Raw genomic sequence first — 121,896 nt, 5'->3', positions numbered from 1 at the left:
GCTTGAGAGCTTCGGAGTTTCAGAGCTTCAGAGCTTCAAGAATTTTGCCTAATGATTTTGGTCCCTCTTAAATGAATGAAATGGGCTTGTATTTATAGAATTTTCCAAGGCCTAATTTTGAATATAATATCCCAGATGAAATAAGTCGTTTCTGCCAGGTGTTGACACGTGTCATGTTTGATGACTTTTCCAACTCATTTCGATTTTTCGTCGAGTCACACGCTACGTGTAAAATTTATGTAATACATGAGCGTTGAAACTTTGATTTATCGGTCAACATTTATTTACCGAAATTTCGATGTCTACAATATGAATTAGTAATCGATGCATATATATATGAATTGGTACTGTGGACGCACATGTGAGTATCAAGTGAGTTTTATGTTATTTATGTGAATCATTGATGATGTGAATTATGTTGAGAGCTCATAACCTGCACCCCTAGTGTTAGTGCTTATATTATTCACCCGTACCGCACGCTCACCTTGGATCCAAGTAAGTGCACGTCGTACAGACCATGAGAGGGTTCCGACATGCTAGTCGTACAGATCACTAGAGGTGGTTCCGACTGGTAGGTGACCTTAGATTATGTGCACATATGATTGATGAGAGAAGCACTAGAGCGTATTATTACACCATCCTTGTTGTACAGACTACTTCAGGTAGTTCCGACTTATGTGCAGAGTAGTGCCGTACAGGTCACCGTGGTGACTCTGGTTGGTTTGGATATTGAGCTATGGAATTAACTGTACAGGACCAACTGCAGGGTCTCCGGTTGATTCATTATGTCACATGTTATATTGATGCATTCTTAATCTGTTATTGACATTTATGGCATGGCATATTTTCTGGGTTTTGATAAAGATTGGTGATTTGAGATATTTGTTGAAGTATATGCAAATTATATTATTTTCTGGGAAAGTATACATGTTTTACAGTGAGGGGTTAGAATTGTTTTTGATGAAATATTTTCAAAAAGCTTTGGTTTTACTGACCCACTCAATTTTGTTTTACGCCCCTCTAGGTTCTAGTTAGCAGCGTTGGTGGCCCACGAGGATACCCACGGCGTACTGACAGACTACATAAATGTAGGACCCACCTGCGGGTGTTGTACTTTAGTTATAGTCCTACTTGACTGCACCTAGTTATTATGCTCTGAAATTGTGTGTTTCGCACTTAAACTTGCTTTAGCACGTCACTTGGTTATTATTGCTAGTATTTAGTTTTTGTTTATTCGTATTTCTCTTATCTTTTACTTTCTTGTCGCACTTTTGGTTACGTCACACTCACGTGACGGCCAGCACGCCTTGATTTTAGGATCGGGGTGTGTCATATTGCCACTGATTCTGTTGTCATTTAAGAATATCCCGACTGGAAAGCAAGACAATGTGCGCTCTAAATGATTTGAATCTTTGGGCTGACCGGAATAGACAGGCAGTTCAAGAGTGTAACGGCCTATATGTGCTGTAGTAGGTTCAGACACCAAACTTGGTAGTGTACAAAGTTCCTTTGGAAATTAACCTGTAATCAAGTTGCTGTCCAAGTATATATGAAAGAGTCTTGGAAGACTTCCCAACCAACTATGAATTGGCTCTGTGATTCTATTATTATCCAGCTCCAAGACCTCCAGATTCTTGAGCTTTGATAACCATGCAGGTATTCGACCAATGAGCTCACAAAAACCCAAGTATCGAAGATTTTGATGGACTTCAAAATCCGCCATGTCCTCATCAGATGGTATGGCCTCACCTTTAAAGGAACATGTAAAGAGGAGAGTGAAGATTTTTGCAACCATCAATATCCTCATAGATCCTGTAACATTTGTCAATCGGTTGTAACTAAGTGAGAGGAAGGACAATGATTTCAATGAAACGATATCAAGTTGTATTTGTCCTTCCAAATGGTTTCGGTTCAATCCAATTGCTTCTAGGGACCTACATGCGTAAAGGCTTATTGGCAAAGTACCAGTGAGGTTATTGGCTCTTAGGTCAAGTCTAGTAAGTTATCTCGAGAAATCAAGAGCGGAGATATCTCCTTCCAAGTTGTTGGATAACATATGTAGTTCTACAAGGTCCGTGCAATTCATCAAAGATAAGGACAAAGAACCTTTGACATAATTCAAATCGAGGTTTACGAGTTTCAACTTGAAGAGCTTTCCAAAACGGTGAGGGAGCTCACCACTCAATTGAGTAAAGGAAAGGTCAAGGATTACGAGGTTGGTGAGGTTGGCAATTCTCATTTATGGATCCATGGAGTGAATTGGAAGGCAATGCAATTTCTTTGAGTTTGGTGGCATTGTAGATATCTTTTGGAAGTAACTCTGAGAGGTTATTGTTACCAGCACGAAAAATTTGCAGTTTTGAACACTCACCTAGCCCAGAAGAAATGTTGCCACTAAAAAATTTATTGACCGAGAAATCCAGTAGCCTAATCATGGGAGAAGAATGGAGGCAAATAGAGGATGGGATACCCTGAGAAAGTATTAGTGCTCACATCGAATTTGGTCAAATTCAAAGCATGCGTGAAGTATGAAGATGGAATTGCACCGTGGAAGCGATTGCTTGACAGATTCACTGTCCGGATATGGCTGGATAGTAGTGAAAATGGTTGCTCTCCGAAAAAAAGGTTATAGCTCAAATCAAGAATCTCAAGACGGTTCAAGGACAAAGACTTCAGTTACAAGTGATCCATAAAGGGAATTGTGAGAGAGATTCAAGTGGGTGAGATGCGTAAGATTCCCAAGTGATGAGAGAAACATACCGCCATCGAGCCCTTTGGAGGGTAACAGCAGTTCGGTCACCCAACCATCCTGATTGCAAGTGATGCCCTTCCAACGACAATAGTTAACTGAAGTCCAATTTAATGAAGGAGAAGATAAAGAGAGGGCGAACGACAGGAGGGAGCTGCGTTCAAATTGGGGGCATGCATGAGACATAATGGAAAAGAACAAAGAGGATGAGAAGGAAGCTATGCGCCATTAGGTTATGAGGCCGCAGTAGCATGTATATGTATAGGAGCAATTAATTAAAGGCATAATTTCTTTCTGGTCTTATAGCTTTAAACTGTTGCTTCCTTCAACTAAAATGGCACGCAAATTGAGAAAATTTGACAAACAACCATAACCACACAATGGCTTTTGGCTGTACCTCCTTTTCTGTCTGGGTTTCTTGTATTCCTTGTATGCTAAGGTTGTACTTTTCATCTCCCTGCTCGGATTGGAGCTTTTGCATTTGTGGCTCCTCTGTTCTGCTCCTCCTTGTTAATGAAGTCCTGTTTTACCAAAAAAAAAACACACAATGTACACAATAATCAAAAGGCCCAAATCAAAAGCCACCAACAGCTCGTTACCATCTTTATCGAGATATTGTGTTCAACTTAATCATCTACCAGGCTACTACTCAGTATGAAATTTTATCACATACCTCACCGATAATTAGCAGTGGCGGATTTAGGAAATAATGTTAGGGGGATCAATAAGGAAAGCGCGCAGCGCGCAAATTTTTTTTAACAGAAACGGCATGCATATCGTCATTTCATCGAGTCTTGGTAGGATAGCGCGACCAGCTACTCCAAAATCCTTGTTCAAAGGTCCTGAACGTTCAAACCTGGAGGAAGAGATTGCTTCAACTTGTCGGCCTTCTCAGAATCAAACACACAAAGTGTGTAAAGGTACTTGGAGCACCGAACCTTGAACTTGACAGCATCCTTGGTCCTCTTGATTTTGACATTGCGGGCATCCTTCCTTCTTGCAGTTAGAAGGAAATCCTTGATCTCATGGATCTGCTTCGGCATTTTGCTTGTTGCTCGGTCGAGACCGGAGGCTGCGAGTTCTCTCTCAAAGTCCGAGGAGGCTATCAACGCGCCAGCAGCCTCCTTCTTCTTCAACCTGCAAGCGAACTCTTTCTTCTTCTTTTAGACATTTTGTCGACCACGTGGTGTGCAGCTCCAAGAGGTCGCACCAACAGCTCCAAGAGGTCGCACCAGCAGCTCCAAGGTTATTTCCATGGCTTCCAAGGGGTCGTGTGACCCCATTAACCCCACTGTGGATCCGCCCAGTGAACTTCCTATATATAAATTGTATATTATATTGGTATACGTCTTATGTGGAGCTTTATTGTCGAACAGTTTTGACGTAAGAAGCCAAGGCGAAGACCTATGTCTACATTGACTGCAAAGTAAGTACTATCGTCAAAGCAGCATGCTAGCTAACTCAGATGGTGATTGTGATATCACAATGGAAGTGCATTGTATTAGACCATAGGAGTTAAAGTCAAAATTCAAAGTTTCTTTTTCTTCTCGTTGATTTTTTTTTCAGAAAAATTGGAAGAGTCAATTTTCTTGGTAACTTAGCCCTCTATGGAGGCACATTCTTTAAAAAATGACTATCTTGCAGATCCACATTCATCCATATAAGATTCAACTAATTATCCGCTAAATTCATAAATTTAAAAATATTATCTATAAGCGTTAATTGCCCATTTAGTTAATAAATTTGTGCACAATACGCATTATTAACCCGTGATTAGTTTTTTACTCACATCTTGTAAACAAGTACTATTAAAAGAAAAGAGTAAACAGTTGATTTACCCCCTGAACTTTCACATAACTTTTGATTTTCCCCCTGAACTTTTCTATTGGAAAATTAAGGACTCAAACTAATTTTTTTAGCCGATTTGCCCCCTACCTTTAGTTTTTCATATATTCCATCCATATTTCTATTAAGTGAGACCATGTGCACAACATGTGAGGGTAATTAAGTCATTTCACTCTTAAAAATGATTAAAAAACTGAATATAAACAAAAAAAATAAAGCTTTCCCTCTATTTTTTCTAGCTAATTCCTATCCTCAATTTTATTTTTCCCTCTCATTCCTATGCATGAGAAATGACATATGGTATTATTGTCTTCATAAGTAGTTGTTTCTGTTTTTTTTTTGTATAAATATTCTTTACATTTATGCACGTTTATCAATGCTCTGACACTGCATGCATTGTAATAAGAGTTCATCCCATATCGTGCACTCTTAGTTTAATTTATTTTGATATGAAAAAAGGAAGTTACACTTAGTAAGGCGACATAAACATCATCCCTTATAAAGTAAGAAAAAAAATACAAGAAAAGAGGGGGGACATAAACCTTACCCTTCTTAAAAAAGAAAAAAGAAAAAAAAGGAAAAAGAATATAAGAGGGGACACAGAACTAAACCCCTCTAAAGTAAAACCTAATGCTAAAGATAATATACATATCTTTGCAGTCTTCCATATGAAAAGAAAACCGAAGATGTAGGATAAAAAGCACAATCTAGTCTCCTCTGAGCCTTCTTTTCATCATGGTCATACACTTTAATCATAGAGCCTATCTTGTACATTGTCTAAGAATTTAAAATATGCATATCTCCATGTCTTCTTAACAATTAAAGAACCAAACACTCCCCAAAATCCTACGATGAAACCTAGTGCAGTGAAAATATACAACCATGGAAATTCATGCTCATTGTCCACACCTTGGTTGTTCTTGCTATATGCATCAATGCCCTTAATTGGTAGACACTCATTCAGAAGTGGAGAGCCACACAGTTTTGAATTCCCCTCAAATGCAGAAGCATTGAAACTTTGGAGCTGAGTGCTTGTTGGGATTGGTCCTTCAAGATTATTGTACGAGACATTGAAAGATTTCAAGAAATTAAGGCTTGCCAATGACAGTGGGATGTTTCCAGACAAATGATTCATGGAGAGGCTCAAAGTCTCTAGATTTTTTAGATTGGATATTTGTTCTGGAATATTGCCGGAAAAGTAGTTACCACTAAGATCCAAGTTGTGGACAAGGTGTATTTGGCCAATCTCAGTAGGTATTCTGCCATGAATGTGATTGAGAGATAGGTCTAATGTTGGTGGAAAGATGGACAATCTTCGTGGGTAAAATAGGTCTGCAGCGGTGAGGATAGGCAGGTCAATATAATCGTCCACTTGAGTTGTTGTCGGTTCATGTACCAACCTTGGTAGTCCACAAAGTTCTTGTGGAAATTCACCGGAAATTTGGTTGTTTGCCAAGCTCAAGAATAAAAGTTTGGGAAGAGTCCCCAGCGATCTAGGAATTGGCCCTGTAATCTTACTACCTTTCAAAATTAAGATCTCTATATTCTTGAGTTTTGATAACCACAAAGGCATCTGACCAGTGAACTCACAATAAAAAAAACTCAAAAATCGAAGATTTTGGAACCCACCGAAATCAACCATGGCTTCATCAGCTGGCATTTCCTCATTTTTGAACGAATACGAAAAGAGGAGTGTTTGAAGACTTTTGCAATGCATTAATATCTCCATTGCCCCAGTGATGTTGGTTAAGCCACCAAGTGAGAGAAGGGACAAAGATTTCAATGCAAGAATTTCAGGTTGTATTTGTCCATTTATATTATTTGCACTCAAACGAATAGCTTTTAGGGATTGGCATGAATAAAGGCTTGTTGGAAATGTACCAGTAAAGTGGTTTCGAACTAGGTCAAATTTACTGAGGTGACTAATGTGAACACGGAAAATTCCTGAAACGAAAGAGACAAGAACGACGTGCACAAACAAATATTATGTATTTGATGATTTTGGGTTACAATCTCTCTTCTATTTGATCCTCTGATTCGATCTCCGTAAGGTGTTGATTGGTGGGTGTTTCGTTGATCCAAGGGCCGTCGAGGCTTGATCTTGGATGAACTGTTGGAAGTTTCTTCAAAGGGCCGTGGGCTTGATCTTTGAAGGTGGATTTGAGTGGATCTTCAAAGGGGCTTTTGGGCTTGATCTTTGAAGAACAGTGACAAACGGATCTCCAAGGGCTTTTTGGGCTTGATCTTGAAGAACAGTGATGAACAGATCTTCAAGGGCTTTTGGGCTTGATCTTGAAGAACGGTTGGATGTGTGGATTTGTCGACGTTGTTGATCCAAATGGCCGTTGGGGCTTGATCTTGGATGAACGGATGATGAACGATGGTGCTTTCTTCAAGGGCCGTCGGGGCTTGATCTTGAATTGGTGGATGGTTGATCCAAGGGCCGTCGGGGCTTGATCTTGGAAGAACGAAGAACGAAGAACACTTTCTTCAAGGGCCGTCGGGGCTTGATCTTGAAGGTGGACGATTGTTGATCCAAGGGCCGTCGGGCTTGATCTTGGAAGAACGATGAACGAAGAACGCTTTCTTGATTCTTCGGGAACCTGGATGCTTGAGAGCTTCGGAGTTTCAGAGCTTCAGAGCTTCAAGAGTTTTGCCTAATGATTTTGGTTTCCTTCAATGAATGAAATAGGCTTGTATTTATAGAAATTTCCAAGGCCTAATTTTGAATATAATATTCCAGATGAAATAAGTCGTTTCTGCCAGGTGTTGACACGTGTCCTATTTGATGACTTTTCCAACTCATTTCAATTTTCGTTGAATCACACGCTACGTGTAAAATTTATGTAATACATGAGCGTTGACACTTTGATTTACCGGTCAACATTTATTTACGAAATTTCGATGTCTACAAATGCCCCCACTTCAAGGCACGTCGTGTACATGTGCTTGTCACGTGTAGGAGATGCGTTTTGAAGTCCCTTACTGTAGATGTCGATCCACGGGCCATCGAGGCACGATCTTGAATTGGGCTGGAGATTGTTTCAAGGGCCGTTGAGGCTTGATCTTGAATTGGGCTCGAGATTTCTTCAAGGCCCGTTGAGGCTTGTTCTTGAACTTTTTGTTTGAAATTTCTTCAGGGGCCGTCGAAGCTTGATCTTGAAGGTTGAAATTGGACCACAAGGAGCTTCATGTGGTAGATGATCTTCGGCTTTGGTAGTGGGTGAATCGGCACGTGTTTTGTTGCGCTTGTTGACTTTCCACAGCTTTGATCTTGAACTGGGTTGAAGGATTTTCTGGATTCCTCCAATTGTTGATTTTCCACAGCTTATTCTTGAACTAGGTTTTGATTCAAGAGTGGTAGACACTTGATCTTGAATCGGACTTGTGATTTCATCAAGGGCAGTCGAGGCTTGATCTTGAAGTTGGCTGGAAACTTCTTCAAGGGCCGTTGAGGCTTGATTCTTGAAGGTTGACTCGAACACATGGCAAGCAGGCACGAGGTAAATGTGACAACCTGTTTCTTTGTTCAATCTTTCTAATTCACACCTGAGCAGTTTGGTCAATGGTATGATCTTCAAGATTGATGAACTCTTCTTCCAGTTGGTGACTTGATCTTTAAGGATTCGATTCAAGGGTGGTGAATCGGCACGCGCAGCCCACAACGCCTAGTAAGTCGACCCAAGAATTTGAGGGTCAAAACAAGTTCACCGTCCTCAGGCAGATGCGACATCTTCTCGAGTTCTTCGTCTCAGACTCTTTCTGCTGAGTTGACTGTGCATGCTGCATTCTTCTCTGCTTGTTTCTTCAGGCAGATATGGCAGCTTCTCGAGTTCCTCAGTTCGGACTCCTTCTGCTGAGTTGACCGTGCATACCGCATTCTTCTCTGCTTGTGCCTTCTGCACCTTGTCTCCACATGCTTCAAGGTATCCTTTATCTATTCCTCGGGCAGATGTGGCAGCTTCTTTGGAAGTACAGCAGCAGTGGGAGACGAGTACTCGATAGCAGTGCTAGGTAGGCAATCAGGGAAGGGCTCCAAGCAGTCGGTTCCTTACCCGAGTTTGAGTGGAGGTTCTGGCATATTGTTTTCTTTATCCTTGTCTTTGTAGGTAAGAACAAGGACAAAGGGAAGGACAGGGAGAACACATGATATGAGATACTCTTGCTTTCTACCCTGGTGATATGAGATACTTTTGCTTTGAAGTCATTGGCTTGCAGAGGTACCCCAAGGAATAAGGAACACTGAATGACTCGAGAGGCTTCGTTGGGAAAACATCTTTGGAGATGAAGAAAAACTCTGTGTGTCTGCCTTGCTATGGAAGGTGAAGGTGGACAGTTATAGGAGGTCCCTTAATACCTGTAGAGGTACTATTCTTTCACTCGTGTCGGCAACTAACGCGTGATTGAACAGTAAACTTAACGTGCTTTCTCCTTCACCGAAAATCTTCGACAAATTGCCCATGATTTGCGCAAAGTTGAGTGTGCATATGACAGGTGATGACGCGGCTGAAAAAGACTGGCGCCTCTTCGATATCTGGGATTGGCGCTTCGACAAATTACCCGTGATTTCCGCAAAGCTGAGTTTGCGTGTGACGGGTGCCGACACGTCTGAAAAAGCAAGATGCTTCTCCGATTTCTGAGCTTGCCTCTTCGATTTTTGAATGGCCTCTTCGAATTCTGAGCTCGCCTCTTCGATCTCTGAAATCCCGTCGAGTGATGATTTTTATAGAGGCATGCAGTTCGTTTCAAAGCACACTTGAATTTTTGCTTGTGAAAACTCCCCTCTTGTACTTCTAAGATCTTGATTTGTCCGATCTCTTCTTCCTTCAACACTTTGAAAATGTCTGGACCCTCCGACCGTCGTTTTGATTTGAACCTTGGTGAAGAGGTAGTCCCGTCTTCTCCAGATAACATATGGCGCCCATCCTTCATATCCCCTACTGGTCCTCTTACTGTTGGGGATTCGGTGATGAAGAATGACATGACCGCTGCGGTGGTGGCCCGGAACCTTGTCACTCCCAAAGATAACAGACTACTTTCCAGGCGGTCTGATGAGTTGGCTGTTAAGGAGTCCCTGGCTCTTAGTGTGCAGTGTGCGGGTTCTGTGTCCAACATGGCCCAACGCCTATTTGCTCGAACCCGTCAAGTTGAATCGTTGGCGGCTGAAGTGATGAGTCTCAAACAGGAGATCAGAGGGCTCAAGCATGAGAATAAACAGTTGCACAAGCTTGCACACAACTATGCCACAAACATGAAGAGGAAAATTGACCAGATGCAGGAATCTGATGGTCAGATTTTACTTGATCATCGGAGGTTTGTGGGTTTGTTCCAACAACATTTGCCTTCGTCTTCTGGGGCTGTACCGCATAGTGAAGCTCCGAATGATCAACTTTTGGCTCCTCTTCTTCCTGGAGTTCCGCAGAGTGGCGAGGCTTCAAACAATCAAACTCCAGCGCTTCTCATTTCTGGAGCTCTGCCGAGTGGTGAGGTGGCACATGATCGTCCTTGAAGATCCCCTCTTGTAAATTTGATTTGATTTGATTTTTTTTTTTTTTTTTTTTTTTTTTTTTGTACAATGCAAATTTATGTAAAAAATTCCAGAAAGAAATAAATAAAAACGGACTTTATTTCTCTCGATGTATTTTTTTTTTTTTTTTTTTTGTTTGCTATATACATACATATCATGCACATACATGTATATGTATATTTACATGGTGCAATCCGCACCATCCCACCTTCCTACTTGCTTTCCCTTTTTTTATTCTTTAATTTTTTTATTTTTTTAGGTATGGTGCCAGATCAATCCAGATTTCCTTTTTTTTTTTTCACATGGTGCCAGAGCACCAAAGACTCCACCATCCCTTGTTTATTCACGTGGTGCCAGACGCACCACCACCTTTTTTTTTTTTTTCTGTATAAATTAGGATGGTGGGATGGGGAATTTGCAGGGAGCGGAGCAAGAGTGCAGAAGGAGCAGCCATGGCGTCGTCGGTGCCCTTGATGACAGTTCTGGCGCAGAGGTTGGTGTCCAGGATCAGCAGCGCAGCCGATGAGGAAGACGGCGATAACTGGGTGGCCATAGATTCGTGGAGCACGCAGGAGGAAGGCGAAGGCTGAGGGTTGGGCAGTTGATGGTTCAAATGGCAACAAAATGACCAGAGACGGCCGATTTGCTTCCGAAGATCAACGTTTTGAGAGCGACGAACATATGATACTTGAGACTTGGAATATCCAGTTATATTCCTGCTTCGGATGACACTTAACCGTAAAGATTGATCTAACGACTCTCTTTCTCTCGTATTTGTTGAGACAGCAGCTTAATTTGACACCGAAAGCACATAGTAAACCAACCAAGCTCCATCTGTGCATCATAAGCAGGGCCTTCCATTTGGAAGTGGCTTGCTCCATCAATCAGGTGCGTTTCAACAGACCGGCTGCAGAGCTTTAGCTTGTTCTTTAACTGCTTCACGCTCGTGAACCCGTCCTGTGTCCCCATTACGAAAAGCTTGGGTTTTGAGGATTGTAGTACGGCTTTGTGGTGTCTCCCAAAAAGGATTGAGGCAAGCATGCCGAAATGATAGCCTAGACTAACATAGCCCACCACTTGTTCAATCTGATCTACCGCAGAGCCTGCAATCGGGGCACCTAGTGAGAGAGGCATCTTCGTAGTAATAGGGTGACAATTTCCCCTCATCCACAGCAGCACTTGAATTGAATATGTCAAGTAGGCCTGACTTATGAGCATATACTACTGTTTCTCTATTCCAATCAGCACCAGCAACTTGAGCAATGGCATCAACATCAGCGGCGCGAACAGAACCACTGAGGGTACCAGGAGAGTAATCATGAATGCGCGTCTTCTTTTCAATCTTGCACCAACCGGCACCTTGACAGTTTAAACACACCAACCACACCAGAGAGATTGTTGACACCCATATTTTGAGCCAGCTGGTCCTGTCCCTTGCTGGATCAGCGAAGAGACAATCACGGGTAGGCTTGCCAGGTAACTTGGCCCGGAGGACAGATCCATCAGGGAGAACCAGCTTCCTCAGAAGGTCAAAATTGTGATGTCCTGGCTTATCATTGACATAGATTGCACATCCACCAAGAGCACGAGCTGCACCGTGATACTCTACCGCTGGGTGTAAACGTCACCGTCACGTCCCTCGTCGTCGTCTTGGGACTTCTTCAACTTTTTGCAGTTTTTGGTGAGCGACGTCATCCCAGCATCGGTCAACTCACGGTATGCGCGGATCTTCAGGCGCGTGAGGTTACGGCATCGCAGAAATGAGGACAAGCGCCTCGTCGCCGACGCTGACGGATCTGCGGTCGCATTTGAGGGCGAGCTTGGTGACGGCGCGGTGGAGCGAATTGATGGCGGTGAGCCGAGCGGAGAAGGCGAGATCGGAGACGCCCTGGGAGTGGCATTCGAAGGTCTGGGCGGCGGAGATGGTGGGAGTGGAAGAGTCATCGGGGAAGGAAATGAAGTAAATTCAGATCTCTGATGCATTGAAGAGGATGACAGGGCCCTGTAGCTTGAGGGGTGTATGGATCAAGAGAGGATCAGGCCTGGATTTGTTGCTGGTGGACTTGGGTCTTCTTCTTGGAGCTGGATTTGGACATAGGTGTGGGCCTGGTCGCTGCCACTTGGGTTTGGATGACCTCCTTTTGATGGGCTGGCTGGATAGAGGTCATATATACATATATATATATATATATATACATATATATATATATATATACATGTATATATATATAAAAGGAATCTTTTTTTTTTTTTTTGAAGAAATTGTAATTTAATTTTGTACAAAGAAAATTGCAAATTTTCTTAACAAAATAAATTTGTAATGAAATCGACCTTCTTTAATAAAACATTTATTCTTTTGATTTTGATGTGACTGAACTCGAAAAAAAATTGAACATTCGAGCTGCCTACGTACCCCTCCAAAGAAGAGATCAAGTCGTAACGTAGTTCAAATACATACATATTTTTTGGTATTTTCTTTTTGTGCCGTTTTGCAGTTTTAACTCATGCAGGCAAGGAGTGTGTTGTGTCCTACAGTTTAGGCTCGTGCGGACAAAGAGCTTTGGTTCGTGCAGTTTAGGCTCGTGCGAACAAGGAGCATAGTGCCGTGCAGTTTAGGCTTGTGCAGGCGAGGAGCCTTGGTTCGTGCAGTTTAGGCTCGTGCGAACGAGGAGCATTTGGTGCCGTGTTGCAGTTTCAGCTCGTGCAGGCAAGGAGCGTTGGTGTTGCCTTTTATGCTCGTGCAGACCATGAGCGTTGGTGTTGCCTTTTATGCTCGTGCAGACCAGGAGCATTGTGCCATGCAGTTTAGGCTCGTGCAGGCGAGGAGCCTCGTGTCCTACAGTTTAGGCTCGTGCGGACAAGGAGCTTAGTGAATTTTGTCAAGCAATCCGGGAGAGGCGTTCCTCACAATTTTCATAGCAAGGAGCTTTGACCACGTGATTGAAGAAGTCTTCGGGTAAGAAATCGCGCATCGTGATGGGGATGGACGATCTATGTGTCGAAATTTCATCATCTTCAACACGTTCATGTTGCTTTGAAGGTTGACAAGAGCTGCTTTGCCCCCTTTCCGATTGGCCGACATGTGGATGAGACGTATGCTTCTTGTGCAATTTCTTAGGAGTGACTTGAGTCCATCCTTCAACTTTGCTTGTCTTGGAGGATGCCCCCAGCGGTTGAGGTGAAAACTTTGAGTCGGAAGAGCCAGAAGTGAAAGTGGTATAGTTTGACTTCACCACATCGTCAAGATCTAGCTCGATGATTCCTTTCTGAGCCAGCTTCATGATGAGATCTTTCAGCACGAAGCACTTTTCTGTCGGATGACTGATGAAGCGGTGGAATTTACAGTATCTTGGACTGTCGGTACGATTCATCTCTTCTGGCCGTCTGCACTCAGGCAAGCCGATCACCTTCTTTTCCAGCAAGTCTTCTAACATGGCAACCACATCAGAGTCGGGGAATGGATAAGTTTTCTCCTCAAGCTCCTTCAAAGTGCGTCTACGCATCTCTTGATCACGAAAGCCTTCGGCTTGAATCGCCTTGCCTCGTGTGGAGATTTTGACGGGAGCTGTGTTGACCGTCATCGCTTCCTTGGTGGGTTTCCATGTAACCTTTTCCACCTTTGTCCCAAGAACTTTGTCGTTCTTGTAGTCGGCGATCGGTTCTTTCTTCCCATGATGGGCGATGCTCAACTCCATGTCATGGGCGCGAGTGGCCAATTCCTCGAAGGTCCGCGGTTTAATGCCTTGAAGGATGTATTGCAAACCCCATTGCATGCCTTGGATGCACATCTCGATTGAAGAGGTTTCCGAGAGCCTGTCTTTACAGTCGAGGCTTAGAGTGCGCCATCTGTTGATGTAGTCAATGACTGGCTCGTCCTTCCACTGCTTTGTGCTCGTTAGTTCTAGCATGCTCACAGTGCGGCGGGTGCTGTAGAAGCGGTTGAGGAATTCCCGCTCTAATTGCTCCCAGCTGTTGATGGACTCGGGCTCTAGGTCCGTGTACCACTCAAAGGCATTTCCTTTCAGCGAGCGCACAAACTGCTTGGCGAGGTAGCCTCCCTCTGTCCCCGCGTTGTTGCAAGTTTCGACGAAATGTGCAACGTGCTGCTTTGGGTTTCCTTTTCCATCAAACTGCATGAACTTTGGTGGTTGATAACCCCTTGGCATCCTTAGGGCGTCGATCTTCTTTGAATACGGCTTTGAGTACAACCCGGAGGTATTTGAGCTCCCTTCGTACTGTGCCTTGATGGTGTTGGTGATCATCTCTTGCAGCTGCTGGATAGAAAGAGATCCCATGAGTGCCGCTGCTTGGTCTGGCTCGGGCTTCGCATCGTTTTTCTCCACCTGAGGCTCATCTTCTGGGTTAGGGTTCTCGTCGTCCTGTGGCTCCAATCGGCTGACGAGTGCAGCGATTTGCAAGTCTTTTTCTTCCACAGTTCGGGTTAGCCTTGCGATTGCTTCATTCATCTGAGCCAGTTGTTCTTCAACGGAGGTAACGCCGATAGTCATGACTTGTGCGACCAATAGACGTGACTTTCCTTTAGACATCCAGGATGCTGATGAAGAACGTCGTTGGCTGCTTTGGGATGTCATCTTGTGTGCCCCAACATCATGCTTTGGTGCCTCCAGCGAGGTCAGGTTGATGACATACTCACACCTTGGATGCTCCCCTTGCTCTTTTAGCGGCACCAATTTTGAAGTGGCATGTTGAGGAGCGGTTGTGGCGCCAATGGATTGTCCGTTTGCGGCAGAAGTGCTTAGGATCCTTCCCTCAGTGGTTGCAAGAACGGCTTGTCCCTTGCTTGATGCCATTGACTTTGAGGTGTGCTTGGATTCCTTGAACGGAGAAAGAGATGAGAGGTAGAGATGGTCCCACTGGGCGTGCCAATTTGTGAACACGGAAAATTCCTGAAACGAAAGAGACAAGAACGACGTGCACAAACAAATATTATGTATTTGATGATTTTGGGTTACAATCTCTCTTCTATTTGATCCTCTGATTCGATCTCCGTAAGGTGTTGATTGGTGGGTGTTTCGTTGATCCAAGGGCCGTCGAGGCTTGATCTTGGATGAACTGTTGGAAGTTTCTTCAAAGGGCCGTGGGCTTGATCTTTGAAGGTGGATTTGAGTGGATCTTCAAAGGGGCTTTTGGGCTTGATCTTTGAAGAACAGTGACAAACGGATCTCCAAGGGCTTTTTGGGCTTGATCTTGAAGAACAGTGATGAACAGATCTTCAAGGGCTTTTGGGCTTGATCTTGAAGAACGGTTGGATGTGTGGATTTGTCGACGTTGTTGATCCAAATGGCCGTTGGGGCTTGATCTTGGATGAACGGATGATGAACGATGGTGCTTTCTTCAAGGGCCGTCGGGGCTTGATCTTGAATTGGTGGATGGTTGATCCAAGGGCCGTCGGGGCTTGATCTTGGAAGAACGAAGAACGAAGAACACTTTCTTCAAGGGCCGTCGGGGCTTGATCTTGAAGGTGGACGATTGTTGATCCAAGGGCCGTCGGGCTTGATCTTGGAAGAACGATGAACGAAGAACGCTTTCTTGATTCTTCGGGAACCTGGATGCTTGAGAGCTTCGGAGTTTCAGAGCTTCAGAGCTTCAAGAGTTTTGCCTAATGATTTTGGTTTCCTTCAATGAATGAAATAGGCTTGTATTTATAGAAATTTCCAAGGCCTAATTTTGAATATAATATTCCAGATGAAATAAGTCGTTTCTGCCAGGTGTTGACACGTGTCCTATTTGATGACTTTTCCAACTCATTTCAATTTTCGTTGAATCACACGCTACGTGTAAAATTTATGTAATACATGAGCGTTGACACTTTGATTTACCGGTCAACATTTATTTACGAAATTTCGATGTCTACAACTAAGTTTGGAGAAATTGAGCATGGAGATATCTCCTTCCAAGTTGTTGGCAGCCATATGTATTTCTACAAGGTTCGTGCAATTCATCAACGATGGCGGCAAAGGACCTTCAAAATGGTTAAAATCAAGAGCCAAGAGTTTTAATTTGGAGAGCTTTCCAAAATGGAGAGGGAGCACACCAGTCAGTTGGTTAAATGAGAGGTCAAGGATTGCGAGGTTGGTGAGGTTGAAAATTCTCTCACCTATGGCTCCATGGAGTGAATTGGAAGGGAATGTAATTTCTTCGAGTTTGGTGGCATTGTAGATATCTTTCGGAAGTAACCCTGAGAGGTTATTGTAACCAGCACGAAAAATTTGCAATTTTGAACACTCTCCAAGTCCAGGAGAAATGTTGCCACTGAATGCATTGAGGGAAAAGTCCAACAACCTAATCAAGGGAGAAGAATGAAGACATATAGAGGATGGGATCAAACCTGAGAAGGAATTGTTGTAGACACTGAAACTAGCTAAATTTCGAGCTTGTTGAAAGAATGACGATGGAATTGCACCATGGAAGCGATTGCTTGAAAAATCCAACGTCTGGATATGGTGGGATGGCAAAGAAAATGGTAGCTTTCCAGAAAGAAGATTAAAGCTCAAATCAAGGATCTCAAGATGATTCAAAGCCGAGAAGAATTCAATTTCAAGTGATCCGGAAAGTGAATTGTGAGAGAGATTCAAGTGGATGAGGTGTGTGAGATTTCCAAGTGATGATGATGAGGGGAAAATAGCTCCTTTGAGACGTTCGGAGGATAAGAGCAAATGGGTGACCAAACCATCTTGATTACAAGCGATGCCCTTCCAACGACAACAGTTAACGGAAGTCCAATTTAAAGGAGGAGAAGATAGCATGGAGGCGAAGGACAGAAGAGAGTCGCGCTCAGTTTGGTTGCATGCATGAATATTTGTAGAGATGATGTGAGAGATAAAAAGGATGAGAAGGAAGCCATGAGCCATTGGGTTAGGAATTAAGTTGCTCTAGCATATATGTTTCTTTACATTCGGATTCTCAAAGTTTGGGTATATATAGAGCAACTAATTGCATGCATAATCCAAAGTTCTTTTCTGTCTTCTTTCTTTTAGTTTGAAAACAATGAATCATAAAGCCCGAACACGTACGCTAGAGGCTAACATCACTACAAACTGAGAAATTGGAATACAACCATAACCATACAGTACAAATGTTCCAAACCCCTCTATACGTTGAAGAAATATTTCCCACTTGAAGACATTTGTTCTGAATTAAGGAGGGGCCCCATGAAAGGACCATAGCTAATGTCATACAACGACTCACTAGTACTTTGCCCTAGAAGAAGGGGAAGCACTCATCCCTTTGTTTCTACGCAGTAATTGAAAAAAAAGGTACTTTAGAGATATAATATGAATTGACACCAAAAGCTGGTTTTTGTATGTACATGTTGTTTAGTACTATCAACGTTTCATATACGGCATGCCAAAACCTGAATTGTCTTAATTGAAATGAACCTGAACACCTCCAAGAACTTTCCTAACACCTTAAACCATAAGTTTTCCCCACAAATAGGAAATCATGTTGAGAAAGAATATGACTCAGCATACTTGAAGTAGACATTCAAAACACTAGTCGGCGGTGGGCAAAGGCCTAGATGCATGCTTAGATGATTACCTAGGCGGTCTAGGCAGGCATCTAGGTAGATCTAGATGCCATTTCTTTATTTTTTAAACGCCTAGGATTTTATTGTGGCTATGGCCGGTCACCTAGAGCCTAGGCGGGGGCCAAGGCGGCGCTAAGTAAAGCCTTCTAAACACTGTTTCAAAGTCTACCATGCTGAAAAATTTTAGAAAATTTTCCCTAGATGAAGACAACCATGCTGAAAAGAACTAATGCCTTTCCTGTTAGGTAATTGAAAAAAAAAGAAAAGAAAAAAGAATAGTTGCGTGCATTCCCTCCACAACAACCAACGAAATCAAGATCAGGAGCTATAGCTAGGGATTCTGTGATCAACCGCTTTAGCGGAATGCCCTTACTCGGTCCAAACTTGATGATGGAATGGCTGGCTAGGCAAGGGCTACGGCACTTGGAATCAAATATGAAACAAAACTTCTGTCTTCCAGAACATTGAATTTTGGGGAGTATAGCTAAAATAGAGTGACGTCTAATGATGGTTACGTAGAATTATTAAGAATATTTATCAAAGTGTCGTATACATAAAATGCTAAACATGGCCTGAGTTGACTCACAGTAGTCATTCAAATATATCAAATTTTAAAAGGTTTTTTTTATTAGCACCCCACATAATGTTGAATACACCCCCACATTAAAATTTAATATTAAATGACTTATGTACCCTACTATGCAATGACAATTTCGATCTTATTAGGTTATAAAAAGAACAAGAAATTTCTAAATACACCCCAAATCACTTTTAACTTATTATTTATCTTCTTCAACTCTCGTAACCCCTCCATTGTAGAACAAAACCTTAAGCAATGAAACTACAAACACATTAATATTGAGAACAATTATTTTTGACAAATGGGAATGCACGAGATTGACAATTTGGAAAGCTTCAAGATTTCTTGTTCATGTGAAGTTTTGTTTACGTGAAGTTTTGGTTATATAAAGTTTTGGTTATGTGACAGACATCGAACGATCATTGTTGTTGACGACCAACAAGTTAAATTAGTCGATAGACAGAATCAAGGAGAGTAGAAGAGCAATGCTGGAAACGGAGTAGCTTGGGGTCTCAATCCTCCAAGATTTCCATCAGCAATGCCAGTCACTACTGCATGCATGTAATAGAGTATGAGTTATGCCTTGTACACTCCGTTGAATTAGGCTAATGAGAATATGAGATTGTTGAGGTGCTAACCCACAACACCTCGTTTGGGATTTGTTGAACTAAATCCCCTCAAGTTCAAAGTGGAGTTGTGCTTCACGTGTGGTTGGGAGAAATTAGAAAAACTTGTGTATCCCACAGGCCTTCAGCTTCACACCGAAGGTGCTTTGGATGATATTATGTATTTGCACATAAGATGTAAAGAGTGTGGAGTGTAAGTAGGAAATGTGGGGTATGTAGAAAATGTAAAGTATATGTTAAGAGTGTTGGGGAGTGAGGGTATTATGGAGAAATATGTGGGGTGTATTAAGATAATTTTTAACTAAAAAAAACAAACGTGGGATGTATTAAGTATGCAGGATGTATTCAATAATATGTGTGGTGTTAATATAACAAGCCATTTTAAAATATGAACCAAAAGAACAAAATCATAAAACATACGAAAATCCTAAAACTAATTACCATATTATATTAAAGTCTATGAGTTGACAATTATAGGATTTTTACCACCTGCAAAAGCAGGGGTAAAAACACTTAAAATGTTTACAAGATTCCAAGATAGTTGTAGTATAAACGGCTCAAGCAATGTCGTTCTCCACATAGATTATTGAAAACAATTTATATTTAAAACCAATTCTTAATTACTTATTTAAAACAAAGTTTAGAAAAGATTGATTTACGATCTAAATTAATAAAAATGAATTTAAATAACCGCAAAAGTAAAATAAACTAAAAGAAAACGGTTTTTGAAAATTAAGTTGTAAAAGCACCGTTCCGCCGTCACTTTAACAGTTCTACGTAGTTCTTTCAATTATTTTTTACTTATACATGCATATTTTGAAGGTTCGGTTTTCCTAAAGTATGCTCTACTTGGACCCCCAATTTAGAATGTATATCAAACATGCAATTTGTCTGTGGTATTCAGATCAAATTTAAACATGCAAGATTCATTATGCTTTATAAAAACTTGTTGAAAAGCCATGCGACTCTTAAGACATGATATTCATCCTAAGTGAAATTACAATTATTAATCACAAGAAGCCTTATTCAATTTCGGGAACAATCCTCCAACCAAAATTACATCAAATTATTACTTTTCTAAATATCTTAATGATGATTAAGCATCAAGACAATTAGATAGTTTAACTATGGTGATTAATAATTCAAGACCTGCATGCATAATATAAGCAAATTGAAAAGAAACTACATATTCTTGCTTAGGCTTATGGTCTTACCATAGCAAAAGAGAGTTAGTTACGCATAATCATAATTGAAAAGCACAATATTATTAAGATCATGAATAGAAACCAGCTTGTAACTTGAATCGTCAAAAGCTTTCAATGCGGAATTCTCCAAAGTAGTGCCTAGAGAACCCTAATACACAATACATTATATTTATAGTGCTTTATTCCTTATCATTCCTAAACAAGGCTTTCTAATAAATATAGAAATCTAAGTAAAATACAAAATAATAAATAAAAGGTTTTCTATTTAAAGTCCAATTCAGATTGTAGAGAGAATCAGATTTTTGATCAACCAAATCAACACCAATTTGGTCTCAACAGATTTCTTTTTAAAGCTTAAGATGTTGCCAACAAATCCTCAGAAGGAACCTTTCTATTTTGGCCTTCAAAATACCCAAAACATCCAAAAATGTCAATTGAAATATATAACAAAGTATCAAAATACAACCAAAATAACCAATAAGTTACAGGAAAAACTAATGAAAAAAGACTTCACAATTTTGAGTTTTAACCAAAAAACACCTGATAATTTTATTTAACAATGAAGACGAGAGATAAAAATAAAATAAAAAAACTAATCCAACCCAAAGCGCGGGCAAGCGCACGCCAACCAATTCAATAGATCAAATCGAGGAGATGGAGTAGATGAATGAAATAATCTGCACACAAATTACTTTTTAAATATTCCATTGGGAATGAAAAGGTTCAGAGAGAGAGCGTGTTAGAGAGAGAGAGTGAGAGGTTGTGAGGGTAGAGAGAAGAGACTATCATTCAAACTGACATCAACAAACTCCAAAAAATTTCACAAAGATAGATTTCAGAGAAAAAAGATGAAACCACTCAACCACATGACTTATTTTAGATGTTCTTTTAAAATGACTGAAAGCATTATGTTTTTTGGTTCCAAAAGCACTTTAAGTGCTTTCTATAAGAAGTATCAATTATGTGCTTCTTCCAGGAAGAACTTTAAATGTTTTTTTAGGATTTACTAGCATTTTTACTAAGGATTGTATCCAAAAATATTAGAATAGGATCCCCTAATGAAAGCACATTTAGAGCTAATTTGGTATTGCTGTGTTTTTTTTTTTTTTTTTAAATCGATTTTACTATGCTATGAGAATAAACATCTGTAAAATAAAGCAGTTGAGTGTTTGGTAATTTTTTTTTATTTTTTATTTTATAAAAGTGCTTTTAAATGTAAGGATGTTTGGTAAACTTTTATATAAAAATATTGTGCAAACTAAGAAGTTATATCAATATTAGAGATCAGTTGGCTCAAACGCCTTAAAAATATAATATTTCAAATTTTAAAATATGAACAAGAGGAAAAATTTAAAACATAAGAAAATGCTCCGAACACCTATATTCATCGAAGAGAGATTTTCCACTTGAAGATGACATTAGACTTGAAGGATGGGCCACCATGAAAGGACCAGATCACCTAATTTTAGCGAATTTGCCCTAGATGAAGACAACCATATTGAAAAGAACTAATGCCTTTCCTGTTAGGTAATTGAAAAAAAAGAACAGAACATTGAATTCTGGGAAAAGTATAGATAAAATACAGTGACGTCTAACGATGGTTACGCAGAAACGTTAACAAAATCGAAGTGTCGTATACAGAAAATGCTAAACATGGCCTAAGTACGAAGAAATCTGCATTTGACGATACACATCATCGATAATATTATGAATTTGATGCAAAGGTAAAAATCAGAAATGGAATAGCTTGGATTGGATGACTGAAACCCCGGAGTTTCAGTTACAATCATCTCCAATTATTTTGACGGTGAAAATGAGTGATATGAGAGAGAATTTATAAATTAAATATTTTTATAAATAAAATAAAAACCTAACATGGAAATATGTGAATAGTTAAATGATGATGTGTACAAAGTACTAGGATTTTGATTAAAAACTGAAATTCAACAAGGTTTCAGGCATATAAAATTGGTGATTAGGAATCGAAATCTAATTTCCCCATATTATCCTCTATCATTTTTTGACAAATCCAAAGGTGCTTTGGTATGGTATCATTCTGGATATAGATGAACGCCGCCGCCGTGAGAAACAGGAGGAACCGAAAATCGCAAAGAATTCTCTTCATTTTATTTAATTTGGTGCGGAAAAACTACGGGAGCTTCCGATCTCATATAAATTTGAATCGGATGGAATTATAAAGATTAAGGAATGCATACAATTTTCTGAATTTTTTTGGTGTTTGGTGAATTCTAATCACATTTACTTTACTTCCAGTCAAGTTTCATGATTTGCTAACCTGCGCAATCGAAGATGCAAAACTGGTTATTGAATTTCAGGACAAGAAAAAGGAAAAGCAAAGGATTTTACACCCATTGTTCTAAATGTTACGCAATGGAGTTATATTTTCTGCCATAAGAATACTTTTGTTTGGAATATAACATTGATATGTTTTACACAGAGTTTGCGTTTTTTTTGGAGATTGGTTGAGTTGAGATGTGCATTTTTTAGATTGTGTAATTGAAAATGGATTACAGAATGAGAACCTGCAGCAGGGCACGAGCAATTTTTCTAGTCTTATCTAGTTTGAAAAGAAATGCCCACTCACTAATACGCATCGTGTCGTAATCCGTCGTCCCTGCATGCTTTCTGAATTCGCCGGGGTAAGTCTCTCCTATTTAGAAAATCACTATACGGGTTTGTGATGAGTCGATATTATACCATATATTTTACCCTAGATGATTGTATCAAAGTATCATAATTATCTACCAAGTTGTTTGAACGTGGCGAAGAAAAGAAGACCCAGGGCACAGCTTTCCCAAATTGACGTTTCTAGACATTTTGGGTATTTTGAAGGTCAAGATGACATATTTTGAGGAAGATTACTTCTGAGGTTTTGTAGGGGATGTCTTCAGCTTTCAAAAGAGACATTTTGAAACCAAATCGGAGTTGATTTGATCGGTCAAAAGTTTGATTTTCTGAGAAGTCCGAATTTCAGTTTTTAGAAAACCTTTTCAATATGAAACTTTTTATTTCCTATTTATCTAATTCTATTATGTTTCCTAGTTTTTAGAAGACCTTTTCTAAATATAATTTTGGAGTACTATAAATAAGGCTTTTTAGCCATTAGAATAGGTACGCATCAATTTGGGAGAACTTAGCTAGGCTTTGACGTTTTGTATTTCAAGGTGTTTTCTATCCTTTTTCTATTTCAATAAAACTCCTTTTGTTTTATGGTTGTTCGTAATGCCTTGAGCCTTAGCATGAATATGTAGTCTTTATTTAATTGCTTATGATATTATATATGCATACTTTGAATTATTAATCACTTTGTTTAAACTGTCTCTATATCTTAATGCTTAGCTACCATTAGGATGTTTAGATAAATAATCGGATGCAATTCGGTCAGAATGCCACCGGATGATTGAGTATTGCTTCTTGTGATTGATAGTTGTAATTTCACTTAGGGTGAATGCCACGTCTTAGGGGTTGCATGATTTTTCAAAGGATTTTCACAAAACATAATGAGTCATGTATGTTTATATTTGATCTGAATGCCACAAACGGATTGCATGTTTGATATACATTCTAACTTGAATGCCACAAATAAAATATGCATAAGGAAAGCCTAACCTTCAAAGTTGCATGTGTAATTCATAAGTAATTGGTAAAACTACATAGGATTGTTAAGGTGACGACGGAACCCTAATACTTTCTCACTTTGAATTCTAAAAATTGTTTCCTTTTTCCTTCTTTAAAATTGCAGATTTTAGTTAACTTTTTTATTTAATTTCGTATTTCTAAATTTAGGTAATTAAATCAACCTTTTCCAATCTTCGTTTTCAAATAATTAACTATGATTTTGGTTTTGCATAAATTTTTTTAAATAATTCCTGCAGAAAACGACCTTGCTTAAGTCATTTATACTACAACTACCTTGTTCTTATCAAGAAATTGACACCATTGCCGGAGATTGTTATAAATAATCTGTGTTTATTATATTCTTAGTTAATTATTATTGTTCATACAAATATTTTTTTATTTTATTGCTGATTTTATTTTTTTTAGGTAGGTTTGTTGATTTTTGAGAGCAGTGCTATGATGGGCTGCAAACTACCACCAGCAAGACCACCACGTTTTTGGGATTCTTCAGCATCAATGGATTGGTTTGGATTCTCACAAGAACCTCCAACATATTGGTTTGGATTCCCACAAGAAAACACCTTGTTACAATCTGTCGATTTTGGGAGCAATTCAACGATGGGCTGGGAACTACCACCACCAAGAGGACCATCTTTATGGGCTTCTTTCACAAAACAAGGTTTCTATGGCTTTAAACTTACAGTTTGTGCCCTTTGTTGTTCAAATACCCATGAAATTTTGCAATGCCCTGAAAGGAAATTTTCCATACTATGTTAAGGAGCATATTAATATGAGGAACGACTCACATTGGCATTGGAACAATCCCACTTTTGATTACTATGCTCCAGATTTGAAAAAACTTCCTAATTTTAGATGGACAGGTACTCAAGAGCCTTTTGAGTAGCCTATTGTGCCACAAGATTAAGAGGAATGGTGTGTAATTCAAACGCCCAATGCGCCGCGAGTTATGACTATATGCCGGAAGACTCCAAAATTGAAGGATCACCTGGCGATGACTCTAGCCTAATGGAGGAAATTACTGATCCTGAAATTTCAACAAAATATGCCGCTACCTAGGTCTATATACCACACATTCTCTTTCAAAAGGCTGCAATGCAACCCACAAAGCTGCAGGAACATGTTGAAACTGACGAGTTGGACAATGTTGTTCAAAACAAGTCAGAATTTGATGATTCCCATGATCAGATTTTGAGCACTCAAACCATTTTGGATACAGGGCAATCTATTGATAAAAAAGTTTTGGTTGTTGAAAGAAAAAAGCCAACAGTAGAGCCCATCAAATTTCAAGAATGTTGGGGCCAATTTTATGAGCATGCTAAATTCTATAAGGGCAAGCATGAAGAGCTTAACGGCAGCCCAATCCTTCGTCAAAGATTTGACCAGTACAAAAATTGTGGGAATTAAATACAAGGTTCAAGGCAGCTCAACGAAAACATAAACCTCATTGGAAACAACCTTATTTGATTACGAAGATTCATTCACATAGAAGGGCAAATATAAAGGATTCAACCACTGAACTGAAACACATAATTGATAAACATCAACTCATTCCATACCTACTTTTACCCTCTGATGCTGCCAATGAATGATTGACTCTAAAAGAACAAATCACGTGATCATCAGATTCTTTCAAATCTGTCTAGCTATAGATGTCAACTAAAGCGCTAATTGGGAGGCAACCCAATTTTTATAACTCTTTTCTTCTTATTTGTGTTTATTTTATTTTCTTCCTTATATTCCTTTTCACAAAAATAAAAAAATGAAAAAAAATTCAGAAAATTGAAAAACACAAAAAACAGAATTTTTTTTAAGTTAATAAGTATTTTATTTGGAATTTAATCTAGTGCAATTTTAATTTTGTGATTTTATGCAGGTTGAATTTGAACCAAATACGGGAATCGACTGAATCATGCATTCAACAGCATTCATCCACTCACCTCAGAACGCATTCAACCATCCATTCATCACAGCTTTGCATTCAAGATCAACGTTAAAGTGCAGAAACATAAAAGGAATGTGAACTGGAGTCTGAATTCTGAAATGCTTACAGTGGGGTTGCTGTGCTGACCTCCATACCGCTGGACCCTCTTTCACTCACTCTCTCTCACATTTCAATAAAATAGTTGTTTTACAAACAAGCTTGGGGGTTGCCAGCTATTTACCTTCCTTTTGGATCTGAAAATCGTGGACTCTGCGAAAATGCTTCAGTTCTCTGTCACTCGAGTTATCCTGCGCACATATCAGAGCATGCATGTGTTATTTTTCTCTCCAACTGAGCGGTGCAGATCAACAGCAAAGAAATTCGGATGAGGGTTTACCTTTTGGACTCTCAAATTTTCAGTATGCCAGCAACTCCGTTTGCAAGCGTAGTGGACTCAATGGAACTCGGTGCTGTGCATTTAGGGGGTGCTTCTGGGTTTTGGCTGAGAAGGCATCGCGAGGAGTAGAAATGACTAGGGCTGGGTGTTTCGGTTTTTATTTTAGGTTTAAGAGAAAAGGAGAGAGCCCTCTTGGTGTTAGGTTTGGAAATGAAGGTAATGGGGCTGAAACCTAGTTTGTATAGACCAACGGTAGGGTTATTGGCACGAGCGTGATCGCACGTGAGTGGGCAGAGGCTTTCTCCATTCCTATTCCTGCCCCCAGGTCACGAGTTCGATCCCAGCGCCTGGAAAATTTGCCTTTCCCCAGCTCCAGGTCCTGTCTTCGAACCCAGGTGCGTCCACTTCCATTCCCTTTATTTTATTTTTCGTTTTGTATCCTTTTATATTGGGAACTTTAACGAAAAGCACCCGGTACTGTTCACTTTAACGAAAAACCACATTTTTACACTAAAAAGTCAATCCTGGTACTATTCACTTTACCCTTTATTTTGTCCTTATCATTAAAACTCAAAGTTTTCAAACCCTTTTCATTAGTTTTCCTTTATTTTGTTCTGCTTTGTCTTTTGTTTTATTTTCGTCTTTCTATTTCTAGTCAGTTAAGGTGGTTGTTTATTTTTATTTTTTTGTTTTAGTTTATTTTTTCTATTCTTCTATTTTTTGCACTTTGAGGACAATGTGTGATTTAAGTTTGGGGGTAGGAAATAGAATTTTAGGTTTTTTATTTTTGAGTCCATAAAAAATTTCGTTCTTTTTAAGTTAATATCCATAGATTATTTTAAACGTTAGAACAAATGGACATGGTGAAGGTTAATCCCACAATAGAGTCTTTTCTATTTATCGTTGCTTAGACACTAATTCATAACTTATACTTTGAAAATTTGATTGTTCACACCAACATGGTTTTGTGGGGGAGTGAGATTGAAACACTTACTTTTCGACAAAGTGTATTTTAATTTTTGTTCTTAGTGAAGTAAAGTTTAGTTTGTGTTATAAATAAAGTAATAATTGTTCCACCCGAGACTTTTTGCTTAGTAATCGGGCCAGTTCTGCCTGATCAGCAATGATTCTCACGTCAAACGGTAAAGTTTTGGCATGGGGCATGGTGGTTAGTTGGTTTCATAGCCTTTTCAGCTCGAGTTAATAAGTCCTTAGGTGTTCTACACCTAGTGCCATAGAGCCTTAGTGGTTTGGGAACAGTGTTCTAAAACACGGCCTAGGCGCTAGACGGCGGTGCTCCGCCATGATTATCCCGAAATCGTTTACTAAATCGGCAAAGCTATTAGGCGGCATAAGTCGGACGTCTAGGCGGGCTAAACGGTCACTGGGCGGGCTAGACGGAAGCTGGACGATCTGGGCGGCTTGGGAAAATACGATAGCCTACCCAGAAGTAGGCAGACGCGGGGAAATCTAGGCATTGTGCGTCTCGCCGTCTCCTCTAGGTGTGACGATGGTCTACGAGAGAGAGAGAGAGAGAGAGAGAGAGAGAGAGAGAGAGAGAGAGAGAGAGAGAGAGAGTATGAATCTGCAATTGCAGATATGGTGATAAGCAGACAACGGCAATGGTTTTTGCTGAGCAACTTAGAGTTTTCTTTTGAAAGTAAGTCGGTGATTGGGAATCGGGATGCCTAAATACAAGTGTCTTTGGTTTGTTTTATTCTAACAGGATAATAAATGGATTAGTTAGATGGCTTTGGGGTTTTTGTTAGGGTCCATTACGCCCATCTATAAATGGACTTGACAATTCTACTCAAAGGTAAAACAAGGAATACAAGGCCCAACTTGCATATTTTCATACATAGATGTATATTATTTTTATTAAGAAATAACATATTATTCAATGTTTATTTACATATTATATAGTAAATTTACTTAAATCCGCCCAGCCGTCTAGTTGTTAGGCCCCAGTCCGCCTCGCGACTAGCACCTAACGTTTTTTAGAACCTTTTTTGGGAGTCATTGACCTAAAGCTCGTTACATGGGTTGGATTGAAAGCTTAAGTGAACTGACATTGCACGACCACCACTGTTACTAGAAAAAGAAAAAAAATTGAAAAAAAAAAAGAAAAGAAAAAAAGAAGAAGATCTTTTTGAGGTTATTATGTGTGAAGTAGTGAATAAAGAGGACGAGAGGTAAGGCTTTTAGTCGTGTCTCTTTAACTATGTTGGTTCACTTTACACCGAAGGAAATTCATGAATTCTTTTCTAATTGATTCTAAATGGCTTAGACTTTGTAGTGGGATTGGTTGGAACTTTTGGAAAGATGTTCTAATTTTTAACGTTTTCTATGAGTTGCAATTTGAAGGTGAAATTTTTTGTGTCTTAGTAAATTTTGTTTAAGTTTCTTAGTCTTTCTTTTATTTTCTAGTTTTGTTTTGCTTGAGGACATGCAAAATGCTAAGTTTGGGGGTATTTGATGAGTCGATATTATACCATATATTTTACCCTATTCTTGGTTATAGTTTATTGGTTGTTTTGGTAGAATTTTGATACTTTGTTATGTATTTTCAATGTAGGACATTTGACTTCCTTTAGAGAAAAATGTGATCAAATGAATGAATTTTAGAGTTATTCCAATTAGAGGATGTTCATGTGCCTTTCAATATGATTGTTTCAAAGTTTTAGATTTTTCTACCAAGCCGTAGACCATGGCGAAGAAAAGAAGGTCCAGCGCGCAGCTTTCCCAGATTGATATTTTTGGATGTTTTGGGTATTTTGAAAGTCAAGATGGTATATTTTGAGAAAGCTTACTTCTGAGGATTTGTAGAGGACGTCTTCAGCTTTCAAAAGAGACATTTTGAGACCAAATCGGAGTTGATTTGATGGGTCAAAAGTCTAATTTTCTGAGAAGTCCAAATTTCAGGTCAAATAGGAAACCTTTTATTTCCTAATTATCTTATTTTATTATGTTTCCTAATTTTAGAAGACCTTTTCTAAGTTGGATTTTATGTTGTAGTAGTATAAATAAGGCTTTTTAGCCATTAGAATAGGTACGCATCAATTTGGGAGAACTTAGTTAGGCTTTGACGTTTTGTATTTCAAGGTGTTTTCTATCCTTTTTTCTATTTCAATAAAATTCCTTTTGTTTTATGGTTGTCCATAACTAATTTCCATTTGCTAGGGTGATGCCTTGAGACTTAGCATGAATATGTAATCTTTATTTAATTGCTTATAATATTATAGATGCATACTTTGAATTATTAATCACTGTGTTTAAATTGTCTCTATATCTTAATGTTTAGCTACCATTAGGAAGTTTAGATAAGTAATCGGATGTAATTCGGTCGGAATGCCACCGGAGGATTGAGTATTGCTTCTTGTGATTGATAGTTGTAATTTCACTTAGGGCGAATGCCACGTTTTTGGGGTTGCATAGTTTTTCAAATGGTTTTCACAAAGCGTAATGAGTCATGCATGTTTATATTTGATCTGAATGCCATAGACATATTGCATGTTTGATATACGTTCTAGCTTGAATGCCACAAGTAGAATATGCATAAGGAAAACCTAACCTTCAAAGTTGCACATGTGTAATTCATAAGTAATTGGTAAAACTACATAGGATTGTTAAGATGACGGCGGAACCCTAGTACTTTCTCACTTTGAATTCTAAAAATTGTTTCTTTTTTCCTTCTTTAAAATTGCAGATTTTAGTTAACCCTTTTAACTAATTTCGTTTTTCTTAATTTAGGTAATTAAGTCAACCTTTTCCAATCTTCGTTTTCAAATAATTAACTAAGATTTTAATTTTGCATAAATTGTTTTAAATAATCCTTACGGAAAACGACATTGCTTGAGCCGTTTATACTACAACTGTGGATGCAAATTTCTTCCTTCTTGATCTTGGACAATTTTGCACCTACAAAACAATTGACACCTTAGGTTAAGGCCAAGAACCTCACGCGCCCACGATGAATGAGGGGGGGCTTTGGCCGAAGAACCTCGGATGCCAAAGTTAGAATTTAGAGAGAAAGAGTGTTTAGAGAATATTGGGATTTTTGCCAAAGTGTTGGAATGGCTTTTTGGTGAGAATGAGATCACTTTTATAGGGATAGGAAGTGGCCGGCCTAGCTAGGGTTTTTGGGTGTAATTTAGGTTTAATTAGTCAATTTATTTGGCTAATTAAACCCTAAAGAATAAATTGGTGGTTACAAAATTGATTATTTGTATAAATTGGGTAATAAAATGGAGAAAAGGGAAAAAGGTTAGGAAAAGGGAGGTGGCCGGCTTCTTAGTAGTTTTAGGTGTGAATGGGTGTTTTAATTGATAATTAAGGGATTAATTAGGTAATTAATCCCTTAATTAATCAATTTTTAGGGAATATGAAAGGAAAATATTATTTAGCTAATTGATTAGCTAAATAATGGAATAAAAAATATATAGAATAAATTAGACTTTAGGAATTACCTTATAGAAAGGATTTGATGAAATAGGCTTTAAATTGTTACCTATTTTGGGCACTTTTGACTTGGTTGAGGATGATTGTCCGCCGCTCACGCGTAGGAATCTTGGTATGCCTCAAGGGTATTTTTATCCTCTTTTACCCAAAAATCTACGTGTCGCCTTGTGATTATTTTTGGCTCCACAAATGCCCCTACACCTGTTGGGCTGCTCGTAGGAAAGGGCAGCAGGTGTAGAGATCTTCTTGCTTTAGGAAACTTAAGACTGCTTCCTATTTTGATGTGGATTCTCTCTTTAATAGGAAATTAGATCCTTCTAGGAAAGGGAAATAAATTTCTCTCAAAGCCTATTTAAGTCCACCTTAAGTGGGTTATTAAATCAACTTTGGCGAGCGATTTATTCTACCCTACAAGAGAGAGATAGCTTAGAGGATATTTGTTCCCCCTCCTCTAGCAATCTTCTACATCTTGCTCGTGCAAAGGACCGCCTTTCGTTGCTTTCTTCGTCTTCTTCGTGCCGCATTGAGGTAAGAAAAAATTAATTTTCCTTGTCTTCTTCTCGGATGGTGCAACCCCGAGGCAGCCGTCGGGGTGATACGGCACATCGGCTGGCATAGGCCAGGAGTCGGCTCGGTATGGGCCGAGGAGGTATTGTGGCAGGGACCACTGCTTTAAGCTGCTCGACTTGGCTAGAACCAAGGGCAGCTTGTGTGGCTGGGGCCGCGGATTGTGGCGCTGGGGCGCAGTACTAGGCGAGTCACATGGCTCATGTCCTTTTAGGCTTTTGGACATAATGTGAGCTAGGCCGGTGATTGAGAGAAATGAAGAGGTTGCGGGCCTCATGAGCTGTTGGAATGTTGGGTTGAACTCCCCTGCTAGGTACCACGAATGGCGTTGGCTACTTTAACTCTCTTCGTCAGGAGAAATGTGGGCTGCTCCCAAAAGAGGAGGTGAATAGGATTAAGGCGCATGCATTGGCTCGTCCAATCACTATTGTGGATCCTGCTGCAAGTGAATGTGGGAAAAGGGATCTTCCCTGCCTGCTCAAAAGATGCTGGCTGAGAAAAAACCAAAGAATTCTTTGGTTGCTCGCGCGGGTTCGCCGACTGCCTCCAAGCTTGTGATTGACTTGACTTTTCCCAAGGGGACGAAGAATGAGGCTGCTAGATCTGAGCATGTGGCGCCTGCCATGTCAAGACGTCTGTTGGGAGCTAAGTCTGATTCACCTTTGGAGAGGCTTGCTATTATGAAGAGCGATAAGGTGGACTCTGCTGCTAAAGTGGCGCCAAGGCCCATTCTTTATGCTGCTGAGACTGATTCGCCTGCTGGGAATGAGGAGACTGCTCACGTAGGCAGCTGTGAGAAATCCACTAAGCCTGTTTCTGAGGAGGCTGCTGAGATCTATGTGCTTTTGAAACCAAATCTGCTTGAAAACATGGACGCTTGTGCCAAGTTTGTTGATGGTGTCAGAAAGGTTGTTTGCCCAAGCTCGTTTGCGAAGCATACGACCCGATATAGAAGGACTGCTATGCTTGCTATGATGCAGATATAGCAAGGCTGCCAAGGAGATGGCAAATACTATGGTAGATTCTGAGCTCGTTGCTTTGAAGGGGTCTAATATTTTTGCCCCCACTTCTTTGCAGCTTGAGACCGCTCGCCAAAAGATCGTTAACTTGAAGACTAGGCTTGACGCGATCCAAGTTAAGCATGAAAGTGCAGAGAATGAGATCGGATGTCACATACCTTAGATTCAAGATCTTAGGCATGTCGTTTTTGAGCTTCGTTCTGCTGCAAAAGATGAAGAGTTGATTGCTGCTTATAACCAAGTGATCCACTTCAAGATAATCATCAATAGGCTTGAACCCCAAGTGTTGGAACTTCAAGGCGTACTGAAGATCAACGAAAGTCTAAAGAAGGAAGTGGATGAGCTGCAGAACATTCATGTTGGTCTACTTGAGGAGGATGAGCAGCTGAAAGGTGAAAAGGCTGGGCTCGGGGTTTCGAGACCTTCTCTATTTCTCCGGAAGACTATTTTACTTTTGAGGCTTCCATTGGTGAAGTAGTTGGAGAAGTTAGTGCCCAGGCTGGGGTAGCCGGGGGTGAAACGCCGGATGATGTCGCTGCTAAGAGCATTACGGCTGCTGAAGGTGTGGCGATCGAGTCGTTGTGGGATGTCCAAGCTACTATAGTGTAGTATTCTAGGTAGCCTTTAGGATTTTCTTTGTTTTTCCTTGTAGCTCTTGTTTTGCTTGAACTCCTTCGGCCTTTGCTAGTTGTTTATAAACATGTTTTCCTTCGCTTTTCTTCATCTTCGCTTCTTTTGTTCATGCCCTAACCTTTAGACTTGATAGACCAGTGGCAGGCATGCTACTTTTTTATAAGCAAACAAGCTCGCGTAGCCTATGCAGCCGTAGGTGTTGGTGTAGAACTTTGCAAAGTTGTTAGCCATAGGGTTGGCAGCCGGATGCCTTACTTACAGATGCAGACAAGTCCGCGTAACCACTAGGCTGTTAACCTTGACTTTCTTCAATTCCGTAGGTTGCGTAACAAGTATCACAACACTTTAGGACTTGGTGTAGGTTGTTCCGTGCTTGGCAGAGGTGAAGCTTATTGACTACGAAGCATGTCGGCAGTGGATAAAACTTCGTATATGCGCGCTAGCTTGTTTAACCTTTCACAAGAATGTGCGGATGTATAAGTCTAGCGCGGCTTTACTGCTCGAAGGGCAAGCCGTAGGCAATCTTCTGGAATCCGTAGGCTACCTTAGTGCACTCGGTAGCAACTTTAGGGTTCCAGGGCAGCCGTCTATAGGGCGTAGTGCGTAATGTGCCACCTCCGTCTCTAGGGCCCGGTTCCTCGCGAATTAGGCCAAGAGACCCAAAATCCTTCAGTTAGCTAAGCTTTGAAAAAGACCATTGTGGCTAATTCTAGGAATCCCGGCGCAAGCCATCGTGCATCTAGTTATACTAGGGCAGCTAGGCTCATCCATGTCTGGATATTCGGAGTGTAAAGTTTATCCTCTCGTCTTGGAGAGCTGACCCATATGGGTGTCGGGGAATTGGTTTACCCTCTCGCATTGGAGAGCAATTAGTTTACCCTCTCGCACTGGAGAGCATGGTTGGTCCATCGGGGGGCGCAATTCCTGCGATGGGTCCCTAAGAAGAGCGCAGTATTCTTTTGAAGTGCCGGAGTGATCAGTTGTTGTAAGCATGCAGCCGAGCCAAGTTGTGATTACTTCTAAATTCCTCATTGAAAAACGAGTGAAACGAACGAGAACTTAGTTGTAAGGTAGAAATTGCATAACAACTAGATAGTCCTCGACTTGTGAGGTGGTGCCCGTTGAGCTTCTTGAGTCTTCGGGCTTTGATGTAGTGGGAGGTCATACATGGTACTTCTTCAGATTGTAGGCGCTCCACTACTTTTCAATCTTTTTATCGTTTCATGGTGGCAAGGGTGTAATTACTCTTGCTGCCTATTCTGCTGATCTTGTACGGACCTTCCCAGATGAGATCCATCTTTTTGGAGCCTTCTTTGTGGGCAATGATGAAGGCTTTTCTTAGGCCTAAATTTTTGGGCTAGAATTGCCGGATCTTGGCCTTTTTGTTATAGCTGGAAAGGAACTACTGCTGGTAAGCTGCGATGCGGGTGATAGTCTGCTCACACTTCTCCTCTGCCAGATTTAAGCTTGTGGCCATCTCCTTTCGGTTGCTCGTCTTTTGGTGGTGCGATATGCCCATAGACATCCAGAGAGTTCGTCTGGCCATTTTCTTTTCTTACTGGTGGGGGATTTCTTGTGGCAGTCGAGGATCATCTTGGTGGATACTTTGGCCCGCTTATTGCCTTGAGAATATCTTGGCGTAGACATGTGCTGCTTGATGCCATATTTTTGGAAAAACTTCGCCAAATCTTTGCCCACGAATTGCGGGCCGTTATCGGTGACGATGGATTAAGGGATGCCAAATCGGTAAATGATGTTCCTCCATATGAAGCGCTCTATATTCGTCTGAATCGTGGTCGTCATGGGCTCTGCTTCTACCTATTTGGTGAAGTAGTCGGTTGCCACGATCATCATGCCTTTGCCCCTAGTAGTCCGGCTGGTGATTAGCTAGGAATCGGAATGAATTGAAAGCTTTTTCACCGCCAAGTCTTTTGTTATTCGAAGGTCTTTTGTTATTCGAAGGCTTACTAGTGGGGCTTCGTACTCTGCTTCGTTGTTAGATGCTTTGAAACCTAGAAAGATCACCTGCTCGGGCATCGAACCGCCTGGGGTGACAAGGACCATGTCTGCTCCTGAACCTTTGTAGTTGGATGCGCTGTCGACATGCAAATGTTAGAAGTCTCCATGGCTCCCTACCGCGCCTTCACGCCTAGTAGGGTGTCATAACCTGCTACACCGAGACATTGTCTTAGAGGGGCGAAATTTACTCTTAAGGACAAGGATTACACGCCTCAACCTAAAATCTTGTTCTAATCAAGTAACACCCTGAAAATTTTAAATACATCAATTACATATTCATCATCAGGAATATGTGGAAAGAATCGAGAATTTATATTAATTTATTGAGTTTAGTCTTAAATTAAACTAGTTATGAAGTTTGGAATTTGGGAATTAATTATTTAAAATCCGTAGACCTTTTGAGATCACAATTTATATTTTTGAATAGAGCCCGATCTCACCAACGCGTAGGCGCAAACCGTTCGTGAAATGGAGTTATAACGAAAGAGTTATTAGCGTTTAAAATCAGGGCTATTTTGGTAATTTTATTTCTATTTAGAAGGTTCCAGAAATCTGGAGCCATAAATTATGCCACATGTGTGGCTGTGATTGAAGAGAAAAATAAATGATGGATGGTTGTGATTAAAAGAAAAGAATAGGAATGAGGAAAATAAGGAAGAAATTGGAGGAGGCTGACCAATGGGGAGAGAGAACCGGGAGGAGAAAGCAGAGAAAAGAGAAACAGAGGATCGGGACCTGGGTCTTGGTGACCCGACCCGATCTGCGCCCATACATAATTTTCGACGGGTTTTCACCCCTTTTTCCGGTGAATTACATCAAACAACCACTTGGAAACCCCTCCACGACCTTCCCTCTTCCTATCACATCCCAAAAATATAGGGATTTGGACTTTAAATCGGGAGAAACTGCACGGTGGGGTGCAGCGGGTGTGTGTTCGAATCAACTAAATCTAAAGCAAACTACATCCATCTCCACCACCATTAGACTCCCCTTGAGGTCTGGAACAATGCTCAAACAATGGTAGGGGCGGCGGAGCACCAGAGGTGACGTTTGAGGCCACCCATTTATAGGGTTTTCGACGGGTTCGAGGCAAATTAGAGCCTTTCCAAGCCAAATTGGATTTGGCCGCAAGTATAAAGTTTGTTCTACTATTTGAGATCTTTATTTCTATAATTTTTGGAAATTTTTAGGAATAGTTGAATTTCCGGCGAGCCGGGGCGGCAGGTGCGGAGGCGCACGGCCAGGGAGCCGACATTGTGTTTTTATGCGAATTTCGTTATTCTAATTATGCTTTTGAGACCTAAATGCTGTGGTTTGAATATTAATACGATTGTGGTATATGTTGGATTAAATGAATATATTCAGATTTGGTTTAAATTTTAGAAATGTGAACTACGAATGGCTTGATCCCTGTTTAGGGTACCTAGGCAGTCTAACGAGACGTTAGATGCAGCCATACAACAAGTGAGATTAAATAACCGAGAATTAATATTTAGATGGAATTTTGATCTAAGAGAAGGAAATGGTTCTAAATTGGAAGTGAAATTGTATGTTTTGGTAAATGATTAATGGTTATGGATTACGTGGGATGAAGGAAATTATTTGGAGAATGATGACTAATGATAGTGAATTCAAATGTTAATTTAAAGATATGTTTTGACATTTAAGAAAATATGGATAGATTGTAAGAATTCTAATTATTGACTTAGAGGAATGTGATTAATGGAAATAAATTAACTATGATGGTAAGTTGAGCCTACTATAATTAACTCCCGAAAACATATATTTCGAGGGCGGGGTGTTACATGGAGAGCCACATAGTTTTGAATTTCCCTCAAACGCCGAAGCATTGAAACTTTGGAGCTGAGTGCTTGTTGGGATTGGTCCTTCGAGATTATTGTACGAGACATTGATAGATTTTAAGAAATTAAGGCTTGCCAATGACAACAGGATGTTTCCAGACAAATGATTCGTGGAGAGGTACAAATTCTTTAGATTTTTTTATGTTGGATATTTGTTCTGGAATGTTGTCAGAAAAGTAGTTGCCACTAAGATCCAAGGTTTGGACAAGGTGTATTTGGCCGATCTCAGTAGGTGTTTTGCAATGAATGTGAATGAGAGATAGGTTTATTGTTTGTGGAAAGTTGGACAATCTTCACAGGTAATTTATGCCTTCAACGGTGAAGAGAGGCAGGTCAATATAATCGCCTGCTTGAGTTGTGGTCGATTCATGTACCAACCTTGGTAGTCCACAAAATTCTATTGGAAATTCACTGGAAATTTGATTGTCTGCCAAGCTCAAGAATAAGAGTTTGGGAAAAATCCCCAACGATCTAGAAATTGGCCCTGTAATTCTACTACCTACCAAGCCCAAGATCTCTACAGTCTTGAGTTTTGATAACCATAAAGATATTTGACCAGTGAAATCACAATAAAAAAACTCAAATATCGAAGATTTTGGAAACCACCGAAACCAACCATGCCTTCATCAGTTGGCATTTCCTCGCCTTTGAACGAATACAAAAAGAATGCATTAATATCTTCATTGCCCCAGTAATGTTGGTTAAGCCACTTAGTGAGAGAAAGGACAAAGATTTTAATGAAAGAATTTTAGGTTGTATTTGTCCCTCTAAATTATTTGCAGCCAAACGAATAACTTTTAGGGACTGACATGAATAAAGGCTTGTTGAAAATGTACCAGTAATGTTGTTTCGACATAGGTCATGTTTATTAAGGTGACTAAGTTTCGAGAAATTGAGCATGGAGATATCTCCTTCCAAGTTGTTGGCTGCCATATGTATTTCTACAAGGTTTGTGCAATTCATCAACGACACATGGGGGCAAAGAACCTTCAAAATGGTTGTAATCAAGAGCCAAGAGTTTCAATTTGGAGAGCTTTCCAAAATGGAGAGGGAGCACGCCACTCAACTAATTAAAGGAGAGGTCAAGGATTGCGAGGTTGGTGAGGTTGAAGATTTTCTCACTTATGGCACCATGGAGTGAATTGGAAGGAAATGCAATTTCTTCAAGTTTGGTGGCATTGTAGATATCTTTCGGAAGTAACCCTGAGAGGTTATTGTTACTAGCACGAAAAATTTGCATTTGTAAATATTCTTTACATTTCTACACGTTTATCAATGCTCTAACACTGCATGCATTGTAAAAAGAGTGTATCCCACATTGCGCACTCTTAGTTTAATATATTTTGATATGAAAAAGGATAGTTACATTTAATTATTAAGGGGAATAAACATTACCCCTCACAAAACAAGAAAAACAAAATAAGAATAAAATACAAGAAATGAGGGGGGGGCATAAACCTTACCCTTCTTGCAAAAGAAAATACAAGAAAAAAAAAGAAGGGACAAGTAAGGGGGATAAACATTACCCCTCATAAAACAATAAAAATAAAATATAGGAAATAAGGGGAGACATAAGCCTTACCTTTCTTATAAAAGAAAATACAAGGAAAAAAAAGGGACATAGACCTAAAGCAAATGGTAATATACATATCCTCGTAGTCTTTGGTATGAAAAGAAAACCAATAAAAAGCACAATCTAGTCTCCTCTAAGCCTCCTTTTCATCATGTTCACACGCACTATAATCATGAAATAGAGCCTATCTTGTACATTGTCAAAGAATTTAAAATATGCATATCTCCATGTCTTCTTAACAATTAAAGAACCACACACTCCCCAAAATCCTACAATGAAACCTAGTGCTGTAAAAATATACAACCATGGAAAATCATGCTCATTGTCCACACCTTGGTTGTTCTTGCTATCTGCATCAATGCCCTTAATTGGTAGACACTCATTTGGAAGTGGAGGGCCACACAGTTTTGAATTCCTCTCAAACACAGAAGCATCGAAACTTTGGAGCTGAGTGCTTGTTGGGAGTGGTCCTTCGAGATTATTGTACGAGACATTGAAGGATCTTAAGAAATTAAGGCTTGCCAATGACAACGGGATGTTTCCAGACAAATGATTCATGGAGAGGCGCAAATTTTCTAGATTTTTGAGGTTGGATATTTGTTCTGGAATGTTGCCGAAAAAATAGTTGCCACTAAGATCCAAGGTTTGGACAAGGTGTATTTGGCCGATCTCAGTAGGTATTCTGCAATGAATGTGATTGAGAGATAGGTCTATTGTTCGTGGAAAGTTGGACAATCTTCGCAGGTAATTTTTGTCATCAAAGTTGAAGAGAGGCAGGTCAATATAATCGTCTGCTTGAGTTTTGGTCGATTCATGTACCAACCTTGGTAGTCCACAAAGTTCTTTTGGAAATTCACCGGAAATTTGATTGTCTGACAAGTTCAAGAATAAGAGTTTGGGAAGAGTCCCCAACGATCTAGGAATTGGCCCTGTAATTCTACTACCTACCAAACCCAAGATCTCTACATTCTTGAGTTTTGATAACCATAAAGGTATTTGACCAGTGAAATCACAATAAGAAAAACTCAAATATCGAAGATTTTGGAAACCACCGAAACCAACCATGCCTTCATCAAATGGCATTTCCTCGCCTTTGAAGGAATACAAAAAGATGAGAGTTTGAAGGCTTTTGCAATGCATTAATATTTTCATTGCCCCAGTAATGTTGGTTAAGCCACTTAGTGAGAGAAAGGACAAAGATTTTAATGAAAGAATTTCAGGTTGTATTTGTCCCTCTAAATTATTGTCAGCCAAACAAATAGCTCTTAGGGACTGACATGAATAAAGGCTTGTTGGAAATGTACCAGTAAAGTTGTTTCTACGTAGGTCAAGTTTATTGAGGTGACTAAGTTTCGAGAAATTGAGCTTGGAGATATCTCCTTCCAAGTTGTTGGCTCCCATACGCATTTCTACAAGGTTCGTGCAATTCATCAACGATGGGGGCAAAGAACCTTCAAAATGGTTGTAATCAAGAGCCAAGAGTTTCAAATTGGAGAGCTTTCCAAATTGGAGAGGGAGTACGCCACTCAACTGATTAAAGGAGAGGTCAAGGATTGCGAGGTTGGTGAGGTTGACAATTTTCTCACTTATGGCTCCATGGAGTGAATTGGAAGGGAATGCAATTTCTTCAAGTTTGGTGGCATTGTAGATATCTTTCGGAAGTAACCCTGAGAGATTATTGTTACTAGCACGAAAAATTTGTAGTTTTGAACACTCTCCGAGTCCAGGAGAAATGTTGCCACTAAATTCATTGTGGGAAAAATCCAACAGCCTAATCAAGGGAGAAGAATGAAGGCATATAGAGGATGGGATCAAACCTGAGAAGGTATTGTGGGTGATGTTGAAACTAGTTAAATTCCAAGCTTGTTGAAAGAATGATGTTGGAATTGCACCCTGGAAGCGATTGCTAGACAAATCCAACGTCTAGATATTGTGGGATGGTAGATAAAAAGGTAGCTTTCTAGAAAGAAGATTAAAGCTTAAATCTAGGATTCAAGACGATTCAAAGACGAGAAGAATTCAATTTCAAGTGATCCGGAAAGTGAATTGTGAGAGAGATTCAAGTGGGTGAGGTGTGTGAGATTTCCTAGTGACGATGATGAGGGGGAAATAGCTCCTTTGAGACCTTTGGAGGATAAGAGCAAATGGGTGACCAAACCATCCTGATTACAAGTGATGCCCTCCCAACAACAACAGTTAACTGAAGTCCACTTTAAAGGGAGAGAAGATAGGGTGGAGGTGAAGGACACAAGAGAGGCGCGCTCAGTTTGGTTGCATGCATGAACATTTGTAGAGATGATGTGAGAGAATAAGAGGATAAGAAGAAAGCCATGAGCCATTGGGTTAGAAAGTAAGCTGGTCTAGCATATAGATATGTTTCTTTACATTCGGAATTCTCAAAGGTATATATAGAGCAACTAATTGCATGCATAATCCGAAGTTCTTTCCTGTCTTCTTCCTTTTAGCCTGCAAACGATGAATCATTAAATGGAAATAATTTTTAAATCAATAAATAATGAAAATGGAAATAATAATACTAAATTAGAATATGTATACTACATTGTCACGTAAATATTACTTCAAAACATTAAGAAATAAACATTTGTCTTTCAAGTATTATATACCCCAAAATAATAGCCTAATGAAAAAACATTAGTATATTACTACAAAATACCATATGTTTCAGGATATGCAAAATGAAGGGAGTTACGTTTCAAAGTTGAGGAACCTTACACGTTTTTTACAATAAAACCCTTTAATTTTCATCAATCACCAAGGGAAATGGTATTGGAATATTGGCTTGATATATTGTCTTCGAGAGTTATATTGACGATGTTTTCATTAAGACTTTCCACATTAGCACTCTCTTCACATAAACTAAGCATAAAAAACCAAACATTGTAAATCATTCAAATTATGAATACAAAAAATAATAATGAAAATAAATAAAAACAATCATACAATATTATATAAATGATATATTACTTCATTTTCCAACATAAATACTACATTAGCACTCTCTCACTCTTTGCCCAAAGTATACTATGAAAATAAATAAATAAAAATTAACTTTTTTTAAAATTTATATAGAATAATAATACATATGTAATATACAATATATACATATACAGTATGGTTATTGTATAGTAAGTTTTTTAGTAGTTTAAAAAAGTAAAGTCATCAAAATAATTTTTTTCAAAACATGTTAAAACGGGTTACCCACGTGTCACTTTCGTGTAAACTTGTCAAAACAGGTGCATGTGAAGGATATAAGAGAGGCGCGCTCAGTTTGGTTGCATGCATACATATATTTCTTTACATTCGGAATTCTCAAAGGTATATATAGAGCAACTAATTGCATGCATAATCCGAAGTTCTTTTCAGTCTTCTTCCTTTTAATTAGCCTGCAAACGATGAATCATTAAAGCTCGAAAACGCTAGCGGCAAACATCACTGCAATCTGAAAAATTGGCAAACAACCATAACCATGAAAATGTTCTGAATTAAGGAGGGCCACCATTGAACTTATGCCTTTGTTTCTACGCGGTAATTAGAAAACCAAACGGAGCATTTAATTTAGAGGAGCAGGAGAATATGAAGTGACACCGAACACGGTTTTCATACATACGTGTTGTTTAGTATTATCAACATTTCGTATTTGGCGTGCCAAAACTTGATTGACTCAACTAAATAGAAGTTATCTAGTTTTTGTCTAAGTGAGTCGTCATCTAAGCAGTGTAGACAGGTGCCTAGGCAAGTGTTTAGGTAGGTGTAGGTGCCGTTTCTTATTGGCAAACAACCATAGCCATACAAATGTTCCAAACCCCTCTATGAAGCAACACCGAATGTTGGTTTTCGTATGCACGTGCTGTTTAGTACTATCAACATTTCGTGTTTGGTGTACCAAAACTTGAATTAACTCAATCGAACGAGTATTTTAAACATATATATTTAAAATTATTTTAAAATGCAAATAGAAGTTATCTATTTTTTGTCTAAGTGAGCGTCACCTAGGTAGTTTTAGGCATTGTTTCTTATTTTTTAAATGCCTAGGAATTAACCTTGGAGGTTGCCAGCCGCCTAGCGTCTAAACGGCGCCATGGGGCCTTTTAAAAAAAACGTTTCAAAGTCTACAACGGGCCATATTTTGCAAATTTGCCCTAGATGAAGACAACAACATTCAAAAGAACTAATGTCTTTCCTTCTAGGTAATTGAAAAAAGAACATAACATTTGAATTTGGGGGAGTATAGCTAAAATGCGGTTGCAAATTTGCCCTACATGAAGACAACAACTTTCAAAAGAACTAAAGCCTTTCCTGTTAGGTAATTGAAAAATGAACATAACATTTGAATTTTGGGGAGTACAGCTAAAATACTGTGACAGTGACGCCTAGAAATCCAGAGTACTTGACCAAAAAAACAAGTTGTTTTTTCCCTAAAATTATTATTTTTTATCGTTAGTCAAATCAATCCCTTTAGAGGAAATTATAGTCAAGGTTCATCAACTTTAATCCAAAGTAATGATTACTCAACTAAAAATTCATGACCAATAGTCCCTTAAATCCTCAAAACGTGCAGCTATGGTCATTTTCATCAAATACGTCAGAACTTTCATTAAAACGAGTCATGTTGAAAGTTTAATCATTACTACAATTAGGTTAAAGTTAAGGAACTTATGCTCCAATTGGGTTAAAGTTGATGAACCATTTCTCCAATTGGGTTAAAGTTAAGGGACCATTTGTACAATATTTCCATTTAGTTTCCCATATTTTCTCCTTGATTATGACCTCACGTGCTTGGCGTGCGACTCATTTTGACGGAAGTTTTAACAGAGTTGACGAAAAGGACCATAGGTACACGTTTTGATGAGTTAAGAGACCAATTGTCATAAATTTTTAGTTGAGGGACCATTGCCCTAATTGGGTTATAGTTGAGAGACAATTGCTACAATTTTCTCATCCCTTTATTAGATCACAATATTTTATTATTTACTAATTCAATTTTATAATTTTATTATTTATTATGAATCAACATCTTTAAAGTAAATGACAAGTTTCAAGAACCCACGGGTTTCATCAACATCATTTTCTAATTTTTTTTTTAGGGTAAAGTATTGATTTAGTCCTTGAATTACCACTTCAGTGAAAATTAGGTCCTTTAATTAATTTTCGGTAAAATAAGTCCCTAAATTCATTAAAGATTGCTAATTTCATCCCTACTATTATATTCAAAGTTATTTTATCCAATTTTTTGTTAACTTAAGTCACTTGACATACATTATAGTGTAATACCATCATTTTCTCACCTAGAAGCCCTTAACATTTTATATAGGTTGTGAATCTAACGTCTAATTTACCCTCCAAAGTTAACTTCATACACTATTTCGTTATGAAAAATTACCAATTTACCCTTCAATGTGTATCACATGCAAATAGCGTGACTTAAGTTGACAAAAAATATAGTAGCTTCAATTCTAATATTAGGGATGTAATTGGTAGATTTTTATAATTCAAGGATTGATTTTTTTGAAAAAAAATAGTTTAGAAACCTAATTTTCACTCAATTTTTTCACTCCGTTCTCTCTAAAAGAATGCAGTTATTTCGAGAATACGAGTAAATCACATAAGTTTCAATAATAGTTATTATGTGTAGTATAATATGATATGTTTATCTATCTATCTATCTATCTATCTATCTATATAAAGTGAGAGCCCAAAACAGTGAAGCTTTCCAAAATGCCGAAAATGTCCCTTTATTTCCTTCACAATCAAAACTCAAAAACTTCAAAAAAGAGGATAGACAGGTGAAAAAGCATCACTGCACAAAAAAACTGTATTGAAAAAAAACAAACAAAAACATTTAAATAGTGAGAGAAACAAATAAAAAATATATATACAAAAAGAAAAAGAAAAATAATAAATAATAAAAATAGCTCAAACGGAAAAGTTGGAAAATAAATAATACAATAATAAAAATGTTTTAAAAGTTAAAAAAAAAAATGAAAAGAGAACGCCTACGTGATGATCCCTAAAAATGATCGAGAAAATAGGGTCCAACCGTTAGCAGTTTTCTCTAAATAACGCACACGATTTGATCTGATTTTCAGTGGAAAGTTCAATAATAATGTGGAGCAAAAAATAATCAAGAAAATTATGGAAGTGACACGTGGACTTTTGAATGAAAATGATAAAATTACCCTCAAGGCACATCAGGATTTCCATTTGCATGCAACTGACAATAACGGAAATCAAGAAAGAGATAAAGGTGATCAAAATAGTATTTAATCAAATCATTCTCATCACTCCTCATCAAATCCTTATTCAAAAGATAACTCCCAATTTTTCTATTTAATTTAGGATTAATTGTCATGTTAATTGCAAGATATTATTTCACATAATATCTTGCAATATTCACACAATTTCACCACATATGGCCGGCCACTCCTCTATAAATAGCATTTTTCTCTCATTAAAAAGCTAAGTCATTTACTACCTACAAACTCATAAACACATTATTTTCAGAATTCTAACTTTGGCATCGAAGATTCTTCGACCAAAGCCCTCCCATTCATCGTGGACGCATAAGGCTTTTGGCTTTAATCTTACGTGTTATTATTTTGCAGGTGTATTTTCATCAAAAGAAAAGACGACGGAAATTTACAGCCACAAATAACTGCCCATATTTCATCAGTATTTAGAGATGAATAATTGGAAGTTTGCTTCTCCCTTCCTCCTACATCTAATGGTTTGGGAAAAAGGGTTTCTTTGATTAGGATCAGTTTTCCTTTTTCGTTTTGTTGCTTCTTGCATTCTTTTTCAACTCTTAGTTTTATGGTTTTTCAAGAATAATTTCTTGAACTAGGCACAGTTTACAAAAAAATATAGGAAGGGTCTTTGAAGCCCATTTACGGAGATTGATTCGTGTGTTGGATGTGTAAATTGAAAACCCACGCGGAGATATTTCATAACTTACCTTCAGAATGTGGTGCCAAGCTTCGATTGGCTATATTTCTCAACTCATGTTTTATGTTCCTTAGCATACAAAGTTAGTTTGCTACAGGTTGGGTTTCTGTTTTATGGTAATGGTTGTTTCATTGTTTGAGCATGTCAAGATAGAATGAAAACATTATTTTTTGCATTTTATTCTTGCCAACCTCTCTGCAAAGAAAGAGAACCAGTGATCATCCGAAACTCTGGGGGAGGAGAAACCCCACGAGACAATCCATAATAAATTAATATATTCAATCCCTAATTAAAATATTTGTTTAAGTTTATTCATTTCGACTGAAGCACAAATATCACAGCCTTTCTCAGATAAATAGAGAATAATTAGATTTTCTCTACATGGAACCTGTATTTTAAGGGTATTTCAAAATACAAGTGTTTAATATCATATAATTGATATATGTTGAAAACATTAACAGTTGAAAACATTAGCAGTTGAAAACATTGGTAATGTTGAAACCATTGGCAGTTTAATGAATGCCCACATAAGTTTTTCAATACCCACACAAAGCGATGTAGATTTTGGAAATAAAGGTGATCATATTTTTAAAGTCATGTGATGTAAATTTCAAATTGTAAGAACCTGTTTGTATGGAGCCGCTCTATAAATAGAGCACTCCGACTGCAGTTAAAGGATATAGAAAGAATACAGAGAAGAAAGAAAAGATTAATAACTTCAATATCTATTCCTCCCTCTTTTATTTGTCATCCTCTTGCGCTATAGGTTCAGTGTGATATTTTACACCTGCTTCGTTCCTGTCACTAGTAAAGGTTATCTATCTAGCTTTTATATATTTATAACACGTTATCAGCACGAGTCTCTAAAACCTAACCATTTCTCATTTCTCTTCACCGAACGAAAGAAAGGAAAAAATGTTTCCTCTAAGGTTTTTACTGTTCATCTTCTTCCTCTACCTCAACTGCACGATATACCCTTGCGACGAACTGTTTGCTCCATGCCTACTTCTAGTCCTCAACCTAACAGTTACATATATCTTTGATTTCTTGTTTGGTGTAGATCTTGATTACTAACCCAATATTTATTTATGTTGATTTTACTGCAATCCAAGATGGTGCGGTACAATCGCCCATCTTGAACTGCAAATTTAATCTTACTACGATCCAAGATGGTGTGGTATCACCACCTATCTTGAACTGCAGATCTAATTTTACTGCAATTTTAGGTAGTGCGGTATAATCGCCCACCCTACCCTGCATATTTAAATTTGCCTGCTGTTTAATTTCATTGTAATTTTAGGTGTTGTGGTATAATCGCCCACCCTGCTATGCGTATTTAAATTTTTCCTGCTACTGCAGTGGTGCGGAATAATCGCTCATCCTATGTTATATTATAATGAGAATGGTGCGGTACAATCGCCCTCATCATTCATCTTAAAAATCTCAAGCCTGAAGTTTCGAATGCTTTTCATTTTGGCCAGAAGTTCTAACACTATATTCCTCCAGGAATACATATTATTGCAATTTCTTACACCTCTCATTTTCTTTCAAAAAAGAAAATGGCGAACTTGACGAAGCTTGATTTTACTGCCCTGGACATTACTGGGAAGATTTACCTTACCTGGGTACTGGATACTAAGATCCATCTGGAAGCAAGGAATCTTGGAGATACCATTAGGGAAGAGAACAACTCATCATTTCAAGATCGAGCGAAAGCCATGATCTTTATTCGTCGCCATCTTGATGAGGGACTAGAGAGCGAGTACTTAACGGTTGAAGATCCGTTAGCCCTCTGGAAGACATTGAGAAACAGATACAATCACCAGACAACGGTGATTTTTCCAATAGCTCGTTATGAATGGACTCACCTAAGGATCCAGGATTTCAAGTCAGTGGCAGAGTACAATTCTGCGCTTTTCAGAATTACATCTCAGATGAAGCTCTGTGGGGGTACTATTACTGAGGAAGATTTGCTGGACAAGACTTTCAGCACATTTCATGCCTCTAATGTGCTCCTGTAGCAGTAGTATAGAGCGCGAGGCTTAACTGAATACAACAAGCTGATATCTGTGCTCTTGGTAGCTGAACAAAACAATGAGCTCCTGATGAAAAATCATCAGTCACGACCTACTGGATCTACACCATTTCCAGAAGTGAATGATGCTTCCCTCGAAATGAACGCCACATCCTCTCGTGGCGATAATCATAAACGAAGACGTGGCCACAAGCGAGGTCGGTGGAACAGGAAAGGCAAGAACCATGGTGGTCAGTTTCACAACCAGGTTCCAAGGCATAATTCAGGCCAGAGTTTTAAAAATGTGAATCGCCACAAAGGCAAAGCTCACATGAACAATGCTCCCAGGTACTCTGAAGAAACCTGCCATAGGTGTGGTGGCAATGGGCATTGGGTGCATACTTGTCGTACCCCAAAACATCTTGTGGATCTATATCAAGCCTCCCTCAAGGAGAAGGGTGTCGAGACTAATTTTCTCGACTAGACTAAACCAATGGATATACTTAATACAGTGTGCGACTTATCAAGGCAGTTGAACACAACTCACCTAAATGTTTCGAACTTCATTGTGGAAAAGGGGAATGCAGTGTATCGGTCCGTCTGAATCATTTATGTTTGATGTACTTTTATAATGCTGAACTTGTAATTTAAAACTAGCATTTCAGATTCAATAAAAGTGGCATGTAAATTTCCTGTTATAAACTCTGATTCCCTTACTCAGAGAGCATGGATAAAAACTATGGTCATTCTCAAAACATGAGAAATGGCGAAGATATTTGTCTTGCAGATTGCGCAACTACGCATACAATACTTCGAGATCGAAAGTATTTCTCAAGATTGATGCTTACAAAAGTAAGGGTAACAACAATATCAGGACCTTCAGATGTAATTAAAGGCTCAGGGAAAGCCTAGATTATGTTACCAAATGGAACAATATTGTCCATACAGAATACGTTGTACGCTACTCGATCTACTCGAAATTTGTTGAGTTTCAAAGACATACGTTTAAATGGATACCACATTAAAACGTAAAGTGCAGAAAATGTGGAGTATCTATGCATTACCTCCAATGATACCCAAAAGCGTATATTGGAAACGTTGCATGGTTTGTCGAGTGGATTGTATTATACATACATAATGACAGTTGAATTACATACTATCATGAACCAGAAGTTCATTGATTCAAAAGTTTACATGCTTTGGCATGACCATCTGGGTCATCCAGGATCTACCATGATGCATAGAATCATTACCAACTCTAATGGACATCCATTATTGAGCAGACACATTGCTATCTCAAATGATAACCCTTGCAAGGCTTGTTCTCAAGGAAAGTTGGTAATTAGATCATCATAACTAAAGGTTGATGCTGAATCCCCATCATTTTTGCAAAGAATTCAAGGGGATATTTGTGGACCTATTCAACCATTTTGTGGACCATTTCGATATTTTATCATTTTGGTTGATGCATCTACCAGATGGTCACATGTTTGTCTCTTGTCTACTTAAAATGTAGCTTTTGCGAGACTTCTTGCTCAGATAATTAAATTACGAGCACAGTTCCCAGATTACCCCATTAAGTCAATCCGACTTGATAATGCTGGTGAATTTACGTCTCAAACCTTTGATGATTACTGCATGACATTGGGCATTGATGTTGAACATCTTGTTCCTCATATTCATACTTAAAATGGTCTAGTAGAAGCATTGATCAAGCGGCTTCGGTTAATAGTTCGCACTCTGCTCATGAAAACAAAATTGCCAGTTTCTGCATGGGGACATGCCATCTTACATGTTGCATCATTGGTTCAATTGAGACCTATAGCCAACCACCAATACTCCTCAGTACAACTCGTGTCCACTGGACATTAGCCAAACATTTCACATTTACGAGTTTTTGGTTGTGATGTTTATGTGCCTATTGCACCCCCTCAACGCACTAAAATGGGACCTCAGTGTAGACTAAGAATTTATGTGGGTTTTGATTCACCATCTATCATTAGATATTTGGAACCCTTGACAGGTGATATGTTTACAGCTCGTTTTGCTGATTGTCACTTTGATGAGACAGTCTTCCCGTTGTTAGGGGAGAAAAGACCGTTACAGAAGAACGGAAAGAGCTGACATAGGTTGTTCCCACCTTGTCTCATTTTGATCCACGTAGCACTCAATGTGAAAATGAAGTGAAAATGATTGTTCATCTTTAAAGCATTGCCAATCAAATGCCAGATGCATTTATTGATGATATGAAAGTGACAAAATCACATATACCAATTGCAAATGCACATGCAAGGATTGATGTCCCTGTTGGACAAAATAAAGTGGCAGCGAATTATTGATCTGGTGCACGCCTGAAGTGTGGTAGACCCCCAGCTGGTTCAAAAGATTCAGCCCCTCGAAAGAGAAAGACAAGGGCACAGCTGAATCCAAATGAAATCATTCAAGAAGAGAGAATGAATGACAAATCTACAATTCATGATTCTGGACTTCCAGAAAAAGAAAATGTCCTTGATGAGACACATGCCCCCTGAAGAAACAGCAGTACATGAGAGCAAAGAAATCTCCATAACTTATGCATGAACTAATGAATTGTAGGATCAGAATGAAATAATCATCGACGGTATGTTCGCATTCGCAGTAGCCACTAAAATCATATTAAGTGATGATATTGAGCCCCGCTCTATTGATGAATGTAAACAGAGACAAGATTGGCTTAAGTGGAAATATGCAATCTAGGTAGAATTAAATTCCTTGGAAAGGCGAAATGTTTTTGGACCAGTAGTCCAAACCCCGTCTGGTGTAAACCCCGTGGGTTACAAATAGGTATTCACAAGGAAACGCAATGAGAAAAACGAGATTGCAAGATATAAAGCACGACTCGTTGCACAAGGTTTTTCGTAAAGACCTGGAATTGATTATGGGGAGACATACTCTCCTATAATGGACGCAATTACGTTCCGTTACTTAATAAGTTTAGTGGTTTCAGAAAAACGTGACATGTGACTTATGGATGTCATCACCGCATATCTATATGAAGAATTGGATACTGACATATATATGAAAGTCCCAGAAGGACTTAAGTCGCCTGAAACAACTAACAAATCACGAGGTATGCTCTCGATCAAATTAAGGCGATCATTGTATGGGCTAAAACAATCGTCTCAGTGAGTATTTGATCAAAGAATGGTATATCAACAATGTCATTTGCCATTGTGTGTTCATTAAGAAATCCAACTCTGGATTTGCTATAGTGACAGTATATGTCGATGATATGAACCTAGTTGGAACCTCTGAAGAGCTCAATAAAATTGTTGAATATCTGAAAAGCGAATTTGAAATGAAAGACCTTGGGAAAACAAAATATTGTCTCAGCCTGCAGATCGAGCATTGTGTTATTGGAATTTTGGTCCACCAATCAGCTTATATTGAAAAAATCCTGAAGCGATTTGGCATGGACAAGGCTTATCCACTCAGCACGCCAATGGTCGTTCGTTCTCTGGACATCAAGAAAGATCCATTCTATCTAAAAGAAGATGATGAACTGGTCCTTGGTCCAGAAGTACCATATTTGAGTGCAATAGGTGCTTTGTTGTATTTAGCACAATCTACCAGACCAGACAATTAATGTGGTCTAACTTCGAAGACAGACAATCCAACTGTCATTCATGAAGATAATGCAGCATGTGTTGCCCAAATGAAGGAATGATTCATCAAGGGCGATAAGACTAAACACATATCTCCAAAGTTTTTTAGCGCACATGAGCTTCAGAAGGTTAAAGTTATTGAAGTCAGACAAATCCATTCTAATGAAAATCTGGTAGATTTGTTCACCAAATCTCTACCAAAATGCACGTTTCAGAAGTTAGTGCAAAGTATCGGATTACGTCGACTTACCAAATAGCAAAATTTGGAGAATGCAGAATCAGGGGATATATATATCAGGGGGAGCATCCATGATACATGCTTGTTGTACTCTTTTTCTTTCGATTAGGATTTTTCCCACTGGGTTTTTCCTATCAAGGTTTTAACGAGGCAACATAAGCATATTTAACACTATATCAACAATCCAGTAAAAGTTGTACTCTTTTTCCTTCGCTATGGTTTTTTCCCACTGGGTTTTTCCAAGCAAGGTTTTAACGAGGCAACTAATGTTGATATGTGGGCATCCAAGGGAGAGTGTTGAAAATATTAACAGTTGAAAACATTAGCAGTTGAAAACATTGTCAATGTTGAAACCGTTGGCAGTTTAATGAATGCCCACATAAGTTTTTCAATACCCACACAAAGCGATGTAGACTTTGGAAATTAAGGTGATCATATTTTCAAAGTCATGTGATGTAAATTTCAAACTGTAAGAACCTGTTTGTATGGAGCCGCTCTATAAATAGAGCGCTCCGACTGCAGTTAAAGGATATAGAAAGAATACAGAGAAGAAAGAAAAGATTAATAACTTCAGTATCTATTCCTCCCTCTTTTATTTGTCATCCTCTTGTGCTATAGCTTCATTATGATATTTTACACCTGCTTCGTTCCTGTCACTAGTAAAGGTTATCTCTCTAACTTTTACATATTTATAACAATATAGATATTTTCCTATACTTAACTGTTATTCCAAATGGTTTTTATATTGACTCTTTATTATCAAATTCAAGGTCTTTAATTTCTATTCAACCGTTTCATTCCAACACTCATATTGCATCCGATAATATAACTTTATAACGTTATTGATTAGTATTGAAATTTGAGGGTTTGATTTCCTAACGTTTTCAACCTTATATATATACTTGTTAATCTCTATTGCCTAGAATGAAAATTACAATCATCTCCCCTTCTTTCAAAGTCTACGACGTGCCATGTTTAGCAAATTAGTTGAAGACAACAACATTCAAAAGCACTAATGCCTTTCCTGTTACGTAATTGAAAAAAAGAACCAAACATTTGAATTTTGGGGAGTACAGCTAAAATACAGCGACACCTATCGATGGCTACGTATAACTGTTAACAGTATCAAAGTGTCGTACATAGAAAATGCATGACCTGAATTGCCTTATAGTAGTCATACAAAATATCAAAGGGATGTGATATCCACACACCCCTTTTACTTCTCTCACACCCTTTTAATTTTCGGCCGTCAGATCAGATGAATTGAAGAAAATCAAAGGACATAAATTAACAAGGGTGTGGGAGAAGTAAAAAGGGGTGTGTGGATAGCACACCCCAATATCAAATTTTGAAACATGAACCAAAAGAACAGAGTAAATTGTAGCAATTGTCCCTCAACTAAAAATTCATTGCCATCCCTCAACTCATCAAAATGTGTAGCTATGATCATTTTCGTTAACTTCGTCAGAATTTGTCAAAATAAGTTATGTTGAAATGACCATGGCTACAAATGGGGTCCCTCATCTCATCAAAACGTGTAGTTATGTTCATTTTCGTCAATTTCATCAGAATTTTTGTCAAAATGAGTTATAATAGAAGGACCATTGCTACAATTAGGTTAAAGTTGAGGAACCATTACTCCAATTGGGTTAAAGATGAGGGACCATTTCTCTAGTTGGATTAAAGTTGAGGGATCAATGGTAATTAATTTTTAGTTGAGGGATCATAACTGCACGTTTTGATAAGTTGAAGGACCAATGATAATGGATTTTTAGTTGAGGGACTCTTGCTCCAATTGAGTTAAAGTTAAGGGACCATTGTTATAATTTACTCAAAAAAAAAATATCCTAACACTAACCAGATTATACTTCAGTCAATGGGTTGACTCAATTGACCAACTTAGCCATAGAGTCTTCCATATCGTGCTATGTTAAGAGTATCCCCAATGAAAGGCTCTATATGGGGCTAGAAAAGTAGTGGATATAGCCCATTTAGAGTTCCAAGGAATCTTTGGGGCTTTATAAAAGAATCTCTCCCAATGATGGGCTATGTACATTTCAGGCTCTATATAGGGCTATATATTTATTTATCTAGTAATTTGATTACACATTAAATTTATTTTAGTCTTAATTTTTCTTAAATTGATTTTTAGACACGTTATCTTAAATTTTTTTAATGAAGTTTTGAACCTAAAAAAATTCCAATTCTGACAAAGTTAGATTTCATCACTTATATACCGTCGGATTAGGTTCTTTTATCTCAATTTATGGGGATTTTATAGCAAATATGTGAAGAGAAAAAGTACCTAAAAAAATTAAAAATATAGCCGTTGTTCAACGGTATAAAACAAACGGTAATAAAAATTGGGTTTTTTTTTTGTTGGGGGGGGGGGGGCAATTTGAATTATAAAACTTGGAAGGAAAATAATTGGGATAGCAAAACGGCAAAAAAAAAAAAAAGATGGTGAACTCCATTTTTGTATTAAAAATAACAAAAAAAAGAGGGAACTTTAACGAAAAGCTCCCGGTACTGTTCACTTTAACGAAAAACCACATTTTTACACTAAAAAGTCAATCCTGGTACTATTCACTTTACCCTTTATTTTGTCCTTATCATTCAAACTCAAAGTTTTCAAACCATTTTCATTAGTTTTCCTAAAAAAAGGTTTGGGCTACCTTTTTGATGTGGGTTCCATTAATTTTTTAGGCTAGATGTAGCCTAATAGTTTGCTATCCAACAAATGAAATTGCTAACCCTTGTGGTTGATGTAGGGCTGGTTTGGTATTGCTGTGCTTTGAAAAAAAAAAAATTTCCTTCTGCTGTGCTGTAAGAATAAGTAGCTGTGAAATAAAGCAGTAGAGTGTTTGGTAAACTTTTTTGTAAAAGTGCTTTTGGAAAAAAAAAAAAAAGCAGTATGATAGTGTTTGGTAAACTTTTATGTAAAACAGTTGTGACTGTGTGAAATGATCAAAAAGGGTATAATACTAGATATGCTATTAATTTAATTTTCGTAACAAATAAAGGTAAATTACTAAATATAAATATTTTTACAAGAAAAATATTTATAAACATTATCTTAAATATTAATTAGTATGACAAACTACTTCAATTGAAATATTTTAGACTTAATAGCTAGGATTCATTAGTACAATATTGTTAATGTACTTGAAAGTAGTCTAATTAAATGCATTCATCAAACTTGTCACTATAATTGATTAGAATACCTGGTTCAAGGAGATATGTGACGAAGTAAGCGTTACAAAACACTAAATTCAATAACCAATAAATTCGTCACATATCATTTATGTGAGTGACGCTGAAATTGTCACTTATTCCTTTGATATGTGGTGCAGTGTGCATCACACATGTCAAAATCCAATACCTATTTGCTTCTAGTATGTGATGAACCAACTACCACATAATCCTTGTTCATAATTTGGAATTAGAACTGATAACAAATGTAATGCAATACTTTAGTTAATCACATTTTCATTAATCAAGAATTTAATCATATAAGTTGAATACATACACCAAGTGAATTCTCAAAAATAACATAAACATCCTAGACGCTAACAAGTCGAATACCCTTATGGTGTCTCATCCCAACTTAACAGCAATTGGACACCTCTAGACATATTGAGGTGCTAACCAAAAAGTCTACCCTATGCATTTTGTCTACCACTGACTCGCAGCTAAAAAACCTTCAATTGTGGATAACATCTTCATTCTCCTTTTGCAAACCCATTGAGCTCTCAACTCTCCGTTCTTCTTTTGCACAAGTCGTACATGACATACAAAAGAAAAGTTAGTTAAATAGCTGTCCAATTTGGTTTTGAAACATCTCATGCATCAAGTGATGGATAAGTGGAAGAAAGATAGAGAAAACATATTCAATTGAGGATGAATGATCAATAAACCATATGGAGAGAGTATGCATACTAGCATAAAGAGCAAGATTTTGCAGCATAATTCGTGAGAAATAGCAGGTTTGTATGAGAATGAGCAAGGACACCCGGTTTGAAAGCATTTTTTCGCCTATCAAGCAGTAAAATCGATGTTCATATGATTTTTTTAATGAAAAAAACTGGACCATTAATCACAAGATTAATTTCAGAACCGGTTATAACTCATAAAGATCAATGTTTATTGGAATACAGACACATGCTTATATGGATTGTACAATTAATTACATTGCACTACTACGTGATTTCTTAGCAAACTTTCAAAAAGACATTCAATACGCAATAGTGAGAATCTCCCATGCAGGAAACAGATGCAACCTGGGTATGCAGCCATAATTAGTTTGGCAAACCCAATGCATCCACTGCTGGTTTGAAGCTCTACCACAGTGAATTGCAGGGTTTGAAAGGTTAACAAGCTTTCGCATCCAAAATCTATGGTTAAATAATTTTTTTCATAGAAACACACTTGGGAAATAGTATTTTTCAAGATTAAAGTGACCTATTATTTTTGGCCAAGAAAAATAACAAATTACTGTTCCTAATAAGAGGAAAACTCTGTTTAGCGTCCCGTGGTTTGTGCCAGGATAAGTTTACTGCGCCCCCTTTTGTGGATCTATTTCTCATTTCATAAGGAGAAAACAGACATGAGCACGTGTTTGGCACTAGCACAGTAAATGGTCGGTACTGCAATGAGTCTGATGGGTGCTTTCCTGAATAAGTTGAAGCCAAAGAGTCAAGGCTTAGACGAATATGCACTAGCCCTAAATGGTCAGCACTGGAACGACATAGGCTACCACCAAAACTAATGCAGCAGTCTAGATGTCACTGTGGATACTATATGAATTGAGTGACAAACCTTATCCAAGTAAGGTCCACATATGAAACTTAAGACCTAAGGCCTGATGTTTTCTCTTTAATTTTCTTATACACTCTTTAATTTTCTTATACTTCGCTGCATCCATAGGAATCTACTTTGTCTTCGCTTTAGTTTCTTCAATGGAAAATAAACAAATTTCTCAAAATTTAAAAGCAAAGACTTATTACTATCCTCGGAATTTTGAAACAAAGCAGGTTACATAGTATGACGGAGCGGTTTCTTAAGGATGCTGAGCAGACATTTGATAGACGGGAGGCATGGTTTCTTAAGAGAAAGATGTCAAGGATAAAATCAAGGGTTCTCTCTGTCAAACTTATGATGGAAGGTTGGCCACAATGGATTGTGGAAATAGAAATAGAAACAGATGTAGAGTTCAGAAAAATTCATAGAAAATAGGGCAGGAACACAGAGCATAACTTTCAATGTTTTCAACTGTAGGGCAGGAACATAGAAATATCAACAAGTAAAAACAATAAATTTTCTTCAAGCATAAGTTCGCATTGTATGATATAAATCTCCAGTAGAAGCAGTCAAAAAAGAAGACACAGAGCATAATAGACACATTTGGCAAAAGTGTAATCCTCACTATAATGGTGATCTGTTAGACAACTACCATACCAAGTTTGCAGGAGAATTCAGAAACTCTCCATAACCAAGTTTCATGTAATGGTGGAATGAAGAATTCAGAAAAAAAATATAAAACACGATAGCAGACTGAGAGAGAGATAAGATACAAGCACTGACCTGGAGGTTGGAGTTTCAGAAGAGACTGCGAGAGCTTGAAGAAGACGATGAAACGACGTCGTAGAGGGGTGTGCTGAATCGCAAGAGACGAGGGAACGGCGCATGACAAATCAGAAACACAGTTCACAGATCAGAAGCAGAGCAAAGCTTTATAAGAAATTATCCTTTACCTAAACCCAAATCAGAAGCAGACCTTCTAAAAAAAATGAATAGAGAAGTAATCAAACTTCTCTCTCAATTTTTCTTATTTCCCCCACAAACCCTAATTTTTTCCCCAATTAATTTTTTCCACAAACCATATCACCTTCCCCAATTAATTTTTTATTGTTTTTCCCGACACCCATACCCTCATCCCTTTGCTCTTCCCACCCCTCTTTCCCTGTCAATCTCCCATCCCCAAATTTAAAAATTCAAACAAATAAATAACAAAATTTTACAAGAGAAGCTTACCAAAGGAAGGACGCCGAGCCGGAGAAACCTAGAGAACGAGAGAACGAGAGAGATCGCTGGTTTTTGGAACAAAAGAGTCTTCGCTGGTTTTTTGGTTCGGGTATGCAAGAGTGCTGAAGGCGAGAGGAAAGGAGGGCAATTTTGGGTTATTGAAAAATTCATTAAATGCACCACTGTTCACCCATGTTTTCGAAAATAAGCTGTTTTTGGGAAGCTGCTATTTGCAGCTTCAGGTTTTGGGCTTATTCTCACTCCAAACTTTGAATTAAAGCTGCTTTTGAAAGTTTACCAAACACCAAAAACCCTTTTAGCTTTTTTTCATACCAACTTTTTTTTTAATCACCTCAATCCAAACTGCACCGTAGCCCCATTTTCCGGCCCATTGGGGATGAAATTACTCACTAGAGCTTCAAATATGGTAGTCTCATGGAGAATAGAGCCCCCATTGGGGATGCTCTAACTCCCTCTTCAGTCTCTTTTGGTCCGAGCAACATCAACAATGTATTGATTCAAGTGCTGACGAAATATTTTCGTAGAGAATGACCCTGTGACATGCTGTCTCTGAGCCATCTGCAGGTCTGTTATGAGTTTAGCCATAGCCAAAGAGAACTCTCTTGGGTTACAGTCACACAGAAATCCTGTCTCACCATTCTTCACTGTCTCTACAGGGGCCCCACTGTTGCATGCGATGACACCATATACAGTAACTGGAAAGATACCTGTGAAGCCTAATGACAGTAAAACATCAAACTATGCAGTGATCTTGAATGACAGTTGATCAACACGAAACTGATAAAAAATAAAAACAAAAGAAAGGAAAGCATGTTGTGTTTTTTCTCATAAATAACAATTCTAGGCTTGGCTACGGATCTAAACCTTCACAAAAAATTCTAGATATAGGCTAATGTTTCATAATTTACCATGAAAAACACAAAAGAATGTCTTTCCACATCCAGATACTAATGTTAACTTGCAAGATTCGTAAAGCTCTCAACACACAAATGAACTAAGGGAAAGCTTAATCACACAACCAGGTTATTACTGCATGCTTCTACTTGGTTATTGATAGCCTAACTAATATAAACAGTCTTCAAACAGCAACATAAGGTAATGAAGGCATATCCCTATAGAATCGTTAAGATTAGTAGATTACTCAGGGGAGATAATAAGTAGGAATTTGCAGGCAATTGTCAAGGAAGCGCTTCAGCCAAATCAGGACCTTGAAGCACATCCCCTTCGAGGGTACGAAGAAAAGAAAAAGCTGAAATTGCCAGGTCCTTCTTTTTCCTCTCAAAACGATTGATAGACAGAAAATTAGCCTGGAATGAAAAAACCAAAGCAGGAAGAAAAAAACAGTAAACTACCAGATGAAAGTCTGAGAAGAAAATCTCCAAGTTATGATTAGATATAGAATCATAAAGGTAGTATAAATGTAAAACCAAAAGGCACCAGCAGATATATAAACATGTTCATTACTTGTAAGAATTGGCTGGTTCATTAAAATGATTCACACTGACAGCTGGATAAAGAACAGCTGGCTCAACCCCTCATGCGTCAACATGCTTAAATGTCTTTGCAAAACATAGATGCTGTGAATTTGCTGTTAACAAGAATCTTATCTGCCTTATCTGCCATTCGTGCAGTATTTATAAAAAAGAAATAGGAAATCTAGTAAGAAATAGTATTATATCCACACAAAAATAACACTGAAAAGATGCACAAGAAAAATTAGATGAATGTCATAAAGCCGAGATATGGAATCAGACCAGTTGTCAATGCTTCTATGAATTCTACGGGGTTTTCTATATATCCTCCTACAAACAATTGTGTGCTGAGCCAACAATAAATCCGGAAAATGACAATAACACAAAACCTGGACAGAAAGATGTAATGCATTAAACAACTCTACTACCAGAGTTACCAGATAACAATTCACACGAAATAGGTGCAAATACCCTTGTTGCCTTCTTAAGCCTCAGCAGTGGGATGACAACAGAAACCTGATCTGCTAGTATTACATCAAATGATGGCCACATGAACAGCATGCAGAGAGCAACAGAAGGGCACTGTATATATGCACACAAAGCATGGAGTCGATAGAATATATGTCGGGTTAGGAAGGCACCATATACAGTAACTGGAAAGATACCTGTAAAACCAAATGACAGTAAAACATCAAACCATGCAGTGATCTTGAATGGCAGTTGATCAACGCGAAACCGATAAAAAATAAAAACAAAAGAAAGGAAAGCATGTTGTATTTGTTCCAACTTTTATACATTCCCAAAGGGCCTAAAAGAAGCGAAACTTATAAACCACCTTCTAACCCCAAGGCCTAACATCCATCTACATACGTATTACCCTATTTGATGAAGCTCCTATTTACCATATTAGAATGTGAGCATTCAACCCAAAACCAATTTGCGACAGGTGGAGAGGCAATTATCCATCCGACTTTTTATCCATTAGATTGGCAATTACAAAAAAAAATAGTATTTTTTCAATACAATCACGGCCCTTCAATTCTCGTACTACTGATACTATTGATGAAAAACTGATTTATTTGATCATAAGATTGAAGTAGAGAAAGCCACACACACCAGAAACGGTCTCCTCAAAGCATCGATTTTTATCGTGGTGCGAAGTGAAAACATGAACTTTATGGCCGTGCGAAGGATCAGTCTTTCAGCTTCACCTACCTATCACATTCGCAGCATCATAAAACTCATTCCCAAAAACTCCTTCACAATCTTCATAAACAACAGAAGGAAAAGAGAAGAAGAAGAAGTTACCGATGCCCAGATCGGGATGAATGATTGCAACGTTCAACTTGCAGCCTCCTTTGTTCTCCGCCATTTTTTCAGCTCCTTTCTCCCCAATTCTCTGCAGATTCTGATTCAAAATCTTAAGAAGGAGAAACCATTTCTGCTATATTGGGCCGAAACGGGTCGGGTGTGGCCCAAATTGTGTGATTATAAAAATATTTGAAACTGGTTTTTGCATATTTGAAACTATTTGCCAATCTATTTATTAAATTCCTATTTATGGGGAATTTTTTATCTAGCTAAAAGAAGCCAAAAAGACTGGAAGAAAATAAATAAGAAGGTTTTAATAAAATGGGTCCTGAAAGCCCATTAAATTAGAAACGAAGGGAAGACCATTGGCCTTTTGGCGGTTGCAAATTGAAGGGGATTTACATCCCTGATGAGAGGAGGCTGCGGGGAATAACAAAAAATCAGAAAAGGTAGGAGGCAGCAAGCAGCAACGGAGAAATAGAAGAAGTGGCGGTCGCAGCATCCCCAGAGTTTCCTTCTTCCTCTTTTTATTTTTCGTTAATGTTTTAGCTAGCCAATTTCATTATGAGTAACTAAATTCCATAGTTGGGATTTGGTTGAAGTAGTAATCATGTTTCCTTGAGTATTTTTCATACATTTTTGTTACAAGACAATTTGATGCTTTAATGGTTAATTTCTATTTTAATTCCAATCTTATTGAATTATTTTATGATTGATCATCATAGAATAGCTTTGTAATTGAGTTCGTTACATACATAAATTTGGATAATCGAGTCTTGTACCTATGTCGAGTAACAAGAGAACTAGTTACAGTTTTTGGAATTAATTATCACGAGTAACCGGAATAGATACCATGTTCTAGGATTTGTGTGTTTGTCGATTTCCATTGTATTATGCTTTCTCGGAGTGCAACTTAGTAGATACCATGCTAAATACTTCGAGAATGAAAAGAGTTAGTGTACACACCATGCCTAATTTGTTGTTTAGGGAAATCAATAGCTTATAGAGTAGATATCATGTCTTTAGGTTGACCAACGTGAAGCATCAAAAATTTGTTTTGTGTCAATGTGTGTATCGATTGTTTTATTTTGTGTCCTAACCATTCAAACATCATTTTCAAAACCCTTATTGTCAATTACTTTTATTTGCCTACATTCTTTATATTGTGTTTTTTTTTTTTTTTAAACCTTTATGTGCAAATTTGATAGCTTTTGTAAAAGAATGAATTTAAATTGTTAGGAATCATAATCTAGATACATGTTAGTGCAATCCTCATGGGAATGATCTCGTACTTGCTTTCTATACTATGTGTTTGATCTTGTGCACTTGCGAGTTTAAACATATAATTAGTAACTTAATATTTAGGTTGCTAAATGCGCAACATACACCCATGCTCTGAGCCATCTCTGGGTCTCTTATGAGGCTAGCCATAGCCAAGGAGAAATCTTTTGGGTTACAACAGATGAACCTTGGTCCAAGCCTAGAATCGGCCCAACCCCTGCAACCTAGATCCGATGGAATATTTTGGGGAATAATCCGTCAAAGAATATTCTCTGAAATATTCTTGGAATATTCCCGTGTTGACTTTTACCAAGTTTGCCCAGGACCCTTCTTAGGGTAATTCAACGTCTTGAATCTGTTTTCGACGTCCGTTTTCCTAAATTCAATCATTTTAGTAGAGTTTTATTAATTTGACCCTTTATGTGTTTAGGTGCAATTGTTTATGGTATGTGTGTCCTCCCTTGTTTGCACGGCGTCTTCACCAACGGTGTAAGGTGAGTGGACCCCTTCCAAAATGTATATTTTACTAGTAGCAAAGCATACATGAAAAACATGATTTGTTGGCTACGTTTTATGAAACGTTTATGAGTATATTGGATTTACACTTTATGATATTTTATGCTTTATCGATTTTACGTTCTTTGTGGTATATATGATTGATGACTATATACCTACTTATGAACGTGGTTTTACTATATGACGTTTTAGTTACTAAACTCCAATTTGTGTTATATATATATATATATGTATGTATATATATATGTATATTAGAAATATTATGCTATTGTTCTTATGTACTTAGTGGTTTTTCATACGATCAGCCTACGGGTGAATGATACTTCTATATATGCCTTCAGGTGGGTGTTGTAGGAGCCTACGGGCGATTGATACTTATATTGGCTTCGGCCGGGAGATGTAGTGCCTCAGGACGAATGATATATATATGTCTACTGGCGCGTGATGTAGAATCTTCGAATGAATGAAGTGTTCTATATGCCTTCGGGCGAATGAAATATTATTTATATATACGCCTTATCTATAATACCACTACTTAGCACATTATATATAATATATGTTTTACAAAGGTTTATGGCATGCTAGGGTTTTCGGAAAAACCTATTACTTATTATGATATATGAGTTTTCTAAACTTGGGGGTTAGTACGTTAAAGATTAACTGTGTTTGTATTACTTATATATCACCTTGGTCCACTTATGTTTTGTTTTCCGCCCCCTCAGGACTTAGAATCAAGGCGTACAATTTCGGCATCAAGGCACTCCCGCATCAGCATCTTCAAGTCCTCTCGGTGTAGAACCCACTCCTTTGTTCATTCAATTTTATATTATTTCATTTCTAGTGTCTCGATTTAGTTGTATGCTCTGAACACGTTTCTCAATTGCATAAGTATTGGATCTAAATTTATAAGTTTTATTTATACTTGTTACTTCACATGCATGTTAGCATGGCTTCGTCACCTTCGGGTGTCGGCCAACACGTGCCTACCTCGGGTATTTGGAGGATATCGGGGTCGGGCGTGTCACAATATTTGATCAACGAAACAAAATTATGTAATTTCACCTTTGGCGTATAAAGGACGCTATGCATTGGGAGAGAAGTGCATTTCTTTTAGCTGTTGAGCAAGAGGTGATGAAGTTAACTTGACTGGACACTCCTTCCCATTCTGCTAGACTTCTGAGCTCCTCTAAGCACTCAACATTTTCTCTCAAACGATTATCAAAGCCACCAAAAACATCAGACATGGACATGAATTATATTTGTATCATTCCCATATGTACAGAAGATATGCAGATCTACCAATCAGTTAAGGAATGATAAATGGGTATATCAATGTCAAATTAAAGTTAACCAGTACGCCATTGAGGTAGAATTGATTCCTCTTGGTACATGGCCCAGACAAGGGATGACCCGGATAAACCAAACCTAAGGACCCAGTATAACTTGTCCTGTAAGCTAACATAGAAATCCAGCGTACATATGGTTGTTTACCGAGCATCCACAGTAGGTAGAAGGCAACCCCATATGAATCCCCAATATGACCGAACTTTTAATTAAGACAAGATTTAATATCTCAAAATGTCTTGACAAAATGGTCAGAAGTTATTGCTTAAGTTAAACGTAGAATTTCTAAAACTATGACACTTGTTTCTTACAAAATCTGCATTATTCCGAACCCTGCAGAATAACTTTTGAGAGATCAAACGAGTATGTTATCCTCCAGTCAATCCAAATTCATTTCACCTCCCAAATACCAGGTCATTGCAGTCTTCTACGCAGTTATCACCCTATTTCTTTGGAGTTGATGGTCTTATAAGTCATTATGGCCAGTGTTATTTAAATTTTGAAATTTGTATATATTTTTCAAATAATTTCATGCAAAACGAAGCGGAAATATTTTCGCAAACAACAAAGGAAAATTTGAACACTCATATGGGTTCTGATTCGGTTGTACGTCATACACGCTTATAAAACTGAGCACAATTGTTCATTGCTATTTGGTCTGCATACGCTTTTTTCATACTGTTGTTAACTATGGAGGAATTGAAAAAGTTTAAAGAAGAATGTAGTGCGAACAAGAGAGTTAGAGATAATATGCAATTTGACTTTATATTCCACATTGATACCACATCAAGGGATTATATTGCAACCACCCTTATTTTCCTATGACAACATTACCCTTATCAATCTTTTCTTATTACAATAATTCCCTCAACAGTTTTAACTAAGTCTCAACCGACTAACTAATTCAACCAATACACTACTCCCATTACTCCCCCCTTAACCATAGCTGGGAAGGAATCGTAAAGATGTGGTTGAACACAGGATTATGTAAACCTTTAGTGAATACATCTGCAACTTGGTCTTCAATGGGAATGTACTGAACTAGAAGATCACACTTTTGAACATTCTCTCGTACGAAGTGATAATCGGTATCAAAATGTTTAATCTTGGAATGAAACATAGGATTAGAACAGATGGCAAGTGCAGACAGATTATCACATTGTAAGCAAGGAGGAGAAGGCAAACATTGATTGAGATCTTTGAGTAGAGATCGAACCCAAAACACATATGCAGCACAATGAGCTAACGCTTTATACTCTGCCTCTGTCGAACTTCTAGATACAGTTGATTGTTTCTTAGACTGCCATGATATAGGATTAGAACCAAGGAAAACGACATAGCCTGTAATTGATCTCCTAGTGTTTATATCTGCTGCCTAATCAGAGTCAGAATAAGCATTTATGGATAAAGAAGCAGACTTGGTGTACAACAACCCACAATTAATTGTCCTTTGCAAATATCGAAGAATCCTCTTCACTAAGTGAAAATGAAGATCAGTAGGCTTGGTCATAAATTGGCACACCATGTTAACAGCATGTGCAATATCTGGTCTTGTAAAAGTCAGATATTGCAAGGCCCCGACTATACTTCTGTATTGTGTAGGATCACTGAGAAGAGTGCCTTCTGCATCCAGTAACTGAGCATGTGGTTTAGAGGGTGTGGAAGTAGGTTTACACTGATCCATACCTACTTTAAGTATCAGCTCTTTAGCATACTTTGACTGACTAACAAATAGAGAGCCACCATCTTGATACTGAATATGAAGGCCCAGAAAGTAGGTAAGAGGTCCTAAATCTTTTAGGTCAAACACTTCAGCCAATGTTGCAATCACAGTTTGAACTTTTGATATAGAGGAACCAGTCAAGATGATGTCGTCAACATATAGTAAAAGAATAATAATATCTCCATCATCTTCTTTGACAAACAAGCTAGTATCAGACAAAGATGTTTTGAAACCAAGAGAGGGTAAATAACTAGTAAACTTTGAATTCCATGCGTGAAAAACTTGTTTCAATCCATAAAGGGATTTTACTAATTTGCAAGCATGGTTGGGATAAGTAGAATCTATAAACCCTGAGGTTGTTTCATATAAACCTCCTCTTCAAGTTCTCCATGCAGAAATGTATTCTTAACATCTAATTGTCTTAATTTCCATCCAAAATGAGTAGCTAAGGCAAGAATTAATCGAACTGTTGTGTGGCGAACCGCTGGACTAAATGTCTCAGTATAGTCAACTCCATGTTGTTGACTATAACCATGCGCCATGAGTCTAGCCTTATATTTCCAAACAGACCCATTTGGATTCTTTTTTACCTTAAACACCCATTTACTTCCAATAAGAGTCCTATTGGAAGGCATAGGAACTAAACACCAAGTACCCTGTGCTTGTAACACATTAAATTCCTCCTGCATAACAGCCTGCCACTATGGCTTAGAACTAGCAGCCTTGAAAGTTTTAGGTTCATCAACATCATACACATCAGCTAAGAAGGAGAATCCTTCAGTGAAATCATTCAAGGATTGCAAAGAAGTCAATTCAGGTAAATAACTCAGATAAGCAGCATAATTTTGTCGTTGAATAGCACTAGTTTGTAATTTGGTTTGAATACCTGAGGTTCTAGTTCCTGGTACATTATAAACTACTCCTAGTGATATAGGAGATTGAACAGTTGGCAATATTACCTGAAGTTAAGCCGGATCGAGGACAAGAAGCAAATGAGGAGTATCATTTGATGAGGAAAGAGTAGGAGTTGAGGACCTAGATGTTTCAAACTCCTGACCAACAAAATTAGACACTTGTTGACTGTGTAGATGCCTTGTATTGACTGGTGTAGAGGACATAGAGACATAAGGCAGACTTGCAATTGAATTTGATGTGGCAGTAATGTGTAATGAGATGTTAGTTTGATAAGCCCTTGTAGATGAAGAAACCGGTATAGGTACTAACACTGATGAAGGCCTTGAATAAGCATTGTATTCACTAAGTACATGTGTTGACTTTGGCAAGGGAAATTTGTAAGGAAAAACGGACTCATCATGAATCACATGCTTGGAAACAATACATTTTTTAGAAGCTCTGTCAAAACACACCACACATTTGTAACCTGGAGAATAGCCCAAGAAAACACACATCTGAGACCTAGATTGCAATTTATTGGCATTATACGGTCTCAGCCAAGGATACACAGCAGTACCAAAGATCTTTAGTGATATCACATTAGGTTGCTTGCCATACAATAAACTATATGCAGAAGACATTGACAAAGACTTGCAAGGCATACGATTGATTAAAAACACTGATTGAGCACAACCAAAGTACCAAGATTCTAAAGGAAGGCTAGCTTCAATGAGTAAAGTAATAATCGTCTCCACAATGTGCCTATGCTTTCTCTTAGCAATTCCATTTTGCTGAGAAGTATAGGGACAAGACAACATATGTGTTATGCCTTGGACTGCAAGAAACATCTTAAAAACTTTACTTGTATACTCTACCTCTCCCATCAGTTTGTAAACACTTCAAAGACTTGCCAAATTGATTCAAAACAAAGTAATAAAACTTTGTAAAAATATTATACACATCAGACTTGTTGCACATTGGAAATACCCAAGTATATCTTGTATATTCATCAACGAAGACTACATAATATCGATATCCATCCAAACACTTTACAGGTGATGGTCCCCACACATTAGTGTGAACCTTATCAAAAGGAAACAAACAATGTTCTGTCCTAGATGGAAAATACATTCTTGACATTTTACCCTAAAGACAAGAGGAACATACACTATGCTTTTCATCTATATTATGTTGAATACTAGACTGCCTAAGCATACAAGACAATACTGCATTGGAAGGATGCGCCAACCTCTGATGCCACCTTGTTGATTGCACCATTTGGCCAACCAAAACAGCCAATCCCATAACTGCTGACTGTACTCCTTTAGCTTGATGAATAACGGGAATTTGAAACAATTCTTTGGGCCTACTCGTTCCTTGATACAGGACCTCCCTTATTTTCTTGTCCTGCACAAAGAAATTAGACTCATCACAAATGAACCAACTCTTGTTATCTGCACAAAGTTGTTTAATAGATAATAAAATTCTAGCAATATGCGGAACATATAGAACATTGTTCAAAGAAAGTGAATGATCTTTGGTTTTGAGAGTAGTTGAGTCAATGCTCTTGATGGACATATTTGTACCACTACCAATTGTAATCTTCTCATTGCTTTCAAAAGGAGCAACCTGTGATAAGCTACTAACATCGGCAATCATATGATGGGAGGTACCTGAATCAACAATCCAGGCATTATTAGGATAGATTTGGGAAGTTTGTTGAGCTGCCATTGATGTCATGGATGATGGAGGTGGTTGACTCTTATATGCATAGTTGCCCCGATGATAACACTCAAGTGCGGAATGACCATTTTTGCCACAGATTTGATACTCAATCAAATAGCCAAAAGTAGGACTAGAAGAGTTCCTGTGAAAACAATTAGCTAATGTGTGTCCCTTTTATTGCATATCTGACATTCAATAATAGTTTGCATCCTTGCTTCAGTATTATCAAACCAACCGGGATTCATATTCTACCTAAAACTTCTAGAATTAGAGTTTCGACCTTTGTACCCATTATTGTTCCTATTTGCATGAGAACCGCTGAAAGTTTGCCCATTAAAAGATTTAGAACCAGAACCAGAACCATAGTTAAATGATGGAGGCCTAGGTCCAGAGTTACCCACAAAACCATAACCAAAAGGAGGTAATGGAATATATGGAGATTGAGAATCAGAACCAGGGAAGAACTGTTGAGGATACATAGGATAATCTGGTGGAAAAGTAAAAGCATTAGGAGTTTGTGGAGTAAGCTGTGAAGACCCATAAGGAACCTGAGTAAGAACACCTCTAGTACTTGCAGGTATATGGCTGTGATTCTGTGGATTAGATGATGATCCATTAGATAGAAAAGATCCTACACCAGATCCTTGGACATATAAGACATATAAGCTTTGAGATAAGGAATTAATCTCCCATTCAATCTCTTTTTCAGCCCTAAATAACATAGCTCAAAATTCCTTCAAGGTAAGAGAAGAATCCTTAGCTAAAATGACAGTTCTGATAATGGCATATTCCTTAGGTAAACCAGCCAAACCAGCAATGATTACATCAGTGTCTGACATAGGTTCTCCAACAGCCGTTAACTGATCCCTAATGCTTTTAATCTGGAGGAGATACTTCTCAATGGAATCAATGCCTTTCTGTATGGTATGCAATTCTGTTTTATGATGATTTACTCTGGACTATAACACAGACGCATACCGATCAACAAGATTAAGCCAAGCCTCACTAGTAGTTTTACACCCAAGAACATACTCCATGGCTTCATTAAACAAAGTAGCAAGTAACAAACTTAACAAAGCCATGTCTGTAGACTCCCATTCAAGATAGGCAGATGTAACTTCCTTAGTAACACCGAGATCACTAGTAATGACAAATTTTGGTGGACAAACTGTAGTCCCATCAAAATGACCAAACAACTTACACCCTTTGAGCACAGATTGAAACTGAAACGCCCATTTTGCAAAATTATCATCTCTTAATTTGATAGTAAGCATACCCGAAATACTATCTATTTAACAATGGAAGAATTCATGATTACTCCAGACTCACCAAAATGCACAATTCGCAAGGAAAAGAGGAGACTGAAACTCCAGAACAACAACTGATATACAATGCATAGATAACAACACCGGTGTAGAAAGAATGACACTTTCGTACCCCACAAGAAAGATCGATACTTTCTTGAATCAAACAAATAGTACAACCCAACAATTACATCAACATTTAACTGCTTCTTAATCAAACAACTCCCCCAAAATTATGAAAGAACCCTAAATCTTGAACAAGAATCACAACATCAAGAATGAACTGAAACAATCAACCACACGAATTAGACAGAAAAGAATACCTGTAAGTGAATTGATATCGCCTGATACGATTCCCAGCATAGAAATTGCAAAACCCCTTTACAGTTGATCAATCGATTGCAGAACTACACCACCTAGAAACCCACTTCAATTGCACAACACACCGACGGAAGAAAGCAAAGTAATGGAAGACACCTCAGAACCGAGAACGGCGACTAGCCATACCGGCTATGATACCATGTTAACTATGGAGGAATTAAAGAAGTTTAAAGAAGAAGAAGGTAGTGCGAACAAGAGAGCTAGAGATAATATGCAATCTGACTTTATATTCCACAACGATACCATGAAGTAATTACATCAAGGGATTATATAGCAACCGCCCTTATCTTCCTATTACAGCATTACCCTTATCAACCTTTTCTTATTACAATAATGCCCTCAACAGTTTTAACTAACTTTCAACCGACTAACTAATTCAACCAATACACTACTCCCATTAATTTTCACTAAGAAAAGCACAAGAATGTCTTTCCACATCCAGATACTAATGTCTTCAAAAACCACCTCAAGGCACGATGGCTCCCAACTCCTCTTCCGACGAGACCCCCATCCACGACGTTGAGAAGGACCAGATCAAGGGCCTCATCGTCTCCCTCATGCTCTGCGCGACCCAGAACCCAACCTAGACCATCGATTGTTGAATCTCAAACCTCCATTCTTTCACTCTCATCTCTCTCCCCCTCTGTAGGAGGATAAAATCCGGTTTCGACTCATGGGCCCATATCGATCGTCCAAAGTGTTGTGCAAGATGAAAAGCCCACAAGGAATATACGTTAGGGAACATGCCTAGATAACTACCCCACTACGGAGGAGAAGTGGGAGAGGAAGGCGAGTCGTGTTGTTTGTTCCCAAAACATGCAGTTATATGACAAATGACCACTAAGGAAGTGGGAAGGAGGACTGATAGTGGCACTTGATCCTCGAGTATGCAATCCTATAAATAGGGACAGGAGCCAAAGAACCAGGTACGCAAGAGAACTCGAGAGAATCCAGAGAATAGAAAACCAATTAACTGACTTGAGCGTCGGAGTATCTTTTGCAGGTACTCCGCCTGGGCAAGCTACGGAGGAAGATTATTTTGGGACACCTCAAGGAAGGATTCGGCGAACGTGATGATTGCGGTCAACAAATCTGTGGAGTTATTTCTTCTTGTAGAAAATTTCGCTTCAACAGTTGGCGCTATCTGTGGGAACGAAACAAAGTCAAGCTATAAACATGACTGGATCCGCATAAGAAGTTCTGAATCCCTCTGAAGATACAAGGACTCGATCGGTACACGCGAGGTCTCAATCCTAAAATAGTGAACCTTGTCTCGCCATGGAACAATTTAGAAGGCTAACGAGGGAATTGCGTGAAACAAAAAAGACAGCAGAGGAGGCGTTGAAGAAGGCTGAAGCGAAAAACGCAGTAGAAGGTGCAACTGGCACCAAGAGACAACGTGTAAAAGAGAAAGATAAGGGGGCAGCTCTAGTAGCGCGCCATACAGTAACCGTGTTGAAGTGATGAAAAATCAGGGCGAAGAGGATCACAGGGGAAAAGGATCGAAAAAGGTAAAGGATGTTGATTTGTGAGAACAAATTGAGAAGATTGTGAAGGGATACAAGCCCCAGACCTTGGCAGAACTTTCCTTAGAAGTAGCTAGAGGGATTCGCAAATCGCCGTTCACATAGGACATCCTGAAAGCTAAAAAACCTGCCAAGTTCACCCAACCAAAGTTTAGGCTATTTGAAGGCGCAACTGATCCCGTCGAACACATTTACCACTTTCAACAACAAATGGTGCTTGAAGGAGACGACGAGACCCTCATATGCAAGTTGTTCCCCTCAAGTCTTTCGGGATCATCGTTAACTTGGTTCAGACAACTGAAACCGAGGTCTATCGGAAGTTTCACAGAGCTTTGCGAAGCATTCATATCCCAATATGTCTGCAATCGGAGGCCAAGAAAAGATATTACGATCTTGTTGAGTATCAAACAAAATGTTGGCGAGAGCCTCAAAAGCTACATGACTATGTTCATTGAAGAGATGTCCACCCTAGAAGAATGTGATTCCCACACTGCGTCTTTGGCATTCCGAGAAGGGGTGTTGCCTGGAACAAAGATGCGTAGGTCATTGGTCGAAACGCCACCACTGGACATGAGGGAGGTGATGGCCCGAGCTGATGGAATCATCAGATTAGAGGAAGAGGAACTTATCCAATCAAAGCAGGCCACCGCGACTATTGTTGCATCTCCAGCGGGCACTACCACAAAAGATTTGAGTGGGTATTGAGAAAAGTCATGGAAAACACAAAAGATTTGAACGTAGGGAACCTTGGATGCATATGGGAATGACCATATGAGGTGACTGAAGCTTTCGGAAATGGAGCTTATAAACTCAGGCACGTAGAAACAGGTCAGTATGTGCTGCGCCTATGGAGCGTAATTCATTTGAGAAAGTACCACATTTAGCTTCTCGTGTTTATGTTTTCCGTATTTAAGTTTCTGTTTCCAGCAATGTTGAAGGGTAAATCCCCTATTGTCTTCCTTGCATGTCAAAGGGGGTGTCCCAAGATGTCTGTTGACATCTCCTCATTGTATGATAAATAAAGTTGCACTTTATTCGAATCTTAGACTAAAGTCTAAAGCTGAAGAGTATAAACCAAGGGATGAGGATCGAATCAAGATCGGATGGGCAGAGACCCAATTAAGATCGGAAATCTAAGATCGTGTGGGAAAAGAAAACCAAAAATCGGATGGGCAAAGACCCAATCAAGATCGGAAATCTAAGATCATGTGGGGAAAAAAAACCCAAGATCGGATGGGCAGAGACCCAATCAAGATCGGAAATCTAAGATCATGCGAGGAAAGAAAACCCAAGATCGGATGGGCAGAGACCTAATTAAGATCGGAAATCTAAGATCGTGTGGGAAAAGAAAGCTCAAGATCGAATGGGCAAAGACCTAATCAAGATCGAGTGGGAAATAAAGCCCAAGATCAAATGGACAAAGACCCAATGAGGATCGAAAATCTAAGATCGGGTTAGTATGCATGTGATGTTTGCAAAAACAAATACACACACACACACACACATATATATAAAGAGAGAAAATGAGAACAGCAAGGCGTCAGTGTATGAGTATATATATATATAGACGTGCAAATAAAGCACACTATGTGCAGGTGAATAATGAAGCTTTGGAGCCACACATTATATATATGTACGTGTGTGTGAGTAAGTATGTGTACATATAGACGCAGACAAGCAGGATAGGTGTGCAGCCTAGTATCACAGATTGTATGTGTGAGAAGGAAACAAACTAGGTGCACAGACAAGATGGGATAGATATTTATAAAAATATATATAAGTATATGAATGTGTCAGTCAACTTTCGTAAATCCGCTTTTGTAAATCCTCTTTAGTAAGTCCTCGTTCGTAACGTCAGTCCTCTTTCGTACTATCAATCCACTTTCGTAATGTCAGTCCTTTTTCGTAATGTCAATCCATAATGTCTTTCGTAATGTCAGTCCTCTTTCGTACGGTCAGTCCACTTTCGTAATGTCAGTCCTCTTTCATAATGTCAGTCCTCGTTCATAAATCCTCGTTCGTAAACCTTTGTTCGAAAATCCTAGTGTGAAGATGTCATGTAAATTTTGCAGTCTATTGACGCTTGTAAATTAAACTTACCTTCAGCAAATTTATTCTTAGAAAAAGCAACATTAACAAACTTGGCCTTAATAAAGGTGCTTCAAGTTTAGCTTGGCTTAAAGAGTGTAGTTTCAAGGCCTTATGAGATCGAAAAGCTCAGTTTTCCCCTATTTTACATGCGTAAAAAAGGAAAAAAAGGGGCACTGTAGGAGGATAAAATCTGGTTTCGACTCATGGGCCCATACCGATCGTCCAAAGTGTTGTGCAAGACGAAAAGCCCACAAGGAATATACGTTAGGGAACATGCCTAGATAACTACCCCACTACGGAGGAGAAGTGGGAGAGGAAGGCGAGTCGTGTTGTTTGTTCCCAAAACATGCAGTTATATGACGAATGACCACTAAGGAAGTGGGAAGGAGGACTGATTGTGGCACTTGATCCTCGAGTATGCAATCCTATAAATAGGGACAGGAGCCAAAGAACCAGGTACGCAAGAGAACCCGAGAGAATCCAGAGAATAGAAAACCAATTAACTGACTTAAGCGTTGGAGTATCTTTTGCAGGTACTCCGCCTGGGCAAGCTACGGAGGAAGATTATTTTGGGACACCTCAAGGAAGGATTCGGCGAACGTGAGGATTGCGGTCAACAAATCTGTGGAGTTATTTCTTCTCCTAGAAAATCCCGCTCCAACACCCTCTCTAGCTGCAATTTTTTCTGCATATCTCTGTTGATGTTCTACCCAATCTGTCCCTAATAACTTTTATTAACTTTTCCTGCTTTTTATACAATTTCATTCTTGAGATTTGGTATTAATAATTAGGTTTTTTCAGTAAAAATTTTTTTTTGTTGTTTTTTGTTCTTCTTGCTCATTCTCGTCATCTGCACAGAGGAGAGGGAACCAAATTATTTCTGCACGGAGGCGTGGATGAGCAGACTGGGGTGCTTGTTGAGCTCAAGATTGAGAGAGCTGAGATGAACATTCTGGCGACGGAGCATGTCGGACTCCTCGAAGGTTTCCTGGAGGTGCTTGAGGTAGTGGATGTGGCAGTTCACCATCTCCTGATGAACTTGAACAAGGAGCAAATGGTAGAGTTGGCGGTGGCGTTGTCTGCGCGAGACTGCTGTTTGGTTTAAGATTGTGACATTAAAGATGGGGCGTGGCTGCGATAGACGGTGGAGGAGGCGGTGTCGTTTTTGCATCTCCACTGCCGTCGTTTTGCTACACCTGAATTACAGAGCCAACACAAAAAATCCTTCAATTCAATTCGCTAGTTTTTGGGCTCAGTCAATGCAATTTGCTAAATATAAATTACATGACAGGCTAAATGTTAGTTTGCGACTAAACTTGTTGAATTAAGATTTGAAGTATTGCTAATGAGGAGTAGTGCTCTGGATTCTGAAGCAATCTAATTAATCAGCACGTAGGTGATAGACGGCGAAAACGTTGAACCCGCCATTAACGGATATTCAAACGGATATATGAAATTGAAATAAAATAAAATGTATGCGATTGAAATGTTTTAAAGATGTATTAGGTATTTGACTCCAAATCGGAGGGGATAAAATGTAATTTATCCTAATTTCTTTATGCAATAAATCAAAACACAAAATGATATCCAACCCCAAAAAAAAAAAAAACAAAAACAAAAAATGGCAAACTGATACCAATGCATAAAAAACATTCTCGCACGTTGATTCACAAGGTAACTTATTAGTAATTTCTTGGACATCATATGGCTAATAGGAGCTTATTGGTTCTCTTCTCTTGTTAAAATGTCCAACATCCAAGTGGACTCGGCAGTTTCTGACACAATACGAAAATAATGGGTTTCTGGTCAACACGATAACTAATCGTGTCATTATCGGGTGACTCGTTAAGAACCCGTTAATAACGGGTTCTTAACGGATATACATGCGAGTAACACGTGGGTAACCCGTTTCGACCCGTTAAAATTTTTTTTTTTGATAATTTTAAAGTTTAATTACTAAAAGATTTATTATAAAATACAATAGTCATATTAATATATACAATATAAAAAAAAATTCGTCATTATTTAATTTTATTATGAGAGTTGTTTATTATCATTACTAGGATAAATTTTACTTAACATATTGTTGTCCAAAATTAAAATAAACTAGTATAGTATTTGTATAGGCAAGAACTAAGAAGACATACATACAAGTATGAAAAATGTGAAAGAATATATGAACACTCGTAATTCATCATTATTCTTTCACAAGTAGATAATGATTACAGTTACATTATCGTTTAGATTTTTTAAATCCTCAAAACCCTCATGACTAATGTTTTTTATTTGAGGCAAAATTAATAAAATTAATTTCACGCATGTTTGCCTAATTCCTAAGGTAAAATCCTCGAAAGACCTTAGCTGAGATTGATTAGCCTCTGTAATGTGCTTTAAAATTATTTCTAAGACATTCGCCGACATATCGAAACGCATCCTCCCGAGCATCATATCTCAGCAGCAATCGACATTTGTCATCGGAAGTAATATCTCAGATAATTCGATTATTGTCTCAGAAATTGCAAATCACCTATTCAAGCGCGGAAGAGGTAAAAATGGGCTAATTTCCTTCAAAATGGATATGAGAAAAGCTTATGACCGGATTGAATGGATGTTTCTTCGGAGGGTCATGTCCAATTGGGTTTCCCTGGGGTCTGGATTAATCTCATCATTATCATGATTTCGTCGGTGTCAATACTCTTATGGTTAATGGTGCTCATTTCAGTTATGTTTTTCCATCCCGGGGTCTTTGACAGGGAGTTACGCTCTCTCCTTATATGTTCCTTCTCTGCGCTGAAGGCTTCTCGTCCCTTTTTCATGGCTAAGGAGAGAGCTGGGCTGTTACACGGAATTTCTCTCGGAAGTGGTGCACCTGCTGTTCGCAGACTACTCCTTTATATTTTCCAGAGCAATGATCTCGGATTGCCGCCAAATTTTTGACATTCTGAAGGCTTATGAGCTAGCCTTGGGGCAGAAAATTAACCTCCACAAAAGTGAAGTCTGCTTTAGCAGAAATGTCAAGGGGCAGGAGAAAGCTATTCTGGCGTCGATCCTGGGGGTAAGACTATTTTTAAGCACGAACGTCACCTGGGTCTCCCTACCATTGTGGACCGAAATAGGGGTGTTTGTTTTGGTTATATAGAAGAGCATCTTTGGAAAAATCTACAAAGGTGGAAAGGAAAATTATTGAGCACTACGACAAGGAACTTTTGATCAAATCTGTTGTTCAGGCTATCCTATTATATCTCATGAGCTCCTTCTGGTGGAACAGGATGGAAGGGGAAAACAAGATCCAGTGGCTATCATGAGAAAAGCTATGCCAACCTAAATCGGAGGGCGGTTTGGGTTTCCGAAACTTTCTTGCTTTCAACTTGGCTTTACTAGCAAAGCAAGAGTGGAGATTGGTTATGAAGCCGGATTCTTTGGTAGCCCAAGTTTTGAAAGCAAGATATTTCCCTTCGAGGAGTTTCCTTGATGCAGATGTGAAACCAAATTCCTCTTTTGTCTGGCAAAGTATCTGTACAACTTGGATTATTATCAATCGTGGGATGAGATGGCTGATTGGCAATGGATCGATGATCAGGATTTGGAGGGACCCTTGGTATCCTTTGCCTCACTCTTTCCGTGTCCCCTAACTGCTAGGACTGAGGGTGGCACTCTGGAAATGGTGGCTAACCTTATTGATCCCGTGTCAAAAACCTGGAGGGCTGACTTACTCTCTTCTACTTTCTCTTCGGAGGAAGTGATCACTATCCAATCCATACCCCCTCAGTATTCGAGACTAGAACGATAAATTGATTTGGCATTATGAAGTTAATGGAAAGTTCTCTGTCAAGTCTGCTTACCAAGTTGCTAGAGATTGGATTTCTTCGGCCTCTATGCACCAACTGGGTTCATCTTTAGTGGCATTGATAGTGTTTTATAAAGTTGATATTTTGAGTGATTGTTTTGACAAAGTTTTGTATTCAGAGAAAGGTGATGATTGCATAAAATGTGAGAAGGGAATGTCGGCTATATTGCTCTGCTATTGCAGCAGCTTGTAGCATTCATTTATATATGATGTCAGAGGGTTTTAGAGTGAGCACAATCAACCCTTATCCCCATTGGAGCTAGCTGACAAAATGCATAACAACCTGATAGTACAAGCCTAATCTTAACCCTTCATTGGGGCTTTTAATCTAAGCCTTACACTTGTCTAAAACTATCACTAAAGGCTAACTAGCCGTTACAATTTGAAACAACTAGCCGTTAGCTACTTTATGCTTCTGCTGCATTCATTCTCAGTCAACAGAGAAGTGTTTAGCATCCAACACTCCCCTCTAAACTCTTCCTCGTGTTGACTCTAAGCAAGTTTCTAAGGTAAGTGAACCTTTCTTTTGGTAGTGCTTTTGTAAAAATGTCTGCTACCTGATCTTCTGTTCTGCAATACATCAGTTCAATGACATTCTCTTGTAATGCATCTCTGATAAAGTGATATTTCCTCTTGATGTGTCTTGTTTTCTGATGAAATACTGGATTCCTTGTCATTGCTATAGCTGAGGTATTATCACACATTAGCTTAGTTGGTTCAACCTGCAACTCCCCAAAATCTTTTAGAACAAACCGTAGCCAGATTGCTTGAGATGTTGCTTCTGCAGCACTCACATACTCAGCTTCGGCTGTTGATAGTGCAACACTTTGTTGCTTAACTGAGGCCCACGAGAATACACCAGAACCAAAAGTAAATGCATACCCCGATGTGCTCCTCATGTCATCTTCACTGCCTCCCCAGTCACTATCACAGAAACCAACCAATATGGTTGTCTGTCCTTTCTCATACTTGATTCCAAAATCAATTGTTCCTTGCACATACCTGAGAACCCTTTTAGCAGTTCCTAAATGCATTTTGGTAAGATTATGCATGAACCTTGATAGTAGACTTGCAGCATACATAATATCTGGTCTTGTTGCTGTGAGATATAACAGGCTGCCAACAATTTTCCTGTAGAGACTTGCATCCACCGATTCACTTCCATCTTCACTTTTGAGTTTTTCATTTGCAATTAAGGGAGTGCTAACTGGTTTGCATCCCTTGAGGCCAAATCTATCTAGGAGTGTTTGTGCATATTTCATTTGATGAATGAAAATGCAATGTGCCTTTTGAATTACCCCCATGCCAAGAAAGTGGTGAAGTAACCCCAAATCTGTCATCTCATATTTTCCCATCATTTCATTTCTGAATTCATCCACCATTTTCTTGCTATTTCTAGTGAAGACCACATCATCCATATAGATAGACACTATGAGGATCTCTGATTTGTTTTCAACTTTGGTGTAGAGTGTTGCTTCACTAAGGCTTTTCTTGAATCCACACTTGGTGAAGTGTGCATCAATCTCACTATACCATGCTCTTGGTGCCTGCTTCAGGCCATAAAGTGCTTTCTTTAGTCTATACACCTTGCTCTCGGACCCTTTGACTTCAAAACCTTGTGGCTGGTCCACATAGACCTCTTCATCTAGCACACCATTTAGGAATGCAGACTTAACATCTAACTGGTATAGCTACCAACCCTTCTGTGCAGCTAATGCAATTAGAGTTCTAATTGTATCTAGTCTAGCCACAGGTGCAAATGTCTCATTAAAGTCAATTCCAGGCTTTTGGGAGTAGCCTTTAGCCACAAATCTAGCCTTGTTCTTTTGCACAGATCCATCCAAGTTCAGCTTGGTTTTATAGACCCATCTCACACCAATCACAGGTTTATCACTTGGCCTATCAACTAGGATCCAAGTTTCATTTTTTTTTATCATTGAGATTTCATTTTCCATTGCTATCTGCCATGCCTTGTCACTCTCAGCTTCTTCAAATGTTTCTGGTTCAATGACACAGAAATTGCAAGCAGCATAGATTTCCTCCAGGCTTCTCATCTTAATTGGTGTTAACCCTGAGCTTGAGTTTGAGCTTTGTACACTTGAGCTTGAGTTTGAGCCTTGTTGCCCTTCCTGTTGGGATGTTGAACCTGCACTTAAGTTATGTGAACTTTGAGGGGTTTGAAATGGTGAATTTTGAGGGATCTGCAAGCTTCCTTCTTCGGATTCATGACTTGCACCAATTTCATTCTGTGCAGTTCCTTTTTCAGTGACACAAATCTGCAGTGAGATTTTGTCTTCTTCCACTGCCTTTGTTTCCCAATTCCACAGTGTTTCTTCATCAAAAATCACATCTCTTGAGAGATTGATCTTCTGAGTTTTCAAGTTGTACAACCTATAACCTTTTTCATTAGTTCCATATCCAACAAAGATGCACTTGTTGCTGGATTCTTGTAACTTATGTCTGAGTTGTGATGGCACAAGTGCATAACACACAGAGCCAAAAACTTTCAAATGCTTAACTCCAGGCTTTCTTCCACTAAACACTTCAAATGGAGTTTGTTTCTCCAAAGCCTTGGTGGGACACCTGTTCAAGAGATAAACTGCAGTATTCACAGCTTCTCCCCAAAATGAGTAGGGAATTTTCTTTTCATGTAACATGGACCTTGCCATCTCCACTATTGTTCTATTCTTCCTCTCTGCAGTGCCATTTTGTTGTGGAGTATATGCTACTGTGAGCTGTCTTTCTAGACCCATTTCTTCACAGAAAGCATTGAATTCCAGTGAGGTATACTCACCTCCCCTATCACTCCTTATCTTCTTGATTTGATGTCCACTTTGTAACTCAACCATTGTTTTAAACTTCCTGAAGATGTTGAAGATCTCTGATTTTAATCTCATGAAATATACCCAACACATCCTTGAGTAGTCATCTATGAAGGTCAGAAAGTACTTGTTCCCACTGATGGATGCATTCTTCATTGGACCACACACATCAGTGTGAATTAATTCTAGTGGTTTTGCAGCTCTCCAGGCTTTCCCAGTTTCAAAATTCTCCCTGTGTTGTTTCCCGAGTGCACATCCTTCACAAACTTCATTCATATCATCTAGTTGGGGTAAGCCTTGCACCATTTCATATTTTTGCAGGTTTCTCAAGCTCTGCATATTTAAGTGCCCAAACCTTTTGTGCCATAGTCTTTCTGAGTTAAATGTGCTTGCCCTCCTTGCCACTTCCTCCAAACATTTAAGTAACAATGGAAAGCTTCTGTTTTTCATTTCAACCTTCACAACTAGATTTGACAGGGTCCTATCATCATATATCTTAACAATAGTGTCTCCAAACAATAAGAAGTAGCCATGTTCCATCATCTGTCCAACACTGAGAAGGTTTTCCTCTAGACTCGGTACCAACATGACTTCCTTAATGTGTCTCTTTCCCCTCTTGGTGTCTATGATGAGAGTGCCATTGCCTGTTGCTTTCACAATGTTACCATTTCCCATCTTTACTTTTCCAGTGAAGGCAGTGTCAATATCTGTCAATAAGGACTCATGAGCAGTCATATGGTTGCTACACCCACTGTCTATATACCAAACCTCATTGTCCTTTTCAACACTTGCACTAAAAGCACATAAGACATTTGTTTCTTCCTCTATTTGGTTTGCAATGTTCACTCTCTGAGTAGTATTTGATCTGCAGTCTTTATGCAGATGACCAAATCTAAAACATTTGTGACATTTCGGTTTCCCTTTGAACCAGCATTCACCAAAATGTGTTTTATCACAGTATTTGCACAATGGTTTGGTTTTACTACCACTGTTATTTCCACTGTTATACTTGTGTTCTCCATTTGATTTTCCTTCCCACCTTTTGTTCTTCCCTTTCCAATCTTTCCTTGGTTTGTTTTGATGTTGATTAGAGTGACTAGAAGACCCTATGTTTAGTGACTGAAAAGCTCTCAGTTGCACTATCAGCATGCCTCTCGAGTCTTTGGTCAAAAGCTCTCAAGGAAGCCATCACATCTTGCACACTGAGTGTATCGGTATCTTTGGTTTCTTCTATCACACTCACAATAGAATCATAAGGCTTAGTCAAACTAATTAGGAGCTTTTGCACAATTCTTTCATTTGGCAGTTCTTCTCCATAAGTTTTCATTTGAGTCACAACATCAAACAGCCTAGAAAAATAATCTTTAAGTGGTTCATCTTCTCTCATGCGTGTGTATTCAAAATCACGTCTAAGAGACTGGAGCTTTACCTTTCGTACCTTCACATCTCCTCTGTATTCTTGTTGCAGAGTATCCCAAGCAGCCTTGGCAGTTTTTTCATTTGCTATCCTGGGAAATATGAAGTCTGAGACAACCCCTTGAATGATCCCCAACGCTCTAGCATCATTCATCCTATTCTCCTTCAGTGTAGCTATCTGTTTCTCTGTGAGATCCTCTTCTAGAGCATCGATCTCCATCTCTGGTAGGTCATATCCATATTGAACCATTTCCCAGCGATCATATGACTTGAAGATGGTAGTCATCCGAATCCTCCAATAGTCATAGTTTTCTCCATCAAAGATTGGAGCTTTGAGGTCGCCACCCCCAGATCCTTTCATCTTCGACTTGTATTGACACTTAGGGTTTCAGCCTTTACCTGAACACCTCAAAGAAAACAGATTCCACAACGCCCAGATTTCAGTAATCAAGAACTAAGCTCTGAGGCCATGATAGTGTTTTATAAAGTTGATATTTTGAGTGATTGTTTTGACAGAGTTTTGTATTCAGAGAAAGGTGATGATTGCACAAAATGTGAGAAGGGAATGTCGGCTATATTGCTCTGCTATTGCAGCAGCTTGTAGCATTCATTTATATATGATGTCAGTAGGGTTTTAGAGTGAGCACAGTCAGCCCTTATCCCCATTGGAGCTAGCTGACAAAATGCATAACAACCTGATAGTACAAGCCTAATCTTAACCCTTCATTGGGGCTTTTAATCTAAGCCTTACACTTGTCTAAAACTATCACTAAAGGCTAACTAGCCGTTACAATTTGAAACAACTAGCCGTTAGCTCCTTTATGCTTTTGCTGCATTCCTTCTCAGTCAACAGAGAAGTGTTTAGCATCCAACAGGCATCCCCGTCCCTTCTCTGTGCTTCCTTTTGGAAAGCTAAGGTTCCTCCAAAAGTACGGGTGGGTTTTTGGAAACTTTGCAAGGACATTGTCCTCACGAAAGTTAATCTCGCCGTGAAACACATCCCGTGTATTTTAGTTGTGCCATGTGTAGCCACTACGGAGAGTCTATGATCCATCTTCTTCGTGACTGCCACTTTGCCAAGTGTGTGTGGCTTTCATCGCCCTTGGGAAATCTTAATCGATCATCGTCTCCACCTAATTTCCATTCATGGGTTTTGGAACTTGCTATCTCTCTTCCCCATGACAAGTTCGACCTGTTTGTGGTCATTTGTTGGGGTATTTGGAACTGCAGAAACTCGATGTTGTGGAGCGGGAAGTACGATACTCCCAACATCTTTGTATCCCGGGCGGTATCGTGGTGGCAGGATTTCGTGAAATACAATTCTGAACTTTCTCAACCCAGAGCCAAAGCCCATTTTCCCCCAAAATGGTCTCTTCCCTCCCCCAGGGCGTCCGAAAATCAATTTTGACGGTGCCTAGAACCGTGATCGCTATGTGGGGGGAGTGGGTATCATTGTTAAGGATGAAAGGGAGTCTTTGTGGCTGCTGCGTGTAATTTTTTCTGCAATGTCTCATCTCCCCTCCTGGCGGAAGCTTTTGCAGCTAGAGAATGTGTGGTTTGGGCGGCATCCAGTGGATTCAGTAACTTGTTAGTTGAAGGTGATTCTCTTCAGATCATAGGGGCCTAACAATGCCCTTCATCCAATTTGTCCTCAATTGGGAACATCATTGAGGATACAAAGGCGTTGCTCCCTATGATCACTGAAGATATTTGTACCCACGTCCATCACCAAGCCAACACCATTGTGCATCGTCTAGCTCGTTAGTCTGTCTATAGGTAGTAGTTATCAATGGTTGTACTCTCCCTCTCCCTTCATTGCTGATCTCCTTGTGGAGGAATCAATGTAATTGGGCTGGGGGTTCCTTTGTGTTTCCTCCCTACCTAGATTCTATTGTCTTTGGTTTTTGGTTTATTTGGCCTCAGCCGCTATCAAATATACTATCTTCCTATATTTAAAAAAAAAAAAAACGATACAATATTAAGTTACACTAATTTAAGAAAGCTAAAATAATTTGTAACCCACTCAATTCCTAAATATATTAGCATCACATGTAAGAAAGAATATATATATTGAATCCTGCAGTATATATTGAGCATATGTCTACTTCTCCATTTGTTTTCTTATATATCCTAATTTTTTTACTGGAATTTGACAAATCATCTACACTGATTTTTTTTTCTTTTCAAAATTTACAATAATAGAGGAATGTCAATGCAAATTTTCACCTTACTTTGATTGACGAATCTGCACTTGCGAAAAAAATCAACACCTTTGGTCAAAGATCGAAAGCCTCACGTGCCCACTATAAGTGCACGGGTGGTTTGGTCAAAGGACCTCCGATACTTAAGTAAAAAACTTTGAGAGAATGAGTGTTTGGCTTTTCTGTATGGTGAAATGCTTCTTGGATTTTGGAGATAAAGTTAGTATTTATAGGAGAGAATGAGGAAGTGGGCCGACCCTCTAGGGTTTAAGGGTGGCCAGCCTTAGGTGGTTTTTTAGTAGAAATATTCTAAGATATTTGTGTAAATAATATCATTGAGTAAATAGGTAAATCCTAAATAAATGGAATTAGAATTATTTATTTGAAAAAAAATCTTCTTTGATTAGTAATGTATTTATGATAAGAATAATGAATTATTCTATCATAAATACCTTTGACTTTTCCTACGGGCAAAGATACCTTGAGCAATCATTGATCTCTGCCAATTCTACCTTAACTGCACGTGGTGAATGAGAATGCTCCCTGCTCATTTAATTGGGGCAGTCTTGTCTTTTGTGGGAAATAATCTACATGTTAGCTCCATGATTTTTGGAATTATTTTTCGCTCCACAAAGAAGCTCCTGTAGAGAAAAATCCAAAGAAATTTTTTTTTTCAAAAACCACTAAAACAAGTTACGAGCCCAAGAATGGAGGAGTAGAAAATTAAGTCACGAGAAGGAGAGCAAGTGATTCATTTTTTTAGTAGAATGTAGATACAAACTGAGACTGATGAATGTGGGTAACTTTTATCGTATATAGTCGAGATTTAGAAATATGTCATTTTTGTTGTACACAAGCTCTTAATGTAAAGTTAGTAGAGTGTAAACAGAAAATGAGAGACTGATTGAAATTTTGTATAGGCCTTTTTAGTTGTACATAGGCTCTTATTATAAAGTAATGACTGAAACTATACTCAATGTTTCCAACTATTCACTTGTCATCTATAAAGCGTTATCTATAAGTATTAGTTGTTTATTCACATCTCGTAAACTACTATTTAAGGAAGGGTGGTGTTATACACTCCTTTTTATCTTTCATACGTTCTTTTCAATTTCAAGCTGTCAGATTGAATGTGTTGAAAAAGATCAAAGAACGGAAATTAACAAAAGTATGTGAAAAATAAAAATAAGTGTGGATGATAGCTCATTTAGGGTGCGTTTGTTGTACCAGACTATCTCGGACTGGACTAGCTTCAGAGACTAAGCTAGACTGTTTTAGTGAAATGTTTGGTGCAGTGTCGGATTAAGAAGCAGGATTGTAATATTAAAATATTTTATATTAATTAATATTTTAGGGAACTGTTATTAGCATTCCAAAAATCTTATTCTACACTCCTCATAAGTGTATTTTTCTTTCTAATTATAGAAAGTTTGGAATGTCAAATGAGATTTTTAAAATGCTAATAACAATTCCCATATTTTATTATTACTTCATCTTTTTCCATTTTTTTAATCTAAAATCATCTCTCCAGTCCCTGTAACCTTTCACCTCTACATCCCCCTTTCCCTTTTTCCCCATTTTTGTCTCTCCCACCCACTGGCCTTTTCTCTCCCTCCCACCATCTCTCTCTAACCCAAACAAGCGATGCAACCAAAGTGATGGTAGAGAGTCTCTCCATTTGCCTCACTAATGAAGCAACTAAAATCCCCAATCTTCCTCACCTCCTCTTCCCACAAACCCATCTCATCCCCCACCCCAAAAATTCACTCAAAATCCCCAACCTCTCTATCTCCACTGAGGTCGTGGTTGAACCCATATACGACTTGGTTCTCGAACTGAGCGTGATGAGGTGTTGGGAGTGGGCAAAGAACTAAGGATTCCCTTATTTTCTTCCTTCTTGCTTTCTCTGCTGATTGGTCAAGAAATGAATTTTTCCCCCATTTTTTCTGTTCTTGGTTTTTGCTCTATTTTTAGAGATATGAAGGTCAGTCTTCAATGGAATATCTTCTGTGACTTCTGATTTCTGTTTTAGAGAGATGAAGGTGAGTTTTCTAGCAGACATGGTGACGAAAAGGCGCGGGGGAGGGTTCGCACAACACTGCTTGCAGAAGAGGGAGACAGGACTAGCAATCCCATAGTTTTTTTTTTTTTGGGGGGGGGGGGCTTACTAAGACCTCTTGGTGAAGCCTTTAGTGTAGGCGAATTTGGGCTAGTCTCATTAAGACTAGTCCCGCATGATAACAAACACTGGACTAACTGGACTAATAGTTAGTCCAGTCTAATTTAGTGACAGTTAGTGAGGACAAACAAACGCCCTCTTAAGGAATATATCTATACAAACACACCCTAAAACCCATAAAAGTTATTTTTACTAAGCACATGAATTGACTATATACATACAGTAAAATCACACTAGATACAAGTATGAAGAAACAAAGCAAATAACATAAAAAAACATGCAGTTATTTCGAGAATACGGGTAAATCACATAAAACTCAATAATAATAATAATAATTAAATGTAGTATAATATGATATGCTCATCAACAATAAATGCACTCACACAAGATATTTTATCATGAACAGGCTATGTATATAAATTTACGCTCTAGTACCGCAATTACTTGAAATTCGCACTAAGCGCATCACACCTAGATCCTATAATGCCTAATGAGCGTAAATGCAAGTGCAGTGTGAACATACACGTGAAGTATGCCCCAACTGTAATACAAGTGAAAGCATATGTAGATTAGCAGATAAAGATACATGTATGTGTTGAGCAAAAATTGTACATAATATGTAAATAAATAATTCCCTCAACACAATTTCACCCTCGTTCATTTTTTCGAAGAGGGTTTTATTAATTTGAGTTCGACCCATTCTAGGCTACAACCTTTCTTTTGGGAAAGGAATACCCTTTGATTCTAATATGAATAAATCGTAACTTGGGGATTTGGGTGTTTATTTGATTGTGTGACTGCGTCTAGGTAGAGCCCTAGATTGCCTACGTACCCTCGTTGAGGGATCAATTCACTCGTAGTTCTTTGTATGCTTGATACTTGTTTGGATTTGATGCCTTGTGCAGTTTTAGCTCATGCGGGTGAGGACTTTGCGCCATTGGAGCGATTGTGCCTTGTGCAGTTTAGGCTCTTTCAGGCGAGGACTTTAAGCCATTGGAGCTGTTTATTTGGCTTCATGCCGATTGAGATTTTTCTTCAGCTTCATGCCTTTTGGGATTTGAAGCGGCTTCATGCCATTTGGAATTTGATGTGGCTTCGTGCCAAATGTGAAACGACTTTGTACCATTTAAAGCGGCTTCGTGTCTTTCGTAATTTGAACCGACTTGCTTATTTTTTACTCTTTGTAGAATTTGTAATTAGAAGTGAATTTGGTTTATATAAACCAAGGATTAGTCTTGATTTCACGATTGCGTCTATAATTTGATATCAGACTGCCTACGTATCCTTAACGGAATCAAACCGGCGTAGTTCATAATGTTTTATTTGGATTTCCCTAATTGTGTTCAGTCTTGGTAAAATGAGTAGTCAATTGGATTTGTTTGAAACTCATACATGACCTTTGGTAATATCCAATAGATCCTTGTGAAATGGGACTTCACTTTTTTCTTCAAGTAGTAACCCAAGTGGGACGCGCAGTACAAAGTAAATAGGACTTTGTCCTTTCCTTGAGTAGAAGGTGGGATTCACGCCATATGGACTGAAAAAGGCATTTATGTAGTCAATTGGATTTGTTTGAAACCCATACATGACCTTTGGTAATATCCAATAGATCCTTGTGAAATGGGACTTCATCTTTGCTTGACTTTTCCATACGGTTTCATAGCAATTCCATCCTATTTGAAATAGGATTTTGTACGAATGAAAGCCTGCCTCCTTTTTTTATTATTGTGAAAAAAACTTATGGCACTTTTCTTTTCCTTCACTTCTAAACTCTTTCCTTTACTTCTGACTTGCAACTTCTATCATTTTGTCTCCACATTTGCTTGTTTTATGCACCATATTCGATCTATGGGGCCATGCTCATAATGCCCACGTGAAGTGCCCATTTTTTTTCTTCCTTGCTTTCCTTTGTTTTGTCAGCTTGTCAGTTTGTCAGCAAACTCTTTTTTTCTTCTCTGTGAATTTTTGAAACTTTTCCAAATCCCGTAGAACTTTACGTGGGAGTAAACATCTATTTATTTCCCTCTTGTAGTAACTTTTTCCTTGGTGGGATTCATGCCATTTGAGTCTTGTTGCGGCTTCGTGCCGTTTGAATCTTGTTATGGCTTCGTGGTGTTTAAGTCTTGGTGTGGCTTTGTGGATGACCATTGAAGAGCTTCCATGGTTTTGTTCCATTTTGTTGTCAAATGAAATTAACGGGTATACTCGTAATAATCCCACTATTTTTTAGATTTGGCATTTGACTTTGGCTTGTACTTATTATTTTTTTTTATCTTTGCATTTCTGGCTTCAAGAAACAATTTTTAACTTGCAAAAGCTACATAAAGCCCACATGAAACAACATCTTATTTTTTTCCTCCTCGTTTGCAATTTCTTTCTCTTGAAAAATTTGTAGAGAACCATGCTTGGAATAGAGAAAATGTTTCATTTAATTCCTTCACGGGATCCATTCCATACGGATTATGTAGAACACATTCATCCCCTTGTTTCATATTTTTCTTTTGTACTTTCAATCCCATCTAACCATGGGATTTTGAAACCATTTGACCCAAGTCTTTCCACTAAACTCCTTTTCCTCTCCACGTCAGATGCATGGTTCAAGGCGAAATAGACTTTTGTCTTTTCTTTAAGTATAAAGTTGGGACTCCCAAGTTTCTGACAGCAAACTTTAAATTTCTCTCCCCTTATTTTTTTTTATATGACTTTCTAGGCCTTCAAGTTCCAGTAAGACTTTGAAAGTTCAACAAAACCTTCTTTCTTTTCCATATGAGGAGACTCCCACGTGAGGTGATCACTCTTAGGCAATTGAAAAAGGCATCATGGCAGAGAGTTCATGGCCGTGAACCGCATTTGTTCGAACGGGGGAACGACGGATGCGCCTTCTTCTACTTCAGTAACCCAATGGTCATTTTCTCTGCGGAACAAAGGCACCAATTTTGGTGGACTTTGTTTCTTCTTCTTCTTTATCGTCAGCAGCCCTTTTTTCTTCACTCAACGGCTACGACGGGAAACGGAGCTCTTGGATTTGATCGGAACTTCACGGTGTGGTTTAGACCACCTCGATGAAATTCATGGGATTAAACTGCAGCACGGAGCAGAGCTTTTGGATTTGATCGGAACTTCACAGGGTGGTTTAGACCCCGAAGAAATTCATGGGATTAAATTGCAACGGCACGGAGCGGAGCTGTTGTATTTGATCGGAATTTCATGGGGTGGTTTAGACCCCGAAGAAATTCACAGGATTAAACTGCAGCAGCGGGGAGTGGAAGTGGTGATTTCGTTGGCTTTGTTGGACTGCAACTCAAGAATGTTGGATGCTAAACACTTCTAGGTGGATCGAGAAGGGATGCAGCAGCAACAACAAATGAAGCTAACAGCTTGTTTTTAAATTGTAACGGCTAGTTAGTTTTTTAGTGATAGTTTTTGACAAGTGTAAAGCTTAGATTAAAAGCTCCAATGAAGGGCTAAGATTAGCTTTGTACTATCAGGTTGTTGTGGTTTTTATCAACTAGCTTCAATGGAGATAAGGGCTAACTATACACACCAAAAACCTACTGACACCATATATATATGAGTGTTATGTGCTGCTGCAATGTAAGACTACATATAGCTGAAATTCCGTTCCATATTTCTGTGAAAAACATTACCATTCTCCATAACAAAAAAAACCTTTCAAAACAATCATACAAAACATTAACTTTATAAAACACTAACATGGTATCAGAGCTTAGTTCCTGATCTTAGAAATCTAGGCGTTGTGGAATATGTGTTTGGGGTTGTTTAGGTAGAGGCTGAAACCCTAGGTGTCAATACAAGTCGAAGATGAAAGGATCTGGGGGTGGCGATCTTAAAGCTCCAATCTTTGATGGAGAAAACTGCGACTATTGGAAGATCCGGATGACAACCATCTTCAAGTCGTATGATCTCTAGGAAATGGTTCAACATGGATATGAACTACCAGAAATGGAGATTGATGCTCTAGAAGAGGATCTTACAGAGAAGCAGATAACTACATTGAAGGAGAATAGGATGAATGATGCTAGAGTGTTGGGAATCATTCAAGGGGCTATCTCAGACTTCATATTTCCCAGGATAGCAAATGAAGAAACTGCTAAAGCTGCTTGGGATACTCTACAACAAGAATACAAAGGAGATGTGAAGGTACGGGTAAAACTTCAGTCTCTTAGACGTGGTTTTGAATATACACACATGAGAGAAGATGAGCCACTTAAAGACTATTTTTCTAGGCTGTTTGATGTTGTGACTCAAATGAAAACTTACGGAGAAGAACTGCCTAATGAAAGAATAGTGCAAAAGCTTCTAATTAGTTTGACTAAGCCTTATGACTCTATTGTGAGTGTGATAGAAAAAACCAAGGATACTGATACACTCAGTGTGCAAGATGTGATGACTTCTTTGAGAGCTTTTGACCAAAGGCTCGAAAGGCATGCTGATGAGACAACTGCGAAGGCTTTCCAGTCACTTAACATAGGGTCTTCCAGTCATTCTAATCAACATCAAAACAGACCGAGGAAAGATTGGAAAGGAAAAAAAAAAGAAATGGGAAGGAAGACCAAGTGGGGAGAACAAACACAACAGTGGAAACAACAGTGGTGGTGGTAAAATCAAACCATTGCGCAAATACTGTGATAAAGCACACTTTAGTGAATGTTGGTTCAAGGGAAAACCAAAATGTCACAAATGCAATAGATTTGGTCACCTGCAGAAAGATTGTAGACCAAATACTACTCAGCAAGTGAACATTGCAAATCAAGTACAATATGAAACAAATGTCTTTTGTGCTTTTAGTGCCAGTGTTGTAAAAGATAGTGAAGTTTGGTATATAGACAGTGGGTGCAGTAATCATATGACTGCCCATGAGTCTCTATTGACAGACACTGACACTACATATACTAAAAAAGTAAAGATGGGAAATGGCAATATTGTGGAAGCAACTGGCAAAGGCATTCTCATCATAGAAACTAAGAGAGGAAGAAGACATATTAAGGAAGTCATATTGGTACCTGGTCTAGAGGAAAACCTTTTAAATGTTGGACAGATGATGGAACATGGTTATTTCTTGTTGTTTGGAGATACTATGGTTGAGATATATGATGATAGAACTCTGTCGAATATGGTTTTGAAAGTTCAAATGAAAAACAGAAGCATCCCATTATTGCTGAATTGCTTGGAAGAAATGGCAAGGAAGGCAAGCACAATTGACTCAGGGAGATTATGGCACAAAAGATTTGGACACTTGAATGTGCAGAGTCTGAAAAACCTGCAGAAACATGAAATGGTGCAAGGTTTGCCCCAACTGGATGAAACGAATGGAGTTTGTGAAGGCTGTGCATTTGGGAAACAACACAGGGACAATTTTGAAATTGGAAAGGCTTAGAGAGCTACAAAACCACTAGAACTAATTCACACTGATGTGTATGGTCCAATGAAGAATGCATCCATCAGTGGGAACAAGTATTTCTTGACTTTCATAGATGACTACTCAAAAATGTGTTGGTTATATTTTATGAGATTCAAATCAGAAGTCTTTAATATTTTCAAGAAGTTTAAAGCAATGGTGGAGCTGCAAAGTGGGTATCAAATCAAGAAGATAAGGAGTGATAGGGGAGGTGAGTATACCTCACTGGAATTCAATGCTTTCTGTGAGGAATTGGGTCTAGAAAGGCAACTCACAGTAGCATACACTCCTTAACAAAATGGCACTGCAGAGAGAAAGAACAGAACTATAGTGGAGATGGCAAAGTCCATGCTGCATGAAAAGAAAATGCCTTATTCATTTTAGGGAGAAGCTGTGAACACTTCTGTGTATATCTTGAACAGATGCCCTACCAAGGCTTTGGAGAAACAAACACCATTTCAAGTGTTCAATGGAAGAAAGCCTGGAGTCAAGCATTTCAAAGTTTTTAGCTCTGTGTGTTATGCACTTGTGCCATCACAACTCAGACATAAATTACAAGAATCCAGCAACAAGTAGATCTTTATTGGATATGGTACAAATGAGAAAGGCTATAAATTGTACAACTTGAAAACTCAGAAAATCAATCTCTCAAGAGATGTGAGTTTTGATGAAGAAACATTGTGGAATTGGGAAACAAAAGCAGTGGAAGAAGACAAAGTATCACTGCAAATTGGTGTTACTGAGCAAAGAACTGCACAGAATAGAAATGGTGCAACTCATGAATCTGAAGAAATAAGCATACAAAGCTCTCAGATTTCACCATTTCAAACTCCTCAAAGTTCACAGAACTCAAGTGCAAGTTCAATGTCTCAATAGGAAGAGCAACAAAGCTCAAGCTCTAGCTCGGGATGAACACCAATTAAGATGAAAAGCTTGGATGAAATCTATGCGGCTTGCAATTTTTGTGTTACTGAACCATAAACTTTTGAAGAAGCTGAAAGTGACAAGGCATGGCAGATAGCAATGAAAGAGAAATCTCAATAATAAAGAAAAATGGAACTTGGATCCTAGTTGATAGGCCAAGTGATAAACCTGTAATTGGTGTGAGATGGGTCTATAAAACCAAGCTGAACTTGGATGGATCTGTGCAAAAGAACAAGGCTAGATTTGTGGCTAAAGGCTACTCCCAAAAGCCTGGAATTGACTTTAATGAGACATTTGCACCTATGGCTAGACTAGATACAATTAGAACTCTAATTACATTAGCTGCACAGAAGGGTTGGCAGCTATACCAATTAGATGTTCAGTCTGCATTCCTAAATGGTGTGCTAGAGGAAGAGGTCTATGTGGACCAGCCAGAAGGTTTTGAAGTCAAAAGATCCGAGAGCAAGGTGTATAGACTAAAGAAGGCACTCTATAGCCTGAAACAGGCACCAAGAGCATGGTATAGTGAGATTGATGCACATTTCACTAAGTGTGGATTCAAGAAAAGCCTTAGTGAAGCAACACTCTACACCAAAGTTGAAAACAAATTAGAGATCCTCATAGTGTCTATCTATGTGGATGATGTAGTCTTCACTGGAAACAGTAAGAAAATGGTGGATGAATTCAGAAATGAAATGATGGGAAAATATGAGATGACAGATTTGGGGCTACTTCACCACTTTCTTGGAATGGGGGTGATTCAAAAATCGGATTCATTTTCATTCATCAGATGAAATATGCACAAACACTCCTAGATAGATTTGGTCTCAAGGGATGCAAACCAGTAAGCACTCCCTTAATTGCAAATGAAAAGCTTAAAAGTGAAGATGGAAGTGAACCAGTGGATGCAAGTCTCTACAGGAAAATTATTGGCAGCCAGTTATATCTCACAGCAATAAGACCAGATATCATGTATGCTGCAAGTCTATTATCAAGGTTCATGCATAATCCTACCAAAATACATTTAGGAACTGCTAAAAGGGTTCTCAGGTATGTGCAAGGGACAATCGATTTTGGAATCAAGTATGAGAAAGGACAGACAACTATATTGGTCGGTTTCTGTGATAGTGATTGGGGAGGCAGTGAAGATGACATGAAAAACACATCGGGGTATGCATTTACATTTAGCTCTGGTATGTTCTCATGGGCCTCAGTCAAGCACCAAAGTGTTGCGCTATCAACAGCTGAAGCTGAATATATGAGTGCTGCAAAAGCAACATCTCAAGCAATCTGGCTGAGATTTGTTCTCAAAGATTTTGGGGAATTGCAGGTTGAACCGACTAAGCTAATGTGTGATAATACCTCAGTAATAGCAATGACAAGGAATCCAGTATTTCATTAGAAAACACGACACATCAAGAGGAAGTATCATTTTATCAGAGATGTGATACAAGAGAATGTTATTGAACTAATGTGCTGCAGAACTGAAGATCAGGTAGCAGACATCTTTACAAAAGCACTACCAAAAGAAAGGTTCTCTTACCTCAGAAGCCTACTTGGAGTTAACACCAGGAAAAGTTTAGAGGGAAATGTTGGATGCTAAACACTTCCAGGTGGATCGAGAAGGGATACAGCAACAACAACAAATGAAGCTAACGACTAGTTTTTAAATTGTAACGACTAATTAGTTTTTTAGTGATTGTTTTTGACAAGTGTAAAGCTTAGATTAAAAGCTCCAATGAAGGGCTAAGATTAGCTTTGTACTATCAGGATGTTGTGGTTTTTGTCAGCTAGCTCCAATGGAGATAAGGGCTGACTGTACACACCAAAACCCTACTGACACCATATATATATGAGTGCTATGTTCTGCTGCAATGTAAGACTGCATATAGCTGAAATTCCCTTCCATATTTCTGTGAAAAACATTACCATTCTACATAACAAAAAAAACCTTTCAAAATAATCATACAAAACATTAACTTTATAAAACACTAACAGAGAATGATGGGGAGTGGGAAAAGTTGAAGAAGCAAAGTGCTTCTTTTCTTCCTACAAAGCAGAAAAAGGAAAGAACCCAAAAAATTAAATGAGATGGCTTTATACCTTCAAATGTTGTGTAGCTTTTCCTGCTCTTTGTTCTTACGTGTAGCTCTTGATTTCTTCTTTTTCTTTCTTTTCCTTGGTCGTGTCTTTGCTCTCTTGCTTTGCCTCTCTATTGTCTTCTCTGTGCTTCTCAATTTCTGCAGCGTCTCCTCTCTTGTTCCCATTTTTTCCCTCTTGCACTGCTACTAGTACTTATTTATAGGCATGGTTGGAAGGCTCTGGAGTTTTTACGTGGGGGAGTAGAGGCCTCAACTTTCTCTTAACTTCTCCCACTATCTGTGCATCAATCTTCCACGACTGCAACCTTCCCACGTTTTGCAGAAAATGAGGAGTTTTTGCTCCACGTTTCTTCCTCTTCTGTAGGGAGATATATGTGTTTTTATTTATATATATTTATTATTATTTTTGCTGCTGTCTTTGTCGATTTGGGTTTTCCAAGTCTGAGACGTGCTACCTTTTCTTTGTCTTTTGAGAAATTTGTTTGTTTGCAAACTTCTCTTTAATTTTTTAATATTTTTTTATTTTTTGTTCAACAGATTGCCCCCTCAAGCTTTATACGTGAAATTGTTTTGAGCGTATAAGGATTGATATGACCGTATTTTATATTGACCCGCATTTTATATTTCTGGGAATGAATGAAGATGGCCAAATTTGTACCCAACGGGCCGTTGATTGGTGTTCAGTACTTTTCTTCTGTTGATGGCGACTGTGCCGCGACGACGATGATGTTTATTCAGGGATCTTTTGTTGGAGCGACAAAGGGTGGGCACACCTTTATCGCAACCACTAACGCCGCATGGGAGGTGCTTGTTTTGCTATTGGAGAACAAATTGTGCAGCTTGGGCTGTTTGTTGGTGGCCATTTCTGATATTTATAGGGATCCCACTTTTTTTTTAGGGGAAACGAGAGAGTTTGGTCTTGTCTCTTGCTGCCGTTTTCCCTGTCGTGGGCAGGTGTAGTTTGATGTTTAAAAGAGCTTCACGCTGTATTGTACACAGCTGGACCATTATTCAAACATAGCCGTTGCTTTTAATTTTTGGTCTACACGGCATGTCTCCTTGTAGATAGTTGCACCACAACTGCTACTTTTGACTTTAGTCCACACAGCATGTTTGTTTGTAGGTAACTGTATCGTTTATTTAAACATAGATGCTGACAGTACCTGTGGGTAAACATAGTTTGATGTTGGAAGGCTCTACACAGCATACTTCCTTACAAGCAGCTGCACCATTTTTCTTTTAATTTTAGTCCACACAACATGTTTCGTTGCAGATGGCCGTACCTTTTATAACTGTTGCTTTTAATTTTTAGCATAGTACAGCTGCTGTGCAGCACTTATGAATGAGTAAATATGACTTTGATATTTGGGTTTGGCTTCCTTGTGATCAAGCATGCATGCATCAGACTTTTTTATTTACACGACATGCTTCCTGCACCATAATTCCAACATAACTATTGGTCTACCTTTTTTAGTTATGTATAGCTGCTGCGCAGCTCCCATGAACAAATTTGATTATTTGGTCTTTAGCTTCTTTATAGTCAAGCACGCATGGATCAGACTTCTCTTCCCATTTCTTTTTTTGTTTTTATATCACTTTACAAGTGAAAAATTCCTTATGCCCTGCCCTAGTAATTTTTTTCATCACTTTACACAAGTGAAAAATTACATATGCCTAGCACATGACAATTTGAAGAAGTGCTTTTGCCACTTTCAATTTAAAGTCACCTCTAGTGGCTTTGGCCTTGGTAATTTTTGAAGATGTTAGCATATGGCAGTTCGAACAAATGCTAATCCTGTAGGGGAAAAGAATGATTTTTGATGAGTTATGGCTGCATCTAATTTTTTTTTTTTTGGATTAGATTGCCTACATACCCTGTGAAGGAATCAAACCAAACGTAGTTCATCCATTGTTTTTTCGGGAAAGTGTTTTTTTTATGGCTGTATCTAGTAATAAAACTAGACTACCTACGTACCTTGTGAAAGGATCAAGCCGAATGTAGTTCATCCCTTAATTTTCGAGATTTGATTTTGATTTTTTATGACTGCACCCATTTTTAATGATAGGCTGCCTATGTACCCCTTTTTTAGGGATCAAGTCATACGTAGTTCAGAGGAAAGGATTTTATCTTGTCTTGCTTCCTCTGTGTATGCCTTCCTCTTGGAGACGTTAGGCACTAGCTTGCCCCCTATCTTCTATTTGGGGTGGCACTGCTTGAACTCAATTGAACAACATCTTGTACCTCTTCTTGTGTATCGTCATTTTTGTCTCGGTTTATAGTCACCTTTTGGGTTTTGACTCTCCACTTTTTGCCTTTATGAGATTTCTTAGGTTGAGAGTTGGTGATTTTACCAAGTCGTTGGAAGATAGAAACTCGAGGTGGCTTACTACTAGATTCTCCTTCAGCCAACATTGCTTTCTCGAGATCAGTAAAGCCTTCAAACTCATAATTCTTGGTTTTTGAGACAGATGCTTTGAGCATGTCATTTTCTTGGTGCACTATGACGTTGATGGCACTCTTTTTAGCTTTGCACCACTTCGTCTTTATCTTTAATGGAACTTTTGTCAAACAATCGTTTCTTTTGAACGAAACAATGCAACCATGTCGACCATTATTCCTTTGCAAATTGGTTGAGACTACCAAATTGCCCCCAGGAATCGATTGGTTGATTCTACGTAGAGGCTTTGTGTAGCTGGTCATAAGTGCTTCAAATGCATTTTGGATTTGCTCCATTACCTTCTTTTCAGGTTCTTTTCGGTCTTTTAATGAACGGTTGAAAACTACTTTTCGGGATTTTGGAGTTTTAGAATTGGCGATTTTGACTAGCCTTGACGTCTTTGTCTTTTCCACAGCTGGTGATTGTGATTCCTTCTGCACTACTTTATCTTTTGTTAGTTGTGAAAAAAGTGACCTTTGACTATTTGTAGAATTTTGCATTTGCATAATTCACTTCTTCACCCCTAAATGGGTCGGTGTTCGCTAGAACTGTCTTGACCTCGCCATTTATCAAACACTTGAAGCACTGATGGAGTGTAGAAGGAACAACACCATATGTATGAAGCCACAGACGCCCTAATAAAACATTGTAAAATGTGTTAGCATCGATTACATGGAAAATGGCGTCAGAGTACAACTCTCCTATCTCCATTTGTAAGGCTATCGTTCCCATTTCTTTTTGTCTGACTTGATTGAAGCCTTGAATAGTTAGCATTGATGGTGTTAGTTGACGAATGTTCATCCCCAAAGCTCGAAGGGTTCGAAGAGGAAGCAGGTTTACTGTTGATCCACAATCAAGCAAGATTTGATTCATCGATGTATCTCCCACCAGTCCACTGACGTACAAGGGTCGATTATGATACTCGTCTCCAAGTATAAGGTCATTTTCATCAAATGTGATACTTGCGAGGCAGCAAGTGCAATACTTTGGCGACGTTGTATCCACTTCTGCAAATTTGAAGTTTGTTTCAAATACTTCAGGATTTGTCAAAGCCGTAATAAGTGTTTCTCTAAGCTCATTTGACATTTTCAGAGCATTGTACACACTGAGAAAAGATGGAATACGCTTAAGATGGTCGATGATGTCATATTTGCCATCCTGGGACTGTAGTACATCTTTTGCATGTCTCTTAGAGGTACTTGCTTTTGTGGTTGAGATTCAAATTTCTACTGCGGGCTATACAGTGGTAATGACTGGAACTTGTCTTACACTTAGTTTATCGGAATGTTTGACTGAATCAACTACTTCTTTTCTTTCTTTCTTATCCGCAGACATGATCCTTTGGCCAGAGCGTAGAGTTATTTCATCTACCTCATCATCGTTGTGGATTTCACATGAGGTCGTGCGACAATTTCCATTTTCTTCCTCGCCTCCCTTACTCTTAAAAAGTTTTGGAGGGAGGTAGTCTCCAAGGGTTATTGGTGCTCTGAAAGGCTGCTTGTACTCATCATCTTGAAAGACTTTAGGCTTTCTTTGAGTATTCTTCTTCTTTTTCTTTCCATCCTTTGAGGGTGGTCCACTCCATAATTTTCCTTTTGATCGCTTTGTGGAAGAAAGACGTTTAGCAATCTTTTTCACCTTCTTTTCATTGATGGTTTGCCACTTGTCTTCGGATTCAAGTGATGACGAATCCTTCCAAACATCAAAACTTGGTGCCATCATGAGCTCGTATAGAGTTGGAATTTTTGGATTTCCGGAACGAGGCATGCCAGGATAAGCATGGACAACTGTGGTTTCATTATTGACATGGAATCCTACATGGATTGCCCCTTCTGGTAATGGAGAGGAGGGTGTTGATTTTCCTTCGATCATTTTGGAAGTTGCCGTCTGATGTTTTGAAGATGAATCCACCTCGATCTCATGCTTGTTGATTTTTTCTTGAATTATATCCTTAAGGATATAACAGTCCTATATCGTATGGCTGATGAGTCGATGATACCGACAATACTTTGGATCATCGATCTTATTTACTTCAGCGGGACGCTTTGGTTCAGGAAGCGTGATCATCTTTGCTGCAAGGAGTTCGTCGAGGATAGTTCCAACATCTTCATCATCGAAACTATGTTTAACTTCTTTTCTTTCTTTAAGCGAAAGTCTCCTCGTCCCTTTGGTTTCTTCTTTTCTTTTTATAGTGTCACTTTTCTTGTCTACTTTGACAAATGTCGCCATAGAATCTCCCTTCTTCGACATTCTTTTGTTATCTCCATTCTTGGTGTCTGACTTATTTTCTAAGTCTTGGATCATCTTTCCAATCACATTTTTCCGGGACATTTATTTCTCCACATTACTTGCCTTGGATACTAACTCATCGAAAGTTCAAGGCTCCGTAATTCCTACAAATGTTGCAATCTCGGGGATAAGGTTATTGTAACATATTTACACCGCCGAAAATTCAGAAATCTTTTTCCATGCATTGTAGGTTAAGACTCTTTCATCTTGTGATGAATTCGCTCGCGCTTTCTCCAAGCCTTTGTGTTGTTTGAGCCAAATCCATTAATGTGACTTTTTTCTTTGAACTGACGAATTGAGCTAGAAAAGCTCTTTGCATATCATCCCATGTTATAATAGATCCGGGCTCTAACTGAGTGTACCATGTGAAAGCAGACCCTTTGAGTGATTGAACAAGTTGCTGAACCAATAAGGGATCTGATTGCGATGTCTCCCCACAAGCTGAGTAAAAATGAGCTAAGTGTTCTTGAGGAGAACCACTTAAACCATCAAATTTATCAAAGCTCGGTTTTTTATATCCTTGGGGAAATGGCACTATGTCATAGTGAGATGGACAACGCTTCTAGTATCCGAGAATTGGTGTCGTTAAAGACATTTGAAATTCATGAATCTTTTCAGCGAAAATTGCATTGATATCTTGAAGTGTGAGTTGGCTACCAGAACTTTCTCCTTCTGTTTCTTTCCTTGCTCTTTCTCCAGCATTATTTATGCTAGCTTAAGCGGCTAACTGAGCTGCTAAAGTCGCAATTTCAGCTTCCTTATTAGCTACCAAAGCCGCCATTTCTGCTTCTTTTTCTGCTAGTTTTCGTTGCATTTCTAGCAATTGTTCTTCTGTATTTGATGCCCTAGTCATCAAAACTAGCATGTTCTCAGGTTCGGTGTCTTCATTTATCCCCAACCTTTGGAATTGAGTCATTACTCTAGGAATCTCTTCTTGGGAAAAATATTTGTTTCCTTAAGGCGTTCTTGGACGAACATTTCTTCGGCCCAACTATGATCACTTTTGACAGCTACCTTGCTTGTCTTTGTTACTATCTTAGCCTTCATTATGTTGCAGACAGTTAGTCCTTCATTGATGGTGAAGGAGATTCGGTGACCAACATGCCTTCCATGTCCAAGTTTGGATTCAGCAATAGGGAGTTTGTGGAAGTAAACAATAACTCGTGGCGCCATGTTTCCTGTTACAAAAACAAAAAACATAGGACATTAATTATCTTCAAAATTAGAGATGAAAAGGAAATGGGTCCCACTGGGCGTGCCAAAAATTATGTTGAGCAAAAATTGTACATAATATGTAAACAAATAATTCATTCGACACAATTTCACCCTCATTCATTTTTTCGAAGAGGGTTTTATTAATTCGAGTTCAACCCATTCTAGGCTACACGCCAATTAATTACAACCTTTCTTTTGAAAAAGGAATACCCTTTGATTCTAATATGAATAAATCGTAACTTGTGGATTTGGGTGTTTATTTGATTGTGTGACTGCGTCTAGGTAGAGCCCTAGATTGCCTACGTACCCTTGTTGAGGGATCAAGTCACTCATAGTTCTTTGTATGCTTGATACTTGTTTGGATTTGATGTTTTGTGCAGTTTTAGCTCATGCGGGTGAGGACTTTGCGCCATTGGAGCATTTGTGCCTTGTGCAGTTTAGGCTCTTATAGGCGAGGACTTTAAGCCATTGGAGCTGTTGATTTGGCTTCATGCCATTTGAAATTTTTCTTCAGCTTCATGCCTTTTGGCATTTGACGCGGCTTCATGCCATTTGGAATTTGATGTGGCTTCGTGCCAAATGAGAAACGGCTTTGTACCATTTGAAGCGGCTTCGTGTCTTTCGTAATTTGAACCAGCTCGCTTCTTTTTTACTCTTCGTAGAATTTGTAATTAAAAGTGAATTTAGTTTATATAAACCAAGGATTTGTCTTGATTTCATGGTTGCGTCTATAATTTGATATCAGACTGCCTACGTATCCTTAACGGAATCAAACCGGCGTAGTTCATAATGTTTTATTTGGATTTGCCTAATTGTGTTCAGTCTTGGTAAAATGAGTAGTCAATTGGATTTGTTTGAAACCCATACATGACCTTTGGTAATATCCAATAGATCCTTGTGAAATGGGACTTCACTTTTTTCTTCAAGTAGTAACCCAGGTGGGATGCGCAGTACAAAGTAAATAGGACTTTGTCCTTTCCTTGAGTATAAGGTGGGATTCACGCCATATGGACTGAAAAAGGCATTTATGTAGTCGATTGGATTTGTTTGGAACCCATACATGACCTTGGGCAATATCCAATAGATCCTTGTGAAATGGGACTTCAATTTTTTCTTCAAGTAGTAACCCAGGTGGGATGCGCAGTACAAAGTAAATAAGACTTTGTCCTTTCCTTGAGTAGAAGGTGGGATTCACGCCATATGGACTGAAAAAGGCATTTATGTAGTCAATTGGATTTGTTTGAAACCCATACATGACCTTTGGTAATATCCAATAGATCCTTGTGAAATGGGACTTCATCTTTACTTGACTTTTCCATACGGTTTCATAGCAATTCCATCCTATTTGAAATAGGATTTTGTACGAATGAAAGCCTGCCTCCTTTTTTTATTATTGTGAAAAAAACTTATGGCACTTTTCTTTTCCTTCACTTCTAAACTCTTTCCTTTACTTCTGACTTGCAACTTCTATCATTTTGTCTCCACATTTGCTTGTTTTATGCACCATATTCGATCAATGGGGCCATGCTCATAATGTCCACGTGAAGTGCCCATTTTTTTCTTCCTTGCTTTCCTTTGTTTTGTCAGCTTGTCAGTTTGTCAGCAAACTCTTTTTTTCTTCTCTGTGAATTTTTGAAACTTTTCCAAATCCCGTAGAACTTTACGTGGGAGTAAACATCTATTTATTTCCCTCTTGTAGTAACTTTTTCCTTGGTGGGATTCATGCCATTTGAGTCTTGTTGTGGCTTCGTGCCGTTTGAATCTTGTTGTGGCTTCGTGCCGTTTAAGTCTTGGTGTGGCTTTGTGGATGACCATTGAAGGGCTTCCATGGTTTTGTTCCATTTTGTTGTCAAATGAAATTAACGGGTATACTCATAATAATCCCACTATTTTTTAGATTTGGCATTTGACTTTGGCTTGTACTTATTTTTTTTAATCTCCGCATTTCTGGCTTCTAGAAACAATTTTTAACTTGCAAAAGCTACATAAAGCCCACATGAAAGAACATCTTATTTTTTTTCCTCCTCGTTTGCAATTTCTTTCTCCTGAAAATTTTGTAGAGAACCATGCTTGGAATAGAGAAAATGTTTCATTTAATTCCTTCACGGGATCCATTCCATACGGATTATGTCGAACACAGCCTTCCCCTTGTTTCATATTTTTCTTTTGTACTTTCAATCCCATCTAACCATGGGATTTTGAAACCATTTGACCCAAATCTTTCCACAAAACTCCTTTTCCTCTCCACGTGAGATGCATGGTTCAAGGCAAAATAGACTTTTGTCTTTTCTTTAAGTATAAAGTTGGGACTCCCAAGTTTCTTACAGCAAACTTTAAATTTCTCTTCCCTTCTTCTTTTTTATTTAACTTTCCAGGCCTTCAAGTTCCAATAAGACTTTGAAAGTTCAACAAAACCTTCTTTCTTTTCCATCTGAGGAGACTCCCACGTGAGGTGATCACTCTTTGGCAATTGAAAAAGGCATCATGGCAGAGAGTTCATGGCCATGAACGGCATTTGTTCGAACGGGGGAACGACGGATGCGCCTTCTTCAACTTCAGTAACCCAATGGTCATTTTCTCTGCGGAACAAAGGCACCAGTTTTGGTGGACTTTGTTTCTTCTTCTTCTTTATCATCAGCAGCCTTTTTTTCTTCACTCGACAGCTACGACAAGAAACGGAGCTCTTGGATTTGATCGGAACTTCACGGGGTGGTTTAGACCACCTTGATGAAATTCATGGGATTAAACTGCAGTGGCACGGAGCAGAGCTCTTGGATTTGATCGGAACTTCACGGGGTGGTTTAGACCTCGAAGAAATTCATGGGATTAAACTGCAACGGCATGGAGCGGAGCTCTTGTATTTGATCGGAATTTCACGGAGTGGTTTAGACCCCAAAGAAATTCACGGGATTAAACTGCAACGGCAGGGAGCAGAAGTGGTGATTTCATTGGCTTTGTTGGACTGCAACTCAAGAATGCTGGGGAGTGGGAAAACTTGAAGAAGAAAAGTGCTTCTTTTCTTCCTACAAAGCAGAAGAAGGAAACAACCCAAAAAATTAAATGAGATGGCTTTATACCTTTAAATGCTGTGTAGCTTTTCCTGCTCTTTGTTCTTGCATGTAGCTCTTGATTTCTTCTTCTTCTTTCTTTTCCTTTGTTGTGCCTTTGCTTTCTTGCTTTGCCTCTCTGTTGTCTTTTCTGTGCTTCTCAATTTCTGCAGCGTCTCCTCTCTTGTTCCCATTTTTGCCCTCTTGCACTGCAACTAGTACTTATTTATAGGCATGGTTGGAAGGCTTTGGAGTTTTTAGTGGGGGAGTAGAGGCCTCCACTTTCCCTTAACTTCTCCCACTATCTGTGCAGCAATCTTCCACGACTGCAACTTTCCCACGTTTTGCAGAAAATAAGGAGTTTTTGCTCCAAGTTTCTTCCTCTTATGTAGGGATATATATGTGTTTTTCTTTATATATATTTATTATTATTTTTGCTCCTGTCTTTGTCGACTTGGGTTTTCCAAGTTTGAGACGTGCTACCTTTCCTTTGTCGTTTGAGAAGTTTGTTTGTTTGAAAACTTCTCTTTCATTTTTATTTTATTTTTTTTTGTTCAATAGTATGATCATGCCATATTTGGATTCACAAACTCATAAATCACAACAACAACAACAACAATATATATTTCTATTTTTTCTAGATTAAAGTCATGGCATGATATACCATCCTGCCTGCCTGTGTCTGAAATTCTCTGAGTAAGTTCTCCTCTACAAAAAATCATTATACGGGTTTTTACAGCGAGGGGTTACTATATTACGAAAAGCAAGGTTTTTAAAAACTTTTATTTTTGCCCGCTCACACTATTTGTTTTGCACTCCTCCAGGACTTATTATCTATACTTTGGTGAAGACAAGGATCATTGGTAATTTGTGATGTTCACTTCCGATAATGTAGGAAGTTATTTCTTTGTAAATATTCTTTACATTTATGCACTTTTATTAATGCTCTCATACTGCATGCATTATAATAAGGGTTAATCGCACACTACACACTCTTAGTTTAATTTAATTTTGATATGAAAAAAAAGAAGCTATATAAACATTACCCCTCAAAATGCAAGAAAAATAAAATACAGAAAAAATATGGGAGATAAACCTTACCCTTCCTTAAAAAAATTAAAAAATAAAAATAAAAAAAAAATAAAAAAAAAAGGAACATAAACCTTACCCCTTTTAAAAAAAATACAAAAAAAAAAACGAGATATAAGCCAAAACCCCTCTAAAATAAAACTTAAAAAAAGAACTAGTATAAAAAATATACATATCTTTGCAGTCTTCATTATGAAAAGAAAACCAAAGATGTACGATAAAAAGTACAATCTAGTATCCTCTAAGCCTTGTTTTCATCATGGTCATAAGCACTGTAATATTGACATGAAGCCTATAAATAAAATAAATAAAATAAAATAAAATAAAATAAAATAAAATAAAAAAAGGAACATAAACCTTACCCCTTTTAAAAAAAAATACAAAAAAAAAAAAACGAGATATAAGCCAAAACCCCTCTAAAATAAAACTTAAAAAAAGAACTAGTATAAAAAATATACATATCTTTGCAGTCTTCATTATGAAAAGAAAACCAAAGATGTACGATAAAAAGTACAATCTAGTATCCTCTAAGCCTTCTTTTCATCATGGTCATAAGCACTGTAATATTGACATGAAGCCTATCTTGTACATTGTCTAACAATTTAATACCGCATATCTTCATGTCTTCTTAACAATTAAGAACCACACACTCCCCCAAAATCCAACGATGAAACCTAGTGCGGAGAAAATATACAACCATGGAAATTGATGCTCACTGTCCACACCTTGGTTGTTCTTATTATCTGCATCAATACCCTTAGTTGGTAGGCACTCATTCAGAAGTGGAGGGCCACACAGTTTTGAATTCCCTTCAAACGCAGAAGCACTGAAAGTTTGGAGCTGAGTGCTTGTTGGGATTGGTCATTCGAGATTATTGTACGAGACACTGAAGGATTTTAAAAAATTAAGGCTTCCCAATGACAACGGGATGTTTCCAGACAAATGATTCATGGAGAGGTGCAAAGTCTGTAGATTTTTTAAGTTAGATATTTGTTCTGGAATGTTGCCAGAAAAGTAGTTGCCACTAAGATCCAAGTTGTGGACAAGGTATATTTGGCCGATCTCAATAGGTATTCTACCATGAATATAATTGAGGGATAGGTTTATCGTTGGTGGAAAGCTAGACAATCTTTGCGGGTAAATTAGGTTTACAGGGGTGAAGATTGGCAGGTCAATATAATCGTCTACTTGAGTTGTGGTGGGTTCATGTACCAACCTTGGTAGTCCACAAAGTTGTTTTGGAAATTCACCAGAAATTTGGTTGTCTGCCAAGCTCAAGTAAAAGAGCTTGGGAAGAGTCCCTAAAGATCTAGGAATTGGACCTGTAATTCTACTACCTTTCAAAATCAACATCTCTAGATTCTTGAGTTTTGATAACCATAAAGGCATTTGACCAGTGAATTCACAATTAAAAAAAGTCAACATTCGAAGATTTTGGAACCCACCGAAGTCAAGCATTCCTTCATCAGCTGGCAATTCCTCACCTTTGAATGAATACGAAAGCAAGAGTGTTTGAAGACTTTTGCAATGCATTAATATCTTCATTGCCCCAGTGATGTTGGTTAAGCCACTCAGTGAAAGAAAGGACAAAGACTTCAATGAAAGAATTTCAGGTTGTATTTGTCCCTTTAGATTATTTGCAGTCAAGCGAATAGCTTTTAGGGATTGGCATGAATAAAGGCTTGTTGGAAATGTACCAGTAAAGTGGTTTCGAAGTAGGTCAAGTTTACTGAGGTGACTAAGTTTCGAGAAATTGAGCATGGAGATATCTCCTCCCAAGTTGTTGGCTGCCATACGTATTTCTACAATGTTCGTGCAATTCATCAACGATGGGGGCAAAGAACCTTCAAAATGGTTGTAATCAAGAGCCAAGAGTTTCAATTTGGAAAGCTTTCCAAAATGGAGAGGGAGCACTCCACTCAATTGATTAAAGGAGATGTCAAGGATTTCGAGGTTGGTGAGGTTGAAAATTTTCTCACTTATGGCTCCATGGAGCGAATTGGAAGGGAATGCAATTTCTTTGAGTTTGGTGGCATTGTAGATATCTTTGGGGAGTAGCCCTGAGAGGATGTTGTTACCAGCACGAAAAATTTGCAGTTTTGAACACTCCCCGAGTCCAGGAGAAATGCTACCATTGAATGCATTGAGGGAAAAATCCAACAGCCTAATCTTGGGAGAAGAATGAAGACATAAAGAGGATGGGATCAAACCTGAGAAGCTATTGTTGTGGACGTTGAAACTAGGGGTGGGCACTTGGAATCGAAAACCGAAACCGAAACACGAATTGAATCAAACCGCACCAAACGGTTTGGTTTTGCGGTTTTGAAACGGTTTCGGTTTCAAAACCGAACCGCGGCACACAAAACGGTTTGGTTTCGGTTTTGGGTTTTCAAAACCGCACCGAAACCGAAACCGCAATTTTTAGTTTTATTTAGTTCATTATTCAACTAGGTTATACGGTATACTTGGTTTTGCGCCGCTAGAACTTCTGGGTTTGCACCGAGTGCGAGTGGTTTTGCGACTGCTTCTGCGCCGCTCCTTGCATCTCCACATCGCATCTGCCTATGCGACCTGGTCACCTGCTTGCATCTGCTTCTGCGGCGATTGCTTCTGTATGTGCTTCTTCCTGCGAGCGATTGTTTTCTGCCTTTTTTGAAATAAATTTTCTGAATTTGGTGTATGATATTTCAAATATGGATGCTTCTCTGCTTCCACGTTTGATATGTTTCGTTTGTTTTTTTTTATTAGATTATCTGTTCATGCTAGTATTCTTTGAAATTTCAACATTTGATTGTTCCAGTAAACAACGGCGGTCAATACGCATGCTAATTTTTCTTTATATTTTGTTGGTCTTTATATTCTTTGAAATTTCAACATTTGATTGTTCCAGTAAACAACAGTTTAAGCTAAAACTGTTTGATTGATCGTGTAGCTTTCTTGTTTTAATGCTTTTTGGCGGGGTTGGTATGGAATGGATGTGTAGGATGAGAGCGATCCTCGTCGTAGAAATTCCTCTGCCGCCATTTGTTAAGCGCTTGAGAGTTCGTTAATGTACTTTGAATGTAAAATGCAGATGATATGCTGCAATTTTTTGTAATTCACTGTGTTTCAGTGATGCGAAAGCCTTCCCGGATGTACTTAACATGGTTTTCTTTGTCGCAGTTATGACTATTCGGGATATGGAGCATCCACTGGTAAGGTAAGTATTGAGTATCGATGGAGTTGGTTTGCGTTTATAGTGGTTAGTGCAGAATTCAGGTTCTAACGTGCATCCCTTTTACATCGATCTATTGACCGTCATAGCTAAAATCTACGATTGAAATGTGTTAATGTTGGTGATTGTTTAGCCATCTGAGTTCAACACATACTATGACATAGAAGCCGTGTACAATTGTTTGAAGAGCGACTATGAAATTAGACAGGAGGATTTGATAGTGTATGGCCAATCTGTTGGAAGCGGACCAACACTGCACTTGGCTTCTCAATTGAAAAAACTCAGAGCCGTTGTTCTTCACAGTGCCATCCTTTCAGGCATACGAGTCTTGTATCCTGTCAGGTTGACGTTTTGGTTCGACATTTTCAAAGTAAGTTCGACTTTGTCTTCTTTGAATTGCTTAATTCTGCTGCAAGGCTCGGTTACTTGAATTTGTATTGACAAGCTCTGTGCAATGTTTTCAGAATATAGATAAAATACGGCATGTCAGCTAGGCCTGGCATTTTGGACCCAACCCGTTAACCCGACCCGACCCGACCCGTTAATATTTGTATTTGGGTGGATGCTTAACGGGTCGGGTCGCTAACGGGTGAACCCGTTAACAACCCGTTAAATAACGAGTCATTTTGGGTCAACCCGTTAGACCCGTTAGCACCCGTTAGTTGAGGATATTTTAGTAATTTTAGTAAAGTCTTAATAACAAAAAATAAACTTTATGCAAAAAAAATAATAATAATAATTGTTAACGGGTGAAACGGGTGACCCGTTAGCTTAACGGGTCGGGTTCGGGTGACCCATTAGCTTAACGGGTTGGGTTCGGGTGACCCGTTAACTTAACGGGTCGGGTTGAAACCCGACCCAAACCCAATAAACCCGACCCGTTTACAGGTCTAATGTCAGCTGTCCGGTTTTAGTTATTCATGTAAGTACCTATTTCCTTCATTCATTTGAAACTATTTTGTTTGAGTATCATTCTTTTAGAATTCAAAGAGTTTGTGTTGTGGTTCTAATGTCGTTAATCTTCCCGCTCCTGCCTAGTACATCTTGTCTGATTTCTCTCATTTTGAGTCTGCACCATTTGTTGTTTTCAGTTTGTTAATCTATGGTTTGAAACCGTTTGAAACCGTTTGAAACCGCACCGAAACCGTTTGAAACCGCATCGAACCGAACCAAACGGTTTGGTTTCATTTCGGTTTTGGCTTCAAAACCGCACCGCACCGCACCGCAAAAAGTTTCGATTTCGGTTGTGGTTTCACTCGAAACCGCACCAAACCGCACCGCGCCCACCCCTAGTTGAAACTAGTTAAATTCCAAGCTTGTTGAAAGAATGATGATGGAATTGCATCGTGAAAGCGATTGCTTGACAAATCCAACATCTGGATATTGTGGGATGGCAGAGAAAAAGGTAGCTTTCCAGAAAGAAGATTAAAGCTTAAATCAAGGATCTCAAGATGATTCAAAAACGAGAAGAATTCAGTATCAAGTGATCCAGAAAGTGAATTGTGAGAGAGATTCAAGTGGGTGAGGTGTGTGAGATTTCCTAGTGATGATGATGAGGGGAAAATAGCTCCTTTGAGACCTTTGGAGGATAAGAGCAAATGGGTGACCAAACCATCCTGATTACAAGTGATGCCATTCCAACAACAACAGTTAACTGAAGTCCACTTTAAAGGGGGAGAAGATAGGGTGGAGGTGAAGGACAGAAGAGAGGCACGCTCAGTTTGATTGCATGCATGAACATTTGTAGAGATGATGTGAGAGAATAAGAGGATGAGAAGAAAGCCATGAGCCATTGGGTTAGAAAGTAAGCTGGTCTAGCATAGATATGTTTCTTTACATTCGGAATTCTCAAAGGTATATATAGAACAACTAATTGCATGCATAATCCGAAGTTCTTTCCTGTCTTCTTCCTTTTAGCCTGCAAACGATGAATCATTAATGCTCGAAACGCTAGCGGCAAACATCACTGCAATCTGAAAAATTGGCAAACAACCATAACTGTACAAATGTTTTGAATTAAGGAGGGGCCACCATGAAGGGACCAGAACTTATACCTTTGTTTCAACGCCGTAGTTGGAAAACCAAACGGGGCATTTAATTTAGAGGAGTAGAAGAATATGAAGTGACACCGAACGCGGTTTTCATACATGCATGTTGTTTAGTATTATCAACATTTCCTATTTGGCGAGCCAAAACTTGAATTGACTCAACTAAATAGAAGTTATCTAGTTTTTGTCTCAGTGAGTCCTCACCTACACAATGTAGGTAGGTGCCTAGGCGAGTGCCTAGGTAAATCTAGGCGAGTGCCTAGGTAAATCTAGGCACCGTTTCTTATTTTTAAGACACCTAAGAATTAATCGTGTCAATGGCCAGCAGCCTAGGGTCTAGGCAGGCTATGGCGGCCTTAAGTAAGGCCTTTTAACATAGCACTTCAAAGTCTACGACGGGCCATGTTTAGCAAATTAGTTGAAGACAACAACATTCAAAAGCACTAATGCCTTTCTTGTTAAGTAATTAAAAAAGTCTTTTTTTATTAACACCCTACATAATGTTGAATACACCCCACATAATGTTGAATACACCCCAAATAATGTTGAATACATCCCACATTGAAATTTAATATTAAATGACTTATATACCCTATTGTACAATGACAATTTCGACCTTATAAGATTTAAAAAAAAATAAGAAATTTCTGAATACATGCCAAATCATCTTTAAAGTATATTTATCTTCAATTCTCAAAACCCCTTTCATCCTCCATTGTAAAATAAAATTCTAACCAATGAAACTAATACGTTGATTGAGATTTTTTTTTTAATTTATTTTTTTTACGAATGAAACACGAAATCGATGTTTTAGAAACTTTTCACGAGGTAAGACTCCATATTTTTCATTTTTTTTAGTGATTTCAATGACATCTCCCTATATAAAGTGAGATATTAGTCTTTCGATAGAGAGAATTTAGGGTAGGATCATATTCGTTTGATGAACGATGAAACTTTAAGTAGTTCGAATTTGTGAATTACAAATACTGCAAATACTTGCATGCGATTCCCAGGAAACCATAATATTTTGTTGTGTGTTCAAGCTCTTAGAAGGAATTTAAGGTTTTATGTCATATCATTCCAAGTGCCTGCAGTCATGGGTTGTATCTGCACCATGGTCATGTAGAACCCTCCCAACAATTGCAAGAGAAAATAATCAGCATAAGACATATGTGATTATTTTTCTCCTTCTTTTCCCTTTTTTATTGGGTTTTCTCATACCCTCCATACTTTATGCATGGTATTTTCATGCATTCTCATTTTTTGTGATTGGAAACGAAATTGTAGAAGTCCGAGTTATCTGAATATATGAACGGGGAAGTCTTCTGTAGTGAGTCTTTATATGCAGTGAGTATGTTGTAGTCAAAATCCTTGACAGTAGAATACTTTGAGATGCAGACACCAGTTTGCTCCTTAATTTACTCCCAAGTCAATTTAGTTTACAATAATTAAAAATGAGTATTATAAGATGTGAACGATGTGGGGTGTATGTAGAAAATATAAGATGTATGTTGAGAAAGTGGGTTATGAGGGTGTTATGGGAAAGGATGTGAGGTGCATTAAGATAATTGTTAATTAAAAAAGCAAATATGGGATGTATTAAGTTTGTGGGATGTATTCAACAATACGTGGGGTACTAATATAATACGCCTTAAAAAAAAGAACAGAACATTTGAATTTTGGGGAGTATAGCTAAATACAGTGATGCCTATCGATGGCTACGTATAACTGTTAACAATATCAAAGTGTCGTACATAGAAAATGCAATTGCCTTACAGTAGTCATACAAAATATCAAATATTAAAATATGAACCAAAATCATAAAACATAAGAAAATCCTAAAACTAACCAGATTATACTTCGGTCTATGAGTTAACTCCCTCTTCAGTCTCTTTTGGTCCGAGCAACATCAACAATGTATTGATTCAAGTGCTGACCAAATATTTTCGTAGAGAACGACCCTGTGACATGCTATCGTGCTTCTATACCCCTTCTCTGAGCCATCTGGGGGTCTGTTATGAGTTTAGCCATAGCCAAAGAGAACTCTCATGGGTTACAGTCACACAGAAATCCCGTCTCACCATTCTTCACTGTCTCTACAGGGCCCCCACTGTTGCACAAAATGACAGGTTTATGAGCAGCCATTGCCTCCAGAGGTACAATGCCAAAATGCTCATCCTGCATTTTTGAATATCTCATCAATTTCATTCTCCCCACAATATCTGATCAACGGAACAAAATTATGTAATTCCCCTTTGGCGTATAAAGAACACATAGGCATTGGGAGAGAAGAAGTGCATTTCTTTCTGCTGTCGAGCAAGAGGTGACGAAGTTAACTTGATTGGACACTCCTTCCGTTTCTGCTAGACTTCTGAGCTCCTCTAAGTACTCAACATTTTCTCTCAAACAATTATCAAAGCCACCTAAAACGTCGGACATGTATTATATTTATCATTCCCGTATGTGAACATATGCAGATCTACCAATCAATTAAGGAATGATACATGGGTATATCAATGTTAAATTAAAGTCAACCAGTACGCCATTGGAGTAGAATTGATTCCTCTTGGTACATGGCCTAAACAAGGGTTGACACCAAACCTAAGGAACTTCTCCTTCTAGCTCATTTCTTTGGACTTGATGTTGGAAGCTAACCAGCTCCTGGAGTCGAGGGGTCGAAGGCAGCAAGGAGCTCCTGAGGAAAGGGTGTTGTCTGCATCGAAGAAGGAAGAAGAAGAAATGAAGGGTTGGCCTCCAATGGCTAGTTTTTGTTTAAACGTGTGAGTGAGATATGTACACTCCAGATTAGATCACTTAAATCTCAATGAAGGGATAGGAGTTAATCTGGAGTAGTAAGGTGATTTTAGTGTTTAAATATTGTCTAATCACCAACTCTTTTACACAAGTATGGGTGATGGAAATGTACCATACCCTTACACATTTTCTCTATTTAATGAAGTATGGCTGCTGCATTTTCAGCACAACCTTGAAGTTGAAAACAACACTCCAATATCCTCTCAATTCTTTGCCATTCTACCCCCAAGAAACCGATCCAAAAAAATATAACAAAAAATCATCCAAACAAACAAACTTTATCATGGTATCAGAGCTTAGTTTATGATCTAGAAACTTTCTGGGCATAATCTGTGAAAGTTAAGACTTTTGGGAGCACCAATGAAGTGTCCTCAACAACAACAACCAGTAAACAATTCTGCAAATGAAGGGATCTAGCAGTAGTAGTGAGTTAAAAGCTCCAGTCTTTGATGGGGAGAATTATGATTTTTGGAGAATAAGAATGACAACCATTTTCAAATCCTATGATCTATGGGATATGGTTCAACACGGGTATGAACTACCTGAGATGGAGATCAATGCTTTAGAGGAGGATCTCACAGAAACACAACTCAAAACACTGAAGCAGAATCGGATGGAGGATGCTAGAGCACTTGGAAACATTCAAGGTGCTGTCTCAGACACCATTTTCTCGAGGATAGCAAATGAAGAGACTGCAAATGGTGCTTGGGAAGTTTTACAGCAAGAGTATAGAGGAGACACTAAAGTCAGAAAGGTAAAACTTCAGTCCCTTAGAAGAGATTTTGAGTATACAAGAATAAGGGAAAATGAGCTGTTAAAAGACTACTTCACTAGGCTGTTTGATGTTGTAAACAAGATGAAAACATATGGTGAGGAATTGCCTAATGAAAGAATTGTCCAAAAGCTGTTGATTAGTTTGACTAAACCCTATGATTCAATAGTAAGTGTTATTGAAGAAACCAAAGACACTGAAACTCTCAGTGTGCAAGATGTGATGACATCCTTAAGAGCTTTTGACCAAAGAGTCGAGAGGCATGCTGATTTTGCACCTGAGAAAGCCTTTCAATCACTCAATGTTGGATCTGGTAGTCAAGCTAGTGCAAGCAATTAGAAACCACAGTGGAAGGGCAAGAACAAGAAATGGGAAGACAAAGGGTATCACAACTCTAGACCTAACCAAGGCAGCAACATTAATGCAGGTCCAAGAACCAAACAACAATGCAAATATTGTGACAAATTTCATCTTGGAGAGTGTTGGTTCAAAGACAAGCCTAGGTGCCACAAATGCAACAGGTTTGGGCACATTATAAAGGAATGCATATCAAAGAATGTGCAGCAAGTGAACTGTGCAAACCAAGTGGAGGAAGAAGCAAATGTGTTATGTGCTTTCAGTGCAAAAGTGGAGAAAAACAATGAAGTGTGGTACATTGATAGTGGCTGCAGCAACCACATGACTGCATATGAGTCATTACTCATTGACATTGACACAAACTTCACTGGAAAAGTGAAAATGGGAGATGGAAACATTGTCAAGGCCACTGGAAGAGGAATTCTAGTTATCAACACCAAGAAATGAAGAAGATGCATAAGGGAGGTGATGCTAGTGCCATGACTGGATGAAAACCTACTTAGTATGGGTCAAATGATGGAGCATGGGTATTTCCTACTCTTTGAGGGAATTGTGGTTGAGATCTATGATGACAGATCCCTATCAAATTTGGTGACCAAAGTGGAAGTGAAAAACAGAAGCTTTCCACTTATGTTAAAGTACTTAGAAGAAGTGGCAAGGAAAGCAAGTGTGACAAGTTCTATGAAACTATGGCACAAGAGGTTTGGTCACTTAAACATGACAAGCCTAGAAAATCTACAAAAGTATGAAATGGTACAAGGGATACCTAAGATGGATCATTGCAATGAAACCTGTGAAGGATGTGCATTTGGGAAGCATCACAGGGATCCATTTGAAGTTGGCAAGGCTTGAAGGGTAACAAAGCCACTCGAATTGATTCACACAGATGTGTGTAGACCAATGCAAACAACAATAATCAGTGGAAACAGGTATTTCCTAACCTTCATTGATGACTACTCACGAATGTGTTGGGTGTATTTCATGAGGTTCAAGTATGAGGTATTCACAATATTCAAGAAGTTCAAGGCAATGGTGGAATTGCAAAATGGATACCAAATCAAAAGACTGAGAAGTGATAGGGGAGGTGAGTACACCTCACATGAGTTCAATGCATTTTGTAAAGATGTGGGGTTGGAGAAGCAACTCACTGTGGCATATTCACCACAATAGAATGAGATTGTAGAAAGGAAAAATAGGACTATAGTTGAAATGGCTAAGTCTATGATGCATGAGAAGAACATACCTTATACATTCTGGGGTAAAGTTGTGAACACCTCAGTGTACCTATTGAATAGGTGCCCTATTAAAGCACTAGACAAGAAGACACCATTCAAAGTGTTCAGTGGAAGGAAGCCCTCAATGAAGCACCTAAGAGTGTTTGGCTCGGTGTGCTACACTCTCATCCCTTACCAACTAAGGCACAAGTTAGAGAAATCAAGTAGCAAGGGTGTTTTTGTAGGCTATGGTACCAGTGAGAAAAGGTATAGAGTTTATAATATGTTGACTCAAAAGATAATCCCATCAAGGGATGTTATCTTTGATGAAGACTCAATGTGGAACTGGGAAACAAGGGTAGAAGAAAAGGACAATGTCTCTCTACAACTTGACCTCAACAAAAGGCAAACAAGGGAGCCTATGGAGACCTCAGTTCAAGAAGAAGTCACAGATAATGGTGACATACAAGGGACTCCATAGCAAGCTACTATGAGTCCACAATCAAATCAATCACAGATAACAACTCCAAGTTTAACTCCAGTGAGATTGAGAAACCTGGATGAGATTTATGCTACATGTAATTACTGTGTAGTAGAACCAGAAACATACGAATAAGCTGAGAAAGACAAAGCTTGGAAGAAAGTAATGAAAGAAGAGCTTGAAATGATAGAGAAGAATGACACTTGGGAACTTGTAAATCGACCAAGTGACAAGCTTGTGATTGGAGTGAAATGGGTGTACAAAACGAAGCTCAACTTAGATGGTTCTGTGCAAAAGAACAAGGCCAGGTTGGTGGCCAAAGGTTACTCACAGAAACCAGGTGTAGACTTCAATGAAAGCTTTGCTCCAATAGCAAGGTTAGACACCATAAGGACCTTGATAGCCCTAGCAACCAAGAAGGGTTGGAAGTTACATCAATTGGATGTCAAATCTGCATTTCTAAATGAAGTGCTAGAGGATGAGGTGTTTGTGGATCAACCTCAAGGGTTCACGAGTCAAGAGTTTCCAAAAAAAGTGTACAAGTTAAGGAAGGCTTTTTATGGCCTAAAGCAAGCTCCAAGATCTCGGTACAGTGAGATTGATTCCTATTTCACTAAAAAAGGATTTCAAAAAAGTCCTAGTGAAGCTACACTCTACACCAAGACAGAAAGCAACAACAAGACACTCATTGTCTCAATCTATGTGGATGATGTTGTTTACACTGGAAATGATGCTACAATGATTGAAAAGTTCAAAGAAGAAATGATGAAGAGGTATGAAATGACTGACCTAGGCCTCTTGCATCATTTTCTTGGCATTGGGGTAATTCAAGAGGCAAACAACATCTTCATTCATCAAAGGAAGTATGCTGAAACCTTGCTTGAAAAGTTTGGTTTGAAGGGTTGCAAACCGGTCTCTACACCTCTAATTGCAAATGAGAAACTTAAGAAGGATGATGGAAGTGAATCTGCAGATGCTAGTCTCTACAAGAGCATTATTGGTAGTCTATTATACTTAACTGCAAGAAGGCCATATCTAATATTCTCAGCAAGCCTACTTTCTAGGTTTATGCAGAATCCTAGCAAGATACATATGGGCACAGCTAAGAGAGTGCTGAGATATGTGCAAGGAACGCTAGATTATAGGATTAAGCATGAAATGGGGAAGTCAACTATCCTAATTGGATTTTGTGATAGTGACTGGGGTGGCAGTGAAGATGATAGCATAAGCACATTAGGCTACGCTTTCACCTTTGGTTCAGGGGTGTTTTCATGGGCCTCTATGAAGCAACAAAGTGTTGCTTTGTCCACAGCCGAGGTGGAGTAAGTGAGTGCATTAGAAGCAACGGCTCAAGCTATTTGGCTAAGGTTTATACTTAAAGATTTTGGTGAGTTACAGGTTGATGCCACACCACTCTTGTGTGACAACACCTTTGCAATTGCCATGACCAAAAACCCAGTTTTCCATCAAAGAACAAAGCACATCAAGAAAAGATATCATTTCATCAAAGAAGCATTGCCGGACAATACAATCAAACTAATCTATTGCAACACAGAAGATTAGATCGCAGACATATTCACAAAAGCACTACCGAAGGAGAGATTCAATTACCTAAGGGGTTTGCTGGAAATGACTCCTAGAAGCAGTTTAGAAGGGAGTGTTGGAAGCTAACTAGCTCTTGGAGTCGAGGGGTCGAAGGCAGTAAGGAGCTCCTGAGCAAAGGGTGTTGTCTGCATCGAAGAAGGAAGAAGAATAAATGAAGGGTTGGTCTCCAACGGCTAGTTTTTGTTTAAATGTGTGAGTGACAAATGTACACTCTAGATTCCCAATGAAGGGCTAGGAGTTAATCTGGAGTAGTAAGGTGATTTTAGTGTTTAAATATTGTCTAATCACCAACTCTTTTACACAAGTATGGGTGATGGAAATGTACCATACCCTTACATATTTTCTCTTCTTAATGAAGTATGGCTGCTGCATTTTCAGCACAACCTTGAAGTTGAAAACAACACTCCAATATCTTCTCAATTCTCTGCCATTCTACCCCCAAGAAACCGATCCAAAAAATATAACCAAAAATCATCCAAACAAACAAACTTTATCACTTGATGGTCACTCTGTATATATATATTTTCACATATTTCATGCAAAACGAAGTGGAAATATCTTCGCAAATAACGAGGGAAAATTTGAACACCCCATACAGGGTTTTGATTCGGCTATACGTCAGACAAGCTTATAAAACTGCTCATAAAGGAACATAAGATACTGTAAGATAACAGCACAATAGTTCATTGCTATTTCGGCTACATATGCTTTTTTTTTGTTTCTCATAAATTACAATTCTAGGCTTGGCTATGGGTCTAAGCCTTCACTAAAAATTCTAGATATAGGTTAGTGTTTCATAATTTACCAAGAAAAACATAAAAGAATATCTTTCCACATCCAGATGCAAATCTTAAATTGCAGGATCCGTAAAGCTCTCAACAGGCAAATGAAGAGGGAAAGTTTAATCACACAACCAGGGTGATTACTGCATGCTTCAACTTGATTATTCATAGCCTAACTAACAGATAAACAGTCTTCAACAGCAACATAAGTAATGAAGGAACATGCATTTCCGTGTAGAATCGTTAAGATTAGTAGAGCACTCAGGGAAGATAATAAGTAGGAACTTGCCTGCAATTGTTAAGGAAGCTTCAGCCAGATCAGGACCTTGAAGCATATCCCCTTCGAGCGAATGAAGCAAAGCAAAAGCTGAAATTGCCAGGTCTATATTCTTTTTCCTCTCAAATGATTGATAGACAGAAAATTTAGCCTGGAATGAGAAAATCAAAGCAGGAAAAAAAATAGTAAACTGCCCGATGAAATTCTGAGAAGAAAATCTTCAAAGTTATGGTTAGATATAGAATTATAAAGGTAGTATAAATTAAAACCAAAAGGCACCAGCAGATATACAAACATGTTCGTAACTTGTACGAATTGGCTTGTTCATTAAACTGATTCACGTTGACAGCTGGCTCAATCCCTCGTGCGTCAAGATGCTTAAATGTCTTCGTAAACATAGATGCTGTGAATTTGCTGTTAACAAGAATCTTATCTGCATTCCTGCAGGAGTATTTATCGAAAAGAAAAGGGAAATCTAGTAAGAAATAGTAGTATATCCACAAAAAAATAACACTGAAAAGATGCACAAGAAAAATTAGATGAATGTCATAAAGCCGAGATATGGAATCAGACCATGTTAAGTTTGATATTTCTGTATATTCATACTGCTGCAATGGCAGCATTGCTTTATACATTGGATACGTACACGCATGCATTAAACTAAATATAAATGAAGGTGGAGTCCTCGCTGCCCATAGTGCAGAAACTGCCCATAAAGCACAAACACAGATGCACAGCCCACGTGGGCAGTTTAGCTGTCAAGGCATGTGTTGAAACCATGTGCAATATTCTTCTGACAGGTTTGCTCTTTAACATTCCCCCTCAAGTTGGAATGGATGTTGATTATTCCTAACTTGTGGAGCAAAGTCGTAAACTGATGTAAGCTCAGTGGCTTTGTGAAGATGTCAGCTGGTTGCTTCATGGTTGAAATATGAGACGTCCTGATCATACCACTTTGAATCCTTTCTCGTACAAGGTGGCAGTCAATTTCTATGTGTTTGGTTCTTTCGTGAAAGACCGGATTCGAAGCGATGTGAAGTGCTGCTTGATTATCGCAATACAACTTGACTGGATGTTTATGTTTGATGCCCAAGTCTTGTAAAACATATTTCAGCCAAGTGACTTCACAACAAGATGCTGCCATTGAGCGATACTCCGCCTCCGCACTAGAACGTGACACAGTGTTTTGTTTCTTGCTTTTCCAGGAGATTAAGGATTCTCCAAGGAATACACAATATCCGGTGGTAGAACGTCGTGTGTCACGACATCTGGCCCAATCTGCATCACAAAAGGCATTCAGTTGGATTGGACTTCTTGCAGAGAGAAAAATACCTTGCCCTGGTGTATGCTTAATGTATCGTAAGACTCGGTGGGCTGCCTCTAAGTGTGGAGTTCGAGGCTTCTCCATAAATTGACTAAGAATGTGGACAGCATAGACCAAATCAGGGCGCGTGATTGTCAGGTAGATTAGTCTCCCAATAAGCCGTCGATAAGAAGAAGGATCAGTGATGCATTGTCCTTCGTCCTTTCTGAGTGATAAGTTTTGCTCCATAGGAGAGGTGGCTACTTTTGCACCAAGGTAACCTGCATCCTCAAGTATTTCAAGGGCATATTTTCGCTGTGAGAGAGCGATCCCCTTACTAGAGCGAGCAATTTCGATGCCCAGAAAATATTTTAGTTGGCCAAGGTCTTTCAACTTGAATTGCTTCGTAAGGAAAGACTTGATATCCTCAATTGCTTGTATGTTATTTCCTGCCAGGATAATATCGTCAACATATACAAGGAGAGCAGTGAATTTACCATCATGGTTTCGGACGAACAATGAATAGTCTGCCTTGGATTGTTGATAACCAGCTTTGCTAAGAGCACAAGAGAGTTTGATAAACCATTGACGAGAGGCTTGCTTAAGCCCATACAAAGATTTATGAAGTTTACAAACTCGTGTTTCCCCCTTTCGTCCGAAACCAGGGGGCAAGGACATGTAGACATCTTCTTCAAGGTCACCATGAAGGAAGGCATTGTGAACATCAAGTTGGTGAAGGTGCCATTGTTGGACTGAGGCAACAGCAAGAAGTAGGCGGACTGTAGTCAGTTTTGCAACCGGAGCAAAATTCTCACGATAGTCTAAGCCTTCAATTTGGCTATAACCTTTGGCAACCAAGCGTGCTTTATACTGCTCAACTAATCCATCGGAACGAAATTTGATTTTGTAGACCCACTTACATCCAACCGGCTGCTTTCCAGGGGGCAATGGTTGAAGAGACCATGTCCTATTTGCAGCAAGGGCTGCCAGTTCTTCTTCCATGGCTAAACGCCATTGGGGGTCGCGTACGGCCTGTGAGAATGAACTGGGTTCTATGGCAGCTGAAATGGAAGTGGTGAAAGCACGATGGCGAGCAGATAAGCGATCATATGTGAGTACATCAGACAAAGGATAAGAAGTACCTACCACTGTGGTCAATGCCGAGTGAGATGAAGGGACGGACCGAGAAGGAAGGTTAATGCCAACGTGATATTGTTGAAGATAACCAGGTGCATGAGTGAGGCGTTTAAGACGAGGTGGTGAAGGGGATTGGTTGACTGAAGAGGATGGATCGACTGAAGTGGATTGGTCTACTGAATCTTGTTCTAGTGGAAGGGACGGATGAATGATGGTGTCATCACAGTCAATATCTTGAGTATATGGAAACACAACAGGTGAGACGGCAACGGAAGAAGAAAAAGGGAACACATTTTCATGAAAAATAACATCACGGGAAATAAAAATTTTACCCGTTTGAAGGTCGTAAACTCGATATCCTTTGGTGCCGTATGGATAGCCAAGAAAAATACAACGTGTGGCTCTTGCATCAAATTTGGTTGGTCTATGGTGGTGTGTGGAAGAGAAACATAAACAAGCAAACACTCGCAAATGTGCATATGTTGGCTGTTTGTGATGAAGGATTTCATAGGGTGATTTTCCGTGAAGAAGAGGAGTGGGAGTCCTATTAATGAGATAAGTGGCAGTTAGGATTGCATTACCCTAAAATTTCTTGGGAAGATGAGATTGAAAAAGCAAGGCTCTAGCAACGTTAAGTAAGTGGCGGTGTTTACGCTCTGCTACCCCGTTTTGTTGGGGAGTAGAGACACAACTTGTTTGATGTAGAATGCCTTTAGATGAAAAAAAATGGGTCATAAAAAATTCTGGACCATTATCACTACGAAGAACCTTAACTCGTGTGGAAAATTGTGTTTCAACAAGGTGGATGAATGTGATGAGATATGATCGTGCATCTGATTTGTGATTCATTAAATAAACCCATGTGCATCGTGTGAAATCATCTACAATGGTCAAGAAATATTGTGCCCCTGTGATAGTGGGAACATGGTAACCTCCCCAAATGTCAACATGAATTAATTCAAAAGGAGCTTTTGTTTTAATAGAACTCAAAGGAAAAGGAGCACGTGTTTGTTTGGCTAAGGGGCAGATCAAACAATCATCAATGCTACAAAAATTCAAATTTTTAATGCAAGGGGAGATAGCCCGTAAGGTTTTGTTGGAAAGATGGCCAAGGCGTTGATGCCAAAGTTGAGAAGCAGAAAGAGTAACAACTGACACTGAATTGCACCTGGTTTTCGTCACATTATCAAGGTAGTAGAGGCCTCCTTGTTCAGTTCCCGTCCCAATCATCTTCCCCGATCGTTGGCCCTGAAGTAGACACTTTTTATCAGTGAAGATGACAAAGCAAGATGAGGTATTAGTGATTTTGCTGACAGAAAGTAAATTCAGTTTAAATGATGGAACACAAAGCACGTTGTAAAGGACGAGATCGTTCGAGAGACGAACTGTGCCAATATGTGTGATATCGGCAAGTGCATGATTGGGTAGGTGCACTTGTCGATTGTATACCGGAACGCTTGTGGTCATCAAACTTGGTGAGCAAACCATGTGGTCTGTGGCGCCAGTATCGAAAATCCAGTTCCTTCCCTTATTGAGAGGAGAAGCACAAAGAACTCTACCTGATAAATCATTCATAGTAGAGGTGGTACCGACATGGTTAGATGTGGATTTAGACTGGCTCTTATCAAGTAGTGCAAGCAGGTTGTGGTATTGCTCGGGAGTAAGGCTGTAGGATGAAGGAGATGTTGCTGGAGGCGTTGGTTTGATGTCAACGTGATTAGCCTTGGAGTTGAACCCCTGCGAGTTGGAACCCCTGCGATCTTGATAATCTCCCTTATCGCTGTTGTCCTTTGCCTTTTTCAATTTGCGGCATTGGTCTATGGTGTGACCTCTCCAATTACAGTAGTCGCACTTGAGGTGTGCACGACAGGTTTCTGAAGTATGTCCGGTTGCATCACAACGGCCACATTTTAAATGGGAATTTCTAGGAGAAAAATTCCTACCAGAGTTTCGCATGTTGTCCCGCACGGCGAAAGCTGCGGCATCAGTGATTGAAGACCTTCCAGGAGCATGTATTGAGACTGCTCTCTGTTTCTCATCTTGAATAATGAGTGAGAAAGCTTTGTTGACAGCAGGGAGAGGATCCATAAGTAAGAGTTGCCCACGAACTGCAGCGTAGGATTCATTGAGACCCATGAGAAACTTCATGGTTTTCTGACTTTGCTGAAACTGCATCAATTCTTTCGCAGCTCCACATGCACAGGTTGGGAGAGCGCACAAGGCATCACGTTCATCCCAAAAA

General features: G+C 38.8%; 4 protein-coding genes and 2 long non-coding RNA genes across 6 annotated transcripts; 3 read left to right on the top strand and 3 right to left on the bottom strand.

The window, feature by feature from the left end:
- Positions 1 to 3,323: 3,323 nt before the first annotated feature.
- On the bottom strand, positions 3,324 to 3,872 carry LOC139194540 (large ribosomal subunit protein eL38z/eL38y). The gene has a single exon (XM_070819326.1). It carries the CDS (start codon positions 3,790 to 3,792, stop codon positions 3,583 to 3,585), a length of 210 nt encoding a protein of 69 aa, XP_070675427.1. The 5' UTR covers positions 3,793 to 3,872; the 3' UTR covers positions 3,324 to 3,582.
- A 1,116-nt stretch (positions 3,873 to 4,988) lies between these two features.
- Positions 4,989 to 17,017, bottom strand: LOC139194539 (receptor-like protein 3). Its single transcript, XM_070819325.1, has 2 exons — positions 16,004 to 17,017; positions 4,989 to 6,521 (listed from the first exon to the last, which is right to left on the bottom strand). The coding sequence occupies exons 1-2, from the start codon at positions 16,991 to 16,993 to the stop codon at positions 5,343 to 5,345; spliced, it is 2,169 nt and encodes a 722-aa protein (XP_070675426.1). The 5' UTR covers positions 16,994 to 17,017; the 3' UTR covers positions 4,989 to 5,342.
- Positions 17,018 to 46,712: 29,695 nt separating this feature from the next.
- LOC114822896 (uncharacterized) lies at positions 46,713 to 57,860 on the top strand. Its single transcript, XM_070819743.1, has 3 exons — positions 46,713 to 47,103; positions 47,236 to 47,515; positions 57,659 to 57,860. Exons 1-3 carry the CDS (start codon positions 46,713 to 46,715, stop codon positions 57,858 to 57,860), a joined length of 873 nt encoding a protein of 290 aa, XP_070675844.1.
- A 12,921-nt stretch (positions 57,861 to 70,781) lies between these two features.
- Positions 70,782 to 71,276, top strand: LOC139194824 (uncharacterized). The gene has a single exon (XM_070819742.1). The coding sequence runs from the start codon at positions 70,782 to 70,784 to the stop codon at positions 71,274 to 71,276; it is 495 nt and encodes a 164-aa protein (XP_070675843.1).
- A 30,107-nt stretch (positions 71,277 to 101,383) lies between these two features.
- On the bottom strand, positions 101,384 to 103,074 carry LOC114824046 (uncharacterized). Its single transcript, XR_003772282.2, has 2 exons — positions 102,592 to 103,074; positions 101,384 to 102,476 (listed from the first exon to the last, which is right to left on the bottom strand). It is a non-coding gene; the product is annotated as an uncharacterized lncRNA (long non-coding RNA).
- A 2,814-nt stretch (positions 103,075 to 105,888) lies between these two features.
- Positions 105,889 to 107,356, top strand: LOC103406951 (uncharacterized). Its single transcript, XR_011579488.1, has 4 exons — positions 105,889 to 106,262; positions 106,813 to 106,849; positions 106,998 to 107,234; positions 107,329 to 107,356. It is a non-coding gene; the product is annotated as an uncharacterized lncRNA (long non-coding RNA).
- Positions 107,357 to 121,896: the final 14,540 nt, after the last annotated feature.

This window comes from Malus domestica, chromosome 03, assembly GCF_042453785.1.
Source record: "Malus domestica chromosome 03, GDT2T_hap1".
NCBI classification, from domain to species: Eukaryota; Viridiplantae; Streptophyta; class Magnoliopsida; order Rosales; family Rosaceae; genus Malus; species Malus domestica.
This window is presented reverse-complemented; position numbering and strand designations above follow the sequence as displayed.

What these genes read in the sequence shown, in the direction of transcription:
- LOC139194540 (XM_070819326.1), bottom strand. Translation starts at nt 3,792, where the DNA reads ATGCCGAAGCAGATCCATGAGATCAAGGATTTCCTTCTAACTGCAAGA.
- LOC139194539 (XM_070819325.1), bottom strand. Translation starts at nt 16,993, where the DNA reads ATGGCTCATGGCTTCCTTCTCATCCTTTTTATCTCTCACATCATCTCT. An exon ending in CCATGCTCAATTTCTCCAAA is followed by an intron (nt 6,522 to 16,003) that starts CTTAGTTGTAGA and finishes TTCCGTGTTCAC; the next exon opens with ATTAGTCACCTCAGTAAATT.
- LOC114822896 (XM_070819743.1), top strand. Translation starts at nt 46,713, where the DNA reads ATGGCGAACTTGACGAAGCTTGATTTTACTGCCCTGGACATTACTGGG. An exon ending in TCAGATGAAGCTCTGTGGGG is followed by an intron (nt 47,104 to 47,235) that starts GTACTATTACTG and finishes TGCTCTTGGTAG; the next exon opens with CTGAACAAAACAATGAGCTC. An exon ending in CACATGAACAATGCTCCCAG is followed by an intron (nt 47,516 to 57,658) that starts GTACTCTGAAGA and finishes AGCCATCTGCAG; the next exon opens with GTCTGTTATGAGTTTAGCCA.
- LOC139194824 (XM_070819742.1), top strand. Translation starts at nt 70,782, where the DNA reads ATGGTGCTTGAAGGAGACGACGAGACCCTCATATGCAAGTTGTTCCCC.